Consider the following 141709-nt stretch of genomic DNA (forward strand, 5'->3'; position numbering starts at 1 on the left):
TACATGAAAGATGTATTGCAACAAGACTTATGAGGAGTAGTTTTAGATTATTGACAGCAGATGACAGAGGCTACCAAATTTACAGCTGGGGTGGACAGGAGTAGCCCAAATCCACCATGGGGGGATGAAATACCAGGTGATCAAGGCTGGCTTCAAGGCCAGCTGGAGGGAGCTTGGAGCACCACGAGGCACTGGGAGACATCCCTGCCCACAGCTGGGGTTGGAATGAGATGGTCTTTAAGATCCCTTCCAAACCAAGCCATTCCATGATTCTGTGACGTCCAACTCAGCAGCTGTGATCTGCACCAGGATCAACCTCCTTGTTGATCTCAAGACTTGAGGAACTTGAGTCCCTTGGTGTTGGAACCCTGGTTGCTGAGAATTTTAGACTTTCTGTCTAAAACCTTAAAATTAGAGTTTAAGGTTTTACAATATAGAAATATATATAAAGCAAGAAGAAGGACCAGCCTCCACCCTAAAACCTCTATCTTGCTTTATATATAATACTATATTCTAAAACCTTGAACTCTAAGTTTTCTACCATGTGATATTACACATTCCCATTCAAACTACACACCCATAATCCCATCAATATTTCTATAATGAATCTATAATTCAACTTTGGAAGCCTTCTCCATGCCCTCAGGTCAAATGCAGTGTTCTCATGGGGGTCAGTGCCTGTCAGCATAGAAAGTCTAAAATTCCCAGCAGGAACCAGGGCTGCAAGAGTTTGGGTCTGCAGCCAACAGGAAACCAAAGCCATTCCGTCACATTCCCTCAGCCTCCAAGATCTAAGGGATTTTTCAGCCCCATCAGCTTGGAGTGACATCAAACAGCTCCATCATGCTTAGAGTCACCCTCCATGACTCACACCCCCAGCAAAATCCTGATAGAAAGGCCAAATCCAGATTCTGTCATCAAGCAGGGCTCCGGCGCCACCCAAGCCATCAGGCCACCAGGCATGGCTTGGGCACACCCCAGCCTGGATGGTCCCCTGGCATGGGGCTGGTGCTTGGAAGCCACTTGGATGTAACCACCCTGTTTGTGGAGTTATGGATGTGAATCATCCTCCTCAGAGCCAGGTTTGTTGTTTGGTGGTGGCATCTCCACAGCCAGGATTGGGAATGTTGGAGACCTGCAGGGTCTGAGAGGAAAAGGGCAGTGAAAAGGGTGGTGGGGAATAGGAGCAAAAGAAGAAAAGAGAGGGAAAAAAATCCAACATCTTCTTGGAATTCCCCAAAAATAATTAATTCCAGTCCCCCTCAAGGAGGGGACCACTGGCTGCAACAGCATTTGGAAAGAAATAACCCCTCTCCCTGACAAATCCCATGTTTGCCATTGTTTCTTTCACTGAAGGTTGGAATTTCCCCTTGTCCGATTCCAACCCTCCTGATCCTGTTTCATAACACGAGGAGTCAACATGCAGGAGCTAAAATGGGATTGTCCCCTTCACCACATGATCCCACAGGCCCTGACAAGTTCTGATCCCTCTTTGTTAATCTTGGCCTCTGATAGATCTCAACCATGCCAGGACAAATATTTACAAAAAACGCCCAAAATCTTTGCCACTGAATGTTTTGTCTGGGGTTTGAGGAAGACAGGCTGGTGGCACCTGCTGTTTTTTTCTTCACAACACCTTTGTGAGCACTGTGGGGGTTCTGTGTTTATTTTCTGCATGGTTTTAAATTAAACCTTAAGATCCAGGGTGTTGCTCAAACCTGCCAGGCTGGTGTGACACGGCTCTGGTGGCATTTTGAGGGCATCCCCACGTGTCTACAGGGCCTCCAAGAAAGTTTCGGTCTCCTGCATTTTGGGTCATCTTCAACAAGAACCAACATTTTCCATGTCTGCCCATTTTCATGTGCTTTGGGTTCTTGATTCATCTCTTCCATGATGGATGTTCCAAGCATGGAAATGATCCTCTGCTCCATATGGAGCATGATCCCTGACTCCATTCTGGAGCCAAGAGCTGGAATTTCCAAGGTTGGGGTGAAAGCTGGGAATCAAATGAGATAAATAATTTCATTTTTATCTGTGGAAAATGTGGGATGAGCTCCACAGAAAACCTGTCTGTTCTTCGTGGGATCACAGAATTGTTTGGATTGGAAGGGAACTTAAAGATCATTGAATTCCAGCTCCCTGCCATGGGCAGAGACAGCTTCCACTATCCCAGGTTGCTCCAAGTCCCTTCCAATCTGACCTTGGACACTTCCAGGGATGCGATATCCACAGCTTCTCTGGGAAACCTGTGCAGGGCCTCACCACCCTCCCAGGGAAGAATTCCTTCCCAATATCCCATCTAAATCCACCCTTTTCCACTTTTAATCCATTCCCCCTCATCCTATCACTATTCTTAATTTATTCCAACTTCTCTGAGTCGGGAGAAGTTGGAATAAATTAAGAGAAAGATCCCAACTGAGAGCCGAAAAACTCAACCAGAGTGGAAAAACTCAGCCCACGTGTGGGAAGATCCGGATGCTCCGGTTTCTCTCCTGCCCCACTCCCACTGCCACAGCATCAAAAGCCTGGTTGGGTGGTGAGAACCAGAGCTTGGGCTGGTCCTTGTTACGTCCAGAAACTTGTCACACCTCGTGTAATGGCCCTGCTGAAACCTCCCCAGCCACGGCCAGGGACAGCAAGGATGTCTCCATGGAGAGCCCATGCTGGCGGAGGAGCTCCAGAGCCAGGAAAAAATCTTGGATGAAACCATCCCAACCCCAAGGGTGTGGCCACCAGGGCACAGAAACAAACAGTCCTATCTGAGAGCTCAATCGTGTCCTCCACTGGAAGAGATAATGGGCATTTTCCCAGGAGGGTTGGCCAAAAATTCAAGGCTGCGTTGTTGTTTGGGTTTAGGGGTTTTTTTAATTATTATTATTTTGGGAAGGCAGGGAATGGTTTTGTGAGGGTGGAACAGAAGGAGGGGAAGGGATTAGTCCAGCTCAGGTGCATCCCTGCACATTTCAGTTGGGTTTGGCTTCTTCCCACCAGCCCTGGGGTTTGGTGAGGGCAGCTCAAGTGCCAAAATCAAATCCATCTACTGGCAGATGATCCCCTCTGAGCCCAGAGGAGAAACAAGGGCTTGGAAACCTCATGGATGGCAGCCTGGGAGGGGCATGGGAATCAAAATCCACCCACACGATCCAGGGAACAACAGAAGTGTTCCAAATCCACCCTGGCTTTGCAGGCACCACCTGCATGCCAAGGAAAGGGCACGGTAGGAAAAACTCGCCCTGTGCTGATTGTGTTTGACTCATTCCCAAATTATTAAACTGCCAGGGAAAGCACAACCAGGTCTTGAGGGGACTCTAAAATGTTTCAGCAAAGAATTTCCAAAGCCCTGAGTTTTGTTCCCAAAGTCACAGGCATGGAACAGTGGTGGTTTTGGTTCCTCCAGCTTTGCTTTGCAGCCCAATTACTGCTCAAGGAGCAGGGGAGGAGGAAGGAAAGAGGATCTCCAGTGGAGATAAAGGTCCATGAAAATTTCCAGAAACTTGTCCTTCCATTTTTGGAACAACATTCTGGAATGCCATTTCTTGGCATCGGGCCCAGGTTTTGCTCCCTGACTCCCCACGTGGAAGAAAATCCACTTTCCTTCAAGCTGAAAGGGAGATGGGATGAAGGAAGTGCCAACAGAAACAAATTTGGGATTGGCTGAGCACCTGGAGGCCAAAAGCTCTGCCCCAGTTCCCTGGGAATAGCTTTCACTGCGACATCCTGGGAATGCCCTCTCCTCCACAGCACCAAGTGCCTCTGGTGGCACTTCCAGAGCCAAAATCCAGCCATGGCATCCCCTCTGTCCTCACTGCCACCTAGTCCTGATGCTGGGATGGCTCCTGCCCACCCCATCTGATCCATCTCATTCCCCTGGGGAAGAGGGGGATGCACCATGCCATCCAAGCAATCCTCAGGAATCCTCAGGAATTGCTTCCTTTGGGTTTCTCAGCCACTGGGCAGGTTCACAAAGTACTCTGATAATGAAGAAGAGCTGTGAATCAACTTCTACACCAGTAAATCAGTCAAAAACTTGGCATTTTCCCACTGTCAACACTCCCTGTGCCAAGAAACTCCTCCCAGTCCGTGCCCAGGGCACAGATTTGGATGTTTTGGGGAGGGAAGGGTGCCACCAGCACGCTGTGACACGTGTCCTCACAGCTGGGGGACATCTCCTGCCCTGTGCTGTTTATCTGCTTGTTTGGAGCCTCTCCCTGTAGGATTTAACCTCAGGACCTTTCTCACGTGCTTGCCTCTTTCCATTCCTGCAGTGCCAAATTTAGGGTGGAAGATTTGGGGTGGGAGGTGACACGATCTGTGGGGACACTGATGGGACAGCCTCCAACCCGGCTCCCTCTTGCTGCAGAGAAGAGGAAAGAACATGTTGGGAACGCCTGGGAGTTGTGGAACACCACTGCTGCTGGTTTCCTTGGAAGCAGGACTGCATCCTGGGGAAGCTCTGTGTTACTGCCACCAAACCTTGTGGGGCTGGGAGTATTTTGGGGAATGAAATGTGGTTAAATGTAGAAAACCACCAAGCTCTGCTTCCTCTGAACCTCTCTGAGCCCCAGAGCAGGCAGCAAACCTTGGGAAGAGCATCAGTCTGCAGATAATCCGACCCTGCAGCAAGGACCACGTGTCCAGGAAAAGCTTTGAATTGTAAGCACAGGAACAAGAGAAACATTTTTTAACTAAAAGTGAAGAGATTTAGATGAGATATTGGGAAGCAATTCTTCCCTATGAGGGTGGTGAGGCCCTGGAATGGAATTCCCAGAGAAGCTGTGTCTTCCCCGTCCATTGAAGTGTTCAAGGACGGTTTGGATGGGGTCTGGAGCAGCCTGGGATAGTGGAAGGTGTCCCTGCCCATGGCAGGAAGTGGAATAGGATGAGTTTTAAGGTCCCTTTCAATCCAAACCATTCTGGGATTCTCTGGGGTTTTTCTGCTGTGGGGAGGGGGTAAAGCCCCAGCTGCTCCCTTTCTCCCTGCTGACATCCAGCTGGGAGCTGGCTGAGGAGCAGACAAGCAGGTTTCCCAATTTTCCAGGGTGGAGCTGATCCCTGAGCTCCTCCTTGCTGTGTGGCAAACCTGTGACAGGGCTGGGCGTGGGCAGCTGCTGGAGGGGGAAGCAGATCAATGGAGCTTTGCAAGGTTTTCTGAGGACACGGGGCTCTGCATCCCATCCTGGAACCCACCTCGCCCCAAGGACCAAATCCTGGTCTCAGAGCTCCTCCGTTCCCACCATCAGGACACAACACATTCCAGGGACCAAACCCTGGTCTCAGAGCTCCTCTGCTTCCACCATCAGGACACAACACATTCCAGGGACCAAATCCTGGTCTCAGAGCTCCTCTGTTTCCACCATCAGGACCCTCCAAGTGGAACAAAGGGTCCTTTAACCCACCAGACCTGCTGGGCAACCTCACCCTGTCACCCTGGTGGCACCAAACCAGGCAGTGGCCAAGTAAAAGAGGCCCTGAGCAATGGCCACACCCTTATCTTCACCTCTGGGCCTACACCGAGCTCCTTTGTGATAAGGAGGAGGGCTGGCATGTCTTTCTGCAGGCCTGGCTCCTAAGAGAACTCCTAAAAAAAGCTTTCCAGTGAGTCAAGGAACAGCATTTCTGGAGGAGGGAGCGATGTGGGAGCGTTGCCAGGACAGGTTGTGGGAAGGAGGAGCGTTCCCAGCAGTTGGAGCAGCACGGAGCTGCAGAGGCCTGGGAGAGGCCCAGACACTGTGAGTGGGCACCTGACCCTCCTGATCCTGTTCTAAGGTCATTCCTGGATGAAACATTCCCAAGGGACGGAGATCTGAAGATGCCTAAGGTCACCTGGAGTTGTTATCTCCATTTTTATCACATGAATCAGACACGGAGTGACTCTCCTGACGTTGGACACAGGGAAGTGGTGGGAAAGCTTGAAGTCTCACCAGGACCATGGTCCCCCAAAAAACTTGGGAGAACTTCTTCCCTGCTCCACTTCCCTGGAGTTGCTGAAGGAATCAGGTTGAAGACAAGGTGAAAGCTCAGAGAAAAGGAGGGGAAAAGTGGAATTTCCATTATTAGGCCAAATGGTTGCCCCGTGTTTTGGCTGTGACCATTCCTGGAGGGAGCCAGTGGAATTTGGAGGGGCAGGAAGCTGCACAAGGAGTCACTGCAAAGAGGGAATGCATAGGAAAATCAGGAAAAATCACCCAGAATGGGGCTAAAAAAGTACAGCCCCATCCAATCTGATCCCCTCTTCACTCCCCAATACTTCATGGGTTCTAAGAAAATAAAATTCCTTTCACACTGCCCGGCCCATCCCAACAATTTTGGGCATTCCCAAGAGTGAGACAGAGGGTCACACCCCCTTCCAAGCTGCCCAAGCTGTGGATTAAAACCTTGCAGGTCTTTGGGATTTGCATGTAAATTCCCCCTGCTCTACCACAGGGTGCTCCAGAATTATTCCGGAGTCCAAAGCAAGGCACATCCCAGATTGCCATCCCTCTTTACTCCCCAAAACTTCATAGGTGCTAAGAAAATAAAATTCCCTTCATGCTTCCAGGCCCATCCCGACAATTTTGGGCATTCCCAAGAGGGGGACAGAGGGTCACACCCCCTTCCAAGCTGCCCAAACTCTGGATTAAAACCTTGCAGGGCTTTTGAGATTCGGATGGAAACTCCCCCTATTCTAGCACAGAATTATCCCGGAGTCCAAAGCAAGGCACATCCCGGACTGCCAACGGCATGGGAGCAAGCAGACGCTGGAGAATGGCCAGGACCTGCTGTCCGCTCGGGTGGAATCAGCAGGATGGACACACAGCCTGGACGGATCCTTGCCTGGGCTGCTTCCAGCCCAGCTAGCTCATCCCTCGCACGGCTGCTCGCTTTTTTCCCCTGGAAATTGCTCCAGGATCAGCGGCTCTCCATGGGCTTGAGCATCCCATGGACAGAGGCAGCAGCTCCCTCTCGTGGGCTTTGTCTGGCTCTTCGTGCTGGAAAGCAGCCAGAATTTTCTAAAAAAGTGGGTTTTTTATTGCTGTGTGTCCTCCCCCTGCCTTCCCGCAATTCAGAATATTCATTAGTTCCCCAGGCATGGAAATTTTACGGAAAAGTGCCAATTTTCATCAAATCCCACCTTGTAGGTGGGTGAGCTTGTTATAGTTTTGCCACCTTTTTTTTTTTTTTAATTGGTTTTATTTTCCTCACTCAGTCTGGGATTCAAAACAACTCATTTAGGCATGGAAGGGGTTGATCCTTCGGATTCACTTCTGGAAAGATTTGGGGGTCTCCATGGAGCCATTCAGGTGTCCTGGCAAGGGGGAGTCATCCCAAGATCTGCAGTTTGTGGGGCAGACACAGCCTGAGGCATCCAGCATTGAAATAAGGCCAGGAAACGAATCCCCAAAAGTTATTTCAGTTTGGAATGCTGGAAATCCAAAAGTTAACAAAAAAGAGGAATGAGAATTTTTAAAAACACATTTTTGGTTTGTTTTTTTTTTTTTTTTTTTGTTTGGTTTGGTTTGTTTTTTGTTGTTTTGTGGGTTTTTTATTTATGGGGGGTTTTTTTGTTTTGTTTTGTTTGGGGTTTTTTGTTTGCTTTTTTGTTTTGTTTTGCTTGAGTTTGGTTTGGTTTTTTTGTTTCGTTCCATCTTGACCGCAAACAGCTCCAGAGGTTCCAGCTTCCAGCTTTTGGTTTGGAAAACTCCTGGTTTCCCCAAAAAGCTGGAATTTTCCCCCAAAGCTGAATTTCCTGCACTTTTTCCACCCAAACTCCCAGCAGAAAAGTGTCACAAGCTCAGAGATGTGTTTATCCATCCCTGGCTGGGAACAGCCAGGTCACTTCTCCCCTCTCCATATTCCCTGGTTTCTGTGGTCCAGCCAGTCACTCTGTTATCCCAAAACCAAATAAGGACCTCACCCCCTTCCCTGAACCCTACAGAAAGTTAGGAAACAGCTCTGGGCTTGCTGTGCCTTAGAGAGGAGGTTTGGGGTTTTCCTGCCTTGGCAAACACTCATCTCATGGTGGGGGTGGCAGGGGGACAGTGGGGTGGCCACTGGTCACATGCCACTATCTGATGACCCCTCATCATGGATCCCTGCCTTGGCAATTCCTCTCCCTCTTTTTTAAAGGTTTGATGTCTCTGTCTCATTTCCTCCTCCCTCCCAGCACTCCTCAGCCTCTCCCACACACATGGATCAGCAGAGGGATCAATTTTTCCATGGGATTTGGCTGTTGGTGGCTCTGATAGCAGAGATGAAGGGTGACAACCATCCTGGACATGAAGGAACCACGTCACAACTCCATCCAACACGTCTCTGAGGTATTTACACTGATGATTATCCACAGCCAGGCATTTATCATTCCATTTGGAAGTGTTGCTCCATCTCAATTCCACGTGATGTTGCCGGCTCCAGACGCTGAAAGGGCTCTGTGTTTGCTTTGTGCTGCCTCTCTCAGTGCCATGCTCAGGGAATTCTTCTTCCAGGGAGCTTTTTCCATGCCTTTGAGGACAATATCTCCTCCTCTCCTTTGTCCCTATGTGTATCAGTTTAGGTATTCCCTCCCCAGATTCCTGCAATGACACGGGGATGAGCCTCTGGAGCATCTTCACCCCTGTCACCCCTTTGGATGGGGTCAGAGAAGCTCAGAGCGGTCTGGAGCAAGGATAAAACATTTTTTACAACCCTTTTTTGTTTAGGATCCTCCAAACACCTTCCCAATCCAAGGGGTGGATGTTGCCTTACAGTACACAGCTCGGGGTAATTTTCTGGGCAGCCTCATCCGTGGGGGAATGACTCCCATCTCTCCGTGGTCCTGACTGGCCCTAATTCCTGGCCAAAATTAGTGGCTGGGAATCACACCCTCCTCTCCTTCCTGTGCATCTCAGATGTCTTGGAGAGGAGTAATTGCCACCAGGGTTGATTGGCATTACGGGAGGAGGGATTTCCATATCCTTGAGCTGCAGTGGGAATTATAGGATCACGGAATGGTTTGGGTTGGAAAGGACCTTGAGGATTATCCAGTGCCACTCCATGCCATGGGAACACCTTCCACTGTCCCAGATTGCTCCAACCCCTCTCCAGCCTGGCCTTGGACACTTCCAGGGATGGGGCAGCCACAGCTTCCCTGGGAAATCCATTCCAGGCTCTCACTCCCTTCCCAATAAAATTTTATTTCCAATATCCCATCTAAACCTCCTCTCTTTTACTTTATTTTTAATGCTGTAAAAAAAAAAAAATCCTTTATTCTTCAACCATGCCCAGGATGATTTATTTTCCCTTTCTATTATCCATGGATACAGGGAAGTTTTTCTGCAGCAAAGGCACAGCAAATCAAGGAAAAAAACCCAGCCAGTTTTGCTTTAAAGCAGCAAAAAAATTTCCCAACTGTGTTTTCCTGCAGGCTGGGGGAGCCTCTGTCTCCACGACTGCAGGAAGAATAAATCCAACCCAATGAAATATTAATTATTAGCGTCTGTCCAACTGGGATTCCTCAGTGCTTTCAGAGAGTGGAAAAATTCTGGCACGCAGGAAAAGAACCACACAAATCCCTTTTTGTTGTTGTTTTGTTTTGTGTTTGTGAGGAAATATTGTGCGATGAGTAAATTAAGAGCTTTGGGTTGAGGTAAGGGAGGGGGCTTGATTTGCTTTAGGGTGGGAAATAAAAATTCCCCAAGAGGGTGGGGGAGAGATCGTGCTGTAAATAAGAGGAAAAGGTTCCTTCACATAGCAGGAGGGTGTGAAGGAAAGCACAAATTGATTAATAAAAGAGAGACACGCCCCTGAAAATTCCCCGTTCTGGAGGATTTGGAAAGAAATCCTCCAATCTGAGCAGCCCCAGGCTCCAGCCTGAGGCAGCCTGGCTCAGCACAGCTCAAAGCCCCTTTTGTCCCCGTTGTTTACCAGGCTGGGCTTGGAAGCACAACACAGAGTGTCATCCGTTGGCTGAGCAATGTTTTGCAGATCTGGGAGATTTGACTCGAGCTAAAGCATTCCCATGATTTTTCCAGTGTGAAATTCCTCCAAAAAGTGTTGTTTAGCAGAAAGGAGAGGCACTCAGAGCACATCTAGCAAAGAAAAACCTCTGTTGTCTTGTCATTGTTTATTTTTCCAGCTTCTTTTTACCCTTGTTTCTCTGCAGCCTCTGGAAACATCTCTATCAAATATTTGACCTCTCTGGAATCTCTTTTCCTTGTAAACCTCTCCAAGTTTTCTCAGCAGCTCAACCCAAGTGCTGCAAATGCTTTTCATGAGGGGAAGCAAAGGAGGAGGCACCGATTTCTTCTCTCTGGTGCCCAAGACCTGAGGGAACAACTGGAGATCTGTCAGGGAAGGTTAGGCTGGATTTTAGGAAAAGCTTGTTCATCCAGAGGGGGTTTGAGCACTGGAACTCCCCAGGGAAGTGGTGCCAGCACCAAGCCTGACAGAGTTCCAGAAGTGCCTGGAGAAAGCTCTCAGGCACAGGGTGGGATTGTTGGGTTTGTCCTGTGCAGGACCAGGAGTTGGACTTTGATGATATTTGTGGATCCCTTCCAACTCAGGATATTCCATGATTACCCTGCTGTTGCCTTGGAGGATGTCTGAGGAAAAGGTGAGTTAATGGATGGTGAGTTAATGTGTGGAAGACACAATTCCAAGCAGTAGAAATTGTGAATCCAGGGAGCTGCTGGCCCTGGGTGAGGCCACGTGGCTCCAACAACAGCAAAGCAACCTGAAGGAAGGGATTCCCAGGGATGCTGGAAGTGCAGGTGGAAACAGATGTGCACATAAGAGAGGTTGTTATTTTTGCCCAGAAATTTCTACTCTGTAACTCCTGCTGCACCCAAAATAAGAAAAAATTCCAGGAGAAACTCCTCTGGAGATGCAGGAGGTGCAGAAGGAGCATCTCCCTCCCAAAGCTCCAGGACAAAGCATGACAAGAGAAATATTGAGGGGCTGAAGCATGTCCAGAGAAGGGAATGGAGCTGAGGGAGGACCTGAAGCAGCTGAGGGAGCTGGGAAAGGGGCTCAGCCTGGAGAAAAGGAGGCTCAGGGAGATCCTTCTGACTCTCCAAAACTCCCTGATAGGAGGGGACAGCCAGGGCTGGGTCAGGCTCTGCTCCCAGAGAACAAGGGACAGAATGAAAGGAAAAGGCCTCAAGTTGCTCCAGGGAAGGTTCAAGATGGACATCAGGAAGAATTTATTTATGGAAAGGGTGGTCAGGCATTGGAAGGGGCTGCCCAGGGAGGTGGTGGAGCCCCCATCCCTGGAGGTGTCCCAGGAACTCCTGGATGTGGCACTCAGAGCTCTGGTGGGGAAGCTGGAGCTGCAGAGCTCAGGGATGAGAAGAAAACGAGAAGAAGCTTGGGAGGCACCACAGGACAAGACAATGACCACAATACTTTATCTATTCCTCATGTTTGATGTCCAAACCCTCCTGGGGGAATCTGGCCAAGCTCTTCAGTCCTTCAGGGTCCATTTTCTCCCAGCAGGTGAAGAAGGACACGGAATGGGACACCCTGGCACCTCATGGGCGAGCCAGCCGGGGCCCTGGGCACGCACTGAGGTTGCACAGGAAGCTCTGGCAGCAGTAGGAGGTGTAGGTGGCCAGGCCCAGGAGGAAGTTGTGGTGTGGGCAGGTGCTGGAGCACTTCTTGGTGATCCTCTTCCAAATGGACAAAAAGCCTGGCCCAGAGAAGGGAGAGAGTGGGATTAGCAACGGGGTTTGTTGAGGGATCCTTGTGCAGGATGGAGTTGGGATGATGAGTCCCACAGTCCCCCCACAGCCCCAGAGATCAGCATGAGACCCATCCTAGTCCCACCACAGCCTAGGAATTGTTGGTGACCTCCTACACAAGGAATTCCATATCCATGCTGGGCATCCCGTACTTCCCAGCATGGATCCTCATATCAACACTTTTTTAGGTGTACAATGACAACGTTCATTCATGATTTAAATCACACTTCAAAGCTTCTCTGCTTGAAGAAAATAATTCTGTTTCCTGCTATATCTGGCTTGGATCACAAATAGTGTGACCAGCAGGACAACAGAAGTGATTTTTCCCCTTTCTTATCACTGGTGAGGCCACACCTCAAATCTTGGTATCAGTTTTTGGGCCCTCACAGCAACAAATTGAGGAGCTGGAGAGTGTCCAAAGAAGGGAATGGAGCTGGGGAAGGGTCTGGAGCACCAGGAGTAGCTGAGGGAGCTGGGGGGGGGGCTCAGCCTGAAGAAAAGGAGGCTCAGGGGAGACCTTTTCACGCTCCACAACTCCCTGAGGGTGCAGCCAGGTTTGGTTTAGGCTCTGCTCACAGGGAACAAGGAATCAATGTTGAAATTTATTTATTCTTCTTCTGAAGGATCCTTCTTCTTTTCTCAATATGCCCTGATTTTCAGTGCAGGAATAAAACAACAGCTGAAGAGAAAAATCTCCATGTGTGATGAGGAGGAGAATTCCAAAACTTCAGCACCACCAGGCTGGGTTAGAAAGGCCTCCACCTCCAACTTGTTCTTCCCAACGACTCCTCAGCCCCTCACAAATCCAGCCCAGACCTCACATCCCATTCCTGAGTGCCCAGGTGGGGATCCAGAAGCAGCACCTACCGATTCCTACGGAGGCCACGTTGGTGACACAGTACTCATCCTTGTCCGAGCACTTCTCGGCCTTCAGGCAGCTCCAGTTGCTTTGCTCCCAGTTGCAGGTGTAGCAGTACAGGGAATTTGCTGCAGGAAGAGACACAAAACAAGGGAAGGGGGAGATGGAATCATCCTGGCTTGTGCTGAGGCTTGGGAGGAGGAGGGCAGGGGTTGTTCCTCTGTGCTGAGGCCATGCCTCAAATCCTGTGTCCAGTTTTGTCCCCTCATGACAAGATTTTGAGGGGATGGAGCGTGTCCAGGGAAGCTGGGGAAGGGTCTGGAGCACCAGGAGCAGCTGAGGGAGCTGGGAAAGGGAGAAAAGGAGGCTCAGGGGGGATCTTTTGGCTCTCCACAACTCCCTGACAGGAGGGTGCAGCCAGGTGTGGGTCAGGCTCTGCTCCCAGGGAACAAGGGCCAGGAAAGGAGGAAAAGGCCTCAAACTACATTAGGTGGGACATCTGGAAGAATTTCTTCACAGAAAGGGTGGTCAGGCATTGGAAGGGGCTGCCCAGGGAGGTGATGGAGTCCCCATCCCTGGAGGTGTCCAAGGAATGGCTGAACATGGCACTCAGAGTAGTGGTCAAAGGTTGGACTTGAGGATCTTTTGGGGTCTTTTCCTGCCTAAATGATTCTAGATTCTGTGAAACGCCAGCAAAAATCATCCCCTACTTTTCGTGGAATCCCAAATACACAAGGTGCAGGTCTGATAAAAGCCATGGGGCTGAAAGAATCAATCCACACTTCCAATTCCACATCCAAACTGGCCTTGGACACTTCCAGGGATGGGGCAGTCACAGCTTCTCTGGGAATCCTGTGCCAGGGCCTCACCACCCTCACAGGGAAGAATTTTTTCCATATATCCAAACTAAATTTTTCCATGTATCTAACCTAAATTTCCCCTCCTTCAATTTGACAGGCCGAGGGCCTCAAGTTCAGTGAGATGCTTGGAGCAGGGAAGGGCAGGGACTCCTGGAGGAGTTTCCAAGGATGTCCCAAGGCCTGGGGTCACTTTTTCTACTTCCTGGGGGCTATTAAACTGCAGCCTAATTACGCAGAAAGCACTGGCAGATGAAGAGGGTTAATTGGGACCTCCATGACTTAGAAAAGCCAGGCTCCCCCGCCTTTGTCTTTGGATGGGACATCAATGCCCCCAAAAATAAATCCAGAACCTTGATTAAAGGGCAGAGAAGATGAGGAGAAGGAATTTTTACTCTTTGCTGTGAGAATTCAGCCCGAAAACACATACAATGAATGCTTAATTTTTACTGCCTGGATAATCCAATGTGGATTAGGCCAGGCTTCATTTTGGCACTGAGGACAACCTCCCTGTCTCCCGGGCCTTGTTAACAGTTGGAAATCTGTCAGGATCACTGTTCTGGTGAGTGAACAAAGCTAAATAGCAGAAAGGTATTCTTAGGCCACAGTGAGCCAGAAATAACTATTCCAAGGAATTCTTTTTCTGCACTAGACATGTGGCACAGTTCCAAGCACTGGCAAAGCATGTCCTGCTCTCCAAAATGAGGAAAATGTTTATTCTCTCTGCTCTGTAGAGGATATAGGATCATATTCCTTAAAGAAGGCTCTGATTTAATTTACCGTCTCTCCTTGAAATAAAATGCACCATCTACAACACAAATACTATGCAAATACCCACCATCATTTACCCATTCAGCCCGCATCCCAACTTCTCCCTAATTCCCCAATTTTGTCCCAAAATCTCTGAAGTCAGTGAGCTGTGGGCTCTTGTAGATGGGTATAAACAGCTGCACAGGGCCAGATGTTGGAGGTGTGGCCCTCATGGACCAGGAACACAGAGCATTGTGCTGTCTTCATCAAGATTTAGGAATAACCACAGCCTTGCACCACCCCGACAGGACAACACCCTGCAAAGTCTCTCAAAGGCAGCCCAGTGGGAACTGCCTCCTTTTTTCTGTCTTGTTTCCATAAAAAATCCAACAGGACAAGGAAAATTCCAACTAAAAATTAAACTTTTCACACACCCAGATTGAGATTCTAGATAAACAACCTCAAGACAAGCACTGTATCCTTCACCTGCACCGTTCCAAGAGTTGAGGAGCTCTCTTCCATGATTTGTCTCCCTGGATATGAGGCATTCCTCACTTCAAAACACCCAGCTATACTTTATCTAGGAGCAAACCTCACCTTGAGCTGCAAATAGGACCAAAGCCAGCACCGCAAGGAGGGAGAACTTCATCTTCTCCCAGTCGTCTCCGCAGCCCAGGAAAAACACCCTCACCTGGGGACAGGATATAAATCTCCCCTGCCTTTGGACGGGGTGATGAGGAAGCCAACGATTTGGAAAGAGTGGGCAGGGATCATGGATTAGATGAGAGGCCAGGAATGCTTGTGGGTTGTTTTCTCACCTCGGCTTTGCCTTCAGGCTGGGCTGGTGATTCCAGGGAGCAGTGAAAGCACTCTGGGAATTCACACCATGTATTGGGATTAATCCTTTAATTCATCTCTGGTCAGGCCAGCAGTGCTGTTGATGTCTGAGTGGGGGTTTTGTTCTGATCATTGCATCTCTGGCCAGGTTATTTCCTTTTCTCCAAGGAAAATGGGAACAAATGGTATTAGTTAATGGAATTGTCTGGGTGGATTATGCCAAGTCCGTTTCCAGGGTTAGACCTGGAGAATTCCCAATATCTACAGGCAGGGTAAACCAAGCTGGATATACATGGGGACAGGAAATGCATCACTTGGTTACCTACAAAGTCTTAAATCATAAAATCATCAAATGGTTTGGGTTGGAATGGACCTTAAAGACCATCTCATTCCAAACCCCTGCCAGAGACAGGGACGCCTTGCAGTGTGTCCACCCAACCTGGCTCTGAACACTTCCAGCAAGGGTTAAAAACATCTTTGTCCCCTTTTCCATGGAGCATCCAATTCAAAGTCCCACTCAATACCAGTCAGACAAAAACATTCCCAGCCTTTACAATTTCTCAGCACGAAAGGGGAGGAGCTGGAGCTGATAACTTCATCCCTTCTGGGGCTTCAATCCAACTGCCTGTCACACTTGTGCTTCCAAGGAAGGAGTTATGAGGATGTCTAGTGCTGGACATCAGCTGACACCTCCATGAATCACCAAGCCACCAAGGAGCAGAGACGGTGAAGCAGGAGGAGCCCCTTGGAGTGAAGCCACTTGGGCCATCAGGTGTCTGCTTATCCCTTCCTTCTCCACCCTGGAAAGAGAGCAGAGACTGACACAGCCTGGGACTTAGGAGATGGGAAAGCAGAAGAGGCAGAGGGTCCAAAAACACGTGGAAGAAAGATGGATGAGGCAAGGGTTAAAATGATTGGGGGTCAACATTATTTTCTTGTCAGGAGCCAAATGAGATGAGCAAAATTCCCTGAAACAGAGGAGATGCTCATCTAAGACATTCAGAACATCCATCACTGGATCAATCATTGACCACAGTGAAGGCACGGCCGGAGGAAGTTCAGAGACACCAAAACCCACCACATCTTCCTTTTCAAGGAAACAAAAGCTGGGGGAAATCTTGCAGAGAGCTTTTTTTGCTCAATTCACAGATATTTTGGAGGTTTCTCACACCACCAGCTCTGCTGATGTAACACTGGATCAACAGGATGGGGAAGTCATGCCTGATAGCCTCAGGAGCACTGGCCAATCCTCACCCATGGATCTACACCTGGGTGTGGGGAGGATAAACCACATCTCTTGCCCAAGAGATGAAGCCATGCCAGGTTCGGGGACGGTGTGCCCCAGGAATGCCGGAGGTGTGTCCATGTGTCCAGGTGTCACAAGGCAGTGACCAAAGAGCAGGACCTGTTCCAGGGAATAAGGATTGGCCAGCCTGATTCATCATGGCATCAGAGGTGACTCTTTGGGGGAGTCTGGAAGTCAGCCTGGGAAGGCAAGGCTCTGCGTCCTGCAGCGGTGGGAGCAGCCTGGAGAAGCTCTATCCTTTTGTTTTCACCAGTTCTGGCTATTTTTTTGAGGAAAAAAATGGGAAAATAATTGTGTTACTCTTCAGTTTGATCAGGACTGTGGACTCTCCACCCCTGGAAGTGTTCAAACCCTGTTCCACTACCCCAGACAGGGATAGTGGAAGTTGTCCCTGCCCATGGCAAGGGGTTGAAACGAGGGTCTTTGAGGTCCCTTTTAACCCAAAGTTGGACAGGGCTTGGAGCAATCTGAGATAGTGGAAATTGTCCCCGCCCATGACAAGGGGTTGAAACAAGAGGGTCTTTGAGGTCCCTTTTAACCCAAACCATTCCACGATTAACAACGTTTATTCCCTCCGTTCCAAGGAGCGATGACACAAATAATCTCCTGCCTGACACAGATCCAGAGAGAAATCACCAAATCCACATTAAAATCTGCTCCTCACTGACAGCCAGAAGAGGCTCTCCAAGGCCATGGGAAGTGGTCCACCACAGCTCCACTGGCAGGAATGGCCTGAGGGACAAGTGGGGTGATGGACAAAAGTGCACAATGGGTCAATTCCCATTTTGGGGGTTGCCAGCGGCCCACTGAACCAGATTTCTGGGAAGTTACCATCCCAGCCTTGGGGATGTGTGATGCAGGAGTGAGGTGTGGCGCTGCCATGGCTGGCATTTCCTCAGGGTGGTGGTGTCACCCTGGATGGCCAGCACATGGAAGCAGCATGACTGGAGCATGGAAGGCTTGACTGGGTCAGGGCAAAGATCTGGAAAAAAGGTGTCCCAGTATCCACAGGCTACAGCTGTGGCAGTAAATTCAGCTTTTCCAGGACCATTTCCAGCACAGAGGCCAAGAGGTGGATATCAGCCTCTTGGGAATAATCATTCCTTTGTGCCACCTCTTCTGTTTAATTCCAGGTATTCCACGGAATAATGATGGTTGATCCATCCTAGAACCTTGCCAGGGAATGTGCCGCCAACAATTAAACCAACTAATTAAATGCTGTGGATGATGTTCTAGAACAGGGATGTTCCTAGCAGCTGTTTATTTCCCTAGCTCAGGTTCATCCTTGGAGATCAGGCCCTTGCAGGCATTTGAATCACATCCTTCAGGATGAGAACTCGATCCTGGATTTTACTCTTGGCTCTGCAACACTGCACTACATGTCTGTGTTGGAGCCATGGAAATGTGGCTTTGTTTGCCTGACTCTCTGGAATGTTCTGGCTGTTGAATCTTCCTGGATGTAGAACAGAGATTGGAAGTCATGGAAGAGGGATCTGCTCATTTTTTGGGAGCCTTATACAAGGTTCTTCTAAAAAATGGCCCCAGAAAAGTTTTTTTATCTCCACATAGGAAATCCACTGATGAGGAAGGACAAAAACATTGTGGGACCTTTTCCTATTATATGTCCTGAAGTTTTGACCCACTCAGCTCCCCTGTGGTCAGAGGGTGACACACCTGCCTCATCCCTTCTCAGGTGGATTCCCAGATAATTCCATCTGTCCCTCTTTGTTCCTATTCCCCACCCAGTCCTAGCACATCAGAGGTCACAGGATGGAATTGATTCTCAGCTCCAGGGATATTCCAGCCCTAAACAAAACCCATTGAAGTAATTGCAGAGTCTTTCTCCCCATCCTTCATTTTTTTTGTGGAGTTTTTGAGGGGGGAAGAGGCCAAATATGGCACCACTTTTTGCCAGGAATTGCAGCACTTTGAAGGACACGTGGCCCTGGGAGAAGAGAAACTGTGTGTGTTGAGCATCTCTTGGATGAGTGAGAGCTCCAGCTCTTCCCCTCCTCAACCCAACAACAGTGAAAAGTGATTTTCCCACCCTCTTTTTTCCCATCCCTTCTCCACAGGGATTTCTCTGTGCTGATTCTGCAAGGCTCATTCTTTTCATCCTGCCTGGTTGTGACCTTGTCAAAATCAGGACACCGAGGTGAGCTGCCACCACCATGCCCCCAACACAGACCTGGCCTCACCTCAGACCCTCACAGGTGCTGAGATTCCAGGGAAACCAAGAGGAGCTTGGAGTTCATCCCACACAGGCTTAAGTCCTTTGCTTAAGTCCTAAATCATGGGAGGACTTGATCCTTGTGGCTGCTCCTGCCAATCCTCAACACTTTTCCCCATTCCTGGATGCTCTCCATGTCTATTTCCATGGGGAAGAGACGCTCAGGATCAGGAACCAAGCAAGGTGTTGAAATCCTGAGACTTTGCCCTTTGGCTTCCTCTCTTGCAAGCAGGGCAGGAAAATGGTGCCCCGGGGCCATCCCAAATCCCTGGTGATGGATATTACGTGATTTTATGGTGTCTTTGGTGCTCCTGTATTGCCCAAATCCCAGCTTGATCTGGATTAGGTCCCAAAAAGGATTATACCTGGGGCTTAATGGGGGGATCCAACAGCACTTTGAGCTTCCCTGGGGCTGGAATCACTGCAGAGGAGCTGTCATGGAATCTGTACCAATAATACATGGAAAATCCATGCACAATTCCAAGGGCTGTCAAACAGCTGTCCACACATTTTAATTGTTAATGTGTTCCTCAGCTTGGCTTTGACCTGACCAAGTAAGACCATCCCTGAAAATCTCAAATCCAAAATCCCAGACCTTCTCCAGAGAGACACAGGAACAATACCACTGGAGCTGTAAATCCATTATTTTTCAAGACTTTTTTGCCATAAACCTCCTGAAATTTCCATCTGGCTGAGACACGCAGAGAGCTGGAGCTGTGCTGATCTGGATTGCATCTTCCTCCTACTCACTTCCATTTGTTATATTCCCTGTGTAATTCCATGAACAACCTGTTCCCAGCCACCAGCCCTGCTATGAGTCAGCTCTCCACAAAAAGAGAATAAACAATAAACATCTTGGAATTGGTTTGTTGAGGTTTTTTTAATGGTAGATGTAGAGGGAATGTTTATATGAGATATTGGGAAAAAATTCTTCCCTGTGACGGTGGTGAGGCCCTGGTACAGGTTTTCCACATAAATTGGAATCCCTGGAAGCGTCCAAGGCCAGGTTGGATGGGGCTTGGGGCAACCTGGGAGAGTGGCAGGTGTCCCCACCTGCAGAGGATGGAACATGATGAGCTTTTCCAACCCAAACCATTCCATGATTCTGAGGAATCAGGATGGGACAAGAAACTTCCAAGGGCACTTCAAGTATGTAGGCCAAGTTTTTTTGAGAGCTGTGATAGCAAGGAGAAGGAAAATCAATCTCTAGCCCAGCTCTTAACATATTCCTCTTTATTGACTTCCTAAACACCCCAGGATGGGAATTCCTGGATTTCCATGGCGCTGCATCCAGCCAGGAGAAACCACTCAGTGAGGACCAGGACCCCAGTTTTGATTTTCCAGTTGGAGTCAATCTTGGAGCCTTGGGAAGGGCTTGTTCCCACTGTGCCCATGTGGATTTCTCTCCTGTGACTCCACAGAATATCCTAAGGTGGAAATGCATCTCAAGGATCATCCAAGTGCTGCCCACTCCAGGAAAAGAAGGACTAATCCTATGCTGAACAACAGGGAGAAATCTGGATTGAGGCTTTTCCATGAATGTTAACTCCTGTTTTGAAGACAACTCATAGAATCATGGAATGGTTTATGTTGTTGAAGATCATCTCAATCCAGCCTCTTGCCATGGACAAGGACACCTTCCACTGTCCCAGGTTACTCAGATCCTCATCCAGCCTGGCCTTGGACACTTCCAGGGATGGGGCAGCCACAGCCTCTCTGTGCCAGGGCCTCACCCCATCCAATCATTCCATACCTGCTCTTCTCTCCCATCCCACATTTCCCCTCCTCCAGGCCTCCAAGCCAGAGTTTCCCTATTCTGTGTCCTTGAATCAGAGGCACAAATCCTTCATCCTGCACTGAGTTATGGCTTGTTACTGCTATTTATACAAATCTACAGCTGCTCCATGCGAAGCTAAACAAAAGCAGAGCTAATTAGCCAGAACCACTTGATCAATCAGGAAAATTGCTCTCCCCACTCAGCCAAGATTAAAAAATAAATTAAAAAAAAAAAGCTGCAGGCAGGTCAAGACAAACTCAGTCTGAGCAAATCTAGGAAGCCTCAATCCAGAGGTTTTACAAACTCAAAGCTAGTGACCTGGTAGTAAAATCAGGGAATGGTTTGTGTGGGTTTGTGTGGAAGGGGCTTTAAAGATCATCCAGTTTCACCGCTGCCATGGGCAGGGACACCTTCCACTGGTCCCAGGTTGCTCCAAGCCCCACCCAGCCTGGCCTTGGACACCTCCAGGGATCCAGTAACACCCACCACTTCTCTGGGAATTCCATCCCAGCCCCTCACCACCCTCACAGCCAATAATTCCTTCCCAAAATCCCATCTATCCTTTCCCTCTGGCAGTGAGAAGCCTTTCCCTGTGTCCTGTCCCTCCATCCCTTGTCCCAAGTCCCTCTCCAGCTCTCCTGGAGCCCCTTCAGACATTGAATGGGGTTCTGAGGTCTCTCTGGATCCTTCTTTTCTCCAGTCTGGACATTCCCAGCTCTCCCAGCCTGGCTCCAGCCTTTGGAGCATCTCCAGGGCCTCCTCTGGACTTGCTCCATCAGCTCCACATCCTTCTGATCCCAGATCTGGACACTGTGCTCCAGGTGGGTCTCACCTGAGCGGGGCAGAGGAGTATCCATAGAAAATAAAATTTGTTATCCCAAATTAAAGGGATAACGAGAAACCTTGTCTTAGACTCAAAAGAGAAAGACCTGGCTTGAACAATTCTCTGTTCTATTTCTGGAGTTTTATCTCTTGCTTTTGTCGTTTTTGTGGTGTTATTTTATTTTTCCCAGCACACAGGAGGGCCCTGCGAGGATGACCCAGCACAGCCCCTTGGAGGAGCTGTGTCAAATGTGAGAACATAGAGGAAAATCAAACAAATAAAATAAATAAAAAATACATAGAGCTTTTTCTTTAATAACAAAAGGGAGTCAGGGGCTATGCAGCCTCAGTTCAGCCAGATTTTTGCTGAAAGGGCCACACACCAAAGCCTGCCCTAGTGGCTGGAGGAAAAATGGAATGAAATTGTGGCTGTAGCCATCCAGTGGAGGGTCCCACAGGCAAAGGAAGAGAAGTCAAATTTTAAAAAAAGGGATTGTGCCGAGTTCCTGGGCTTGGAAGAGCAGCCAGACCTTCTGGGTCCAGTTTATCTCCCCTCACCACCTTCAACTCCCAGCCCCAGCAGCAGCAGAATTTGCTTTGAGGGCCTTTGAGTTCATTCCATGCCTGTTTTTATCAGAAATCCAGTATTGGATCGAGGGATGCTCAGAAGAGGGGTGGAAGTGGAGATTTGAGCCCTCCAGGTGTCCCCTCCAACTGAAGTGCTGCTTCCTGCACCAGGAATGAACTGTGGGAAAGTCAGAATTTGTTTCTGCCTGGGGGAGAGTCCAGACTGGAACAGGAGCCCAAATTAAGGCTGGTTGAGTTAATTGCCACCCCATTCTCCTCCACCTTGTCAAATACAGCCTTCAGAAGTAGAAAATCCCAAAAAAACCTTGAGAAAGAGATGGAAGAGATTCCACGGAATGAGCTCACTCAACTCCCAAGTGACCCTGGGAAGGGATTGGAGACTTCTTTGTTGTCCCATCCTGCCAGGAAAATCTGTCTGCCCTGTTTCCAAGAGGAGGGGCAGCCTGGATGCCACCCACCCACCTGGAAATATTTTGGGAACTAATCAGCTGTCTGCCTCCTGCAACACAGGGCAATCCCATGGAACCTCTGGAAGTTCCTACAGTCTGGAGATACATCACGTCACTTGGAAGAGGCACTTTTTACACTAGGACGGGGGGAATGGCTCCCCACTCCCACAGGGCAGGGTCAGATGGGATATTGGAAAAGAATTCTTCCCTGTGAAGGTGGTGAAGCCCTGGAATGGAATTCCCAGAGAAGCTGTGGCTGCCCCCATCCCTGGAAGTATTGGATGGGGCTTGGAGCAAGCCCTTCATGGCAGCGGGATGGAATTCCATGATCCTATGATCCTTTCCAACACAAACCAATCCATGATTCCACAATCCCTCTTCCTTCCAGACTCACAGCAGCGGAAGGAATTTAGGAGCCTCCCTGCAGCTGGGAGAGCCTTTATCCCAAAGGTGATTCCTGAGCCAAGCCAATCAAATCACAATTACAGCTTAATCCCCGCTTGGATTAAGAATATTAACAAAGTAATTTATTGGGATTTCTCCTGCCCCAGCCTGCAATGGCTCAGGAATAAAGTTTGGAGAAGCCAATTTCAGGGCTTGGGAAAACTCAGCTGAGCTTTTCCTGATTCTTCATTTTGTTTTGAGTAACAGAGGTGTCCACTGGCCAAAAATAGGCATAGGAAGAGCCAGGCTGGATGTTATCCACTCATTCCTAGTGGGAAACCCAGGATGTGCAGCCACCCTCACCCCACAGCCAGTGTCAGCTCTTTCAAAGGGTAAAAACCTGAGATCCTGGAGTTTCAATCCTTCCTTGGAAGCCTTTCCTCTGCCCTTCAATTTAACCCAGGGATCCAATTTCTCCCAGGCTGCTTTCCTTGCAGCCACTTTCCTTGGCATCAGCGCTTCCCAACACGTGGCCTGGGATAATGGCTCTGCACTTGGGGCTGATTTTCCATCCATCTGAGCCTGGCTGAGTGTAAAGGGACAGAGATCCAGGGAGCTCTTTCAGCACATGTTTTATTTATGCCAAACCACAGCCACGCTCTCTTGTCTCCCACTAAAAAAGGTTGGAAAAGGAAACGTCTCCATTCACTGAGCTCAGAGACAGCATCTGAATCCCAGCAGCCACAGCCTCAAATGTCCTTCCCTTTCCTCTCAAACTGACAAAACATTCCCTTCAAAGTCTCTGTTCTATATTTCCCTTTTTTTTTTTCCTCCTCATTTTTACAACATCAGACCTCGTGGGGAGAAGGGCAGGGAGGAAAAACCCTCTGGAAATCCTTCACCTTTTTCTTCCTCAAAACTCCACTGGGGTTTCCCATATTTTATGAGTCTGACAGGCTTCAGGTGGGTGGTTTTCCCATCATCCCATCACTCCAGGGACTGCAGCAGCAGAGCAGCAACTGCTCCATCACCTCCCCTCTCAGCACTAATTAAGATAAATCAGTCAAAATTCCACTTTTCCTCAAGTCTGAAGGCCCTATCATTAAGCAGATGAGAGAGCAGCCAAGCAGAGCTGATGAGTTCCCTTCCCCAAAGTGGCTGAGTCACCATTCCTGGAGGGATGTAAAAGACATGGAAATGTGGCACTTGGGGACATCGACTTGTGGTGAACACAGCAATTAAACGGCCGCACTTGATGAACTTAAAGGGCTTTTCCAACCTAAAGGATTCCATGATTTACATCATCTGATGGGCCAGGGGAGGGGGGGAGCCCTGCCAGCCTGAAAGTATGGAATGCGGCTCTGGAAAACAGGAGGCTGATGAGGCTTTTTTTCATCCATGAGGACCAATAATCAGTTGGACACGGAGCAAGATTCTGACTCATCCCTCTGAGAGAGACGTGGGCAGGTTCATGATGTGCACAGCTCTGGCCAATGGATTTATGTTCCTGAATCTCCAGGATGCTGATGCAGAAGCAACGAGCAAGGATGGATCCCATTGGAGCTTCCAGCTGCTCAAACAGCGTCTGTGGGAAGAGGAATTGCCTGTAGAGCTGTCCTCAGATTGGGGGCGCCAGAGCTGAAGCACTGAATCCAATTTTGGGATCATCAGCACAAGGACATGGAGCAGATCCAGAGGAGGCCATGGAGATATTCCATGGAGCCCCTCTGCTCTGGAGTCAGGGTGGGAGAGCTGGGAATGTCCAGACTGGAGAAGGGAAGGATCCAGGGAGACCTCAGAGCCCCTTCCAGTGCCTAAAGGGGCTCCGGGAGAGCTGGAGAGGGACTTGGGACAAGGACATGGAGGGACAGGACACAGGGAATGGCTTCCCACTGCCAGAGGGCAGGGATGGATGGGATACTGGGAAGGAATTCTTTGCTGTGGTGGTGGTGAGGCCCTGGCAGAGGTTTCCCAGAGAAGCTGTGGCTGCTCCATCCCTGGAAGTGTCCAAGGCCAGCTTGGACAGGGCGTGGAGCCACCTGGGATAGAGGAAGTTGTCCCTGCCCGTGGCAGGGGGTGGAATTCCATGATCTTTAAGGTCTCTTCCAACACAAACCCTTCCATGATTCTTTGGTTTTAAATTCCAAGTCCCAGAATTTGGGGCTAAGTGATCCCATGGAACAGGACAGGCTGAGGGGGGATGAAGTTGCTGCCATTAACAGGGACAATTATGGAGCTGATGTCCAATCTGGCTCTGTCTCTGCACAAAGGACAAGCAGCTGCTTCTAAGAAGCATCAAGTGAAATTCCAACCAGACACAGGGAAGGAAAAGCTTTGCCAGGGCAGTGATTCATTTCCAAAACAATGAGAGATGCTGGAGGAATCTCCCTGCACAGAAACATTGAAATTATGTTTGAGACAACACAGAACAACCCAGCCAGATTTGACTTTTCGTTGAGGAGAAGGTTGAACTTGAGCCCTCCAGAGATTCTCCCAACACTGGATTTTCTGGGAAGAGTCTGGGCAGGGGCAGCAGATACCGAAACAAAACAAGAGGAATTTCTCATCACCTCCTCCCACCCCTAAATTTATCTTCTCCAACAGCTCCTCTACCAACACTGCCCAGAGCCATCAGTGTAGGACATCCCCAGGCTGCAGGAAGGGTATAAGCTTCCCAACCCTCACATGGTTTTTGGGGATTTTTTAAATTTGTTTGGGGGTTTTTTTGTTGGTTTTTTGGGGTTTTTTTTGTTATTTATTTTTTCTTTTTGTTTATTAACGCTCCATTACATACCTAGAACAGCCCTAAGTTCTAGTACCAGCCTGAGCAGTCAACTTAATCCCTGGTAGATTTTGGGTGAGGTCTCCTCCCACCCACACTGAAAAAGAAGGCTTTTATGAAAAGCAAATTAGGCAACCAGAAATCACATGGGAAGGTGTCATTTCTGGTTTTGTCACAAACCACAACCTCCCTTTTTTAAATAAAAAGAGGAAGTAATCACAACGGAAACATGCTAATCTTTTGACTTTGAATTTCACCAAATGCTGTCATGATCTTGGGTTACCAAAACAAACACAGGTTTTCCTCTGCCTGAAACACCACAGAAAGTTGGAAAAGACCTTTAGGATCATCAAGTCCAACCACCACATTCACCACTAAACCATATCCTCAAGTGCCATTTCCAGAGGTTTTTAATGAGCATTTCCAGTGATGGAGTGCAATGTTTCAGGAAAACATTGGAAAAATAGAGCTGAAACCATGCCTGGAAGGCACAAAGTGAGAAGGGGTCATCTGAGCACATCAGCATTGCCTGGAGCCACCAAATAACCCCAAATTATTGGGGTGGGAGAGGGATCCTCCTCTCTGGGATGGGAGCATGATCCTGCTCCACAGGGTTCTGAGCAGTAGGAAAAGCTCCTTGGCATTAGGCCATGGGAAAGGTCTATGGAATATTGCCAGAAACACTTGGAGGACTCCAGGAAAAACAGGGTGAAGATGGACAGGACTATTTGGGACAGCAACAGCTCAGCCTCTCTGGAATTACTCCTTTATTTTATAGAATTCCAGAATGGTTGGATTGAAAGGAACCTTAAAGCTCCTGCCATGGGCAGGGACACCTATCCAAGTTTGCTCCAAGCCACATCCAACCTGGCTTTGGACGCTTCCAGGGATGGAACACCCAGAACCACACGTGGAATGAGTTGCAAAAGAACCTCCAAAATCACTCCTGGTTTTAATGAAATGCATTCCAAGACCTCAATTTCCAACCGAAACAGCAACAATTTCAACACAAGAATGAGTGGAAATAAACACATGGGAAGCACCAGGAGCTTTGGAATACAGAGCCCTGGACATCAGCCCTGAGGTGCAAGAAGGTTTTGCTGCCAATGCCAAGTTTGTTCACACCTAGGATTCACTGGGACGTGGGAATTCTGCCAGGAATGAGCTGATACTGCCTTTTTTGGGGATGTGGAAAGCAGCCCATAAAGCAGCAAACACAACCAGTTTATGTTGTTGATCCCTGCCTGCTCCATTCCCAGCTGGACTGGGAAGGATGATGCCAAAGGCATCATCCCAACACAGGAGCAGCTCCAGGAATATTGGTCCCACTCCCCACCACACATCCCACAGAGCCTGGCCCAGCATTATCCTATTTCCCAGGAAATTCCCCATTTCCTAAGCCCCTGTCTGGACAGAGCAATCCTGCTCTGGATACAGGAGCTGAGCCACAGCCAAGTGAAGAAAATAAGGAAATTACCATGGCCTCAAGTGAGATGTGTTCACCCAGACAAAATTTTACCACATGGGGGTGCTTAAAATGCTCTTTGTTCATGGCCAAGGTGAATTTTAACCCTCTGCAATGTGAAATTGCTTTTAAATCCAATCTTCCCTTCTACCTTCTCCTGATGTGACACAAATTCTCTCCCATGGTTTTTCCATTTAATATCCCTGCAATTGCACAACTTTCTCCTCTCCTGGAGGTAAAAGAGCACAAAGTCCCTGGAAATGTAAAACCTTGAGATTTTTTCCTTTTCCCCCAGTGCATCCCTAACACAATCCTGGGTTATCTATTGCAGTTCCTGTTTTCCTGCTGTCATCACCTCATGTTTCCCCATCCATCCCACTCAGTCTGGAAAGGACAGCACAGCTCCACTACACCAATAAGACAGCATTAGACATGATTTTGTTGATCAGCACAGTTAAGGCTCTTTTTTAATCTCCTTCCAGGACTCCAGGAGAAGGCCAAGTACATGGAAACTCTGAAGAGGAATTAAGAGTTCCCAAAGTCCAACATCCCAATCAGCAATACCTGCTTCAACTGGAAATCCAGGTGCTTGCTTTTCCATCCAAAAAAAAGGGCACCAAACTCAGACAACCCTCAGCCACCAGCAGCAGCAAATTAAAAAAACAAAACAGCTTCCCAACAGCACCAAATGAGCAGGATTTGGGATTTAACGTGGGAGGCACCGGCTCAGAATTCAAAGTCCTCGCCAGCCATGTCGATGGCCCAGGCAAACTTCTCCCTCTGGGTCTTGTTGTAGACCTTCTCGATGGGAATCCCGAACTTCTTGCACCTGTGAAGACCACAAGACACAAGTGGGGACCAGTTACCCAGCAGTGTCCTCTCCACTGCATCCCTGGAAGTCTCCAAGGCCAGGTTGGATGGACCTTGGAGCAACCTGGAACAATGGGAGGTCTCTGCCCATTGAACACCCCAAATTTTAAGGTCCTTTCCAACCCAAACCATTCCATGGTTTCACACCCCAGACTTACCAAGCCACAGTAATCCTGGGATCCAGATAATTCAGCTTGGATGTGCCCAGAGCTATTTGCTTGTTCTCCTCCTTGTCCGTGGCCTGGATGTTCATCCTGGCCAGTTGCTCCTCCAGCCTCTTCAACAGCTTCTTCTTCTTCTCCACGTTCCTGAGGACAGAGAAGGAACAACAAAGACTGTCCCAAAGTCCAGAAATTCTCTGGAATGGCAGAGTCAAAGGTGCCATTCAGCACTAACCCATTTCTCAAGGGTTTGGATCTGGTGAGATGCTTTCTTAATATTAAAAATTAACAATAAAAATGTAATTTCCACCATCAAAGGTGGGCAAATAAAATCCAGCATCCTGAAATGGGTTGCCCAGAGAAGCTGAGGCTGTTCCATCCTTGGAAGTGTCCAAGGCCAAGTTGGACAGAGCTTGGAGCAACCTGGGAGAGTGGGAGGTGTCCCTGAAGGGAACCATCCACAAGATTTTAACCATCTTCCAAATGTCCATGGGACAAGAAGGACCCAATCCCAAACATGGGCATTTCTGTTCTGATGGGAACACATCAGCCCCATCCACGGGCCCTCTGGATGCCTCTAAAAGGGAGGATTCCAAGGAAAAGTCACTCACACTTCTGCTTTGGCTTCTTTTGTGTCCTTAAACTCATCTTCAGCTTTTTTCACTTCTTCCTGGGCTTCCTCCACTTGTTTCTTCTTGGCGTCGATCTGTGAAGGTGGAAAACTCAGACAACATTTCCAACCTCCCTGAAGGTTTCAGCTTCCTCCCTCTTTTACTTCACACACCATTCCTCAGTTTGTTACCAACCCTACTTCCCAATTTGTCCCTGCAGCATTTTCTGGGCTCTAGCATTTTTTAGCATCTTCTAAAATATCATCCTAGCCCAGATGCCACAAACACTTGGAGCTCCTAAATCTGTCTATCTTCTACACCTGCCTGAGACTGAGGGACTTGTGTCAGCACCAGAGCGCTCAAAAAAGTCCCAGCCCTTCAGTGGGATGTGAGCAAAAACTGAGGACAACTAAAAGTGGTAATTAAAGGTATTTTCAAGCTACTCCTCCTGCAAAAAAGACAGAAAAAACAATTTCCCTGATCTTGATCCAACTGGGCCAGAGCTGCCATCACAAAAAGCCCCCAGCTTGGTTTGAAGACAGAGTGATGAAAAATGCCCCAAACTCATAAAAACTCACCCAAATTCTGTGCTAAGTTGCTTCCCCCAGTATGTGAGGTCACCCCATCCCTCTCCACCTCTGGGTTGCAATCCACTACTCCCAGGACATTCCCTGATGTTCATGACCAAGGTGATTCTTTCAGGTATCACCCCAGCCCAAAAATAAAATATAAAGGATGTATTAGGTCTGGAATCTCTCAGCTGGGTCCATCTCACCTTTTCCTGGAGGACTTGCATGGACCTGGCAAAGGTTTTTGGTATAGACCTCTGATGGTTGCACAGGATGGCCACGGCCCTGTTGGCTCGGTTGTAGGACAGGAGCTTTCCTGCAACATTGTCTTCAGCTGGAAAGAAATGAAAACATCACTCAGACTCCATTCCAGGAGCTGGGAAAAGCGGGGAATACAGCAAAAGGAAAGGCAAACAAGTTGCTGTCACATTCTCTCTCCAGGGAGAGCAATAATGGTTGTGGGAATTGGGGAAGGACAATTGAGCATCACAATCTGGTGCTGTGACTCATCCCTCACCTACCCAAGGAGGCAGAAACAGTGCAACCAACCAGCAACACAAGGAAAAGAGGGAAAATATCTCTATCCTGGCCCTCAGTTAGTCAGAGTATCCCCGAGTTCACCATTTCTCACTTACCAACATCCCCAACTTGCTGCTCACCCCCACATGTCACTCCCACCCCACTATGTGGAACATCACTTGCCCAGGTGGGACATGGGCAGTTTTAGGGATCCCACAGCAATGGATGGGCATTCCTGAGCCCTTTGGTCTCAGCCATGCTCTGGAGACACCACAGCCTTGGAACTCACGGTTGGTGAGGGCCTTGAGCTGCTCCTGCAGGGTGATGGAAGCGTTGTAGGTCCTGAAGACTTTGGCCGTCAAACCATCCATGAGGTCCTGGAGGTGTTTGTTCAGGAAGGTTGTCTGGAGGAGGGAAAAACAGGGAAAAGTGTAGGGAAACTCACCATTAGGAATTCTAGTGGTAGGACAAGGAGGAGTGGCTTTAAAATGACAAAGGGTTAGATAGAATATTGGGAAGGAATTCTTCCCTGTGAGGCTGGTGAGGCCCTGGAATGGAATTCCCACAGAAGCTCTGGCTGCTCCATCCCTGGAATTGTTCAAGGCCAGGTTGGATGGAGCTTGGAGCAACCTGGGATAGTGGAAGGTGTCCCTGTCCATGGTGGGGATTTGGAACTTGACAGTCTTTAGGGTCCCGTCCTACCCAAACCATTCCATGATTCCATGAAGTAACAGAAAAAGCAGAAGCTGGGACAAATCTCTTTTTGGACCATTTTCTGCCTAAGCAACCAAAATTAGGCATTAACAAAAAATTAAATCCTGCAGTTTGTAGAGCTACTTGTGGGGTCAGATCATCATCTACCCAAAACTAGCCTAAAAATTCTACCTAAATCCACAAAAAATCTCTCTGGAAGTCAACAACTTCTGCCCACCTGTGTCCAAGAGGACACACGTTGGCACTTGGGGACGTGGTTTAGTGTTGCACCTGGCAGTGCTGGGTTAATGCCTGGATTTGATGATTTTAGAGGTCTTTTCCAAACAATAATTCCTGACCTCACATCCAATATCACATCCCTGTTCTACAGAGAACATGGAGCTGCTCATCGATCCCATATCCCATCCCGAGGAAGATGAGGGAGGAGGTTTTTCCAGGAGGGAAGGCAGCACATTCCTCCAGCAACCTCTCCCACTTCTGTGGAGCCCTAATGAGGTGCAAAAGCAACAAAAAGCTGAGTCTGGCACCTCGAGTAATTCCCCAAAATGTGGGCAGACCTTCCTATGCTAAAAAAAAAGCCCAAGTGGGTGAGTTGGAGGAGGGAAGGAGCAGGAATCCAGCTCCTCAACAAGGACATATGGAAGCAGCGCAAAAAGAGGCTGGAAAACCTCAAAAGATGTTCAAACAGTGACAATGAGGTCCCTGGAAAGCAGAGAGGTAAAATAAGGCAAAGAGACGACAACCAAAGGTGGCCAAGGGTGTCATGGCTTGGCTTCTCCTCCTTCAGGGCCACCAGTACTGTTTGAAAAGCTCTGAGGTGACAACTCACATTGAGGTGCTCAAAGAGGTCATCACTGGGGTCCTTGTTCTTCATGAACAGCTGCAGGTTCTTGAACACCTGAGGAGGGGGAAAGGACAGCCCTGGTCATGGCCAAGGAATGAATTGCTGCCAGACATCTCCCTCATCTCTCTCCTCCTCCAGAAGGACTCTGATTCACCCTCGTGTTGGCACATCCCACCAACCCTCTCAACTTCAAGGTGCCACTGGGTGTTCCCCCCCATCTTTCTCATCTCCAACATTCCAGTTTCTCCACAAACACCATTAAAATCTTCTTTCCCATGGACAAAGGAAAATTATTCAATATAAATGGAGACATTTCAAGTCCTACACATACAACCCATCTGAGGGTACTCCAGCAAGAGGTGGAACTCCTCTCTCACGGAGCAGAACAACCTTGGAAGCTCTATCCCAAAATTTCTCCTGTTCTCCAGCTTCAAAGCACAACTTGGTAATAGGTTTTGGCTGGAAATTTGGGACTGATAAACACTGAGGGAACCCAGACAACCAAGCAATCCCTCTACTCCTGCCCCACTCACCGGCTTCTCCACGGACACTTTGTTGTAGTAACGGATGGAGTCTTTCCCGAGGAAGTCAAACTCCACCACATGCTCCTGCCCATCCAGCTGAGGGTGCAGCTGGATGTGCTCCACGCGCAGGGAGCAGCAGCCGACCGTGTCCGCAGTCTCCCCTTCCTCCTTCTCATTCCCAGCTCGCAGGGCCAGCTGGAAAGAAAGTAAGGAGTCCTCCATCCTGCGCCATTCCACCTCAATTCCCCTTTGCCAGGTTGATAAAGTGGATCGGGACTAGAGGAGATGGATCATCTCCATCTATAGAGTCATAGAATGATTTGGAAGGGACCTTCAGGATCATCAAATTACAACCCCCTGCCATGGGCAGGGACACCTTCAACTAGGGACAATTTTCATTTTCCACACCTCTGGAAATTTTTGAATCCAGGCTGGATGGGGCTTGGAGCCACCTGGTCAAGTGGAAGGTGTCCCTTTCCACGGTAGGGGGTTGGAATGAGATGATCTTGAAGGTCCAACCTTCAAATGATCAAGATCAAAATGATCTTGAAAGTCCAGCCCACCAAACCATTCCAGGATTCCATAATCATCCCCAGATTCTTCATGTGGAGCCACCCTGGGTGGCAGAACCAGCCAAAACAAAAAACTACACGGTGGGATGGATCAGGGAAGTGAATTCCCAATTTCCACATGGATTGAGGGACCTGGGGGGAGGCTGTGAATACCTTATCAATGAAGTAGAGGGCCACTGCTCTTTGCCTCTTCTTTATCTCCTTGGATTTCCAGTCTTTCCTGTACTGAGCCCGGATTGTGTGGACAACATCCTTCAGGCGCCGAGCGACCTCATATTTCTGCCAGTCTTTCTCCCCCTGGAATGGAAACCAGGATATTTTCCATTCCATTCCCAATCTTTATTCTACCCCTACCAGTCAAGTTCTGCTCTAGAAACACCTCCAGCATCCAAGTCCTGCTCAAGCCCTATTGCTGGCCTGGGGTCTATGCACAAATCACAAACTCCCAGGATGGGACTGCTGTGGAACATGCCTTGATCTGTTTTATTTCCCAGCACCAGTCTCATTACACAGTTATGACAATGGGAAGGTGCCATCAGCTCACATCCCAGGCAGCAGACCAAGAATTTAATGTTACAATTTACTTTATAAGTTCTTTGACCAATCACACAAAGCAAAAGCATATTGATAGTAGTTCTATCTAATCACCATAAGCACATGTACCTTTGGTTAAAACAACACCTGCTTATTTCAAATACAATACCTGTTTGTAAGCCTTAAAACACAATGCACAGAGCTCCATTATTAAGCTTCAAACTTCCTGATATCTTGCTAGATAAACTTTTCTGTAGCTTAGGGAGTTATTCTAGAGAAGCATTAATACACAGACCATTGTTCTATTTGTCCTTGCTTTTCTACTTTTTAAATAATTTTTCTGCTGACCTATCTCATGGCTACTGCTTAGCTCTAATCACAGTTCTGCTGTCTCTGAGGCCTGCCTTTTGAAGCTTTCCCAAAACCCTTGATTTAGTAGATTCCCACAAAATCCCACTGTTTTCTTGGGAAAAAAAAATCCATGAAGGGAATAAACTAGAAAAGAAACAGCTCATCCAGGGTTTCTGTGCCCTCTGCTGGCCGTGCTGGATCTAAATCCTGGCCAAGTCAGGATGTTTTCCACCAGGCAGAGCATGGCAAGGACCAAGTAGTCAACACATGGCCAAAGGTGGCTCCTTGGACACCAGAGTGGACTGACAGAGCACTTGGTCAGTTGTGAACACCTGGACAGCATTCCCACTTCCCCCGAGCCCTTGGAAACAGCCTTAAATCCCCTTTCTCTTCCCACAGAGCTCAATCCCATCTCTTCCTACCCTCCATTTCCTGGTATAAATTAACCCAACTCTGGTCCCTGTGGATCTTCTTAGTCCCTGTGGATCCTTTCATCCATCATCTGGCTTCCAACAGCCTTCCCTGGACACACATGAGCAATGTGGCACCAGGATCACTCTGCCAGGAGCAACCCATTCCTTGGAATAAGTTTGATGCTTCACAATCATCTGTCGTTCCCCTCATTTTTTTTATCCACTTTTAAGAGAAGAGTCAGGAAAAAAATTTTTTTTTTTTGATACTCCACATCCTGGCTTCCCCAGATTTTTTTCACCTGACCAAGGGCATTATTCCAACCTTCAGCTTGGAGCTGGGATTCAGCATAATGTACTTCAAGGTGTTCTGTATGTTCTCCGTCCACGAGGCCAGCCAGGTGACTGTGTTGTCAAAGCGCACCTCCTTCCACTTGTGGCCTTCTGGGGGCTCGGGAATCTTGGAATCCCTGTGGGAAGAGCAGGATTAGAGCCCTCAGACCATGAAGTTTCCAGCGAGCCAAAGATTGAGAAAGCATGGAATTCACCTAGAATTACTTCACAACATGGAATCATTAAAGTTGGAAAATCCCTCCAAGACTGAGTCTGATCATGAACCAGCACTGCCAGGAGCACCAAACCACGTCCCCAAGTGCCACATCTACACAGCTTTCACACCCCTGCAGGGCTGGTGATTCCACCACTGCCCTGGGTGGAATCCAGTGCCCGACAACCCTTTCTGTGGAGATGTTTTCCCTAATATCCAACCTAAACTTCCTCTCCCACCATTTGAGAACATTTCCTCTTCTCCTGTCATTTTTTTTCTGGAAGAAGAAGCCAAGCCCTATGTGGCTCCACCTTCCTGTCCAGGGAGTTTTAGAAGGTTCCCCCTCAACCTCCTTTTCTCCAGTCTGAGCCCTTCCAGCTCCCTCAGCTGCTCCTGATGCTCCAGACCCTTCCCACAATCAGGTGTTTATCATTTGGATGCTGAGAACAACAGGAAAACTTGCTGGACTGGTGGGGAATGCTTTGAATCAAGGTCTTCAAATGGGTGGCTAAGACCACTCCAGCTCACAAAACTCAGAGGGAAAAACATTCTCAGGATGTGGAAAACAGGGATTTTAGAAGATGGAAAGACCCCAGCTCTGGGTAGAGGAAATTCCCAGTTCCCCCCAATCCCAAGGGAAGCCCCAGGAGCTCAGCACTTCCAAGGAAAACCCACTTGCTGCAGTTGATGACGACATCTTCAGGCATGATCCTCTTCTTCAGCATCCCCATTTTGGGGTGTTCCCCACGGCCACGGAAGAGCCCTGGAGGTTCAGTTTTGAAGTTGCCAATCTTCTCCCGGTGCCCATCCAGGATGCAGTACCCGTATTCCTCCTGGATCTTATCCGCCTCCTCCTTCAGCTTCTGAAACCAGGACACCACCAAAAAAATAAATCGGAATGGTTTGGAGTGGAAAGGAGCTTTAACACTCCAACCAAGAAGTCTAAGTGCCATCATTCCCCTGGCAAAATCCACAATCCTCTGGACAGGGAAGGACTCCAAAGCATGATCCAAGGATGACTGGCACCCTGAAAAGCCATGGAATGTGCAGATAAAATTCAGGCAAAGAGGGGCAATGGCCATGGAGACAGAGCCGGATTAAAGAAATCCAAGCTCAGAGCACAACACCAGGAAGACAAAATTCCCAAAACGTGTCATAGGAACCAGTCCTCACCTGCTTCTCCTCCTTGGGAAGTGCTTTACGAGCCTCATTTTTGTCCACAAAATATTTGTGGATCTCCCCGAAGTCACATTTGTCCAGGTCTTTGATTATCTCTTGCTCCTCTGAGGTCATTTCCTGGGAAAGAGATGAGAGAGGCTGGGAAAAGGCAGAAGGGAAAACTAATTCCACATGGAGCTTCTGCTTGTGCCTGTTCTTAGAAAAGGGAATAGAGACTCATTTTTTTAACAAAGACAGCCAGTTCTGGGGTAGAAGAAACTAATATGAGAAAAACTCCCCAAACACAACTGCAGGGACAGCACCAAATATATTTGGGAGGTGTAAACATTCCCTAGAAAGAGTGTGGGGTTGTTTTGGGATCAAAGGTTATTCCTTTAATCTTTGGTACACCAAACTGGTTTTGGAGCTGTTTGCAAGATCCACCACCTGTACCCATCACTAAAACTCAGAGGGAGCACAGAAAGCAAATCCCAGTCCAAAAAACAAAAACAAAAAACAAAAGAAACAAAAAACCAAAAACAAAAAAACAAACAAACAAAACCCCCATAGAAAAAAATCAGGATTTAGACCCTCACAATTACAAATAATTCTAAATAAGGAATAAACCCCCACATTCCCTCCATCCCACACCACAGCCTGGGGCTGATAGGTTTCATGGATACCAAGGAGCCCTCCCAGGGAAGGTACCTTCCTCCAGTCATGGAAGAAGTTGTTCTGGAAGATTTCCTTGGTGGTGTACTCGTGATCCAACATTTTGGCATAAAACGTGGCGATTTCCTCTGTGGCCAGGCTCAGCTTCAAGGGTTTTCCTGGGAAAAGAGGGGCAGGGACAAATTCCACTAGACCAGGCTGCTCCAAGCCCTGTCCAACCAGAACACTTCCAGGGATGGGACAGCCACAGCTTCTCTGGGCAGAATTTTGGATTATTTCTTAGATTTTCTAAGGATCTCGAATCATTTCTTGGAGGCAAACCCACTATCCCCTTTTGAGCTCTTTGGCTGGAGAAATACAACAAAACCAAGGAATATCTTAGATCATCCTAAGAATAACTTGGAAATAACTTTTTTTAGGAAAAAGTCCTCTGGAGATGTCCAGGGAATGGCTGATTCCTACTTGAACCACTGGTTTTTGGGATTTTTGGACTGAAGGGAATGGAGCTCTGGAGCAGCTCCATGACAATCCCCAAACACCAGCTCATCCATGGGCCCGTCCTACTTGGGGTTGTTGCCTGTCCACAAACACTTTTCCATCCAGGAACAGTGATATTTTTGGGGAAAAAAAGTCAACATCAAAGATCCCAAATTCCAAAGCCACCAGCCCAGATCCACAACACCTCAAAGATCACAGAGAAGGTCCAAACCCTGCTCAAGGCTCCTCCTCATGGAGCCAAAATCCCTGACAGCCCCATGGATGTCCCAGCAGTGCCCACTGGTGCTGCCAGGCACCTCCTTTTCCCAAAATGGCCTTTTTCCTACAGCAAAAAAAGTATGGGAATCTCCAGGGAACTGAGCAACACCAAGGGAATGCGATCCCTTTCCATCTCCAGCATCCCTGGGCTGACCCTCAGTGTCCTGATTTCCCCCACCCTTGATCCATCAGAAATGAGTTCAGGGATGAACTGAAAGCTAGGAATGGCAGGAAACCAAACGGGAATGTCAGGAAAACACAGAGGCAGCCAAAGCCTGGATCTGTCCTGCCAGTGACACCCTGAGTGTGATGTGAGGTGACCCTGGGGACATCAGGAGCTTGGAGCAGCCCAGCCAAAATCCTTGGATGTGTCAGTCCCTGAGGCCATGGATTAGTAAAATCCCATTTTTCCAGCTCTTTGGAAAGCATGGATGAGATGACAAAGCTCAAACCCAAAATGCAGCTTACTGAGAAAAAACAGCAATTAGGAACAGCTCCCCAAAAACCTCCATAATTCCAACCACGTGTAAGATCCTCCAGCTTCAACCCATGGCTTTTCCAACGGGATATTCATATTCCCTGAGGAGAGGACAGCACCCCAAGGCCCAGGTCCCACCACAGCTGTACCATCGTAATAAAACTGCACATCCTTGGGCAGGGGCTCATAGGGGGGCACAAAGTAAGGCCCTCGGTGCTCCAGCTGCATCCATTTGATTCCATCTTCCTTCTTCTCCTCTTCCCACCTGGAACAAACACACAGGAGTCCAGGAGAACATCCCAAATCTGACACCTGGCACCACCTCCCAAGGTCACATTGGGAGAATGCTCGGAGCAGAGACAGCTGATAAAAATTCCAGGTGAAATCCCATTTTCTGCGCTGCTGCCTCAGTTTCCCTGTTCTTTAAAACAGGGAAAACTGGAATGGAATCCATGAAATTGAGGTGTGGTGACATGGAGGAACTCAGGGGGGGAGTGAAGAGATCCTAAAAGTCACCTCATTCCAACTCATTCCCATGGGCAGGGACACCTTCCACTAATCCAGGTTGCTCCAGACCCCATCCAATCCAAGGAATACTTCCAAGGATGGGGAAGCCAGGGCTTCTCTGGGAAAGCTATGCCTCATAAATATTGAAAACTTAAATTTTAACACAAGTAAGACCTTAAAAATCTTTCCCCCTGTCAGAGCAAATGGGATTTTAAAGCCACTACAAGTTTTGACTGGGAAGATTTAAAAAACAGCAACAAAAATTACAGTAAAATTAAATTTAAAAATTACAAAAAATCATGTAAAAAAATCCAACTGGGATAGCAGGACTCTAAAAAGAAGGGTAAAACCACAGGTTAGGGTCAGAGGAAGAGCACTGGTGACAGCAGGGGACAGGCAAGGATCTGTGTCCCACAGCCAGGCTGGCACTGGTCCCTTAATCCCAGCATCTCCAGGGAAAAAAAAAAAGCCAAGGATTTCTGGGAAAACACAGCAAGATTCCACACAGAGAAAGCAAAATTCCTGTTTCTCACTCAACAATGCCCCAGAAGTTATTTGTGATTTTTTTTTCTTCCCCATGGGAAGCAGAGTGGAATAAATTCATGGTACCCAAAGGTGCATTTTACCGTAAAAACAGAGGAAATTAAATAGTCAAGGAAAACCAACAAACTTCTGGAATTTGGGCTGAAAGCCTCAGAGAAAGGCAGTGTCAGGATCATTTCTGTGATCATCTCTCTTCCCAAAATTCTGGGATCACAAATCCCTGCAAAGCATCCCCCACACTCACCTTGCACAGCCCCCATGAACCCACCCAGAGGCAAAGGAGGGCATTTCCTCATGGGAAATGTAGTTGTGGATAATTTTTTGGGGATTGAATTCCTACATACCAACCAGGATCCAGCCATTCCAAACAAGGCATTGATTAGGAAAAAAATATATAAAATCTTATTTTTCACGCCACCCTGGATCCTTCAAGGGCCACCTCAAAGCTCCAGGGATATCCCTCTCCGGGAAAACGGCTCCTCCCAGATCAGGGTTTGTCACAGACTCCCAAAAAGCTAAAATCCTAAAAATCCTCCTGCTCTGGCCCAGGTCTTGGGGAGATCTGGGAGAGAGTGACACCAAGTGGCTGAAGTCACACTTCCAAAAAATAATCCAGCAGCCACATTCCACACCCTTTCCTATAAAATACCTGCCTGGATCAGCCCAAATCTGCTGGAGGAGGAAGTGGGGAAGGAATTCAGACCCTCTACAGCTCCCTGATAGAGGTGCTGCTGTCTTGGAATTATTATTATTATTATTATTATTATTATTATTATTATTATTATTATTATTATTATTATTACTTCCTTCCAATAATTATGAGTTTCTCCCTTCCCAGGATGGGCACCAGGAAAAAACACTGGAGGAGAAATAAATATTACAAATAAATTTTAAAGTAAAAATAATTATACAAATCCTGATGTGCATTCCAGACCTTCCCTGATCTCTCACCCATTTCCAAGAGTGGCGAGTTCAAGGCTCAAGGGAATATAGGAAAATAGAAAAAAAATAGGAATTTTCACTGTTTTGCCCCACAAAATAAAATTAAAATCCCAGTCCCAGGGTTAGACCTGCCAAAGGCACACTGGAACTTACCATTTCCATTTGTTTTCTGCCTCTTTTTCTTCTTCCTTCTGTTTTTTAGTCTTTTTATTGTTCTTCTCTTCCTCTTTCTTTTCTTCTCCTTCCTTAGATTTCCTTTTCCCAGTTTTCCCTGGGGTTTCCTCCTCCTCACTCTTTTTCTCCATCTCTTCTGTTTCCACCTCTGGCTTTTTCTTCTTTTTCTTCTTCTTTTTCTCTTCCACTTGAGTATCTCCCTTCCCTTCATCCTTTTCCTCCTTCACCTCCTGCCCCATCTCTGAACTCCTGCCCTCTCCCAATCCTTCATTCCCTTTCTCATCCACCTCTTCCTCCTTCTCTACTCCTTTTCCACTTCCACTTCCCTTTCCCACCCTCTGCTCCTCACTTCCCACTCCTTTCTCTCCCTCCTCATCTTTCTCCATCTCTTGTTCCTCTTTCAGCAATTTTTCCTTCTTTATTTTCCTCTTCCCCACCTTTTCCACCCTCTTCACTTTCCCCCTGCTGGGCTTCTTTGCTTTCCCCTTCTCCCGCTTTCTTTTCCCTTCATCCCATCCTTGGCTGCTGTTGCTTCTCTGTTTTTTGGCTCTTCCCCATCCCCCTTCCCAATTCCTGCCTTCATCCTCCTCCTCAATGCCATCCATCAAATCCTCAAATTTATCCTTCCTCCCTCTTTTTCTCTTCAGTCTCATTTCCTGCTTGTTGTTCTCATGTTTCTTCCCTCCTTTTCTCTTCAACCCCTTTCCCTGCTTGTTTTTCTCATGTTTCCTCCCTCCTTTTCTCTTAAATCCCCTTTCCTGCTTGTTTTCCTCTTGTTTCTTCCCTCTTTTTCTTTCTGGGGCTTGGGAATCCTCTTCCTGCTGTGGGATAGGGGGATCCAGCTGCTTCTCCTCACTCTCCCTCACAGCTGTGAGCCCCACATCCCTCTCCAAAGGATCTCCAGAGGGGGATGCAACCCCACCAGCAACACCTTCACTTGGGACCTGTGGGAAGCAGGAATAAAGGGAAGAGATGTTGGGAAAACAGAGAGGTTATCCCAAATCCCAAGTGAATGCTGGAGAAGCAGGATTAGGTCCAAGGGGTGACGTTCCCCCCCCAGTTTTCCTACCCCAATTCCATTCTGGGTCTCCAAGTGCTGCTCTCCCACTGCAGGTCCTGTTCCCTGGGATTGGTCCTGGGACCTACAACGACATCACAGCCAGTTCTCACCACCAGCATTCCCCTTTTCCATCCCAAATTAGGGAATTGCTCCCTCAATTCCCTTCAACCATGGCAGCATCACGGATGGAGAAATCCCAAGGCAGCAGGGAATGACCCCAAGCTGGATTTTATGGGATGAGGAAGTTCAAAGGAGCGGAACCACAAGGTCTCCAGACAAAACAGGGGAAGTCCTAAGGAAATATTCCCAGAAAAACCTCAGGAGAAAAGGTTTGGCAGCACCAATAGCACAAAGGAAGGGATCAGGCCAACCATGGACACACTGGAAAAGGAGACAGATGGGACACAATTCCTGGGGATGATTCCAGTGGGGAATGGGCAGGGAAGGAGCCTCATCAATACAACAGGACAATGATCTGCATCCATGATCTGCACCATCCATATGGGTGAGGAACCCAGGAGTGTTTCCCTGCTCAGCTCAGAGAGAGTTCAGGTGAATCTTTGGGAATTCTGTGGGATTTGCAACCCTTATAAAGCACCAACCTGCCCCTATATTTTCTCCCAAGGCAGGGAGTTGTGAGTCTTCCAGATGTGCATATTCCAGAAAAAAATCAAGCAAAATAAGAATGAGGAAACAGCAGCAGAGTCTAAACCAAGTTTATGTCTCCTAGGCTGAGCCTTAAACTCCAAAGGGTGGATTTAGGTGAGGTATTAGGAAAAAATTCCTCATTGAAAGGGTGGTCAAGCACTGGAAGAGGCTGTCCAGGTAGGATCACCATCCCTGGAAGTATTCCAAAACCCTGTGGATGTGGTGCTTTAGGGACATGGTTTAATGGTGATCTTGGATATTTTTTCCATCCCTAAGAACTCCATGAGTTTAATGTTGAGGTGATGGTGTCCCTTTCCATTCTGAGTCATTGTCACCTCCCAATCAAATCCTCTGGTCCATCCTAGCTAAGCCTGGAGCTAAGCTCATCAGATCCATTCCCTGCTTTTCTCAGCTCCTGGATCCTGCAGCAGGATCCCTTAGGAAGCACAGCCAGCTGCCCTGATCCTTCCCAAAAAAAGAGTTGGAAATCCAGCTTCCTCCTCCCAAGCAGGATAATGATTTCTCTTCCTGGACTTCCAAATAAAGAAGAGCCACAATTCCTGCTTTTAGCCAAAATTTCTGCAACAGAAAGCGTGAATTTTGGTCCCTTTGCATAAATTAATCTAGGCAGATAATTAATTACCAGACTGTGGGACATCAAAGCAAGGAAAACCTTCGAGCTGGCTTGGGATGGAAACAAGTTTCCCAAAAAAAAAAAGCAAAAAACCAGGAGCCAGATGCTTTTTGCTCCCTGTTACACAATCCCACTAAACTCCTTAGGGAAAACCATCCTGCAAAACACGCTCAGCCCCTCCAATCCCATTGGCAGGGAGCAGATCCATGACTCAGAAGGCAAAATTCCAGCACCTTTTGGGATCAGCTCCTTCCTCCCCAGGTTTTATTAGAGGCCTCTCAACTGGGAATTTTTATGAGGCAGAGAGGACTAACCAGCTTTAGGAATTCTGTTTGTTATCTCTGCCAGGATCTAGAGGGAAAGAACAGCCTTTCCCCAGGACTTCCTTTCCCACCAGGACTTCCCCAAATTTATGTAGGAATGTGCACCTGAGCGATCACACCCTGCTGGACTGGGGAGGGTGGATGGGGCTGAAACTTCCCTCTCCACCCTCAAATCCCAGGATTGAGCCTCAAATCCCACTTGGGATTGGTTTTAGAAAGGTTTAAAGTCACTGAAAACACCAGGATGTGGAGAAGATGCTCTGGGAAGGCACCAGTGATTCAGCAGGGAAAACCAGGATTGTGCAGCTCCACAGTGAGGAGAAGAAAAAGGACAAAATTCCAGTTCTCTGGAAGAAAAATAATCCAAAAAATGACCCAACTCACCTGGAAGGGCCTTCCAGCCCCACTGCTGGCCCTTGAGGGGAGGTTGCTTTGGTCTCCTCCTGGAAAATATAAAGGATTTGGGAAAGGTCCCCTGGCACAGGTACCCCAAAGCAGCATCACCCCCAAACCAGCACTTTTCCCTCCCTGCCCCCTTGGCTGGAATCCAGGAATCCAAAATACCAGGTTTTCCCAAGTTTTGAGGTTTTACGTGGTTAGGAAATCCCTGGTTTCCTTCCAACAGCACAATAAAAAAATTTTATAGATAAATAAAGGAAATAAACTCCCTCCTCAACCACCTGCTCATTGGAAACACTGCTGGGAGAGCAATCCAGGGAACAGAAGGGATGGGAGGGCTCCAAAATAAAGATGGATCAAATTCCAGGTGCTTGGAAGATGAAATCACCCTTGCAGCAGATGGCAAGAGGGAAAGAGAGGTGGGGAGCAAAGCCATGGGGTGGGAAATACAATAAGGATGAGCAGAAAGCAAGGAAAAAAAAAAATAGAGAAAATGGGGCGGGGATAGGAGCTAAAAGAAAATGAGCTCTAGTAGACACAAACAGATCCCTAAAATCTGACCCATGGATGCCACCAGAAATCCTGGAGAAAAGAAAAAAACTTCAAAATATAGGGAAAATGGGGACCTATAAGGAAATTTTTAAAAACTAAAAAAACACAGAGGGGACACAGAGCCCTAAAATGTGACCCATGGAGGCCACCAGAAATCCTAGAGAAAGGAAAAAAAACCATCAAAACATAAATGAGAACCTAAAAGAAACCGAGCTTGTAGGGGACACAGAGACTTAAATTCTGTCCCTTGGAGGCCACCAGAAATCCCATCCCACTGGTTTTACACTTGTTTTCCAAGCTGGAACCATCTTCTCCTGCTCCTGACCACACAAGGCATCCCAAAACTCATCCCAGCCTCATCCAGGGCTTGCCAAGCTCCGAGGTTCTCACTCTAAATCCCGACTTCCCCAAGTTTCTCTTCCCAAGGCTTTCAAGGGAAGCCAAAACCACAGAGGGATTTCTCCTGAAAGCTGCTGGGTGAACTCATTAAGGGGAAAATAAAACCCTGAGTTAATTACAGGTTGGTTAGGTCCACATAAACTTTCATTCCCTGGGAACACGCCTGCTCTTGGATTCACAATCCTTCAGAAAAGCTGTTGGGAAATTCAGGAAGAGGCATGGCTTTCCAAAGTCATTCCTGCCTGAAAATGCCTGATGGTTGTACTGGGAATGTTGGGACCACAGGGGGTTTCAAGGCTTCTCCATTAATTTGATCCATCCAGGAGAGTTTGGGGACATTTGGGATCCTGTTTGTGAGAAGGATGGAAAGAGGGAAAAAGGAAAAGCATCTCTGCTGGATTTACACAACAGGACAAAGAGTGTCCAGATCCATGATCTCCACCAAGAGGACAAATTAACACAGGAAAAAGCAAAATATAGCGGGGATTTCCTGGGATTTGTGTTCTCCAGCACAAGGAAAGGATCACGGAATGGTTTGGGTTGGAAAGGATCTTAAGGATCATCTCATTTCACTTCCACTTCCCACTATCCCAGGTTGCTCCAAGCCCTATTCAACCTGGCCTTGGACACTTCCAGGGGGTGTATGAACAAGGAAAGCAGTGAAAACCAAATTCCTGAGGAAGAGATTCCCAATCCCAACCTTCTGCTTAGGACATCAGAATCACCCATATCCTGACGCTCCCCACAGGTGCCACCAAAATGTGACATATTAAACCCCAAAACCAGGAAATTCAATCCTTAATTTAATTCCAGGTGCTCAAAAGCTCCTTCCAGGAGCTGGAAGGAGACCACAAGACAGAACCCTCCCAATTCCCTTGGGAACAAACCCCAGGAATGCTCCCCAGTCCTTCAGCACAGCGACCACCACCACGTACCGAGGGTGCAGCTCCCTCCTCGGCTTGGATCCCATTCCAGAGGCTCGAGCCAAGGCTGTTCCCATCCACAGCCTCCTGCTCCAGGGAGCTTCTTGGCCACAAAGGGAACAGAGAAGGGACACAAACATATTTTAGGATCATGGTTTGGGTTGGAAGGGACCATGTTGTTCCATGCTGCTTCCATGGGTAGGGACACCTTCTGCTATTCCAGGTTTTTCCATGCTCTATCCTACTCGGTCTTGGACACTTCCAGCGATGGGGCAGGCATGGCTTCTTTGTGAAGCACGTGCCAGGGGCTCAACACCCTCCCAGGGAAGAACTCCTTCCCAATATCCAATCGAAACCTTCCATCCTTCACCTTAAGGTGATTCCCCCTTTCCCATCACTGCATGCCCTTTATTTTTCCCTATTAAAAACTCATTTGATAATCAAAGCAACACAAGGAAAGCAGAGCTGGACATTGTGGCATTCCCATGCACAACTCTGGGATATCCCAGATGGAAAAGCCCATTCCAAGGACTGACCTGCTGATGATGTTCTCCTGCAGTGGCTTTTCCTTGGCTTTTGACTTTTCTTTCTTCTTCCCTTTTACTGTGGAAGGCTTCGCACCAGGATAGAGCAGGATCAAGGAAAAGGAAGTTCATGCCATGGGTTTGAATCCCACAGATTTTTTTTTTTTGGATAAGTACAAGGGTCACCCCAAAGCACAGAGGGGGGTGTGGTACCTTCTCTGTGCATTCCAGCTCCTTTGGCTTGTCCTGCCCATTTTCCAAGTCATTCTTTCGCTTCCTGGGATAAGGAAGAATTGATCCCACTGAAACCAACCCTTGGTGGTAACCACAAGCCATGGCATGATGCCATACTTCCTAATCCTTATGCCCAGCAGCACCAAAAAATGCTTCCCAAAAGGAATTCCGGAGCAATTTCTCTGCTTGAGCATGAAACTCCGAGGAAAACCAGTGCGATAACAAAGCAGGAGCCCCCCCAAAATTCCCTGCCACGCCCCATGGTACCCACCTGCTGCTCTTCACCTCGCTGGCTTTTGACACCCCCATGGCTCCGTCATTCACAATTTCTTGGGAGTGCTAAGGCACAGAATCCAAGGATGGTCACTGGAATGAGATGGAAACAGCACAGAGTTGGTGCCATCGCAGTTTTGATCTCCAAGGAAACCCCAACAGCTCAATCCCAAAGTTTGGAGCCCACAGGGCCAAGCTCAGATTTAATGAGGACCCATGTTGAAAAAAACTTAAACTCAGTCCCTGAACTACTGCTGGAAGTGGCAAAATAAAAGGCAGGAAGAGGAAAAAAAAAAGAGGAAATTCCCTAAAATAGTTCAGGAATTCACAGCTTCCACCACCACAATTAATAACAATTAAGCACAGCAGAGAAATTGGGTAAATTGAGATATTGAGTCCCCACCACCACTTCTCCCCTCTCCTCTTCTCATGGAGCAGCCAGACTCTCCTAAATCCCTGTTTTCCCTAGAAACTCTAGAGGATGCAAGGAATACAGGTCATATTCCTAGTCCCCATCCATGAAAAACGTCTACATTGAAGGAAAAACCCCCAGTATTTATCAAAGATTGAGTAAAAACAGTCTGAAATACCCTGAAAAAGTTTTTGGGAGTAGAAAACACTTAGAAAAATTCCTTATTTTACCAGGCTTTGCTGTGCCAAGAGCACTTGCAGCTGCAGTGAGGATGAAGCTCAGTTGGTAGAGGAGAACATTCCCAATCCCAGCCAGCCCGGAAAAGACCTCACTCCTCACCCACCTGCTTCCCTAAGGGAAGTCCCCCCTCTCCCAGGAAACTCCTTAAAAGTGTCCCTCATCCTGATTGGAGGCTCCCAGCCCAGGATGCACCCTGGGAAATGAAGTTTTAGCCCAAAAGCTGAATTTTGGGAGTGTCCCTCAACCAGCAGCTCCTCAGCAAGGAGACCTGGGAAGCAGGGAAATACTTTGGACCACTCAAGTGGAGAATGGGGGTGAAAATATGGATTTAAAAATAATCAGGAAAAACCTACTTGGCAGGAGATGCTTCCTCTTCAATTACATAATTAATCCCCAAATCCAACTTTTCTCAGCTGCCTCTCATTCATCAGAGCTCCATGGTTGCATGTAGAGGAATCTGGGCACAAAGCCCAGATCCCACTGGGTCCTACTGCCCAGAACCCTCATCCTAAAACCCATCCCACTCCTCTCCAGCCCTTTTCATGGGATGAGTCCATTGCTTCCAACCTGCCCCTGATGTCATCAAGAAACTCACCCCAGCTGAGCCTCCCAATGTCCTCATCCATCCCAAACCAGGTGTGAGCAGCACACCTGGGAATTGGATGGGGGAAATTGGGATAATGGGCAAAAGCTTTCCCCAAATTAGGGGAAAAAGGAAGGATTCAGGGAGACGTCAGAGCCCCTTCCAGGGCCTAAAGGAGCTCCAGGAGAACTGGAGATAGACTAGGGACAAGGGATGGAGGGACAGGACAAAGGGAAGAGCTTTAAACTGGAATGGGGTGAGATTAGATGGGATTTTGGGAAGGAATTCTTGGCTGTGAGGGTGGTGAGGGGCTGGAATGGAATTCCCAGAGAAGCTGTGGCTGCTTCATCCCTGGAAATGTCCAAGGCCTTGGATCAACCTGTTATTGTGGAAGGTCTCCCTGCCCTCTGTACTGGATGACCTCTCAATCCCATTCCAACCCAAACCAATCCCATAATTGCAGGAAAACTCAGGGATTTGGGTCAACGAAGGGCACTGCTCCATGTGGAATCCCCAGCCAGGATGAGGAGGGGGGACCCCGCATTCCCTTGGGAAGGTCCTGCCCGGTTCGCGGCCGGGAGCGGAAACCCCCGGAGGAAGGGCTGGATCTGGGAAAGCCTCTTTGATCCCTGTTGCGCCATCCCAGGAAAAAAAACACATCCAAGCCACCTTTCTGGCTGGATGAGTGGAGGTTGTCCAGGGATGGGAGCCAGCCCCAGGGAAGGGAGCAGGGAAGGACAAATTCAAGCCGGGGCTTGCTCGCCCTTGTCCGCCTCCTTCCAAGGGCAGCCTGGGTTTGGATTTCTCCCGTTTTCCCTGAGTTCCGTGAGATTTACTCAGCTTTCTCCTAAGTTTTCCATGTCCACTATGGGTTCTGCAGGGATGTGAGCTGGGAAAAACCTGCCCTAGCCTGGAGCAGCTCCAGTTTGCTCCTCAGTCCCACCCAAGCACAACCTGGGATGAATCTATTAAAAATTAAGCTGAGTTTTTGTGTATTTTTGTGTATTTTTCTCTTTGTAGATGCTCTTTGCAATGGGAAATTGGAATTGGAATTTGAATGGGAGCTCCAACCGGAGCTCTGCTTGGGAAAATTGGAGCACAAAGTGGGTTTAGCTCATCCTTAGGGAGAACCAAAGTGGAATGGGATCCCTGCACTGTTTGGTGACTCCACGGCAGCTGTTGGGGGATGTATCCATGAAATATTTCAGATTAATCAGTAATTCCACTTTTCTATTACATCTGTTCCTTTTGGATTGGAAAATCCTGGAGGGAGAGAAGCCCTTCCCTGGGATCACACAGCCCTGATGAGAAAAAATAACTGGGAAAGGCAGAACAGGCATAATAACTGCAGTTATAAAATAAATCCACACCCTCTAAAATATTTAATGTATCCTGGGCTAACATTTTCCACCCAATAAGCAGCTGGATCCGCACAGAATTCCCTGTGTCTCATTAATATGAATGGGATTCATCACTCACTAATTTCATTGTGGCCCACGTAAAACTCAGGGACGTTCTTGTGGCTGGCGACAAAGGTTCAGAGCAGGAATACGGGGCAGGATTTGCCTGCAAAAAGGAATAAAGTGGATTTGATTTTATTTCTTCATCATTTTTTCGTTACATTTAATATTAAACTATGGCTTATAGTGGACCAGCTACCAACAGGGCAAGGGCATAGCAGCCCAGATGTTGAGGAGAGGAGGGGGCAGCCAGGGAGAGGAGGGTACAGGGGCAAAATGAGGGAGGGATGTGGCCAGGGGGGTGTCGGAGGACTGAAGTTGAGCAGCCCAGATGTGGCTGAGATGGGAGCTGGGGGCTCCTTGTGGTTAGTGGGGTCATCCAGATGTGCCCGTGGTAGGAACATACAAGCACCCAGATGTGAGGCAGCGAGTGCGGACAGGCCCAGACGCGGCTGGAATCGCCTGGCTGGAGTCGGGGGCCTTCCAGATGTGGTCGGGATGCGGAAGGCGCCCCTTGTTTCAGCTGGGATCCTCCAGATGTGTCCGGCCCGGGCTCGGAGCCCACCCAGCTGCGGAGCCGTGAGGGGCGGCCCGACTCCAGCCGCGCCTGTGGGCGGGGCGCAGAACCCCGCCTCCCGTGACGTCACCCGCGTTCTAATTCCCACCGTTGTCACGGGCAACGGCCCCTCCGCTCCTCCCCCCTACCGCCTCTCCCAATTCCGCGCATCTATTGGGTACCGCTACTGTCCATCAATGCTGTACGGCGCTGTTATTGGTTGCATGGCGGCTAAACCCCGCCCCTCCGCCCTGCTTATGCCCCGCGCTCGGCGGAGCCGCCGCGGTCGCTGAGGGGCTGGCGGGGCCTGAGGGGGCACCGGGGGTGAGCGGGGGCACGGCCGGAGGGTCCCGGGGCGCCCCGGGGTGGGGCAGGGCTGTGGAGTTGTGGTTTGGCTCTGGAAGGAGGTTTTGGAGGGTCCCTTTTGCTGGGGCATCTTTGGGAGGGGGATTTTGGGGGTATTTACGCTGTGAGGGGAAAGGGGGTTTAACCCCTCGCCCCGTCTGGGATCGCTGTATAAGGTGGGTTTGAACTCGGTGTGTTTAGGGTAGTTCTAAAAAGGAGTTTTGGGAGGGTTTAAACTTCCCTTCCCCCCCCCCCCGTTTAGGATAGTTGTAAAAGGGAGTTGTGAGGGTTCGCCCCCATTTGGGGCAGCCCTGTAAAGGGGTTTTAAGAGGGTTTGGCTCCCTTCTCATTCCGGGTCTCCGTTTAAACCCTCCCCAGTTCCATTTAGAATAACTATTTTAGGGGGAGTTTGTAAGAGTTTAAACACCCCCCTATTTAGGGGAGTTGGGGGGAGTTAAACTCCCTCTTTCCCTTATCCAGTTACCCAGGATAACTCCCTTATCCTCCTTATCCAAGCGGGTTTTGGGGGAGTTTTAAACTTCCCCCATTTAGGGTCTGGTGGGATTTAACATCCCCCTACCTTGGGTAGCTTTGCAAAGGGGGTTTGTGTCCCCTCTTCTCCCTAAACTATTTCTGCTCGGAGGGAAGCTGTGGGCTCACATCTGGCCAGATGTTGAGTGCAGGGGGTTTTGCAAGAGAACAGAGCAGGGCTTAGGACGGGTTTAAGCCCCTAGATAGGACAGGGCTGGGATCTGGACCCCGGTGGGGTCACTGAGCCCCCAAACCCCCCTGTGAGCTCAAGCAGGAGCCCCCCAGCTCCAGCCCCCCATTCCCAGCCTGTGGATGTCGCATCCCTGGAGATGATGCCCCCCGAGGAGGAGAGCCCGGATGGGGACAGGGACGGTGGCCTTGTCCTCCTGCACGGCCCGAAGAGCGGCAGCACGCGCAAGGTGAGGATGGCCCCATATCCCTGTCCCATCCCTAGGGATGGCTGTGCCCTTGCATGGGGGCACAGGGATGTCCAACCCTGCCAGGGCTGGAAATGCTGTTGCTGCCCCATAAACAGCCCTAAGCAACTCCCTCCCAGCTCCTCATCCCTAAAACTCTGCTCCTGAATCCCATCTTTTCTTCTGGCTGCATCCCCAAGCTTCCCAGCACCTGCTTTTCACCTCATTCCCTGAGATTTTGGGGTTTTTTTCCTCTTTCTTGCCCCTGGGAAGCTGATCCAGGCAGGTGTTCCCTGGGAAAGTCAGGATGTGCAGGAGAGATGGGGCTGATTGCTCTTCTGGGGTTGTTGTTTAATGACCAACATTTGGGATGGAATCAGTGGCAATTGTCCTCAGGCTGCCACCAGCCCCTGATTTCTTGGGGTCAGGGAGGATTTAGGGAGCAAGAAAATGTGGAAAACATTAATTTTTAAATCTATTTAAGTGTTTTTCCCATTAGTTTTGCCCCCTGAGATCCAACAGGATAAACCAGCAGCGAGTTCACTCCATGATCTGAGCTCTTCTTGCAAAAAGTCCCAAACCTTAAAACACCCTTAAAAAAGAAAATCCCAAATAACCAAGAAAGGGGAACTCAGCCAAGCTGTGGAAGGGATTTTTTTTTTCTTTTTTTTTTCCCCCTGGATCAATCTGATCTGGAGTCACTTGAGCCTGGGCTGCTGCTCAAGAGGTTGCAACCTTAAACCAGGTCGGGTTTTAACTCGGGGCCTTGTCTAAGGAGCCGGTGCTGCTTGTGGGGGAAGATTAACAGGAGGGATTTGGGAATTTTTTCCCCAATTTGTTCTCTTTGGGTCTGGAGCACAAAGAAAAACATGGAAAATATTGCCAAGCTTTGGAGGGAGAACTGGGCAGGGCCATCAGCAGCCTCTGTCATAATATGATTATTTTTTAATTAAAGCAGCAGAACACCTGATGGGCTGTATTACTTTATTTTTGTTATTGTTATGTAAAAGAAATTATCAATACAGTCTTTTCCTGCTGTTTTTATCACCCTGACAACATCAGGAGCGTGGATCCATATTTTCTGTCTTGCAGGGGATCCTGAATGCTGCTGAAAAAGTGATTTTTTAATCCTTATTGGGGTTTTTTTGCCAAGTTTTTTGTCCTAGGAGTGAAGACTTAATCCACCTGTTTCCTGCTGGCACCTTGCCCTGACTCTCTGCTTCCTTCACCTCCTCAGAGCACTTTCACTCTCTGAAAATTCAATTTTTAACTGCAGTTTGTGCTGTTTAAAAACCCCCAATCCCCCAGATTTTTTATTCCCACCCTGGGTTTATTTTTTTTCCTTCCTCTTGCTGACTGCATGAACCACCAGTGAGGCCACTTGGGAAATTTAAAACCTTAATCCTCCCTCATTTGTTCAAAGGCTCTGTGATGTAACCATATTCGCAATAAAAGGTTTTAGAGGTTTTAGCTGCTCCTGTCTCCCACAGAAATGCAGCTCGGAGCCAGGGTGCTCCATGAGATTAATTCCATGGCAGGGAATTTCCTATCTAAATGGATTTTCAGGGAGTAAAAACCCACTTGTTGTCACTTCCTGCTTGTCTTATAACAGCTTATATTAATTTCTTAAATGCTTTTGGCTGGGAAAAAAAAAAAGGAAGGAAATTCTGGATAACCCTGGGAAAAAAAAAAAAAAAAAAAAAAAAAGGAGGATTTCCAAGCCTGTTTTTGTGTATGGAGTGCTTCCCTGGCTTTTGTTTTCCTCTCTGTCTCACAGGATAATGTGGCTAAAGCAGGGTCACTTGGCCACTTCTGCTGTGCTGGCCTGACTCAAAAACTTGTGGATTCCAAAGAGGAATAAAAATTCCAGCTGACAGCTGTGACTCTGTGGAAATCCTTTAAAGATCAGTGTGGTTGTAGAATTAAAACAGGTGCTCAGAGTTATCCTATTCCAGCCTGGAATCATCTGTGCACTTGGGAGCTTCCTGTTTGGAGGGAAAAAAATCTGTGTGAGGAAGTGCTGGTGCTGCTGAGAGGGCAGGGAAATAAATCCCTGATTTATTTATTTTTTTGGAGTGGGATGTAGGTGTTCAGTGGGAGAAATTTATGGGGTTGAGGTTGGAGCCACAGACCATGGGCCCAGAGGATGGGGTTGGGATCGTGGATTGTGGTCCAGCTTTGGGCTCCCCAACAGCAGAAGGACCTGGAGCTGATGGAGCAATTCCAGAGGAGTTCACAGAGATGCTCCAAGGGCTGGAGCCAGGCTGGGAGAGCTGGGAATGTCCAGCCTGGAGAAGGGAAGGATCCAGGGAGACCTCAGAGCCTAAAGGGGCTCCAGGAGAGCTGGAGAGGGACTTGGGACATGGGATGGAGGGACAGGACACAGGGAATGGCTTTGAACTGGAATAGGGTGAGATTAGATGGGATTTTGGGAAGGAATTCTTTCCTCTGAGGGTGTTGAGGCTATGGAATGGAATTTCCAGAGAAGCTGTGGTTACCCCATCCCTGGAATGTCCAAGGCCAGCTTGGAAGGGGCTTGGAGCAACCTGGGATAGTGGAAGGTGTCCCTGCCCATGGCAGGGGGTGGAATTCCATGATTTTGAAGGTCTCTTCCAACCCAAACCTTTCCATCATCCCTTCAACATCCCTTTTCCTGTCAGGAAAGTGCCTCTATGTGTTTGCTCACACCCACAATAGTGATCCAGACTGTCTGGAGTCCTGCTCTCCTTCATTCCCTGTCCTTGGGATCAGGAAGGTGTCTCCTGGAGGTGGGGCTGCCTGTGGAGCTGAGCTCAGCACCAGCTGATGACTCCTCTTCCCACATTATGGATGTCTGGAGTCTCTGCTCAAATTAAACTTCCTCAGTTTCTCTCTGGGCATTCCCCAGCCTCCCTAATTGGGAGGAATCCTGGTGGCGACTCCTTTGTGGCCAAAACTGGCCTTGGACATGGTCCAGCTTGGTCCAGTCTTGGACAGCTGAGCTGTGGAGCAGCTTCTGGGATCCAGCCAGGTTCTCCTGGTATCTCCAGGAGATTTTGCTGAAATTCCTGCTGGGAATTACCAACCCCTTCCTCGTTTCTCTGGAGAGATCCATGCCTGGATTTTACCAGCACATTCCTGATCTGTGCCAGTTCCTCAGGAACTGAGTCTTCATCTCCATTTCTCTATTTCTTGAAACTTTAACAGTATTTCCAAGGATCCCATTTTCCCATCCCACATTTTACTTAATATCCTTCAGTTTCATTTCTTCAGAAGATTTTTCCTGCAATTCCTGCTGGGGCTGTAACTCCCAGTTACCGACCCCTTCCTGTAGAGAGATCTGTGCTGGATTTCACCAACACATTCCTGATCTTCAGGAACTGGGTCTTCATCTCCATTTCTCTATTCCTTGAAATTTTAACAGGACTTCTAAGGATCCCATTTCCCCTTCCCACATTTTACTTAATATCCTTCACTTTCAAGTTTCATTTCTTCAGGAGATTTTTTCCTGCGATTCCTGCTGGAGGCATAACTCCCAGTTACCACCCCCTTCCTCATTTCTCTGGAGGGATTTGTGCCTGGATTTCACCAACACATTCCTGATCTTCAGGAACTGGGTCTCCATTTCTCCATTCCTTGAAATTTTAACAGGACTTCCAAGGATCCGCTTTTCCCTTCCCACTTTTCACTTAATATCCTTCAATTTCATTTCTCCTCTGTTGCTTCCAGCTACAAAGGAACAGAAACAATCCCTTTGCCATGGAATTACTGGCTTCCACATCTTCCTCCAGGTGATTCAGTTTGTCCCTGGTGCCTTGTCTTTGTCACTGAGGTCACAAATCACGCTCAGGGTGTGGCTGTCACCCCAGGAGTCACCCAAGGCTTCATCTCCTGCCGGTGGGAAGTTCAAAGTCCACGCTGAGTAAACATTCCCTAAGGACTCCAAATTGCCACCCTGGATGGGCCCTCTGGAACTGGGAGAGGTGGCTGGAAGTGACAAAAGCCCTTGAGTCATTCCAAACATTCCCTGCAAAGATAAGGCTGGAGAATCTTTGCCCTCCCTCACAGGGGAGCTTGATTCCCTCTGGAAAGGGTTTTAGGGAATCTTTTTTTCCCTCATGTGGAGAGGCTGGATGAGGATTTTTGGTTCCATTGTCACTTCCATGTGAGGGATTTCCCCTGATTTTTCTGGGCCTAAAGAGCCTTATTCCAATAAAATCATTAGATATGGGTTGGAATGGACTTGTTGGGATCACAGAGTCCAATGTTTGTCCCTAATCCTGCTTTGTCACATGTGATAAACATCAGGGCTGGCCACACCTCACTCATTTTCATGGATTTCTGATCCATCATTCCCTATGTACCAACAAAAGCTGCTGGTTCATGGCTCCTCCACAATTTATGGAAGAGTTCTGTACTCATTCTTCCTTTAAAACCTTAAAACCAGGAGGTAAAAGTCTGAGTATCTCCAGAGCCCCTTCTTAAACTCCCCAAATTCCCTTTTCCAGGTGTCCCCAGGATATACCCCAAAGCCTGGATAAAAGAGCCTCTCTTTCTTCTGACCTTACAGGGGTGACCTTGAGAGCTTGAGCAAAGAATTCAGTGAGGAAAATCCCTTTTGGAACCCAACAGTGGAATTTTGGTGGGATTTTTTTTTTTCCCCTTTATGTAAGTCATGTTTAAATCCCTGGACATTCATTCTGTGGTTTTTAGTTTTCATTGGAGCTCTGACAGGAAAAGCTTTGGGATCCTTTGAGCTGTTGGACGGTGGAACACTCTTTGCTTGACTCCTTATTTTCCTCATTTATATTTGGATTTAAAGATGGCCTTTTATGCTTTCCTGCAGCCAAATTTCCTCCTTGCTCCAAGATTTGTGGAATTACAACATTCCTGTGATGCTCCAGGAGCTCCTGCAGATGGAGCTGGGTTGTTCCTCATGGAATGATGTTTCTATTGATCCGTGCAAGCCAGGGATGATTTTTGGGGATTGAGGAAGAGCCTTTTGAGGGAAGATGTGCAGAAATCTCACATTCCTGCACCTTTCCAGCCTCATAAATGTAGAGGAAAACAAAATGTGTGGAGATGACAAGAAATCCTTGAATTCCTGACTTAACCTCGCAAGGCTTTGGGTTTATATCAAGGGGCTTCTGGTTTTCCAGCACCTTTTTGCTGCTGGCTTAGGAGCCTGGATAGGGATTGAGAACTCATCCCATTAAATCTGATGGAGAAGCCAGGAAAAAAAACCCTGAGCTCTGCAAACAGCTTTAGTGCTTCCCAGCAGGAGAAGTCAAATCAATTTGCTAAATCTTTTCATGGCTCCTGCAGGGAAGAGGTTTTTATCCCCTCTTGGAATATCTTGGGGAGCCATCCCAATGTCTTCTGCATCCCACTCCTTTCTTTCCTTCATTACCTTCCTGCTTTCCCTCCAGGCAAAAATCTTTATTTTGGGTTTGGATAATCCTTCTACTTGTGCCTTTTCCATCATCCCACCTGCACTTCCCAGGCCTCTTCCCTGTGTCTCCAGGTGGTTTTTGGTCCTTTTCCTCACAAAAATTCCCTAAAATCCTCTTGCTGCTTCTAAATAAATCTTTGCCAGAGGTGGAAAGGACTCCAGGGTGCTGGAATTTGCAGGAAGAGATGGAGTTGGAGAAGAGAAACTTCCCACCTCTAGAGCTTCGCATGGATTTCTGTGGCTCTGGAGGCCCAGAGAGGGAACCTGGAACTGTCTCATTTGCATATATTTGCATATGTTTGTCTCTGGATCTGTCATGCTCTGAGATTTCATCTTGAAATTTGAAATTAAACCTTGAAATTTTAATGAGCACCTTCTCTTTACATCTTGTCTTGATTTTCTGATCCTTTCCCCTTTTTCCTCTGGTTCCTAGATTTTTTTTTTTCCCCCTAGGGATCCAACAAGATGGATGGATTCCCCCCAGGAGAAATCCAGAAATTACAATTCTGGATCAAACTTTCCTCTGTGTGTTTCTGAGTATCTCAGACCCAATATTTATGGTGGTGTTGGGGTGTTTTCCTCAAATCCCACTGCTTTTCCAGAATAATTGGGGTCTTATGCTTACAGCTTGTTCCTTTCATCAAATTCATGGATCACTGTAAAGCATTAATCCCACAGATTTATGGACCAGCTGGAGTGTCTCTGATTCCTCAGTCTCCAAGGGACCAATTAGAAGATCCAATCTTTCCCTTAAATGAAAATCCCACTGTTAATCCCAGACCCTTTTCCAAAGGAAGCAGCGCTCGGTGGACTTCAAATACGAGGAATTAATTTTAAGGAAGCTGAAGTCCATGGAAATGCAAAAGTTTTCTATTTCCTCCTTGTCAGGTCCCATTGGAGAGGTGATCAGGCATTTCATGGAATTATGAAATGGTTTATGATGGAAGGGGCATTAAAGATCATCTCATTCCATGGGCAGGGACACATCCCACTATCCCAGATTGCTCCAAGCCCCATCCAGTCTGGCCTGGAACACTTCCAGGGGAATCCACAACTTCTCTGGGAAACCTGTGCCAGGTTGGAATGAGATGATCCTAAAAGTGTCTTTTAACCAAAACCATTCCATGATTTTGGGATCTTCCTGTGATTTTCAGGCTCAGAACTTTCCATACTCTTAAACTTCCCAGCTTTGTGCCTTCCCAACCACCTGGATTTTTTTATCCAGGGATCTTCCAGAGGCTCATCCCTCTGAATCTTCAATGGGAGCCATCCCCACTTGGGCAGAGCTTTAATAGCCCTGGATTTGGAGACGCCCCATTCCCTGAGGCATCCCATAATAACCCTGTGAGCTAGAGGGAAATCAGGCGGCTGCTATTTCCTGAAGTCGGGAATCCAGCGTGTTTCCCTGTCTGCAGAAATTCCGAGCCGGAGCCGCGGAAAGGATGGAATCAATTTAGCGCCGTGAGCCCCTCGTTCCTGCATCCCCCTGAACTCCTGACTCCCTGTGCTCCACATCCTGGACACGGCCTTGGGATCACGTTTCCTCCTGAGCTTTGGGGTCGTTTTGAGCTCATCTTCAGCCCCCCTGGGTCTTGGCTCATGTCCAGAGCCTGGGAATGGAATGTGGAATTCTTGTTCAGGGCTGAGTTTAGGAAGAGCTCAGGGAAAGAAATCCCTGCTGCCAACACGTGGGATTAGGGAATAAAATGGTTGTTCCAGGGGCAGGGGATGGTCTGGGGGGTGAGAAACTCAATGTGACCTGGCCACGTGTGCTCACATCCCAGAAATTCCCCCTGTCCCAGGCTCATCCCACAGCATGGGCAGCAGGAAAATGGGAATTCTGCCCCTCTGCCCTGCTCAGGTGCAGAAACCCCACCTGGAATTCTGCATCCAGCTGTGGGTTCCAACTGCAGAGGGATGTGGAGCTGCTGGAGCAATTCCAGAGGAGGCCACAGAGATGCTCCAAGGGCTGGAGCCAGGCTGGGAGTGCTGGGAATGTCCAGCCTGGAGAAGAGAAGGCTCCAGGGAGACCTCAGAGCTCATTCCAGTGCCTGAAGGGGCTCCAGGAGAGCTGGAGAGGGACTTGGGATAAGAGATGGAGGGACAGGACACAGGGAATGGCTTTAAACTGGAATAGAGTGAGATTAGATGGGATGTTGGGAAGGAATTCTTCCTTGTGAAGGTGGTGTGGCACTGAAATGGAATTCCCAGAGAAAATTTGGCTGCCTCATCCCTGGAAGTGCCCAAGGTGAGGTTGGAGCAACCTGGTCCTGTGGAAGGTGTCCATGATAAGGGATGAAATTCCCTGATCTTTAAACTCCCTTCCAACCTAAAGCATTCCTTGACTCTGGGCTCTGAAAGTGCTCAATTTACAGAATTGATGGGACTTTTTGAATCCCAAAATGTGGATTTGGGATGAGAACCTGCCCTTGTTTCTCAGCAGGGCTGTGACCCCTTTGCCCAGACCCAGCGCAGCAAACTCCAGCACCGCCGGGCCCGGATCAACCAACAGATCAACAAAGAAATGAGGATGAGAGCGGGAGCAGAAAACCTCTTCCGGTGAGTCCTGACCCCCTTGGCATCCCCCTGGCTCTGGAATTTGGTTGGAGGCAGGAATAGAGTTTTGATATCCAAGATTCAGCTGGTGGAAGATTGTTAAAAATCAGGATGGGAGCAGATGGGATAATGGGAATGAATTTGTGGCTGAGATTGGGCTTGGAATGCAGAGCTCTGGTTTGAAAACCCAGGACATGGATCCAAGGGATATGCAGCTGTTGGAGTGAGTCCAGATGTTCCAAAGGTTGGAGCCCTTCTGCTTTAGAACCAGGATGGGAACTGGGAATGTCCAGTCTGGAGAAGAAAAGGATCCAGGGAGACCTCAGAGCCCCTTCCAGTGACTGAAGGGGCTCCAGGAGAGCTGGAGAGGGAATCTGGACATGGAATGGAGGGACAGGACACAGGGAATGGCTTCCCACTGCCAGAGGGCAGGGTTAGATGGGATTTGGGAAGGAATTCTTCTCTGGGAGAGTGGTGAGGCCCTGGAATGGAATTCCCAGAGAAGCTGTGGCTGCCTCATCCCTGGAAGTGTCCAAGGCCAGGTTGGAAGGGGATTGGAGCAGATGGGATAATGGCAATAAATTTGTGGCTGAGGTTGGGCTTGGAATGCAGAATTTTGGTCTGAAAACCAAAGGCATCTGAAGCTCTTGGTGTGAGTCCAGATGTTCTAAGGGTTGGAGCCCTTCTGCTCTGGAACCAGGATGGGAACTGGGAATGGGAATGTCCAGCCTGGAGAAGAGAAGGATCCAGGGAGATCTCAGAGCCCCTTCCAGTTCCTAAAGGGGTTCCAGGAGAGCTGGAGAAGCACTTGGGACAAGGGGTGGAGAGACAGGACACAGAGAATGGCTTCCCACTGCCAGAGGGTGGGGATAGATGGAATATTGGGAAGGAAATCTTGACTGTAAGGGTGGTGAGGCCCTGGAATGGAATTCCCAGAGAATCTGTGGCTGCTCCATCCCTGGAAGTGTCCAGGCCAGGTTGGATGGGGCTTGGACAGACCTGGGATAGGGAGAAGTCCATGCCCAAGGCAGGGGGTGGAACTGGAGGTTTCTGAAGATCCACCCCAAACCATTCCATGAAATCCAGCTTTAGAATCATAAATAGCTCAGAAAATCCCATCAGGATTGAGTCCAACCATTCCCCCAGCACTGCCAAGGCCACCATCTGTCCCCTAGTGCCACATCCACAGGGATTTTATCCCAAGGACAACTTTTTTTAGCATCTTTTGTGTTTATTTTGTTTTTCCTTAATATTTGGAGCACATTCCAGGCTGGACAGGTCATTGATATTAAAAATCCCATAAATCTGCCTTAAAATAGAATCTTTTGGGAATATTTTACTAACTCGTTGATTGTTTTTATCCCAAATAAAATAAAATTAACTTTCCACTTTGGAACTGGAGTCATTTAACATCAATGGAGTGTTCCTGGAAGAAGGGGATAATGGTTAAGCCATAAAAAAATTGGTGTTTTCCTGGGGGAGGAGATCCCACTGCTCCATCCACACTGCTGTGCCTCATTTAATTAAAGAAAAAAAGCCACAGAACCCAACTTCTGCCTCTCCTGTGTTATATTAAAAAAAACCAAAACCAAACAAACAACAGAGGGAAATGTGCTGGCTCAGCAGAAATCAGCCTGGTTTGGGTTGGAGTCGGAGCTGTGGCAAGTGGGAGTGAGGAAAAACGGGATGCAAAACACATCTTAATTATCAGGGAAATGCACTGAGGGGGCTCTTTTTGTGCTGGCTCAGCACTCTGGGTGTCCTTCGGAGCAGCCACTTTCCCTCCCTCCCGCCCTCCCACAAATCCAGCTGAGTAATAAAGTCGATTTCTTGGCATTCCGGTGCTCTGAGCTTACGAAATTTTGGAAAAAGGAATAATCAAGCTTGAAATTCAAGGATGATGAGGAGGGGAGGGATTATGTTGCAAGTCTAAAGGTTATTGCTTCAAAATTAAAGATTTGTGGTGCATGGATAAAATTCCTTTGGATCTTTAGCCTGGTGCTGGTGGAAAAAACTGTGGGTTGTCCAGCCTGGGGCAGTTTGGAGCTGAATTTGCTGGGATTTTGCCTTTAAACTTAAAAACAAACTGGCCTGATGCTTGGTAAAAACAATCCTGTTCAGCCTTTCCATGTTTTTTCCTGGAAAAGTTGGCAGGAATGGGGTGTTGTGAAAAAAATTCCATGCGGTATTTGCTCAGTGGATTTGTTTGCTGGGTAAGTAAATGTGAAGAGCCAGGGGAAACCTTTTCCTTCCTGTTCAAGCACTGGGATGGAGTGGAGGAACAGGGGAGATAAAAATGCCCAGGTTTTTGGAACGAAAGAAAAATAAATCACAAAATAAATCCCAGAAATTCCCAGTGTCCTGGGCTCATCCCACAGGGTGGGCAGCAGGAAAAGGAGAATTCTGGAGAGCTGGAGAGGGATTTGGGAGAAGGGATGGAGGGACAGTTCACAGGGAATGGCTTTAAACTGGGGAATAGGGTGAGATTATATGGGATATTGGGGAAGAATTCTTCCGTGTGAGGTTGGTGAGGCCCTGGAATGGAATTTCCAGAGAAGCTGTGGCTGCTCCATCCCTGCAAGTGTCCAAGGCCAGGTTGGCCAGGGCTTGGAGCAACCTGGGATAATGGAAGGTGTCCCTGCTTGTGGCAGAGGAATGGAATTTCATTATTTTGAAGGTCTCTTCCAACCCAAAGCATTCCAGGATTATTTGCTGTGTGTGGCACTTGCAAGTACCCCAGGAAAACCTTTTAACAGATTCCTGACAAAATCATGGGCAGATCCTTCTGGAAACTGTGCTAAGACACCTGGAAAATAATCAGGGGCAAAAAAAAATTGTTGGCAGCTGGGAACAAGGAGGGAAAACTCTCCTTAATCCATATGGGATGAAAATCAGACTAACAGTGTCCTGGAGGTGTTGGGATGTGGGGGAGATAAATAAGAATTAAGTCTTGGTTTATATGAATTAAATACTGGTTTATATGGAAACATAGGGTGAATTGCAGGAATGCTGAAGGATTTTTCAATGGAAGAGCCATGGGGATCTTTGGATGTGCTGTGGTTTGGTTTCATTTGTTTAGAATCAAAAAATCCTGGCAAAGGAGAGGCAGGAGGAGGCTCTGAACCACCAGATTTTCAAAGGAAAAGCCTGCAGCTCCTTCTGCTGCCCTGAACCAGGGCAGGGCAAGACCCAGAAGGATTTAATCCATAAAAAATCCATGTCAAAGGCAATACTCTGGCAAAGCAGGAGGGAAGCCGTTTCCTGGTGGAGCAGAGCTTGTCCATGTGTTGTTTTCCCTGGATCCCAGCGTGGTTCAGCAGCCAGAGCCCCTTTTAGCTCTGGGTTATCTCTCCCTGCTTTCCTCTGCAGGAGATAAGCAGGGAATAATCAGCCTGGGAGCTTGTCCTGCTGGGAACAGCTGGAATCAATCCCTGGTGTTTACAGCTCCTGCTGGGAGCCGGGAAGGGAGGGCAGGAGCTCACAAATCCTTTCTTTTCCACAAGGATTCTTTGCACCCAAAAATGATTTTTTTCTCCTCAAATCCCATCATTTATTTGGGATGGGGGAGCACCTGGACTGGTCACAGCCCAAGCTGGAACTGCACTGGAGGTGAAGTGGGAATGGGCAAGGGGAGCTCTGGAGCAGGAATTCCTGGATGCTGCACTGCAATGGATTTTCCCTGGGCTCAGCCTTTACCTGGATGTTTGGACTTCCCTAATCCTGAAAATCTGGGAGAGCTGGGAATGTCCATCCTGGAGAAGGGGAGGATCCAGGAAGACCTCAGAGCCCTTTCCAATGTCTGAAGGGGCTCCAGGAGAGCTGGAGAGGGACTTGGGACAAGGGATGGAGGGACAGGACACAGGGAATGGCTTCCCAGTGCCAGAGGGCAGGGATGGATGGAATATTGGGAAGAAAATCTTGACTGTAAGGGTGGTGAGGCCCTGGAATGGAATTTCCAGAGAAGCTGTGGCTGCTCCATCCCTGGTTGTGTCCAAAGCCAGGTTGGATGGGACTTGGAGCATCCTGGGATAGAGGAAGGTGTCCCATGGCAGAGGATGGAATGGGATGATCCTCAGAGGTCCCATCCAAACTTTTCCAGCATCACCTGGAGAACCAGAGGCAAAATCCTGTGGGAGGGTTGGCTCGACGTGGATTGCCCTGCTGGGTAACTGAGTTTGAAGTGGAAAAAATAAATTAATGGATAAAAAGAGGGAAATTTGATCCATTGGTTTCTTGCAGGGCCACCAGCAACCACAAGGTGAAGGAAACGGTGGCTCTGGAGCTGAGCTACGTCAATTCCAACCTTCAGCTCCTGAAGGAGGAGCTGGAAGAGCTCAACAGCAGCATGGATGTGTATCAGAATGAGAGGTGGGTCTGGGAAGAGCAGCCTGTTCCCTTGGGATTTCATTTTTCTGCTATTATGGAATTTTTCTGGGAACAAGGCTGGTCTCACCTTGTCCACCCTGCTTGTCCATCCTGTCCCGTGGCCAAGGGTTGGGATGACCTTCAGAGGTTCCCTTCCAACCCAAACTTTCCATGGTCAGGGACAACAAGGTGGTGGCTGGAGGATAGGGGAGGATTTGGGCATGGGCCAGAATTCCTGGAAAATTCTCATTCTGATTCCCTTCTAGAGCTGCAAGGAGAGAAAAATCAGCTTTTCCTAGGGGATACTGGGGTGTTTTGGGATAGATGGAGCATCCTTTGGACACTGATGTCCCAAAGCAGGAGGAATAGGGAAGAAAGAACCATCTTCCCTTGTATTGATCCCCTTTCCTGACAATCCCACCAGAGCTCTTCCCAACAGGATATTTTGGTGATGGGAATCACCATGCCTGGAAGTGGCCAAGGAATGACTGGATGTGGCACTCAGTGCTCTGGGCTGGGTGGGATCAGTCACAGGTGGGACTCAATGATCTTGTAGATCTTTTCCAGCCCAAACAATTCTGGGATGCTGGGATTCTTTTCCTCCTTTTCCCTTCCTGAGGTGGACGGTGTTGGATGGCAGCGTGAGGTGTTGTGTGGGTGATGTGGCTGAGGGATGGGATGGGATGGGATGGGATGGGATGGGATGGGATGGGATGGGATCCAGAGGGACCTGGATAAGCTCCACATGAACCTCATTGCAATTCCAAGCACAAATCCAGGCTGGGGGGTGAAGGGATGGAGAGCAGCCCTTAGGAGGAGGATTTGGGAGTGTTGGTAGATGAAAAGCTGGAAATGCCTCATCCACATGTGCTCACATCCCAAAAATTCCCCCTGTCCCAGGCTCATCCCACAGGGTGGAAAATGGGGATTCTGCTCCTCTGCCCTGCTCAGGTGAGACCTCACCTGGAATTCTGCATCCAGCTCTGGGTTCCAACAGCAGGAGCAGGTCTAGAGGAGGCCACGGAGATGCTCCAAGGGCTGGAGTCCCTCTGCTCTGGAGCCAGGCTGGGAGAGCTGGGAATGTCCAGCCTGGAGAAGGGAAGGATCCAGGGAGACCTCAGAGCCCCTTCCAGTGCCTAAAGGGGCTCCGGGAGAGCTGGAGAGGGACTTGGGACAAGGGATGGAAGGACAGGACACAGGGAATGGCTTTAAACTGGAATAGGGTGAGATTAGATGGGATATTGGGAAGGAAATCTTGGCTGTGAGGTTGGTGAGGCCCCGGAATGGAATTCCCAGAGAAGCTGTGGCTCCCTGATCCCTGGAAGTGTCCAAGGCCAGCTTGGATGGGGCTTGGAGCAGCCTGACCCTGTGGAAATTGTCCCTATCCATGGCAGTGGGTGAGAATGGATGATCTTTAAAGCCATTTCCAACCCAACCCATTCCCCAGTTCCACAATTCCACATTTCTGTGTCCATCCACGTGCTTTTCCAGGCACATTCCCTATCAAGGCTGCTCAGTTTTCCCAATTTGCCACTTGCTTGCCCTGGTTTGAAAAGAAATCAGGAGCAGCAACAACAACCCCAAACCCTGCCCAGGCCAAACAAATGCCCCTTTGTTTATTCCAGACATTGGATTCCAGTGGAATTCTCATTAGGAAATGAGCAGTAATGGCTTTCTGCACTAATTATAGCTCCTAGAGCTGTTTGTTCCAAGGAAAATGTGGGTGCTAATTCCCTGCCTTGCTCTCCTGGTTTTCATAACTTCCTTTGCTTGTTTTCCTCCCCAGTTAATGATTGATTAATGAGTTACCAGCAATCTGGGGGGATAATGAGAGGGAGCTGTTGTGTTGGTGAGGGCTTGATCCTGCCTTGCCCACCCAACATCCAGGATTCCTCTGAAAATCAGGAGCTGGAAAAATAAGATGATTTTGGGGGGGGGGTTTTAGCACTTCTTCTCCTATGCTGCCATTCCCAAATCTTTTTGGGAAGAGCATTTTTCGATGTGGAGTCTCTTAATAGGAGCAGCACCAGCCCAGGGCAAGGAGCTGCTTCCTTTTAATCTCCAACCCACAGGATCCATCCAAGATTTTTAATCCAACCACCAAACAGGTTCTTGTCTTCTTCCAGTGAATCCATCAGCGTTCCCATGATCCCTCTGGGACTCAAGGAGACCAAGGAGCTGGATTTGCTGGTACCGCTCAAGGTGAGCTTTGGGGTTTCATGGATCGTTGCTGAAGCGGCTGAAATTCATTTTCCCATTTGGAAAAGCTGCCAAAAAAATAAATGCATGGTAAAGAACTGGACTTAAAACATGGAAAAGTGGGAGGTGAAGGTCTGGAGATGCTGGAGAGCAGGAAAGGGAGGAGATTGTTACTTAGTGGAGGTTTTCTTGTGGGCAGAAGTGAAAAATTCTTGCACAAAATTGCCAGAAATATCCCTTTAAATAATAAAAATCAAGATTTTCTTTTGTTTCCCAATCCAGGATTTCATCAGTGAGCACTATGGAGAGGAGGGTGTCCTATATGAAAAGGAAATCAAGGAATTCATGGAGCTGCGACAGGTTGGTGTCCCTTGGCTTCCAAAGTTTGCCTTGTCCAGGATCATTCCTTGGAGATGCCACATTTCCTTTGGGGGATCCCCTCATCCTTTCTTCAAATTCCATATTTGTCCTTGCATTTCAGGCTGCAGCATTCCCGCTTGGGAATGTTTATAGGTTCTTGGATTGGTTTATAGGTTCCATAATATTATTGGACTTGGTTTATAGGTTCCAAAATATTACAGATTATTCAGGAATTGTTCATTTTTCCCTATCCTCAGTGCCCTGCTGACCTACAAATGAGCAGCAATAAAATTTATAGTACAATCATTATTTATGGATGTTAATTCACCCCTGGCAAGGCTGAACAACTTCCCTCTCTCTGGATAGGATTGGAGAAGAGGGAGTTTAAAGCAGTCTGGGAAAGGAGGGGGAAAAATCCTGTTTATTCCCTAGGATTTATAAAATCAGAATTTCCATGAATTTTTCCAGCACAACTCCCAGGCTGCTGCTTCCACATTTGAGTGTCCCAGCACCCAGACTTTCCCCATGGATGAAACTCAGAATCATGGAATAGTTTGGGTTGGAAAGGCTCCTAAAGATCATCCAATTCCAACCCGTTCCATGGGCAGGGACACCTTCTACTATCCCAGGCTGCTCCAAGCCCCATCCAACCCAGCCTTGGGCACTTCCAGGGATGGGGCAGCCACAGCCTCTCTGGGAATTCCATGCCAGGAATGGAATGGAATCACCACCTTCACAGGGAAGAATTCCTTCCCAATATCTGAGCTATCCCTGCCCTCTGGCAATGGGAAGCCATTCCCTGTGTCCTGTCCCTCTGTCCCTCTTTTCCCATCCCTGTCTCCTCTCCCGTTCCCGCAGGCCATGCGCACCCCGAGCCGCAACGAGGCCGGATTGGAGCTCCTGATGGAATATTACAACCAGCTCTACTTCCTTGACAGCCGGTTCTTCCCTCCCTCCAAAACCCTGGGCGTCTTCTTCCACTGGTGGGTACAGCTTTCCCTGTCCCACCCGGGTGGGGAGGGAGTCAGGATCCAAATTTCCATTATGGAATCTCTGCCAGAGCTGGTGGACACCAGGATCTGGATTTGCTGTTGCCTTGGGTGGGTTAATTTGGCGTGGGAAAGGGAAACACAAATCCCATGGGATGTACCATGATGGGAATGATGTCTGCAAGCCCACCTGAGCACTGAAAACCCTTCAGGCTCCTCCTGCATCCATGGGAATCATGGAGTGGTTTAGGTTGGAAAGGGCCTACAAGGTCATCCAGTTCCAACCCTTTCCATGGGCAAGGACACTTTGTGTGGAGCATGACAGGGACAGGAATCAGGGATGGGCTCAGGGATGCACCAGGATCTGAAGTTAAGGACAGGATTTGTCCAGAACACAGCTTTTTTAATCCTCTTTCCTGCCTTCCTTTGCTCCAGTGTGGAAGCAGGACTGGGAATGAAGAGCCCTGGGATTTCCCCACCTGGAGGTCACTGACAGGGAGACAAATGAGACAGGGAATCATGGAATGGTTTGGGTTGGATGGGACCTGCAAGACTGTCCAATTCCAACCCTTTCCACGGGGAGGGACACTTCTGCTTGGCTGCATGGGGACCATGACCGGGGGATGGGCAGCTGTTGGCTCTTCCCTTCTCCAGGTACGACTCCCTGACGGGGGTCCCATCCCACCAGAGGGCTCTGGCCTTCGAGAAGGGAAGTGTCCTCTTCAACCTGGGAGCGCTGCACACCCAGATCGGAGCGCGGCAGGACCGCGCCTCCCTGCCCGGCCTCAACCGGGCCATTGATGCCTTCCAGCAGGCAGCTGGTGAGTGCCTTCCCCTCTTCCTCCTCTTCCCAAAGGTGGGAATGATCCACAGAAGCTCAGGAAGGGGTGGGAGCAGTTGTAGAAGAGGTGCTCCCAATGGGTCACAGATGGAGCGTGAGGTGGCTCCACGTTGGTTGTGTGGGCTGGGAAGAGGAGTTGGGATGGTCCAACAGCCAAAAAGGATGTCCCCCAAAAGGATGGCATGCAAAAGGGTGTCCCAGCTGTGGAGAGGAGAGATGCTGATCCATCTCTCTGTAGAAAAAACAGAGCCTGGAACTGGGATCACTCAGGGCTTTGGATAAGGAATTGGGCACAAGGATGGTTTAGATGGCAAGGGTGGGACCTTAGATCTTCTTACCCACCACTGATGGTGAGGGGAACCTATTCTTGGAGGGAAACCTGCCTGATCCCAAAGTTTGATTCTCTCCCTCAAAAGCTCACTTCCAAGAGCTTTTTTCTTCCTCCAGGTGCCTTTAACTACTTGAAGGAAAACTTCTCCAACGCTCCCAGCCTGGACATGAGCACAGCCTCCCTGACCATGCTGGTGAGGCTGATGGTGGCCCAGGTCCAGGAGTGTGTCTTTGAGAAGATGACCTTGCTGCGTGCCCAGAACGACTTCCTGGCCCGCCTGCAGCTGGCTCAGGAGGCAGCAAGGGTGAGGATTTTAGGAGGGAGGAGATTTGGTGGGATTTTGTGGTTGGCAGGACCTTCCCAGAGAGTACAACCTGCATCCCATCTCTTCTCCCTTTCCTCTTCCCAGGTGGAAGATGTTTATTCCCTGGTACACCAGACCATGAGCCAGCCCCATGTCAAGGACTACGTTCCCTTCTCCTGGACCACCATGGTCCAAGTCAAGTCGGAGCATTTCAAAGCCCTCTCCCATTATTTCGCTGCCATCACCCTCTGTGACTGCCCCGGTGAGTGTCCAGCCTGGAGGGAGCTTCCTGCTCATCCAGCTACTAATTCCACTTTATTCCTGGGTTTTGAGGAGGGTTTCCCAAAAAAAAAGATGTTATGGGTATAACACCAAAGTTTTTTGAATGCTCTGAGCTGAGGATCTTCTTTGTGGACTCAGCAATTCATCCCCAAGGCAGATTTTTCCATACTCCTGGTTTCCACAGGGAAAAGTCCTTAAGAAGGGGAAGAAAAAGCTGCTGGAGGAATGTCACCTGCTGTCCCCTTTGGGGCTGGGTGGGGAATGAGAAGTCACCTACCTGCTTTGGGTCATCTTGTGTTGGACCAGCTGAGGCCTTCAAAAATCCAAAAATAAATCCAAAAATACCTTGGATTTAACTTCTAACCTCATAGATGGACGTCCTGGGAACCTCAGGGTGGTGGCAGCAAGGTACACATGGCTCCATGGAGTCACTTGGAGCGTGACTTCAAGATGTGACCCTTGATCCCCATCTCTGCCACCTCCAACACCCTGGGAGCAATTTTGGGATGGAGCAGAGGATCCGGGGGTGGGCAGCAGATGCTCCTGGTGGCCTTTGGTGTCACCTGGTGGGTGGCTGGGAAGATTTTTGAGGGCTGGCTGCCAAAACCAGTGCTGTGACCAGTGGCTGCCAGACTGTCCTCACACCCTCCCCCACTCCAGTGCCTGCCCAAAATCTTCCTTGTGCCATGTGGGCGTTGCAGAAGCTGGGCTGAGCAAGGAGATGGGAGAGAGGGGGGATAATGTGGAGCTGGAAGGGCTTAAAGATCCAAACAGGAGAGGATGATGATGGAGATGGGATTCCATGGGGTACCAAGGGGCAGGGCAAACCTTCCCCCTAAAATTTTTGTTGTCCTTTTGTTGTCCTGCTTCTGTGGGAAGCAGAAATCTGCAGGAGATGCCTAATTTAGGAATTTTTTTGCCTGCTGTTGGGATCTCATGTTCCTGCTCCCACCTCTCCCTTGTCACAATAACAAATCTTCTGCTTCCATAACCAGCTGGGAATAAATTCCTTACCCTGCAGTTTCATCCCTCAGGGATGCTGACATGGCAGGAGCTGGCACAGGGAGAGCCAGCCCTGGAGCTGCCAGTTCCCAACCCTCTGGATCCCTGTGTCCACCAGGCTTTGAGATCCTCTGTTTGGAGCAACAAAACTCCCAGGAATATTTTGGGTTGTTTCTTATCCCAATCTGTGTCCAGGGAAAGAGGCTGCTGTGCCTCTAAGTGAGCCAAAGAGGGTTAGGAACAATTTGGGCTAGAAAAATGGGTTTAAAAAGTGGGATTTAAAGTGTGGGGTTTGGAGAGCCTGGGAAAATTGCATCCATCTCTGGTTTTCCATGGAATGACCTCCTTGGTTGCACTGTGAGATAGAGAAAAGGCTCCAGGGAGACTTTAAAGCCCCTTACAATGCTTCAAGGAGCTCCTAGAGAGATGGAGAGGGATTTGGGACAAGGGATGGAGTGCCAGGACACAGGGAATGGCTTCCCACTGCCAGAGGGCAGGGATAGATGGGATATTGGGGAGGAATTCTTCTCTGGGAGGGTGGTGAGGCCCTGGACTGGAATTCCCAGAGAAGCTGTGTCTGCCCCATCCCTGGAATTATCCTGGACCAGGATGGCTGGGACTTGCAGCCAAGTGGAAGTGTCCCTCCCTATGGAAAGGGGTCAGAATTAGATGATCTTTAAGAGCTTTTCCAACCCAAACCATTCCATGATTCCCTGATTTTGTTGTCTCATTTGTCTCCCTGTTAGCGACCTCCCAGAGCTCTCTATTCCCAGTCCTGCTTCTACACTGGAGCAAAGGAAGGCAGGAAAGAGGATTAAAAAAGCTGTGTTCAGGACAAATCCTGCCCTTAACTTCACATCCTGGTGCATCCCTGACTGGAATCATCCCTGGGCCCATCCCTGATTCCTTGCAGGCTGTGGTTGAAAGACAGGAAGGTGCTTCCAGGGCCACCTGAATATGGATGTGACCTCCTTGTCCCCACTGCCACCAGGGGCTGGGTGGCCCTGACCTCTCCCTAATCCCGTCTCCATCCATTTCCTTCCCACAGCTCCCTCGGATGCCGAGCTGCTGGAGCAGGAGAAGGCTTTCCTGCAATTCCATGTCACCATGCCAGAGGGGCCATCACTGCGTGTCCTGCTGCAGGATCCCGAGGAGAGGAGGAAGCTGGGTGAGCACGAATTTCTGGATCCCATCCTGATTCCCACAAATGATGAGGTTTTAGGGGGATCTCTCCATGCAAAGAGGAATTTCTCAGGAGATTTCTTCTCCTGGGAAGTAGGAAATCATCACAGTCCCCACGAGGATGTGAGGACCAACTCGTGGTGCTTGTCCCAACCTGTCCAGCTCTGACAGGAAAAATTCCAGGTATTCCAAACCAGGTAACATCACCCAACACTGCAGAGAAATCCACAGGGACACAGAGATCCTGGAAGCTCCTTGGTTTGGGCTGACTTGGCTGGAAAACAAGACACAGCAGATGTTCAGGGGGTAGCTTTTTCAGCTGCAGCGAATTCTTGGGAGACAAGAACTTCTTCCCATGCAGGATTTCAGCTCCAGGGAAAGAACAGACGCTGCTTATTCAGCTGAAGTCGTGTTTTGGCAGCCCCTCCTCAACAAAGCTGCACCAAAAGCAAACTCAGCACTCAGAATTTGGGGTGTTGCCTCCCCCAGGAGCTCTTTTCCCTCCTTGCACACGTGTGGAAGGAGGCTGATCCCACCAGGAATGAGTTTGGCCTCAGCAAAATCCTTCAGGATGCTCAGCCAGGTTTTCACTGGAAACCTTCAAATAAACCCCAAAATCCAAGTGGTTTATGGTGACAGCACCCCAACACCCTCAGATGTGGTTTGCATCAGCTTTTCCAGCTCTGCCTGATTTTCCTGGGGAAAACAGACTCTGTTCAACCTTCCTGGTAAAAAATACATGTGCAGACACCAAGCTCAGCTTGGATTTGGTTTACAGGAGGGGAAAAACTCAGAGAGGTTGTGGATCTCCATCCCTGGAGGGGTCCAAGATCAGGTCACAAAGAGCTTGGAGCAACCTGAAATGGTGGAAGGGAGATGAGGGAATGTCCCTCCCTATGGAAGGGGGGTTGGAATGAGATGAGCTTTATGTTCTTTTCCAACCCAAACCATTCCATGATTCTATTATTATAATTACACATTATTTCGCAATTTATAGATTTCACAATTTCCTAAATTAGATTTCATAATTTCATCATTTCACAATTTATAGATTTTATAAAAATTCTCAGTGGGGGGAATCTCCTCCCTGTTTTCCATCCAAGCCCAAAACATTCCCTCGGTATTTAAGTTCCTCTGGCTGTGGATTCTGGGAGTCTGGAGCAGCCCTCATCTCCCTGGATTCTGTTGCCACCATGTGTCCTGAACGTGAAATGCCACAGGCACACGTGTTTCCATGAGACACACACGGAGAGAGCTTTTCTGGGAGTTTAGCCTTGGATACGGCTGCCTTGGTTGCAGTTTCCCACGGAGGAGATGCTTTGCGTTGATATCCGTGGGTCAGTGGAATTTCAGCTCCTCTTTCCCGACCACTTCCATTTCCCGAGGGTGGGAACGCGCTGAAGGCAAGTGGAGAGGAGCAAAGAGCAGAGGATGGAGGGCAGGACCTGCAGGACAAGGAAAAGGCTTAGCCTAGAAAACAGGGATTTGTTGCACCTTCCCAAGGAGGACAGGGCTGGCTTGTTCTCCGTGTTCCCATTCCCGAGGGATCTGAGGCAAGGGAGAGAAGTTAATTTGCTCAGGAGATTGAGGTTAAGCGTGAGGAGGGACGTCGGGGGTGGTTTTTCAGGAACATCTGCCAGCTCTGCCGTCAGGGGAGCGAAGTAGGTCACCCTTCAAGGTCCCTTCCCAGCCCTCCATCGGGCTGGGACCGACCCCATTTAGGGCTGGGAACGTGACTGGGCTGTCCCTGAGTCACAGCAGGGTGGTGGCACCGCTCCTGAAATCCGTGGGCAGCCGAGCGGGAAACGGCACCGGAGCTGCCGCTCCGTCGGGCTGAGCTCCCTCTGCTCCCTCGCAGGCAAAGCTCACCTCAAAAAAGCCATCATGAAGCACGAGGAGGCCATGAGGATCCATGGATTGTGCAAGATCCTAAGGAAGATGGATATCCTGCAGGAGGTCCTGTCCTTTGCCCACAAACGCTCCCTGAGCAAATATTCCGAGATTGACCACGAGGAGGATTTCTTTGAGACGGGAGAGGCTCCGGACATCCATCGTGAGTGGGGGTTTTTGGGATTGTGGGTGGGGAGGGGGTTTGTGGGTGGGAAGGACTCCATGGGGAATTGTGCTGTGGAGGGGGGTTGGCCTGGATGATCTCTGAGTTCCAATCTGAACTATTCCAGGATTTGAGGTCCTGGCTCTTATGGGATCATGCTGTCCCTCTTTGGGATAGCAGCAGCTTCCCCAACTGCCTGAGGTCACCCCCTGTCTGTGCTTTTCTCTCCCTCCCATCAGCCAAAACGCACCAGAAACCCGAAATCAAATCCCCCAACTTCTCCCAGGTGAAGGTGACCGACCTCTTCCACAGGCTGGTACGTACAGCTCCAGGAACGGGAATATCCCGAGGGAGCAGCCGTCTCCTCCTCCTCCCCTGCATGCTCTGCTTGCCTGGATTCCTTCCTCCTGCAGCCTCTTCTCCCTGTCTCCAGCAATTTTGCAAGGAGGAGCAGCAGGAGGAGGGCTGGGATCTGTGTCTGTGACACAAATGGGTCACAAAGCTCCTCTGGCACGGGAATTTTGGGTGGGCTTTTCCCAAGAGATCCTTGGGAAGAAGGGTTTTGGTGGCAGCAGGCGCCAGGAAAATCCCACTGGAACTTTATCCATGCTCTCTTTAGGTTTTTAGGGACCTGGGATTCAGGACAGTGGTGGGATCTGTGGTGGGGTCATCCCCTGAGTACCCCAGGGAGAGTTTGTGCATCTCAGCCCCAGGGCAGGCAGGAATACCCTGCTCCTGTAAGAATGGAAAAGCAGAAAAAGAGGGGGAAATTGGAAAGCACTGGGGAAAAGTGACCGTGAACTGGGGACCTGTCCCACCACCCTGCTCCTGGACCAACCCCTGGTGGCATCCCCCAGATCCAGACAGCCTCAGCCCCCATCATTTCTTCCTGGATGAAGGGACTATTTTCCCTGCAAAAGACAGGATTTCTTCTGCTGCCCCCTCCCCATCCCTGGAATTGGGATTTTACAAGGGTGCACAGTTCCAGGGAGCTGAAAAGATGCATTCCATGTTTCTGCCTCATCCCAGGGCCCCCTGTCCGTGTTCTCAGCCAAGAACAAGTGGTATCCAGCTCGGAGAGTCCACCTGATGAGAGGAGAGAACGGCTTTGGGTTCACCCTCCGAGGAGACTCCCCCGTCCTCATTGCCGGGGTCATCCCGGGGGGCTGCGCTGCTGTGAGTACCCCAATTTCTTGCTATTCCCATGGGAATGCCACAAGGGAGCTGCCTGGAGGGATTCCAGGTGTTTTTTAGGTCTTAAAACGGTTCAGGAGGAGACTCATCCCTGCTGGAGCTCAGCCTGGGGTTTGCAGGTGGGCGTCATGAAATGATTAATTTTTAGGAGATAGCTAAAGAGAAAACATGGAATTTTGCTCAGTTTTTAACTGCTGGAAGCCCATCCAGCTCCCTTGTTCCTCGTGTTGGGATGTGACAGTGGCTGGAACAGGATGGCACATCCAAGAAACAGGGGTAGCTTTGTTTTCCATCAGAAGATGCTGGAGAATCCTGATGAGATTCCCTAAGGGTCTCTCTGCTCCACTCCCAACCCATCCATCCAAATCCCAGCATCTCTGGAACAACACTCTCCTTAGCAGCAGGATCTCATTCCTCTTTGGAAAACTCAAATCTCCCCAAAGACTGGGATATGGACCGGATATGGTCCATATCTGGAGCAGAGTTGTGTCTTCTCCTCAGCCTGGAGAAGGGAAGGTTCCAGGGAGAGCTTGGAGCCCCTTCCAGTGTCCAAAGGGATCCAGGAGAGCTGGAAAGGGACTTGGGACAAAGGATGGAGTGCCAGGATGAGAAGAAATGGCTTCCCACTGCCAGAGGGCAGGGTTATATGAGTATTGGGAAGAAATTCTTGGATGTGAGGGTGGTGAGGCCCTAGCAGATGTTGCCCAGAGAAGCTGCGGCTACTCCATCCCTGGAAGTGTCCAAGAAGCTACCTGGGATGATGGGAAGTCCCTGGTGGGACTGGATGATCTTGAAGGTCCTTTCCAAACCATTCCAAGATTCTCTTGGACATTTTCCCTCAATCCCTGCAGGAAGCTGGGCTGAAGGAGGGGGACTACATCATCTCAGTGAATGGCAAGGACTGCAAGTGGTCCAAGCACGCCGAGGTTGTCCAGCTCCTGAAGAGCACCGGGAAGGAGGGGGTGGACATTGGAGTCATCACCCTGCAGGGCTCGGATTGTCCCAAAGCCGTAAGTCACATCCCACAGGGATTCCTTCCTTGGAGCTCTCTGGGTGCTGCCCTGGCTTCACTCCCCTCTCCACCTTTCCCAAGCAGATGGACAGGAAGGCAGCAGTGATGTCCTCGGGATCTGGGATGCTGAAGAGCAACAAGGAGAACAGCAGGAAGAGCCTGATGAACAGCAAGAGCGCCAGCACGCTGCTGGTGTGGAGCAAGAAGAGCAAGAGGAGCAAGAAGAGCACCTACAGCGGTGTCCCCTTCACCGCCGTGGGGGACAACGAGGCCATGTACTGACCGTGCTCCATGGTGTCCCCTGAGCTCCAGGACTGGCTGCCTGCCCGGGAAGCTTCCCAAGCCTGGCTGGGCTGTGAGGACTCCCAGACCCGGGAATGCGCCGCTGGTCGGATCCGCGCCGAGAGGTGAGCGAGGCACCTCCAACCTCCCAGCTCCTGTGTCCAACGATCCCCTCAATCTGGGGGAAACTCGGGTTTATTGTTAATTTTGGGATGATTTCTTTTTTTTTGTTTTCAAGGGGTTTGAGGGAAGCTGTGCTAAAGCAGGGCCCAGTTTGTGTCTTCTGCTTGGCCAAAGCCAGCCCCAGCCATTAAAGCAAAAGTGTCACCTTCTGTAGCATCTCCTGGGCTTTCTCTGCGAGGTACAAGATGGAGCTGCTCTCCAAGAGCTACTGGAGGAGTTGAATCCTTCAGATGAATCCTCCCAGACTCCCATTTTTTGGGAGAGGGGACAGCACAGGCATCGATAACTTGTGGTGGTCCCATCACAGGGTCCAACCCAGGCCCCATCTCCCAGGTGGGGCTATCCCAACAAAGCAGGATGGTTTGATCATTTTTAGTGCTTCTGGGGTGGTTTTTTTGGGGGGGAATGAACCCCCACCTTGACTCAGAAAATCCAGCCCAGCTGCCCAGCCAGATTCTTTGGAAGAAAAGAGAAGGACTTAACATGCAGTTGTTGTCTGGCTTTTTTAATCAGGAGACGTGGATTGCCCTAAATATTCTGTGAGGAGATTAATAGCTAAGAGCCTTGGGGGGGGGGTTTATTTTTCCTGGGAGGAGATTAAAATTCCAGGAAGATATCTCCTCCAGATTATTAAACTCCTAAATTTGTGCTACTGTTGGATCTTGCACATGTTGCTAATTCCCTAACACTGCTGTCAGCATTCCTAGGCTGGCCTGATGGATCCAGGCATCTTGGTAATTGTCCTGGAAACACTGGGAAACTCTGAATCCACAAAACAGATTGGCAAAATGTCCTCCATCCTGTTTCTGCCTGTTATTTTTTCTGAGGACTGAGGAGCTGTCTGGTCTTCAGTGCCTGAATTATCTTGGGAGGTAGAAATTCCCCTTGGGACAGATGAAATTGTATTTTTGTACTTTTCAAGGAATTTTTAGGGATGGTTTAAAGGAGCAATGGGATCTTGTGGCCACAGTGTCCCCTGGGATTGTGACTTCTTCTAGTGGCTCCTTGTCCATTTTCCAAGCTCTTAACCCTGATTCTATTGAAGGAAAACTTCCAGGAAGAAAAGCCAGGTTGGACGGGGTTGGAACAACCTGGGGTGGTGGAAGTTGTCCTATGGCATGGGCTAGAACAGGATGGGCTTTAAGATCCCATCCAAGCCAACCCATCCTGGGATTTTATGAGCTCAAGGAGGAGGTTTTAGCTCTGCTGTTGTCCAAGAGGCCTCTCCATATCCTGAGGCATCACCACACCGGATTCCGGAGCCGCCTTCCAGCGCGGGGCCATCTGTAGCAGCCGAGCTTCCCACGTCATCTTCCCGGCTGCTCGGCGTGGGAGCGGGAAGGGAAGGAGGGGGTGGGGTCACAGAAAAGGCCACCTTGCCCTTAAAACATCCCAGCAGCATCTTCCCACCACCCTAAAAACGTGGGATGCCACATGGACGTCTCCGAGCTGGAAGAGGGATTGATTTAGGAGAAGCCGTCGCCTTCCGCCCGCATCACCCAACCCCAGCGTTGGCAAAGGGGTTGAGTTTTGTGGGACTGGGGTCATTTCCCTAATTCCAGGGTTTTATGTCGGGCTTGTTTTGGGTTTTTGGCTTTTTGATTTGTTTTGTTTTTTTTTAATTTGTACATGGACTCTCACCTTTTATGGATTAAAAAGCACTGATTCAAATCCAATATGTAGCATTTTTGTTGGGAATTACAAGTGCACCACCCATGATGGGAAACAAGCCCTGGCTGATCCTCCTAAAGAGTCAATTTTGGGTCATTTTTACACAAATCTGTTGGGAGAAATCCTTTGGGTCCAGGATGGGCTGCTCCAAGGAAAACCAAGGTCCCAAGTATCCAAATTAAGTTTGCTGAGCTGTGGTCTCCATTTCCAGGGGGATGCAATGGGAGATGGTGGCTTTGTCATGTGAATTCATGGAAATTATGTGGGAAGTGGAGGGTGGGGCTCAGGTTGGATCCCGTGGGGGCTTTTTCCTGCAAAAGAAGAAAGGGAATTGGTCAAGAAAGTAATTTTTGCTTCACACAGCAGGTTTTAAACTGCTATTCTGCTTCCACAAAGGGTTTCTGATTCCTTTTTTTTGTAAGAGTTCATCAACTGGAATTCAGGCTGGAAAGTAGCAAATCCTTGGCAGGGGACCCCCTATTTTCCCTTGAGACCTGGACACCACCTCCCCACCATCCTGGGAGCATGACCAAACCCATGGATTTGGGGCTGGATTATGGGAACACACATCCCACGGGAGAAAGGTGGGTTTAAAGCCCCTTAAATGTGAAAAAAACAAGGCCATAAATTTCAAAATCAAATTTATTTATGGAATGTGGTGGGAGCTTTTTTTATCCTGTCTACCAAGCCAGGGTTAAAACAGCATCCAGCTTTTTTTGGGGGGACATAATTTTGGAATTGAAGGAGTTTCCCCTTCCATCAACCCTCCTGTGCCAGGTTTTAGAAGCCACCCACACTGAAGTCGTTGTGCTGCTGAAGATCCTTTTCCCACCCACGTCCAGTGGATGTGGGAAACTCGTGACTCCGGAGCTGGCATCGCCTCCCCGCTCTGGTGACGTGTGCTCAGATGGGATCTGTGCTCCATCAGCAAGAGCCTGCTGCTCCTTCCCTCTTTCCTGAAATCCATGGAGCTGGATCTGTCCATGCCTGTCTTCTCCAGCTTGACCAGGAAGCAGAGAGGTTCTGTAGGGTGAAACGTGGTCAAAACCACCAAAAAAAGGGCAAAAATAATTTTACACTTACTAAGAAATGGAGATCTCTCTGTCCATGCAGAGAGGAGCTCCAGGGGAATCAGCAAACAAGGAATGTTTGGATATCCTGGACTGGGACCAGTTCATGCAGATCTTATGACCAGAGTGGAGATGGAAAGAGGATTTTGGGGATTTTTTAAATCACTGATGATTTCCAGGCCTTTGAGTCAGAAAACAGCCTGAAAATCCCATCCTGGAAAACCACAGGGATTCACCCAAATTTCCTGATTTTCCTCCTCTTGGAGCTTCACTCTCCATAATAAAAATCTCCCAGCCCATTGAGCAGCCCTTCCAGCCTGGTGGGAAGGGGATTTGATTCTTTCCTTCATTAATGACACAAGACAAGAGGAGAAGGTCCCTGTGTTGTCCTTGTCCCTTCACATCCTGCTGGCACCGAGACACACAGCAGCTCCTCTGGAGCTGTCACTGGCTCCAAATCCCTGCTCCTGCTTTTCCCTGGGGATAACAGAGGGAAAAGAGCGAAAGAGGGCTGATGTGGGTTGGTGGTGGGACACTGGAGCCGGGCCAGGTGCTCTCACTGCTAATAAGTCAAATAAATTTGGAATTTTTTAGAGGGATCTGGGGCAGGAGCTGCCTCCAACCACTCCTGGTCCAGGAGCAGAGGGATGGGGCAGAGCAGGATTTCTCCTGCTCCAGAATTTCTCCGTGGGATCATCCCTGGTCCGGCGCCTGCTCCACCCCATGGGAAGGGACATCCTCAGCCCCACCCCTGCCTTCCCAAGCATCCGTATGGAATTCCAGGCTCCTCTCCAGCCTGAGCCCACTGGAGGGCAGCAGCAGCCTGTGCAATGCAGCCATTGCCCACAGCCCCCCCAGATCTGCCCAGCCGGGCACCCCCCACCCACGCTGGCACCCCAGGCTGGGCACGGGTGTCCCTGGGGTGCTCTGGAGTCTGGTGCATCCCAAAAAGAAGGGGCATAAATAGCGGGGTTTGTCCCTATATCCTGAAAAATCCTGCTGGGAGAAGCGCGCAAGGAGTGAAACCAAACATTTGTCATGCAGCTACACCCTGCGCTCGCAGCAAGCCCCATCCTATGAAGGGCTGGAATTCTCCTGGAAGCAGTGGGAGCACCACTCTGCTCCTAAAAGCTGGAGCGTTCATCCCTCATCCCCCTGAGAGGGAATTGCTCCCCTGGGCTGATTCTAAAAGCTTTGCCAAGGTGCTTTCTGAGATTTCCGAGGTCAACTCTTGGTCCGAGGTCCCCTTTTGGACCAAGTCCCCTCCTGGCCCTGTCCCCCCAACACCTTGGAGGTACAAAATCCCTTCTGTGTCACCTCAGGTGGCAGAAAACACCGAGAAGTTCATCAGGCCACCAAAAGGGGCTTCACCAGGGGGGTGTGAAGCCACCAGAGCCACCAGAGCTGGGGGACTGGGACCTGCAGGGGTGACACCAGCAGGTTCAAGAGTGGCAATGGGACCCACAGAGGTGACACCAGCAGGTTCAGGAGTGGTGATGGCGCCTGGTGGAGCTGCACTAGAGGGCAGAGCTGGGACACGCTGGATCCTGTTCTCCACATTCCCTTCATCACCCTGAGCCACTCTGATCCCAAATTGTCACATGTGGGACACAGGTGTAGCTCCACGTCCTCTGGCCACCCTTGGGTGCCACATAGGTGGAGGCTCAGGTGCACCCAAGGGTGCTCAGCTCCAAAAATTGGTATTGGGGTGACAGAGGGACAGCAGGGACCTGCCTGTCCCTGAGGCTCCTCATCCTCAGCTGCTTTCTATGGGGGACAAAAGCTGGGATGGGGATAACCCCTTTTCCCATCCCATGTGTGATCCATGGGGAGTGCTTGACCAGCTTCTCATGCATGGGAACTTGGGGATAACCTGGGAATAACATCCCGTCCCATCCTGTCACATCCCATCCCATCCCATCCCATCCCATCCCATCCCATCCCATCCCATCCCATCCCATCCCATCCCATCCCTTCATCATATTCCCATGGATGGGAACAAATGTCTCCCGTATGGAATCAGGTTAGGCCTGGCCCAGGTGGAGCTGGCTTGGCAGGAAGACAGGGGTGCAGAGGGGAATCTCCTTGGATCCCTGTTTTCTGTAGGATATTGGTGGTTTTGAAGGGTCTGTGCTCTGTATTCTAAAAGAGGAGGGAGGATGGTCATGGAATGGGGAAATGGGGGATTTTGGTGGGAAGAAGGGAATTTTAGGGGCCTGGAAGTCAGTGGAGACCCCGTCATGGCTCAGAAAGAGCTAGGTGGTGTCATCTCGCTCTGCAGGGCTGGATCACAGAATCATGGAATGGTTTGGGTTGGGATCCATCCCATTCCAACCCCTTCCATGAACAGGGACACTTTGCCCTATTCCAGAGCTTCGTCCAACCCGGCCTTGAACAATTCCAGAGATGGGGATTCCACAAATTCTCTGGGTAACCTGTGTGGCTGGGCCAGGTAGGGATTTGCCTTTGGATCCTGCTCAACCCCTGGAAACCAGGGAAAACCAAACCCTGCAGCAGCTGGAAAAGCTTCATCGCAACACCCAGCATCACTGTGGGGTGAAATTCCCGCCTCTCCTCCTTTTCTCAAGCTCCTGCCATGCCTTTACACTCTCCCAGCAACCCCATCCTGGTTTTTTTCCCATCTCAGGAGCAATCCTCTTTTTCCCTGCAGTCACCCTTTCGCCAGGGTCCAGCCTGTAATGGGAAGGACAGAACGGAGGCATTCGGAAATGGCTCCTGAATCTTTAATAAAGCAAACATTGCCTGGGCCATAAACATGGGATGACAGCTCCAGAGGCTCCCAGGATTCCTTACTTAACTCTGCCATAATGGCTTTAATGGCCCGGCAGGGAGCTGAGGTGAAAGTCCTATTAAAAAATGGATTCCCGAATTTAATTGAGGCTCCATCTGTGGGGGAAGATGGAGGAGAGGTCACTCCACAAGAGAGCTTGGGGGAAAAAAACAACATTCCTGCAGCAATTCCCAGCCCTGGTGGTGGCCCTGGGAATGTGGAACATTCAATGGTGCCTCCGTGGGATTGTGCCTTCCCTGAGAGGGGACATCTCAGTTTGGGATGAGGAATGAGGATCCACAAAGCCCAGTGGGAAGGGCTGGAAGTGCCTCCATCCATACTGGGAAGCACTGGCCTCACAGGAGGAATGAGGATCTGTCATCCCACCTGTCTGACCTGCACGTGACTTCCAGTGACCCTTCAGTGTCCAGATATTCCCATTGCATTCTTGGTCCCATCCTCATCAACATCATCAATCCATTTGCTCCAACTCCATGAATATCCATTCATCCATCAATCCATTAATTCACTTCTATCAGTTATCTATCCACCAATCCAGCTTCCTATTTATCCATGTATCCATTCATCTGCCCATCCGTCCACCCATCCATCCACCCATTCATCCATCCATCCATCCATCCATCCATCCATCCATCCATCCATCCATCCATCATTCCATCCATCCATAGATCCACACACCTCCATCCTTCCACTGATCCATTGCTCCATCCCTTTCTCCATCTATCCCAAGCTTTTTCCCACTCAGGGAAGATTTGCACACTGAGACCAGGGATAAGCACAACATTCCAACTGGGAGACATCCCAGTGTCCTGGATCATCATGATCCATGGTTTAACACCCAGAGATGGGGTTATTTTTCCTAAAAAAATGTTGTAATTTGGATGGATAAAGGGACAGACAAGAGGAATGAAAGAGGAAATATTTGGGATCAGGCTGGGAGATCAGTGTGAATCAGCCATTAATTAGTGAAGAGGAGGAGTTGGGAAAGGAGGAATTCACTCCTTCCTCCCCCCATCCCGCTGCTGGCGAGCCCCACTCTGAGTCAGCAGCTCTGCCGAGGTCACGCCACCCGCACTATTAATTGGATTAATAAAGATGTTCGTCATGGAGGTAATTAGCTGCTAATTGGGGATGACAAGGTTGTCAGGCTTTGTCCCTCCAAGGGACAATTTCCCATCCCAGGCCCTCCCCTTTCCCAACACGCTCAGAGTCAATGGCATTAATTAAAAATCACAGAGTCCATAACCTTGTGCTGCCGAGCCCTGGGGAAATTCCCACCTCCGGAGCCCGGGGGACAGGTCAGGGTGGTGGCATTGTCACCTCCAGCCACCAGCTCAGCTGAGTATCCCAACTTTTTGAAGGAAAACCAAACTGCAATCCCCACAACACGCAGGTATCCTTTTCTTCCGGACAAGGAAAAGCTCTTCGGAAAATGTTTTGTTAAAAGAAAATTCCCTGAGGAAAGATCTCAGCCTGATGATATCTCGGGGATGAGACATTCCCACTCTCCCCAAACTTTCCCTGCCCTTTCCCTGGAGTGAATCCCTGTCAGTCACCAGCTATGGATTATCTCTGCCTCTCCCAGGAGTCCTTTTTTAGTGGGAATATCTGACAAAAACATCCAAAACAATTCCAAACCTGTTGCCTCATACAGCCAGAATCTTCCGGGAAAATCCTGCACAGCTGGATGTAGCACAGCTGGATGCTGAGCTGGGCATGGATCCTGCACAGGCATGAGGAGCCTGGCACAGCTGGGTATGGCTCTGGCACAGCTGGATGCTGAGCTCTGCACATCTGGATGATGGGGGACGCTGATCCTGAACTGGTGCTGAGTCTCGTGTGGGACTGAGGAGCCTGGCACAGCTGGAAAGTGAATCCAGAACATCTGGATGCTGAGCTCCACATGGGAATCCAGAGCCTGCCACAGCTGGATTCCAAATCCAGCCCAGCACATCTGGATGCTGCCCAACCCTGCTGGAAATCATGTGCAGCCTCAACACCTCCTGGAGCAGCCTGGAAGTGCTGAATTTTCGGGATCAAATAACAAATCCAGGTTTAACTGGGAGAACGGAGCTGTTCCCACAGTGTGGGATGTGAGGAAAACCAGGGAGTCACCACCTGGCAAAGATCAAAAATTTCCAGCATGTGGGACTGGGAGAGTTGGGAATTCAGTGTCTCTTCCCACAGTGGGAACTGGTTGGGGCAGGAGGTGACTCAAAGCTTGGAGAAAATAGGGAGGTTTTTGTGGCATGCAAGGATTTGGGTGGGTTTTCCTTGGATTCAGGTCATCCCTGCCAGAAAATTTGGCTTTTTCCATGCCTGGTTGGTTTGGACCCCCTAAATCCCTTGGATTTGCTCCATAGGGATGGGAAACTGAGGCACATGGGGGGCAGCTTTGCTGCTGCCCCTTATCTTTCATCTTCCCTAATCACCAGGCTGAGAGATGGGAGTTGTTCCCTCAGCCTTTTATGGGACACAATCCCATCATTTAATCCTTGCTGAGCCCAAATCTGCCTCCCTGCCCTGGCTCTGTGTGCTGGAAAACACAGATATATTAAAGTGGATATTAAATTGCTGGAACAGCCATTAAAATTGCCATCCACATGGAATGCTGCTCGGATAATGATCCTACAGAGACTTAGGTTTCTTAATTACCCATTTTGGGATGTGTTGATTTTATCCTGATTTTTTTAAATTTTTTTTTTTAATCTTTCCTTTAAATCAGGCCGAGGCAAACACCAATATTCCTGTGGTTTTGGTATCCCAAAATAGTCTTTTCCCTTCCCTATCCACAGGGAAACACTGCAGGTGTTGTGTCATCCTGATGGTTTTTCCCGGCAAAACTGAGCAGAAAATAATGGGAAAAGAAACTGGGAAAGTGGGAAACGCATCCAGCTGGATTTCTATCCCGATATCAGGACAGGTAGAACAGTAGAACAGATGATGGAAAGACGGGTTTTGATCCCTGAACCTGCCCATTCCAAGAGGTTTGGGCTCTGTTTTCCATGTTTTTCTTCACAGAAAAGGAAAAGGAAGGAAAAAATGAAGCAAAAGGATGAAAACATGGTTGGAGAAAAGAGGTCAGGCTCAGGAAGGCTTCCAGGCTCATTCCCAAAGGACGAAAGGTGAAAAGGAAAATAGGGAAGGACCAGCAGCATTGTTTCCCAAATTCCTCTGGGAACACCTGCAGTGGGTGGGGAGACACACAAGGTCTGGAATGTCCCTGTTCCCTGTTTTTTTAAAGCCAAGAGCAGCTTTGGGAAAGCTCTGGAATGAGAAGGGCAGGAAGCTCCAAAGAAAACCACAGCCAGAGCGATAAATCCTTGGAGTGGGGCTGATGACATAATAATGGTGCTATGATGTCATCTCAATCTTCCCATTGATTTTTCCTTCCTTTTTTCCCACTTTCCCTCTCGCTGAATGGGCTTTTTCCATCCATTACCCTGACCAAGCCCACACGGACTCCGCTCCTGTGACTCGTTAGATCCGGAGGTATCGATTGATCCTAACACTGGGAGAGGGTGGGAAAGAGGGATCTCTGTGTGGATGCAGGATCCTGGGAGTTCCCTCTCCAGGGAGACCCTTCCTGAGGCACCAGGATGCTTTTGGGAACTGGGAGGACCAGTTGGGCTCTTCAACCTCATGCAGAGGGAACAGGAGGGTCTTGGCTCAAAGCTGGGTTGGAATTTTGTGCAATTCCTGTTCCATGAGTTCAGGATGGTTTTGGGAAGGGCCTTTAGAGGTCATCCAGTCCAATTCCCTGCAATAATCAGGGATACCTTCACTAGATCTGGCTGTTCAGAGCCTCATCCCGCCCCTTCCACATTTTCCCTTGGAATGAAAGGATTTGCCCTTTTCCTCCTCCAAATCCAGGCCGGCATCCACATTGCATCGACCTCCAGAGCTGCTCTCCCATGCCATGAGGAATCCAAGCTGGAGCCCCAGCACCTTCCCCCTCACCTTGCAAGGATTTTCCCTGTCCCAGCATTCTGGCTCCAGCAGGAAAAGTACCAGGCGAGCCGGCTCCTCTGGAGCAGACAGAATTCCGTCGGAAATGCAAGGACAAGCATTAATCCTGAGGCTCCGGCTCTGCCAAGGAGCAGGGAGCATCCTCCCAGCAGAACCCTTCTCCATCCCCTCTGCCCCTCTCCACCACCCATTTTCCAGCTTCAGGGATGGAGGGAAAAGAAGGAACCCTCCCCTCTTATCTGGTTTTCCAAGGAAGCAAAACCCATCAACACAACAGGGGTGTGTTGAGTTTCACATCCAAAATCTGGGAATAAATACATGGATGTGAAGATGATTCCTGGCAGGTTTGGAATCACTGAAACCACATCAAGCCCTTGGGGAGCTCGAATCCCACCAGGATGTCCCAATTTCCTGGGAACAGCTCCTCCTTTCCTTGCACCATTCCCCATTCCCAGGCCTTTCTGAGCCTTGAGGAAAGGACAAGGATGCCAAGCTCAGCTGGGAAAGGGAAAAATGGGGAGCAAGGAGCAGCTGATGGATCAAGCTGAGCTGCTGCCAGCAATTTCCTGCTGGGAAAACCCATCCATCAGCCTGGCACGAGGAGAGGAGCCACCGGCAGCTGGAGCCACCAGCTGTGGAGCACATCTGGCAGCGGGGCAGGGGGGACATCCCTGTCCAAGAAAACCCTGCCATTATCCTGATTTCCAAGAAAAAGCACCTGTTTGGGGAATGGAGCTGCAGTGAAGGATTGCAGCTGGAGCAAGGATCCCACATAGGGATGGGAATTGGGGTGACAGTGGGATGAGATGGGATTTTTCGCTCTGGATACGATCCAGGGATGAGGAGGGACAGGGATGTCACACACTGGTGGCTCAAGGAATCCTGGATTTTCCACAGGATTTGGGAACGATGTTCCCAATGCAGCAGCCAGGGCTGAGTGAGGCCTTTTGAGCCTTGTCTGTCCCTATGGATCATGGACATATTGCTGGGGACATGGAAATTCCACCCTGGGGCATCTCGTCATCCTGGCAGTGGCTTTCCAGCCCCTTTTTTCCCTGAAACTCACCAGATCCCACTGAAGAATCCCAGAGAGCTCTGAGATTCCTCTTCTCCCTCCTTCTTTGTAGTTCTTTGTTTTTCCTTCACTTCCTGACACTGCAGTGGGATCCCATTTCCACATGTCCCTGGATAACCTCCAAGGGACACATTCAGAGCTGGATGGGCTTGGAATGAGCACTTTGGAATTCCCACCCAGGCAGAATTTGAGGAAAACCCCTCCAATTCCCTGTGTGTGCTAAGTCCTCGCTTCCACGGATGAGCTTTTCCTACAGAGTGGGGCTGGATCTGACTCCGAGCACACACAAATTCCCTGGAAAAGTGCTGTGCGTGCAAACCCATGTGCAGATGGTCCCTGCAGCTGGCTGGTGCCTCATGGAGCGTTTTTAGGGATGCATGGATGCCCCACGGAGGGATGCAGGGCGTTGTGGGATGTGCTCCTTTAAGAGGGAGCGGGGATTTTGTGGAGTTTGCACTTTGGAGCGTGGAATGTTACGGCTGCAGCGGGAATTGCTCCCTGATATTGAACAGGTAAATAAAGCTTGGAAAAAGCCTCTGGAAATGGGCTGTGGATGAGGCAGAATTCCCGGGAGTGTCCTCAACCCCCACTCCCGGCCCCACAGCAGGAGCCCTGAGCAGCTCCCAGTCCTCTAAACACTTTCCTCATCCTTTGGAATCCTTTGGAATCCTGGAATATAAAATTCCTGTGTAAAACTCAGATTAGGAGGGGAAGGACCAGTGAGGTCCGGCTCAGAAAGGTGGGGATGGTAAGGAATAATCCTGGGGATCTGCACACTCCCAAAATTCCCTGTTTGCCCGTGGAGCTGCTTTGTTTTGGGAGCAGCTTTGGAGGGAGAAAATCCAGGATTTTGGAGACTGGGGGGAGGGTGGGGGGGTCTGTGTCCTGCAGCAAATCCCAGAAATCTGAAATCCTTTCTGCAGCTCGGGCACAAGGTAGGGATGAATCCCATAATTCCAGAGCCTCCAGCAGCAGGAGATGCTCTCCTTCCAGTCTGGGAAATGAATCCCACAGTCATTCCCTCTTCCCAAATCATTCCCACTCATTTCATCCCTCATCTGACCATTCCCCATGGAATATTTTCCTTGTGCCCATCCCTGAAGGTCTCACTGGTGATAACCAGGAAGGATTTTTGTGACCCTAGCAGATTTTAATGGATTTCACCCAAAAAGTCTGGATGATGCTCCCCAACATCTCCACACAAGCATCACTGCTCCTGTTCCTACAATCCCAAACATCCACAGCTGGAAAAGTCCCAACCACATTCCCCAGTCCTGTATTTATGGAATGGCAACGAGATCATGATCCCACATTTTCCCCACGATCCTCCCTGGATGTTAAACATTCCAAGTCCACTGAAAGAGAATCACAGCCAATATTTTATCAGGATTTTCACTTCCTCTTAGGAATCTATTTGTGGCATTTTTGCTGGATTGTCCCCACACACCTGCTGGCCCTCAGTTGTAGAATTTGAGTGGATTCATGGTGGATTTCCTTCAGGAATATCCAATGAAAAGATGAATTTTTTTTAAATGGAAAAAAAGGAAAAGACAAATGAAAATAAAAGTGAAAACCCTCCAGAATTTGAATAAGAAAGAGCTGGGAATTGTAATTTGCTGTTTAAAGAAATTTCCCAGAAAAAGTGGTGTTTGGATGGACTTTAAAAGCCCAAATTCTGCAGACATTCCAAGGATATTATGATCCCATAATATTATTTCTGTGTATTTTTTAAAAACCATCTGGTTTCCTCTGGTGACTTGATAGGAAGTGTTTTCATTTAGGAAAATCTTGGGAATTGAGGCCTTTTCATTTTCTCATGGAAAACACAGAGAGTCTCAGGAAAAATAAAGATGAATGAGAGAAAATCTCACCTGAGGTAAATCCACAGATTTTTTGCCCTTATTAATGGATTTTTAACTAATTAATGAGTGAAAATGGGGCTGGCCTGATCCAGCCTGGAATTTGCTGGGATTAAAATCCACAGCAACATTTCCTCAGGGCAGGAGGAATTTTTTTGTTGATCCACTTTGGTTTTTTCCATCCTAAACCCAAGGGAAGCAATGTCCAGAGGAAAGTTTTCCCTCTGCTCATGTGATCCTGATGCCAACTCACACCTGGAATTCCAACCAGCTCAGCAAAAGAGACACAAAATCCCTGGAGTTGATGGTGATGGATTGGGATTGGAGACACTTTGGGGGGGTGATGCCTCCACCTGTTCCCAAAAATGCAAGAGACCCATCCCAGGAACATCCTCATGAGTGATGGAAAAGCAAGCCATGAGTTCATGGAAAACCTCAGGAAAGGTGGGGATCCTTGGGATTGGAGCGATAGGTGTCTTCTCCTGGGATGGAAAGGCCAGGTTTCCAGGGGATTCTCCATTTGGAGAATTCACTGCTGTTTGCCATCTCTCCATCACCCCAATTTCTGAGGAGAATGAAAATATCTGGATTTGGAAGGCATCCATAAGGATCACTGGGTCTGAGTCCTGGCCCTGTACAGGACAACTCCAATAATTCCACCATGAGGACATTTTCCAGACTTTTCCAGGGCTCTGGAAGCCTTGGAGCTGTGACCATTCCCTGGGGATCCTGTTCCAAGGAGGAAATGCCTACACAGATTTTTTCCTCCAGGATTGCAGCATCATTCCAAAGTGCCTGGCCCGGCTCTAACCTGGCAGGATGTGCTGCCATTTTCACCATTTTCCAGCTTTTCCAAAGTCTCTGGAAGCAGGGCTGTGTCTATTTTTGATCATTCCATGATTGTTGGAGACTCCCCGCACTGATCCTCTCAACTGTGACATGGGCACATCCCAAAAAAATGTGATGGTGACAAAATTCCTCCAACTCCACCATATCCCATGGGAAGCTCCTGGTCTCAGTCCTTCCCTAAATCCTCTCCCAGCTGCTCCAACCCCTCATTTGCAGGCCAGGATTACACAGGAATTTTCATCCCAGTATTTCTCAGCAGCCCTGCTGGGAATTCTCCCCAGCCACCACTTCTCCCTTTTCCTGCCCTCCATTCCAGGGGTTTTGGCCCAGCAAAGCCAAAGAAACCTGAGCAGCTCCTGAGGACACCACAAAACCTGGATCTGTTTTGTCCAGGAGATGAATCCCAAAATATTTCCTGTCTGGATGTTTCAACCCTTTTCTGAAACCACCAGATTCTGGAATGTGAACTGTCAAGGGTAAAGAACCTCAGGAGGGAGACCTGGATTTTCCAGCTCCCAGCAAGGAGCACAATTTAGGGAATGGCTGATTCCAAGGTTCCCCCTCCTGAAGGTCCCATCTCGGAGACCACTTGGATCAGGGATTCTGCCCAGAATTCCTGCTTTAGGGATGTAGGAAAGGGTCTCCTGAATGTCTCAATCCCAAGATGCTTCTCAGCAGGACGAATGTCCCCAAGACACTTCTAGAGATGACACTTTCCCAGTTCCACCTATCCCAAATTCAGTCCTATACAAATTTAGGGATGAATCCAACCAAAATTCCTTGCAAAATTCTCTCTTTTCGCCTTCCCTTCACTCCACCCATCCCACACTGCTCACACTGTGCCGTGTGTGACATCCTGGTGTCCCCAGCCCCGTGTGGCCTCTGCGGGAGCCTTGTCCTTGAGACATCCCCCAGATCCTGCTGAGGAGCCAATTCCAGAGCTGCTGACTTGGCTGCGCAGAGGAATTTTGGGAGCAGCTTCCCCACCTGGGCCCTGGAGCTGAAATCCAACACCAGGCTGACCCTTGGGATGATGCTGAATGTCCTGTCCCTGCCAGGATGCTGCTCCCAAATCCCGTGGTGGGCTCAGGCCAAGCTTTCAAACATTCCCACTCCTTTTTCAGACCTGCTCAGACCCAGAAAAAGCAGGAAGACCCTTCCCTGGACAAAAAGTTCTTGGATTTTGATGCAGTTTAACACTGCCCTCAGTGCCTCTGCCAAGAGCATCGCTGGCTCCTTGTCCAACCCCTGGAATGAGAAGATCCATAGGGTCCTATTTTTCCTGGGTTTTGGCCAAGATGAATCCACTGTTTCATGCCAGGGCTGAGAACGCTGCTCTCATCCCATGGAACGCATTCCTGAATTCCTGAACACCCTGCCTCACATCCAGGAGCAGCATCCTGGGAATGCTGTGCAGGGAGGCTGCCCTGCCACGGCAAGTGGGATGTTGGAAAGTTTTATCCAGGATTAAAGCTCCCACGTGCTCCTCCATGAGAGGTGTTCCTGCAGTGTGTCCAGACTCCAAAATGGGAAGAGAAAGAGAGACCCCACAAAAGATGGGGAATTCCTGGGAATGCAGGCGTATTCCCTCTCCCAGTGCCTATCCCAGGCAGGTAAAGCTGGATCCAGCACCACATCCATCTCTCCATCCCTCTTCAACTTCCCAGGAGGAAAAATTCCCTAGAAAAGTGCTGAAAAATCCAAGTTGGAGACCACTGGATCAGAGTAATTCCTTGATTTTCCTGCTCTCTACATCCACCTCTTTTCCCTTGGCAGTCTCTGTGTTCCCAATGGGAGCTGGTGCTGTAGGGACATCCTGGGAATTCTCTGGCACACCATGAACATGATTTTTTCTTAATTCATCCCTAATTTATGGAACAGGGATAATGATTATTTCCTTCTCCTTCATGGAGACATTTCCTGCCCATGCTGGTGGATTTTCCTCCTTGAAGAGGAAAAATTGGAAGTGGAAATGGATCAGGTCCCATCCCACCATCCTGCTCTACATCTGCAGGAACATTTCTTCTTTTATGGAAAAATTTAAATTCCCATGGGAACCTTTGGAGGGAAACCTGCAGGAAACATTTCCAGCTCTTTCCAGAGGTTTGGAAAGCCTCCTCAAAGGCAGGGATTTGTCAGAGGAGCTTCATTTTTGTCAGTGAGAGGATTTGAATGGTGAAGTCATGGAAATGAGGGAATGGTTTGGGGTGGAAGAGACCTTCAAGATGATGGAATTCCACCCCTTTCTAGGGGCAGGGACACTTCTACTATCTCAGGTTTCTGCAACTCCCATCCAGCCTGGATTTCATCACTTCCAGGGATGGGGCAGCCACAGATTCTCTGGGCAACCTGGTCCAGTATTTCACCACCCTCTGAATAAGGAATTTCTCCCTAATTTGAAGATTTTCCAAAAAAAAAAAAAAGGGAAAACCAGGGCCACCAGAACACCCCTGAGCCACGGGACAGGATGGTTTTCCACGGATTTGTTTGGAAACAGGAGAAATCGGTTGCCTTAACTCACGGCTGGATGAGGACAAGCAGGGAAAAACCAGGAAAAATGAATCCCCAGGAGCTGCCTCGATAATTTCACCCTTTAAACAGCCATAAAAAAGAGCCCCCACCCTCCAGGCTCCTTCCCCACTTCCCCAAATGGAAATAATTCCTTTTCACTTCTAAAGGGTCAAAGTTTAGTCCCTCCAAAACTAAAAAAAAAATCAAAATAATTCCAGGTGGGGAAAATAAAATAAAATCCTCGCTGTGCTTTGCTGGCAGAAAACAGCGAGGGGTGAGGGGTGAGGGAAAAAAATCAATTTGAGCTTGGGTCAGCGGCGTGTGCCAGAGAGACCTTTGGAGCAATGGAGATTAATTTAGTGGGAGAGGGAAGGCAGAGTGGAAAAACAAGGAAGGGAGAGAAGAGAGAGCCCAGCCCCGCTTCAAGGGAGCCAGGGCCGGGTTTGGGATGTGCTGGCTGTTTTTAGGAGGATCCCAGTGCTAATTAATCACTGCTTTGTTAGGACACAGATGCAAAAGTGCCACGTCAGGTGCTGCACTGAAGGAAAAATCCTTGGAGCTGCTGTGTCCCAAAGCCACTTTCCTCAGGAAAAAGGGCCTGGATTTGATCCCTCCTGTTTCTCCCTGTTGGAAATTCTGTTCCAAACTCTTTTGGGGGAATTTTATCCCCAGGTGAGGGTCCAGCAGCAGCAAGGACCTCACCTGGAGCAGATCTGGGATCCCCGTGGATAACAGGAAGTCTGGACAGCGCCAGAGCCACTGGAAGCTCCTTAATGTCAGGAGGGATGGATCCATCCCTCATCTCCACCTGTCAAAAGCATCATCCCTGGATTAGGCGTTGCTATAATTGGAGAGGGATAATAACCCCTAATCCAACGTCTGTCCCGGCCTTGGAGCATCCCGGTGGGAGATGAGCTCCCGAAAATCTGTCCTGCTCACCTCAGCCATCCCAGCCGCGCCTTCAGCGACGTGGGCATGGCCCCGAGCTGCTTAAGGGCTTATGGAGCCCAGCTGGCTCCTTAGAGGCACCTTCCAGGGCTTGGGATGGGAAACAGGAATGTTTGGAGGGAAAGGGGTGGGGGGGGAACTGAGGTGGAGCAAGGAAAAACAAAATTCGTTTATCCCAAAAAGTCACCCCACAATGGGATGCAGGTGGTCCAGCCTGTGTCAACTGGGAATGAGTCATTCATGGACTGATTGATTTTATCCCTAATAAATTAATAAAATAATTTTATCCCTAATAAATTAATAAAATAATGAATTAATAAAAAATAAATATCCCTGGAAATTATTCTGGGGTGGATTCTGACCAGATTGACCTGGCCATCCAAGGCAGTATTGACAAGGATGAGAATTGCTCTGGACAGAATCCTGGAAGGACTGGGGTGATGAGCAGAAAGAGGAGAAGGATCAAGCTTTGCTTTTCCTAAAGATGACCCAAAACTGCCAGGAATGCAAGAAACAATCCCAAGTGGGAAAGAGGAAGCAAAGGGGGACTCACAGCATCTTCCCACTGCTTGGAAAGTGCTCCAAGACTGATCCCACGAGGGGGAATGAAGGAGCAAGCAGCCTGGTCACCAGGATGGATTGGCAGAGATTTGGGAAGAGTTTTTCCTCCTCTCCAATCCAGGAGATGTTTGGCTGAGAGCATTCCAGTGTCCTGCCTTCTGCCATCTGTAGGGAATTTCCCACATGGATATGACAGCCTGGAAGGAAAGCCAAAACAGCTGAAAGATCCCATTTTATGGGGCCAGTTAAATCACCAAGGAGAAAAGTCTTAGAATCATGGAATGGGTCACCTTGGAAAGCACTTCCAGCCCATCTCATTCCACCTCCTTCCATGGGCAGGGGCATTTCCCACTATCCCAGATTGCTCCAACCACAGATTTCTTCCTCAGCAAGGAGAAATCTCCGTCTCTACCCCGTCGTGCCTCACAGCACAAGATAAAGATAAGCCCAGTTTAGTGTTTTTGGGTGACTTTAAGCTTTGCTGCTCCAGCCTGGGCCCAAAGCTGGGCCTGACTCCTCCAGGCTCTCGGGAGCAGTGGGATCTGGAGAGGGAAATATTGCCAACAAAGCTCCTGTCCAGCAGGATTAATGACTCCTGGAATGACCCCAGGCTTTCCTTGTCCTCACTCCACCAAACCCACGGCAGAAATGAGGAAAGACTTTTTTAGTGGTGTTTAAAAGGCTTTTAGGGAAAAAAAAAAAAAAAAAAAACCTCCCAAAACACCCCAGCAACTCCCCCAAAACCTTTTAATTGAGTCTGCAAAGGATTTGAATGCTTGAGTGGTCGGGAATTGCTTAGAAATTACCTCAGGAGCCACAGGGACTTCCCAGCATGGGCTCGGCGTCATCGAGCGGTTCTGCCTCGTGACATTCCCGAGGTTTGTTCCTTGTCATTGGAGGATGCTCATCCTTCAGAAGACCAGGATCCAGCCCCAAAAGGTGACAGGCAAAGAGCTGAGCAATCAGGGTCACTGGGAATGTGGGCAGAATGGCTGTGCCTCAGTTTCCCCCATGTCTAATGTGGATTAAATTGGGAATGAGGTGGATGGGAGAGGGAGCTCAGCTTAAATATTAATATTTTAAGCTAAAGCAAAGACCTGTCTTAAGTCTGTTTTGCTCACATACCTGCACATATACCCATATCCTTATCTATAAATTTATCTGTTTGAATTTCCTCCTCAGATTTAAGCTCAGTATGAAAGCAGCCAAGGAAGAGCTCCGTCTGTTCCCAAGGACTTTGTTCCTGCTTCCCTTAGGAAGAACACCAAGATCCAGAAAATCCAAAGGGGAAAATCACCTTGAAGAAAAGGAAAAAAAAAAAAAAAAGAAAGAAAAAGACCTGACTCGATTTGACTTTCATAAGACACCAGTTAAATTTTTTTCCCCAAGATTTCCCACAAAATGGCCTAAAATTGTTTAAATTTAGATCCAGGGAATTATTTTATAAGGATGGGGAAAAGGCTGTTTGATACCATAACTGAGTAATGAGGAACTTTTCAGCTTCCCCAACACCTTAGAATGATACTTTTGATTTTTGATACTTTTGACTTTTTCCCACTTTTTCTTGTCTTGACAAATGCTCCACTTATGATTTAAAGAAAAGTTATGAGGTGTTCTCAAGCGTGCTAAGCCCAAGGTAGAGATTTGGTTTAAAATAGAAAACCTGGGCTGGGTTTTGGTGTTTTTTTTGTTGTGTGATCTGAGACAACAGAAGAGAAATATAAAATCAATCTCATCATGATGTCATTCCCAGTGTTCCCTGTTCAGCCCTCCCAGCAATCAGGGAATCCTTGGGATCAAAAAGATCAGACAGACAAAGAAAAGACCTTGAACTACAGAGAATCCTTTGTGGGTTTGAGCTGTAAAATCCTGGGAAAAGGGAGAGAGAGATCTGGAGATCTGCCCTGAAGGTGTTGAAGTCTTGATAATCCCAGATTTGGGAGCTCCAAAGTCAGAAGGATGTGGGCCAAGAAGCAGGTCCAGAGGAGGCCATGGAAATGCTCCAAGGGCTGGAGCCCCTCTGCTCTGGAGCCAGGCTGGGAGAGCTGGGAATGTCCAGCCTGGAGAAGGGCAGGATCCAGGGAGACCTCAGAGCCCCTTCCAGTGCCTGAAGGGGCTCCAGGAGAGCTGGAGAGGGACTTGGGACAAGGGATGGAGGGACAGGACACAGGGAATTATTTCAACTGGAACAGGGTGAGATTAGATGGGATTTTGGGAGGGAAATCTTGGCTGTGAGATTGGTGAGGCCCTGGAATGGAGTTCCCAGAAAAGCTGTGGCTGCCTCATCCTTGGAATTGCTCCAGGCCAGGCTGGATGAGGCTTGGAGCAACCTGGGATAGTGGGAGGCGTCCCTGCTCATGGTTGGTGGTTGGAATTCCATGATCATAAAGATCCCTTCCAACCCAAACCATTCCATGATTCTCCTTCCACCCTTGTGAGTGGCACTTCAAGGTTTGGGCTGCAACATTCGGAGCTCTCTGGGATCTCCCTGGGCTTGAGGAAGTGGGAAAGCTGAATGTTTGGAATGTTGGGAAAGTGTCTCCACCCAGGGAGAGGAAACTGTCCCACTGGTAAAACTGATCCTCAGACTCCTGTTGGGATTTTCGTCACCCTGCAAGCCCCTGAAAGCGTCTTACGCTCACGTGGGGTTGTGGAAGGGGTGATGTCACCACGTGGAGCTGCAAATGTGGGACAGCTCAGCCGGCTTGGAGACAAAACGTCACCACAGATCCACTGCACATAGCCCTGCAGGTGACAAATCTCCTGCCAGCCCCTCAGGTCACTGTCACTAGGCACAGGATGGGTCACAAGGGCAGGACCCTGGTTTTGGGCAACCTCAGTGCTTATTTTAGCCTGTGAGGAAAGATTGGGAAAAGATTTTTTGAGTCCAGGAAGTTCCACTCAAGTCTCCCTGACCTGGTGATGACATCAGCTGGGTGAGGGTGACACAGAGTGACCAGAAATTCCCATCAACTCAGCTCCCTCATGCTGACAAGGGACCAATCCCACCCATTCCAAGAGCTCCTGGAGAGAGAAGAAAGTGAAAGTTTCCTCTTCTGGTTTTGATTTCATTTCTGCGTTCAAAACTCCCAGAGGATTAAGATCCACGGGATCTGGATCTAAGCTTCTTATCAGTCAGCGTTTCTAAATAAAATCCTGATCCACATCCTCCTGCCACACAAGGAATGGTCCCGCAGGTGGTCACGGATGTGCTCCACGTGATGGGTCCCATGTGAGCACCTGGAAAAGTCCCAGCAGGGCAGGAGGAGGGAGAATCCCACCTGTGCCCAGCAGGAAGGTCAGACCTTCAGGATGCAGCTGGGACCATCTGGAGGTGTCGTTGTCACCTCCTGGAAAAGTCCGTATTCGCCTTCCCAAATGCAGGATCACAGGATCATTTAGGGCAGGGTCAGGTTGGACATCAGGAGGAATTTCTTCATGGAAAAGGTGGTGAGGGGCTGCCCAGGGAGGTTTGGAGTCCCCATTCCTGAAGGTATCCAAGGAATGACTCGACAAGGCACTCAGTGCTCTGGGCTGGTGACAAGGTAGGGATTGCTCCCAGGCTGACCCAATGATCTTGGAGGTGTTTTCCAACCAAATAATTCCAGGATTCTGCATCTTGAGGGAAAAGAGCAAGACAGACAGAAGGATCTTAGCCCTGGATATTTGGAGAGAAGATCTAGGATTGTTTGGACTAATCCTATGGGATACAAACAAGGAAAACAGAGGGGACCGTGACAGCTGATTGCTTTACAAGGAATGTGCCCTCCAAGCTGAGGAGTGGTCACAGAATCATGGAATGGTTTGGGTTGGAAGGAACCTTCAAGATCATCTCATTCCAAACCCTTGCCATGAGCAGGGACACCTTCCACTGTCCCAGGCTTCTCCATGCCCTGTCCAACCTGGTCTTGAGCACTTCTGGCAATGGGGGAACATCCCAAAGCTCAGACAGTTCAACAGAAGTCAAGCTGGAAGTGTGGCTTGTGGAAAAAAAAAAAAATTAGCAAATCTGGGATGTTCCTACTCCAAACCATCTCCAGAAAAATCCATTCCCAACTGGGTGGAAATCTCTGCTCAGAAACTGCTCCCTTGTCTCCTTCCCAACTCCTCATCCTGCTCTGTGCTCATCCTAGAAATCCACACAAGCTCAACACAAACATTGGGGACCAAAATCCCCTGGAAAAACTCCCCTGGAACCGGGAAACCACAGCAGCAAAGGTGACCAGGTAATAGAGCCGCTGTCCTGGAGACCTCTGTTAGATCCCAAGGAAACCAGGGAAGCCAGGGAAGCGTGGTGCTCTGCCTGTCGTGTCATATTAATGGCCGAGATCATTTAAGCTTGGATAAAACCCACAACTTAATTTTTTTCCCAGTTTTTATTTTTTTTGGCGCTGGGGTTGTCGCCGCTGCCTTTTCCGGATGATGAATGGTCCTGTTGGAGGCCGCTCCGCTTGTTTGAGCACTGTGGAGTTTTCCAGCCCTCATGCAAAAGAGGAGCCCTGGCCATTTTTCACTCGGAGAGATGAGCGACACGGGAATAAATTTTCCTGCTTAAAATTTGCTGGGCCCAGGGTTTTCTCGGGAAGGCAGCTTTGACAGGCTGTCACTTTGTTGGATGTTTGGTGCTCCCGGGATTCTGGGGCCTTTTATTGCTTTTTAAAAGATTCCAAGGAAACAAAAGCCTGGTGCATTATGACATTTAGCAGGGTCGATGTGTGGACCTGACTCTATATCCAGGCACTGCATCCCAGTGTGCCAGGTCCTGACCCCCCCTTTCCCGAGCCCAGTGTAAATCAGGAAGGAATCTGTGGCAGTGCAGGAATCCCAGGGATTGGGAAAGCTGCAAAGCAAAAGGAGGTGAGATCAGAGCAGATCCAAAAGTACAACTCAGCTCTGGCTCCTGGACAAGACTGAACTGAAAGTTCTGCACTTTTCCATGACAAGGAGATTTTCTCAGGCCTGATAAAGAACAGGAAAATCCAGTGCAGGATGCTGGAGCTGGATTAGTTTCATCTGATGATCTCCAAGGATCCTCCTAGTGAGCAACAACTGAGACCCCCTTCAGGGGAAATATTTTTGTTATAAAGCTGTAAATTCAGTCTCTCTTTTTTGACTTCACTTCGCCAAGCACTTGGACTTTGGTTCAGTTTCTGGGAAAAGCAGAATTCTCATCTACTCCAGTGCATGATCAGGATATGCTGGGCAGTGGGAATGGTCCATCCAACCCCCCTCATGCTGAGCAATGCCTTAGACAAGTTTTCTCCTTGGAATATCAGGCACTTTGCAGAATTAAAATGTGTTCTCTTCCATCTCTGGGGCTCAGCATCCTAAAGATAACAGGACACACCACAGTGGCATGTAATTCCCATAATCAGGCCTCTCCAAAAGACTGGAACTCTGCATGGAGAATCAGCAATGGAGGAGGAATGGCATGAACTGGTGGTTTTAAGGTTTTAATGTTGTTCCAGTTTCTCTCCACACTCCCAGGAAAAAGCCTTTTCCCAATATTTAAACTAAACCTACTCTCAGCTTGAACCCACCCCTGCTTTTCCTGTCACTCCTTTCTATTGGGAATAATTTGGCCCTATCTTCCTTGTAAATTCCCCTCAGGAACTGGACCAACAACTTGGTCCAACTGGACCAACAACTTGATCACCCCAAAGCTTCTCTTTTTCAGGCTGAGCGGTCCCAGTTCATCCTGAGAAAGCTGGGAAATGGGGAAGCACCAGCACTGATTCCCAGTTCCCTGGAGCCACCCCCATTCCCCACAGCTGGATGAGGCTGGGCAGGGAAAAGGATCAGTCCCAGGCTGAGCAGGCAGGAGATTAAGCCAAGCTCTATTCTAACCCCAGCTCAGATTAGATGCTGGGAGAGAAGTTTGGGGTGAAACCTGGGATTTAGGGGAGCCTGGAAAACATCAGATATAGGAAAGGAGCCATCCCAGCCCTGCCTCAGCAGGGATTGTCCCAGGGAGGGGGAGAAAAGGGATCAGAGGATCAATTCCTCCAGGCTGGGCCCCGGAGATGGGCACTGGGGGAATGTGGGCTTATAAATTCTTCATGGAATCCTGCAGGGACAGGGATTGGTGTCACTTTAAAAAGTAAACATCGGCAGCCTAATGAATGAGTTATATCCCAGGCGCTCCATTCCAGGAGAGGTATTTAACAGGAACTATTGGATTCTCCGCTATCTCTCTATCTGGAACCAGTGCATTATGACCATTAATGGATTTTTGAGGCTGGATTGATTTTTCATTAATTTGGTAAAAATCTTTTCCCTCTCCCATATAATTCTGTCTTAAAACGCCGGCCCTGACAGAGCGATAAGTCACTCACCTCATAATGCAAGGCTGGCTCATAAATCCCGGGATCTGAGGGCTGGGGGGGGAGCAGACAGAGCTGGGGGAAGGAGGGGGAAAGGGGGAACCTCCATGGGGCTGGATGGACCTGCCAGGCAGCTTCCATTACATGTGGAACTGGAAAGATCCATCAGCGACGGAGTGAGCGGGGATGTGGATGCGATGTTTGTGGGGACTGATGCTCATCCAAGAGTGGATTCCAGAGGCCACCTCATCTTCCCAAGCCTTGGGTTTGTAGGACAGTGCTGGGACACACTGGGATCTGCTCCATGACCCCTGGTGAGACTGATCCATCTAGTCCCAAAACTGGCAGAGGGGTGAAATTCCTGGCACTATGTGGTGTTTATCCCGGAGATTCCTGACATGGATTTTGACTTGTCCCTGTGTGGTTTCACCTCTTTGCAGAGGGCCAGCCCTGATCCAAGGTTTTTTTCCTTCCCAAAGCTGTATCCAATCCCTGTGGAAGGCAAGCAGAGGAGAAGAGGCAGCCCAGGACCTGTTTTCCTGAGGGTGTCTGGGATACTCTGGGACTCTGAGACCTTGGATCCAAATTCCAAAGAGCCCCAAACTGAGATCAGGATGGGTTTGTCTCTATCCTGGCACATCCAGATGGAGATTTTTGCTAAAAATTAATCCCATCCTGCCTTGAGTGACCCATGGAATAAATTCCTGAGGGATTTTCAACCCTCCAAGCAGATGCTCTGGGCACAGAGGGAGCTGCCATGGAAAACCGGGGTGAGAATCCAGGACATCTTGGAAAGAGGCAAAGTGGTTTCTGCACTCTTTGGAATCTGCTGCCCCCAGCACGATCCCCACAAATTCCCGATCCTGCAGGAAAGTGGGAGAGCCCCACTTTAATTCCCACTATTGGATTTCCTGCCACGTCACCAGTGCATTACCACCATTAATGGATTTTTGAGGCTGGATTGATTTTCCATTAATTTGGCCCCCAAGAAAAAGAAGAATCTTGCTTTTTTTCCCCCACCTCTTCATCATTCTGCCTTTAAAATCACCCCCCCAATGCAGCAAGGCAAGGCAGTGCTTCCCATTGGGAAGGAAAGGGTGGGAAACCCACATTCCAGAAATCTTTGGCTCTTCCAGGTGGGAAACCAAGCTTGGCAAGGTTCTCTTGAGGAGCCTCAGACACCTCCACACCTGCCCAGCTCCTCCCTGGCAGGCTCACCTGGGCAAAGTCTCATTCCCCAGCCTGACCTCCTGCTTCTGATCCGGAAGTAATTCCCTCCAGATCCCATAAAACATCTGGCAGCCCCAGGAGGGTGTCCCAGATTCCACAAAGATCTCACACTGATATTTCTGTACCGAGCCCACACTGGAATCCTGGGGGCAAAAGGAGAAAGAGGTGCCTTGGGGAGGAAAAACAGAGGCAGGAGCTCTGTTTACCATCCCAAATCCTATGCAGAATCTTCCCTCCCTCCATGTCCCATGGATTCAGGGATGCTGGTCCTGTCCCACCATCTGGGGACCAAGGGAGACACAGAAAAGCAGCTCCTTTTTTCTCCCAGGGTGGAGATTTTTCTACATCCACAACATTCCTGGAACAAAGGGCACTGGTATTCCCTTAATATTGGATTAGAGCTTGTGGACACAGGGAATTGGTGATTTCTGGTCACATCCAGCCTGGAAAACCCAGGGATCCCACTGAAAGTGAATTGAATTTTCTGAGAGGCTGCAAAGTCGGCAATTTAGGTCCTATTTTAAGGATGTTTTCCTGATTTTGGTGCATTTTGGAGGACACCACAAAGCAGAAACAAGGTGGGATCATAAAAATATCAGGAAATCAAATTCAAGATCCAGCTTTCTCCCTGTAAGATCTGCAAATGAATATAATTTGTTTTGGGGATGTCCTATCTGGAGCTGAGAAATGTGTCCCAAGAAAAGCTTCTGCTGGCTTCTGGATTATCTTCCAATGGTTGATTAAAACCCATCCTTAATGAAGACTAACGAGCAAATAATCAATACCCACCAGGTCACCCAGGAATAGATAAGCCTTAATAAGCCCTTGGGGATCAGGGTCTTCATTAAGCAGGCAATTAAGAGGGTAATGATTATTTGGGCAATTTAAAATTAATAAAATGGGATTCCATCCCATGGAAATGGAAACTGATGAATGGAATCACACGTGGCATTAGGCAGGAGTTTTGGGAATGGTTTTTAACCCCAGAGACTGGAGAGAAGGACCAGCACTCAAAATCCTCATTAATCTCACAGCTAAAAGCCAGTTTTGAATTTTCCACAGTTTTTTGTCTAAATTGTAGAAACCAAAAATATTTGGAAGGAACCTCTGGCAATCTCCTGTCCAAAGCTCTGCTTAAAGCCCTCAACTTTGAAGATACACTCAGTTTTAGACTTAGAACAGGATGCTCAGACTTGGCCTTTTCTCCCAGGGAATAAGGGACAAGACAACACAAAAAATACTCAAACTGCTCCAGGCAAGGTTCAGGCTTGGAAATGGGAGGAATTTTTTCATGGAAAGGGTGATCAGGCATTGGAAGGGGCTGCCCAGGGAGGTGATGGAGTCCCCACCCTTGGAGGTATCCAAGGAATGACTGGATGTGGCACTTCTGGTCTGGGTGACAAGTTTGGGTCACAGGTGGGACTCAACGATCTTGGAGGTCTTTTCCAACCTCAATGATCCCATGATCTTCCAGCTGAGATCTGGTTGCCTCCAGGGATGAAGATCCCACACCTTCTCTAAGTCCCTGATTAAACATCTGATCACTTTCACTGGCAAATGCTTCTGGTGTATTCCGGGGGGAATTCCATGTGGCATATCCTGAGTTTTTGGGAGTGATGTGTTTCCTGGATTCTGTGGAAGTCATGACCTCCACTCCCAAATGTGTCTGTATCCTTTTTGGACAGAGATGGAGCAGGGACTCTGCATCCAGAGCTGGAAAATACCCATGGATCTGTGCAGGCAGAGAGGGATACAACATTTGCATGGAATGTTGCCACATCTGGGAAGAGATCTGGACAGGGAGAATGGGACAAGCAGAGAAGCTCCTTTTTAGTAGGTCTGTTTTAATTGGATGTCATGGGTGATATCCCTGGTTTTGGGGCATTCCTGCCCGCTCTGAACGAAGCTGGATGGATCACAGGACCATATTTTGGGGGCTTCTTGCTGCATGAATCCTCTGCCAGTGCAACTTTCCATGATTTCTCTTTCCAAAGGGTGGCACTGGTTGCTGTCACTCATCAAAGCCTGATAATGATGAGGGATAGAAAACACAAGTCCCAAACAAGCTGAGCATCCCTGTGGAACATTCCCTGGCAAGAGGCCATCAAAGGAGGCATCAGTGACAAGTTTATGTCACCTCAGGATGGCAAAGCACCTTCCTGTCTCCGTTTCCTCTTCCCAGACAGCTCATTAGAGGTGGAAGCACTGAGGAGGGATCAGTCCTGGAGTCAGGAAGCTCCATCAGCCCTCTGAGCCTGGCTTTGATCAGCAGAAACCAAAGGTGTGACTGTTCTCTAGCTGGGGCTTTGGTTATGTGGCAAAAACAGCCTGGAAAAAAAACTGGAAAAGAGGATGGAATAGTCACTAAAAGGGTCATAGAGAAGGCTGGAATATCTGCTCTCAATCCAGTCTGGGAGAGTAGGGAATGTTCAAACTGAAGGCTCTGGGGAGACCTCAGAGCCCCTTCCAGTGCCTGAAGGGGCTCCAGGAGAGCTGGAGAGGGACTTGGGACAAGGGATGAAGGGACAGGACACAGGGAATGGCTTCCCACTGCCAGAGGACAGGGATAGATGGGATATTGGGAAGGAATTCTTGCCTGTGAGGGTGGGGAGGCCCTGGAATGGAATTCCCAGAGAAGCTCTGGCTGCCCCATCCCTGGAAGTGATCCAGGAGAGGTTGGACAGGACTTGGAGCAAGCTGGGGCAACAGACAGTGTCCCTGAAATTGGATGGTCCTGAAGGTCCCTCCCAACCCAAACCATTCCATGACTCCATGGAGTCGTTCCCTCTCCTCAGGGAGGAGTAGCAGGATCCATGTTGCCCTTCCAAGGTTTTGCCTGACCTGGTCCTGAACTCTCCCAGTGTTTGGAGATCCTTCTCCTTCCCAGACATTCCTTCACTCATTCCACTTGGGAACGTTTGCCTAATGTCCAACCCAAATCTTTCCTGCTGTGTCAGCTTCTAAACCTTCCCACCAAACCCTTCCCTTCCTCGGCTGATTTGTTTATTGGATTCCAAGGCTGCATTTCTCCTCTCACCCAGAAACAACCAGAATTCCTGCAGGATTTCCCTGCAGTTCCTGCCCTGTCACTCCCTGATTCCAGCTGCCTGTCTTGGTATCCATCCCCTCTGCCCAAACTGGACTCTCCACCAACATTTCTGCTCCCTGTCCTTTTCTCACCCCTGGTGCTACATCCAGCAAATTCCATCTATCCAACAACATACCCTGATTAGTGGCTTTCCTTGGAATATGACATGGATCTGTTGGATCTTGGACTCCTGCTGGAGAGAAAGACAATTTTCTTCTACCCTGCTGTCCACAGATGGATTCCAACCCAGCTGCATGAAAAACAGGGAAGATAAAAGCTTGGAAGAGAGGGAGGAGGTGTTTGTCTCACTTGCTGACTCCCCTGCAGCCGGGAAACCCAACCCACCCCATTTCTTGGAGGTGAAGTCACTGGAATTCAAGCATGGAAGAAGAAAGCCAAGAGCTGATCCTTTGGGAAATGAACATTTCTTGAACAACAGCAACAGCAACCAAAAAAAAAAAAAAAAACCAACAAAAAAAAAAAAAAAAAAAACAAAAAAAAAAAAAAAAAAAAAAAAAAAAACAAAAAAACAACCAAAAACCCAAACCACATTTGGGAAAGCAGCTGTGATCTGAGTCATCTCCTCATTCCATTTGGGGAGTGAGTGATGCAAATGCTGCTCCAGAACAAATGGAAATCGATAAAAATGTCAGGTCTTATCTCGGAGAGGGATGGGAGAAATTCCTTCCAAAACCACTCTGTGTCCTTCCTTACACCTGCCCACCTCAGCTGGGCTCTGGAATCAGCAGCGTTTGCATTGTGAGCCACAGGAACTCTGCTGGATGCACTGTCAGGAGTTATCCTGACTCCCAATCCAAACCTTTAGAGATCCTAAGGCTCGCTAGGCTGGATTTATTGGGATATGGGGACAAGGACTATGTCCAGACCACCTTTCCAGCTACTCCCACTGGATTTTTGTTGGAGAGCAAATTAAGACTTTTTAGCTCCCAGCAATTAACCTGTTCATTTTCATTTTGTCTCCCTGCTGCTCCCAAATCCCAGCTCTTTATTCCTGGGAGGCAATGGAATATCCCTAAAAGCCTGACCAGCCTTGCCATGACTTCCCAAGTCCTTTTATCCAACTGTTTGGAGTAAAATCCCGGTAGCCAGATGGAAATAAATATGAAGCCTCACTCCACGCCAAGCTGGGATCAGCAAAACCGTTCCTATCCCCGCTTCAGTCATTAATACTCAACTGAGGACTCTGGGGCAGGAAAAAATAATCATAAAATTAAACTGTTATCCAGTGAAAATGCATTCCCTCTCTCCAGAAACGTCTGGAAGCTCGGGCTTTCCGCATCCAGTGGTGGGATTATAACTCACAGCTCTCCTGGCAGCTGGAGCTGTAGCTCCCCATTCATTTTATGGCTGCGAGCATTAACATTTCTGCAGAACATCGGGGTAATTTTCTGCAAAGAATGATCATTTTTTTAGTGACTCGCAACAATTAATTATCTGCCTCGTAACAATTTCCTGGGATGAGTGATCACCAGGGAGAGGCCCTTGGGCACTCAGGGAAGCTCCGAGTGTAATGGCTCGAGTGGCAAGAGGTGAAGGGAGAATATTTGGCAGTTTGGGTGAGAGGCTGCTCTGGAATTTGGGGTTGTGATGTGGTTGGAAAGCCACCCAGGTCACACCTAAATATCCTTGGAAATCCACCAGGTCACCCCTAAATGTCTTTCGATAACCACCCAGGTCACACACGAATGTGCTTGGAAATCTGCCCAGGTCACGCGTGAATGTGCTTGGAAAACCACCCAGGTTACACCTAAATGTCCTTGAAAAACCACCCAGGCCACCCCTAAATATCCTTGGAAAACCACCCAGGTCACACCTAAGCAACTTCCCAGGATGATTTGCAAAATGATTTGGTTTATTTTTAGTTGGCGAAGGAAAAGATGGATGGAGGCTTTTCCATTCCGTTTTGGATTCAGCTCACGGAATCCTGTAAAGGTTTGGGTTGGAAGGGATCTTAATCATCCAGTTCCACAGGCAGGGACACCTTCCACTTTTCCAGGTTTGTTCCAAGCCCTGTCCAACCTGGCCCTGGACACTTCCAGGGATCCAGAGACAGCCACAGCTTCTATGGGAATTCCTCACCACCCTCACAGGAAAGAATTTCTGCCTGATATCCCATTTATCCCTGCCCTCTGGCAGTGAGAAGTCATTCACCCATTTTCCAGTCACTCCAGGCCCTAGTAAATAGTTTTTATATATATCTATATAAACCTTTCCTATTGGATCCCTTCAGAAACATTTCATGGCATTCACATCATTCACTAAGAAATGCTGGACCAGCTTGGCCTGGGACAACATCTCCCACCGCAATCTCTAAAACACAAAACGATCTTAATGAGAACTCCCCAAAATACCATTCCTGTTTTCCAAACTGTCCAGTTTGCAACTCCAGAGCCAGAGGCAGTCTCGTATTTCACAGCCCTTCACAGATTTTTCCCGGCTTCATCCATCCAGTTTTTATTTTCCCTGTTTTTTAACCCTTGTGAGGCACCCACATCATCCCAACATTAACTGAGTGTTTCTTGAAGCTCCACCTCATTTTTCTGTTTTTTCCAATCCTTTTCTCTCCCAGTTTCCAGTCCCTCCACTGGAAGAGCCCACACACAGTTCTCCCTCTAAGGAGGGTGTTAATCTTGAGCTTTCCAGACTGCAGGCAGAATTTTCCTGTGATTTTACATTTCCACATTTCTGCTACCTCAACCCAAACATCTGCACCCCCTCCATGCCATGAAGAGGGAACAATTCCCAGTTTGGCACCACAAAACCTCAGCACCACCCACCAGCAGTGACCAGAAGGTGACACCAGGCACTCTCAGAAGGTTATTCCAGATCTGCAAAGCTTCCCCTTCAAATTCCATGTGGGATTCATGTCCCTTAAGTGCCTCCAAAAAAAGGGAACATCCATCCATGCCACTGCCAGGTCCTAGGGGCTTGGGTCATCATTCACCCAAGCAGGACAAATATTCTTTGGGATGACAAAATCCCCACGGAATTGCTGCCCTTTGACTACTGAGCACTCCCAGAGTGAGGTCACACATCCATAACTCCATGAGGATGTGCATTAACCCCGTTCTTTACCCTCTCCGGGTGGGAATGAGCACTCACACCCCACATGGGCCAATCCCATGGGAAAAGTGGCTCTCCATAATTCTGAGCCCCCGAAAGGAGAGAGCAGGGACTCCCAGGATGGCTGAGAGGGGGAGCTGGAGCCCAGCCCCGCTTGCAGCCTCAATCTGCTGAAGGCAGCACATTCCTGCAGCCTAAGCAAGTTTCCCAATAAAACCCTCTCCTAATCGAGGGAAGAGAGAGAGAGAGGGAGAGAGGGAGAGAGCAACTGGGCCACGCTGTCCGTGTGGAATAAGCACTGGAGATTTAAGTGGGAGAGTATTACCTTAAATATGTATCTAAAGAGGGAGAGAATCTATAGGTAAGCTTTTAAAAAAAAAAAAAATTAAAAAGCACCACGGAAGAGGAGTAGAACCAATTTCCCAATTCCAGTCTCCGGCACGCTGGGATTCAGCTCCTCAGATGTTTCCTGCTCTGCGAAATTGGTTGGGCTGGTGCTGATTTGGGCTCATTGTGGTGCATTTATGAGGGGCTGTCACACGCCTGGGACACGGTGATGGATTGACCGGGCTCCCCGGAGCTCCGGGAAGGTGGGGAGGGAGGGGGAAAAGGTGATGGGAGCGAGGAGAGAGGGTGGGAGATGGGGGCAGAGGGAAGAGGAGGAGGGGGGGGAAACCATCCCGAATTGATTCCGCTGGCAATAAACAGCCAAAGCCAGGGGGAGGATCATGGATAGGGAGCGGGGGAGAGGCTGGAGAGAAAACAGCAACTTAAGCAATTTGTTGCACAGTTCCCAGGGGTTTATTACGTGGGATTTACAGGAAAAACAAGACTTGGTGCTGCCAGGGTTGAGAATCCCAGATAAAACTGCACAGATGGATCCCATCTCCTAGTCCCAGGATTTGGGGACCTCTCTGACAGTGGAATTTCAGGGTGATTTTCAGAGTGATGGGGAGCAGAGCAAAGAGGAGAGTGGGTAAAGATGCAATTTAGGGATTCTGTAGCAGCAATCTCTTGGATATTTGATGCTCTTCCTTCCCTCCTCCTGTGTGTGGATCCAGGGAAAACATTTCCTGCACCCTGCAAAACAGAAAAGATCAAATAAGTCGGGTGGCCATTGATAACAACCAATGGGTGTCAAAGAGGTATAGATGTATTGATCCTTATCTGAGACGGATGGGCTCTGTCCAAATCCATCTCCCCAGCATATTTATCCATCCTCAGATCTCCCTCCAGGCCTTTTCCCATCTCCACTATCGATGCTTATCAATTTCCCTATCAAATTTGACGTCTGTCAGGCTCCCTCCCTCCCACAAGATATCAACCAGACAACGGTGAGGGACAGCCTGATGTATCAACAAATACAATGTGACAATGGCAATAAACCCTCTTCTTGTCCCACAAGGTTTGGAAGAAGCTGCTTGGAAAGCCTCAGGTGCTCCCCAAATCCCAAGGTGGACCCCAAACACAAGCCTGACCCCAGGAGCTGTAATTCCAAAAACTGGGAGCAAAAGAGGAGGAAGGAGAAACAGGAATCCCTCAGAGGAGTTCTGGTTTTCCTCTTGACCATGGAAGAACTGTGAGCATGTGCTGGTTGGGGATTCAATATCCCTTGAAGTGTCCAAGGCCAGGCTGGATGGAGATTGGAGCAACCTGGTGTAGTGGAAGGTGTCCCTGCCCATGTGAAGATGATCCAGCCCAAACCATTCCATGATTCCATGGATCATTTTTCACATCCAGGACAGGATGAGGGATGGGCTCCTGTCACAGGGAACTATTTGGGCTCACCCCAATCCCTGTCTCCAGGTTGTTTCCAACCTTTTTTGCTGTAAATTTCCAGTTTTTCAGGAAGATCTTCCTGATATTCCCATATCCCAATCCATGTAACTACTCCCTAAAGGAGTGAAACAACAGAGGGAAAAGTGGTTTTCTAAAATCCAATCGTAAATTCCAGCAATATTAATATTGACTGTCCAGAGCCATAATGCAGGAAATATATGGATAATATGATCCCCTCTCCACAAAATACATCCCAATAAATAATTATATCATCCCGTAAATCTTCCCTGTGCACTAATAAGCAAATTTTTCCTACAGAAAATCCTGTGCTTCATCCCATTCCCAGCAGATATATCCCTTTTTATAATTACACATGGTGTCGATTTCAAATCCAGTTAAAAATGTGCAAACGGAGTCAATTTTTACGCCGTAATTTTGGGTGATATAAAGTCCAACATCCAGACCCCCCTTCCTTGTGCTCCTCATCCCTGATCCCGACATTAAACTGCTCCACTTAGTCCGGGTACCTGGAGCCAGGCGGGCTGACCTCATTAAAATGGATTAGTGCAGGAGTAAAATCTAAAAGGTAATAAAAATTGCTAATATTTTTTATCAGGACACACATGGATCACATGGATTTTTCTTTTTTTTTTTTTTTTTTTTTTCCCTCAGTGGATAAAACTCTTCCTCAGGTATCCAAATATCCAGCAAATGTCCACATTTTCAGTATTTCCCTCCAGGCAAGATGTTAGGAGTGAGCTGGAGAAGTGAGGATGCTTTGCCTTTTCCTTCCTTTGCTGTTCCAGGAAATTCCACAGGCAATGGAGTGATGTGAGATGAGGTAAAGCTTATGAAAAGGCGGAATTCCTATGGACACTCCATGAAAGTGTTCCTGGTTTTATTAATCACATCAAGCCCCTATAAATATTTCTCAAAATACTCAGAAGAAAGACAGACAGGATTTTTTAATTTGTATCTTTTTTTTTTTCTTTCTTTCCATCAGAAATAGGTCCTGTGGGGTAATTTCCAGTGATATCTCCAAGGAGTTTTGCTTCTTGGATCATAACCACAGGTGATGGAACAAAAAAGGGACAAGAGAATGTGGGAATTTAAGGCCACATGCAGGGCACTTGAGCCAGGAGAATCCTGGAAACACCAGCAGGAAGGTGATCAATGTTCCCACAGGGAAGAAGATGGACAAGATCCACCTCAACCATTCCAAGCTAATTTAAGCTTGCAATGCCCATACCCACCAAATTTTGTACAGCAGGATCAGGCTCTTCCAGGTTTTCTTGGGATAAATCCTTCTTGCAGACTTATGGGGTTAGAAGGGATCCCAAAGCTCATCCAATTCAAACCCTGCCATGGGCAACATTCCGCGATATCAGGTTGCTCCAAAACCCATCCACCCTGGCCTTGAGCACTTCCAGGGATGTGAACACTCCTTGGTGAGCTCCTGGACAACCTCAGGAGGTGGGAATGCAGCTGGAATGTGGCTCCAGCCTTCCTTAACCACTCCAGAGGCCAAACTGTGGGGTTTGGTTGATGGCAGCAGCCTGGAGGTGGCTTGTAAATTCATGGAGTGAGAAAGAATCCCACCTTAAGCCAGAAGTGGGAAGGGAAGGCCAAGTGTGCCAAGGGTTTTCTGGATGGGCTCAGAGAGGATCTCCTTGATCCTAGAAGATTTTATCTGCCCTTTCTGGGAAGAAAACAGGGATTGGCTCACACCAGGCATGTGGGATGTGGTTCTGTCCCTGGGAATGGGTAAAGGGAAGGAACAAAAGCCACGATGAGATGGCATTATCCCAGGGAAAATTCCTGAAAGGATCAGGATTTACATCCCAGATAGAGTTCCCGTTGCCATATCATCACAAAAAAAAGGGAGAAAACTGGAATTTTCAGCCAGAAAAAAACCCAGATTCAGCTGATTTAGTGGGATCAAAACTAGGGATGGGGAGGGAAGCCTTCAGCCTCTTTTCCCAGCTTTTCAAAACAGGAAAATAATGAGGAATTTGGGATTTTGATGTCCCTCCGAAGGAAAGTCTGGCTGTGGGTGACCTGCAGCCCCAGACTCCCTCCATTCCCAGCTCCTCCAGAAAGAATTAAAAATCACATCCTCCCTTGCCCCCGGCGCTCTGGGAAGCCCTGGGAATGATTTACTCGGCGCAGGGGAAGGATTTATCAGTTCTTGGAACCGGTGTTTATGAATATTCCTAAAGAGGAAAATCAATCCCTTCTATCATAACATTGCCATTTTTCTAAATGATAGAACAAGCATTTTTATCCACCTCGTGCTGCCTCCTGGAGAATCGATAGGAATTACGAGCTTCTCCCTGGATTTACTCATGTCCTGGCATCGGCCCCTCCTGGCCCTGGAGCCAAGGCAGGGAAGGAGCTCAGAGACCTGGATTTGCTTCTTGTATCATTCCCCTCTTCCCTCCCTGTTTATCCCACTTTTACCTCCTTGATTTTCCAGCTCAGTCTTCCCAGTCTCCTCAAAGTGAGGAGAAAAAGGGTCTGGGAAGCCTCAAACCCAAGAAATTCCCCTCTCATCCATGCACAGCTTGGATTAAATACCTGGAGGTACACATATCTGTGGAAAAAGTTTTCCCTTTTTTTTTTCTCTCCCCAGTGAATCCAATTTAAATAAAATCTAGGATGCCTAGAACCAACCAAACCCCTTAAAATTTCCAATAATATGTCACACTTTTGGTAAACTTTGCATATTTTTTTAAATAGGTCCCTGCAAGAGACTTTTTTTTCCCCCATACTTTTCTGAACCCTAAGCAAAAACAATACAAAGGAAAAGCCATAATAGAACTTCCAAAGTCCTGTCCCCTCTCAGGTCTGATCCCTGTGCTGCTGGATATCCATCAATCCATCCCTGGGAAGATTTTTCCCCTCTCCTGTGCATGTTTCCATGTTTAGGAAGTTTTCCACTCTGTGCCCCTACTCCTGGAATGACACCCAGTGCCAGGAGGCTCCATCCTGCTGCTCTGATCCATCCTGCTTGGATTAAATGGATGTTTCTCTTCCTTCCCCATGGAATTATTACCTTGTGTATGGGATCATTGAATCCAGAATGGTTTGGCTTGGAATATAAGGATCATCCCATTCCCACTCCCTGCCATGGGCAGGACACCTTCCACTGTTCCAGGTTGCTCCAAGCCCTGTCCAGCCTAAGCTTGGACACTTCCAAGGATGTGATTCCACAACTTTGTGCATCTCTTGCACATTTCACACCACGATATAAAAGAAATCCTTGGATTCAAGCAGGGATTAATCCTGGAAGAAATGTTCCTACTCCTGTCCTATTAATATTCACTTGTTCTGTCTCCACCCCTATATTTTTATAACCTTTGGAGCACCTTTTTTTTTCCATTCCCGAGCATTCCTGGTTCTCACCTCTTCCTGAAGAGCCTGGCTTAGGGATGTTCCACATCTCCCTTAGGATTTCTGTCCCCCTGAACCAGATCTACTCCCTCTCAAAACCAGACATTCCCTTTGGATTCACCCAGGGTCACCTCCATGGGGGGAAGAGGCGAGTTCAGAGCCTCCAGCCCTGATTTGAGCCACTTGGATTTTTTTTTTTTTTTCCTTATTGGCAGCCATGGATCTTTGCAATAAGGGCCGGCAGGGCAGCCATAAATCCCACTAAAGGTAAAAGTGATTGATTTTAGAAGACACTGTTTAAGAATTTGTTTTTCTAATGGATCCTAAAGTCCTGTCATCAATTTTGCCAAGCTCAGCGGTGCCAGGAGGCTGCTGCATCCCGGCCGGAGAGGAGGAGGGAGATGCAGAAAAGAAGGAAAGATGGAGTGGGTAAAACAGGGATGGAGGAGGAGGAGGAGGAGGAGGAGGAGGAGGAGGAGGAGGAGGAGGAGGAGGAGGAGGGGGGGGCTGCAAAAAAAAATAACTGAGTTCATCATCTGTCCCTTTCCAGCTGCAATATCCTAAAATGTGTATTAAACCCGACCATAAATACTAATCCATTAGTTGCTCTTTCACACGCTCCTGGCTGGAATGCTGCTTCCACGAGAATCTATTTGAATATCAATGTGGCTCCATGTAAAACTGCTTCCCTTGGAGATGCAGATGAAGGGCAGGCGTGGAGGGCCTGCGCTTTAGGGATAGGGCACCGTATCCGGGGTGGAATCAGGAGGTAATTATTGAAATCCCTCCTCACTCCCAAAGCTTCCTCAGAGCTGACCAAAAAGCTAAAAAAATCAGGAAAAAAAAAAAGGAGCAAACCAGGCAGTGTTGCCTCAGTCTTTAATGGGACATTAAAAGAAAGCTCTCTGTTATTTTTAATTCCAGGGATTGCATTGATTTGCTTCCTTCCCAAAGATGGGAAAGGCAAACACGGCCAAGGGATGCATCCCAGGGGCTGCACTGAGGGAAGGGAATTGCTCTAAATAAATAAAACCCACTCCCCTCCCAGCTGTGGAAGAGCCTCGAAGGTTCTCCACAAAACTCCTGCAATCCCCATCCCATCCCATCCCATCCCATCCCATCCCATCCCATCCCATCCCATCCCATCCCATCCCATCCCATCCCTTCCTGCTGTCCCTTACAGGGATGGATTTTGTTTTGCATGGTCTGGGAACACAGACAGAAATAATTGACAAAATCCCAGAATCTGAAGGAAAATTGTCCTTGTTCATCAGGGCACAGAGACCTTGTCTGCCTGAGCCAGCACAAGGATTTGTGAAACCCTTGAAATTATCTATAAAACTGAGATTTGTGGCTAAAGTCTCATTGTAGCTGAATTTTATAGAATCATGGGATGGTTTGGGTTGGAATGGACCCTAAGGATCATCTTGGTCCAATCCATCCCAGCCATTGGCAGAGACGACCCACAGAAGACCAGGTTGCTCCAAGTCCTGTCCAACCTAGTCTTGAACACTTCCAGGGATGGAGAAGCCACAGCTTCTCTGGGAATCATTTGCCAGGGCCTCACCATCCTCACAGGGAAGAATTTCTTCCCAATTTCCCATCTAACTCTGCCCTCTGGAAGTTTGAAGCCATTCCCCCTTTACCTGTGATTCCATCTCTTATCCAAAGTCCCTCCCCATCTTTCTTGCAAGATCCCTTTAGGTCCTGGAAGGCCACAGTTAGGTGACCCCAAAGCTTCTCTTTTCCAGGCTGAACATTCCTAATTGTCTCAGCCTTTCCTCACAGCAGAGCTGCCCCATCCCTCTCATCACCTTGGTGCCTCCTTTGGACTCTCTCCAACAGCTCCATGTCCTTCCTGTGCAGGGAATCCCAGAGCTGGATGCAGCATTCCAGGTGGGATTTCCCCTGAGAAGGTTGGAGGGGCAGATCCAGCCCATCCTCAACTGAATTAAAGCAAAAATCGGGTGGGAAAAGCTGAGGATTTTGAGTGGCTGGCAAAAACCAGGGAGGTTTGTGTAGGTCCCTGGAAGTGTTCAAGGCCAGGCTGGATGGGAATTGGAGCATTCTGGTCTTGTGGAAGGTGTCCCTGCCCTTGGTTGAAACCAGACAATCTTTAAGATCCCTTCCAACCCAAATTATTGCAGGAGTTTATGAACATGGGCAGAGATAAAAAAGTCCCTTCTTAATTGACATTAAGGTCATGGGTGAAATCCTCATAGATTTTTCCAAACAGATCTTTTTTATGCATTCCAAGCCTTTTGTAGAATCATGGAATGCTTTAGGCTGGAAGGGACCTCAAAGACCATTTCATTCCAAGCCTCCTGCCACGAAGGCAGTCAAGAACCCTCAGAGCTGTGTCCACCTTCCTTTTCTTCTCCTTCCTGCCTTCCGCCAGTCCCTACTCCATGCCTGGATTTATGGGGGATTGCTCCTCATTTTCCAGTTTTAAACCCTTCACCACAGGCCAGCAGCCCATTCCTAGGTCAAGCAGATTTTGGACCTCCAAGGATTTTTGGAGAGCAAGGGCTCCAAGCAGCTCAAAAAGCATGTTGGGAGATTGGGGATTTAAGAATGTTAGGAATCAAATGGCAGCTGAGCTGAGCTCTGGAAAAGCCTGGATAAGAGGAATATCCACAAAAAAGCACAGGGGATTTAAGGACTTTCAGGGATCTGGGCTCTTGTGTTTTCCCAGCAGACAGGAGATTCAATACAACACTTTTTATTTTTCATGGGAATGTCACAAAATGTATGGGAAAGAAAGGAATTTAAGTGGATAAAGAGTTTTGGGATGCAGCAAAGATGTAAGGAAAACCCATCTCCCCGGCAGCACAGATGCTGCTTCTGGCTCCAAGGATCCTTCCAGCTCAGACCTGACTCTGCAAGGAATCTTTGGGAATGACAAGGACTTGATTCCCAGGCTCTGCTGCTGCACCAGCTGCTCCCTTTTCCATGGAGCTGATGGAGGCCAGGAAGGAGAAAGGCGCCCCAATGCCAAGCACGGAGCACTCCCCACTGCATCCCTGCATCCCTGCCCTGCTGCCTCCTGCCTCCCTCCTCTCCCAGCCCTGGCAGAGGCTCCTTCCCTCTCCACGCCTCATCCATCAAGCAGGATTTGCTGGTTGCCCACCCCACATTCCTGGGCCCCGTCAGTGTCCGGGGAAAACGATGATAAATAAACTGGCACTGGAGGTATTCTCTCCTGCTGCTTGATTTATCTTTTATTTGTGTTGCAATCTCAGCCCCTTCTTCTCTCCCCCTGCACCCCCTCATCCTTAACTCTTCCCCCTCTGCCTCAGGATGTTTTCCTACCTGTAGGTCCCAGAGCCAGCACGTGGATTTTTCCAGGCTTTTTTTAATCCTGGCTGGATTAGGCTCTTGAATAAAATCAGATGTACCCACAAACCTTGTGGGTTTGTGCAAAGTTAAAGAGGGGACATTGCAGGACCTAGGACCAGTTTTATGTCCAACCCTCCTGGCTCCAAAGTGGCTTTCCAAGTGCAGAGCAGTCCCCAAGAAAGATTTTGGAGGAATTTTGGTATGGAAAGAGCAAAAAAATCCACGTGCCACACAGAAATTGCACTGTGCCAAGTGGCTCAGTCCCTGCCTGGTTCCATATCCAGGGGAGGGTTTCCCTAATTCACACCTGGACTGATGAATTCTGCCACCTTGGACCTCTCACCCTTGATGGTGTGAGAAGATTCCATGGAAATTTTCCCTACAACCTCTTTATAGGATCATGGAATCATAAGATGGTTGGAATTGGAAGGGACACTTGACCAGTTACCTCCATTATCCCTGGTTGCTTTAAGCTCCATCTAATCAGGACTTGGACATTCCAGGGATGGGGCAGCCACAGCTTCTCTGGGAATTCCATTCCAGAGCATCACCACCCTCACATGGAATAATTTCTTCCCAATATCCAAACTGACCCTGCCCTCTGGAAATGGGGTTTTTGAGCACTCCCAGGGATGATGATTCCACCACTTCCAATGTTTGACCCCTTTTCCAGTGAGGAAATCTTTCCCAATATCCACCCTGAACCTCCCCTGCTGCAACTTGACGCCATTTCTCCTTGACCCACCACAGTTTTCCTGGGAAAAGAGGAATGCTGGCAGCCATGAATTGCTTTTTTTATCTGTGCAGGGCAGTTACAGGTGAGTCTTCAGCTCCTCTGCCACCACAGCAGGGATCAGAAACCATCTAGGAAAATGCTATGGGCATTCCAGCCCTATGGACAGGTTGGAAGCTGGCTCAGATGGGAATTGCCCTATCCTGTGAATGGGTTTGGAAGAACTAGAATGTGGGACTGGAATGACACCTTTAGGGCTCCTCTTTTCCAGCATCACCAACTGGGCCAAGGGTGGATCCTTCTTTCTCTAGGTGTGGACACCGAGGACCTGAAGTCTGAGGCAGCAGCACCAGAGTGGAGAGAAATTATTCCCAAAAAAAAAATCCTTTTAAAATTTATTCTTTTTTTTTTTTTTTGTAGGAAATCCGTATAGTTGTGGAAATTCACCATAGGGTTCACCCATGGCCTGTTGAAGCCAACTGGAGATTCTCAAGATTGAAAGTTTTGCATTAGGCCATGGAGAAATCCCACCTGTGCTCTCCAAACCCCATCCCTGGCCCTGCCTGGCCTAGGAAAAATCCTATTTTATGGATTCATCCTAATTTCCAGTCTTGGTGTTCTCCAGATTCATGGAATTCTTCTGCACCTGCCCAGGAACCCTTCAGCCTTAATTAGTCTGCAGTGATGAGGTCCAAGCTTTGCTGTCACATCTGTCACAATCCCTGGAAGTGCCCAAGGTCAGGTTGGATAGGGCTTGGAGCAACCTGGGATAGTGGAAGGTGTCCCTGGTAGAATGAGATGATCCTCAAGGTCCCTCCCAGTTCAAAATCATTCCATGATTCCACGATTTACAGTTTCTCATCAAAGCATGGCCACTTTACCCCAAATATTTTAAAATTCCTTGGCTAAAATTCCACACTTTTTTTGTCCAATATTCAGGAAACCTTGTTCAGGACACTCCACAGGGCATCCAGCTGCCAAATTCTGGGCTGGAGCCACCACTGTTGGGAGCCAGGCTTTGGAATGTTACCTGTGACATGGAATCACATCCTGCTCCAAGCTTCATTTTTCACAGCTTATCTGGGCTAGAGAAGGATTTAAAACATTCCCCATAATCACCTCCCCCACCACCACCACCTTGCTCATGGAAAGCTCCAGGAAAACCTTGGCTGTTATTAAGATGTTTCTTCCTAAGGAAGGCACTTCCATAACACCCAAAGCGATAAAAATCTGTGGAATGTTTAATCAAACATTCCTCTCCTTTATTTGCCTCTTGATTGCTGGTTATTACATCATCTCCATCCTTCCCTTCTTTTTTTTTTTTAAAGTGCCATAAAATTAAGTCTGGCTCTGGCAGTCTAGGAGTTTATGATTAATCAATTACTTAATCAATTACTTAGAGGAGTTATCTATTAAAAATCCAAATGTGACGCTCGCTGCACTTTCAATAAAGCCTCATCCAGCCAGAGATTCCTGAGCTAATCCTTTCCTCCTTATTCCCAGTAATTGTGTTCAGAGGATCACAGGAGTCATTAAATAAACAGGGTGTGTTAAAAGTGTGCGCAGCTTAACGAGGAAAATTACTTAATTAATGATAGATGGGGCTGGAACAGATTAATTGAGGAGCACTTTCCACCAACTTTCTTCAGCTTGATCTATTTCTTGCTTGGAAAATCAAGGCCGGGTTGAATGAGGCTTGGAGCAGCCTGGAAAGGGGTGGAAAAAGATGATTTTTAATCCTTCCAATCCAGGCTATTCCATGATTCCAGGATGATCTGTGGCTGTGCAGAAGTTAGTTGGAATATGAACAGCCGAGGATGGGAATAGAACAGAGCTCTGGGATGTGCACTAGGAGCACAAGAGCTCACAGAACCTCATTTTAGGGGAGGAGTGGGTGGTTGTGCTCACCTTGACAGAAAACAGATCCCTCTCCCACATAACTGTGTCCAGGAGGGGATTCCAACTGTTCCCACAGCCTGTGGAGTCATCACCTCCAAGATCCCAAGGAGAGCTCATGATTGGAGCTGGCTGGATGTCATCACATCCCAGCCCCTGTTGTCAGCAGCACAGCAAGGAGCAGACAGGGCCCGACGCCTTAATTAGCAAAGACAGCCCCGAATTAACGAGAGGGGTTGGAATTCCCTCCCCCGCCAGACATTCCCCCTTTTCCCACATTTTGACAGCACAGCAGGTGGGAAGGGCCGGGGCCTCCCCCAGGCTCCACATCCCCACTCCCAGTTCATGCAGCGGAGTTGTCACTTCAGCAGAGCTCATTTAGAGGCACCGAGCAATTAAAGATCCCACGGAATTCCTGTCCCCCTCGGAGCCTGACATCTCGGGAGAGACAGGGACCGCTGATTCCCTGTCCCCCTCAGAGCCTGACGTCTCGGGAGCGACAGGGACCGCACTGCAGCTCTGTCCCCAGCTCGTCCCTGTCTTGGCCCACGCAGGCAGAGCTCAGTGGGGCTCATTTGTTTGCATTTGCCTGGTGCCTTGACATGATGAAGTAAAAAGTTTTAATATTACAGCTCCATGAATTTTTAATGCCTGGCTCCTGCTCCCGTGTCATTATTTGCCTGCGCTTCAGCACTTTCCGAGCGCGTTTGTTTGGATAATGTTCCCTTAAAGGGAGAAGGGACTGTGGGGGGGAGCCTGCACCTCTCTCCCCATAGTGACCATTAAATTCCACGCCTGGTGTTCCACAGGTGCTGGCGATGCAAATTCCCCTCAGCCACCCGACTTGGAGCAAAAGGGATGGGAGAAATCCAGCCTGGAGGTTGGAAATGAGATTGCAAAGAGATTTGGGGTGGAGAGAGGATTTCTGCTTTTTCCAGCTCTTCCTCAGCATTCCTCACACTCCTCTTGCCCTATGGTGTGGGAAAGAGAGGATGAGAGTGACAAGGAGGAAGAAAGGGAGCGAAAAGAGGGGTGTGTAGCATTTTAGGATGAGTGGAAAATGGAGCAGCACAGGGAGAAGATGATGCAGGCCTAAGCATTGTACTGGGGTCTCTTCCTGCAGTCCCACTGACAGAGCTTGAGTAGGAAAAATGGGATAGACAGGATAGACAAGGTGGAGAAATTAATGGATCAGTGCTGCATCAGGCCTGAGAGGAAAAGGGTGGGTCCAGGAATCATAAATTTTGTGTTGAAAAGGCCCTTCAAGATCATGGAATCCCAATCCCCTGCCCCCATGGGCAGGAACATCTTCCACTATCCCAGACTGCTCCAACCCCTGTTCCAAGCTAGCCTTGGACACTTCCAGGAATGGGACAGCCACAGCTTCTCTGGGAAACCTGTGCCAGGGCCTTACCACTCTCATAAGGAAGAATTTTTTCCCAATATCCCATCTAAACTTTAAAATGGACTTTAATGTCCCATCCAACTCAAACCATTCCATGGTAAGAATTAAGCCTCACCTTTCCCTTAAACATTTGACCTCCACTCCTGAATCTCCCCACCAGCCAGTGGTGGTCACACAAGCCTGCTACTCATTTATCCTTTCAAAATCCCCGAGGAAACTATTTATGAGGGACCACAGAATCATCAAGGTTGGAAAGACCCTGAGGATCATCAAGTCCAAGGTTCACCTCTACTCCCTAAACTTCCAGCTGGCACGTCTGAGCAAATGAATGGATCTGGAGGAGATCTGGACAATGGATTTTTGAGGGAAAAGCAGCTCCCACTTTATTCCCATCTTTAATTCATCTTTCCAGCACAGCAGCTGAGAAAAGAGTCGGGAAGGTCAGGTCTAAAGTGCTGGAAACAGATCTGAGGCTCTTCCACATGGATTTTCAGAGCCTCTCTCTCTGCATCTGGAGAGTCCAGAATCCCTGGGATTCATCTTGGAGATGTAAATGGGATCAGTCCCATGGTACACTTGGGACAGGGAGCAGGGAACTCACCGAGTGAATTTCCTCTTCAGTTCCAGGCTTAGAAAATGCAAAGTAGCCCGTCCTAATGCTGGGATTTCAGCACCCATCAGACTTTAAATATTTTTAATGGATTTTAGCAAGCCAGAGATGAGTTTTAGAAGGGCTTTTTTGAAAGCAATTCATGGTTGGACAATGAACTGATCCCCATAATTCTTGTGGGAACAGGTGGAATCCAAAGTTCATGGGATAATTGCCCCCCTTATCCCAAAAAAATGGGGTATGTACAAGATAAATGATACACTTGAGGACACAACAGATAATCACAAAACCAGGGAATTATGGAACAGTTCGGGTTGGAAGGGACCTTAAAGATCATTAAATTCCACCCCCTTTCCATGGGCAGGGATACCTTCCCAGGTTGCTCCAAGCCCTGCCCAACCTGGCCTTGGACACTTGCGGAGAAGCCACAGCTTCTCTAGAAATTCCATTCCAGGGCCTCACCACCCTCCCAGGGAGAAATTTATTCCCAACATTCCATCTAAACTTGCCCTCTGACAGTTTGAAATTATTCCCCCTTCTCCTTTCACTCCATGCCCTCATCCAAAGTCCTTCCCTTGTTTCTTGTTGGCACCTTCAATCACTGGAAGGCCACAATTAGGTGACCTCAAAGACTTCCCTTCTCTGAACCGAACAATCCTAATTCTGTCTGTTTTTCCCCTTTTCCTCTCTTTTCCAGAGATCCCAAGCCAACCATTCCTCTGTATTTCTACCCAGCTCATCCCAGCAAGGAGCTGGGTGTCCTTTAGGAGAGCTCCAGGCTTGGAAAACAGCTCAGAAACCCCATCTGGCTTCATTTCCCTGTGACCTGAGCCTGAGGGAGCTGCTGTCGCTTCCTGGTCCTTTAAAAGCTGGAGACAGCTCCAAATCGGGATGCCCTTGGCTCTTGTGTGTGTCAGCAGTTTCCTGCCGCCACCAGCCTGGTCCCACACGGGGTCTGGTCACACTGGCGGCAAACTGGGAATTGCATTTCATCCCTCTGCCTCCTTTATCACAGGGAGATAAGGAAAGCACAGACTCCATTAGGGAGCATACTTAAGTTACCCCTGTCTCGGCTCTGGATGTGTAATCCAAGGAAAAGCAGGTGCTGGAGAGGAGCATGGCCAGGTGGATTCTCTTTAAAGCCCAGGGATCAGCTAAGGATAGAAGAGGAAAAATAAGGAGGGGAGCTTTACCTCCCAGAGAGAATTAGCACCCTCTGAGTGCTGTTAAAGGACCCACAATCCATGAGCATGTCAGGAACAACCTCAGCTCTGATCCCTTTCCCAGGGATTGGGAATTAGCTTCCATTCCTGTTCTTACCAACTCCTAATCAGGGAGGATGCACTAAAGAGAGGTTTGAGCCAGGTGATCCAGGTAAAAGAGGGATTTCCTTTGCTGGAGGAAATCTCTTCTCCTTGGATGTCATTGGGGTTTGTCTTTCTTAATTTTCAGGAATACAAGCACCCACGTCCAACTGAGTGGTCTGGATTCTCAAGATAGTCAGTGGAATATGGTCAGGGCCCCTCTGATCCAAGGAGGCACCTTGGGATGAGACCATCACATCCCGATGCCCACCGAGAACTCTAACTAAGGAGTTTAACTCATGGATTAACCCATTAATCCATGTTAATGGATTGCTGAGCACCTAAAATTAGGGAAGTTTAGCTCCACAACTTAGAAAGAAGGAAAAGTGCTCTCTGATAAGACCCAACAAGCTCCTAAAGGCAACTCCCTGCTTTACCAAGAATTTGGAATACAAAGCCTGGCATTTATGGATAACTGGGAGAGTGAGGAATTCTCCTGCAGGACACTCCACATATTAGGAATCTTTTTCCAGGCCCGTTTCTTGGCCTCTTGCATCCATAGAACTTCATCCCAGAGTTCTGCAAGGAATAAAAATCTGCTGGGAATCTTTCATTTGGGAATTTGATTTCTCCACTCTTTACCTTCACAATTCCCATTTTACTAGAGCCATCAAACCCCACCATAAATACTCTGGGAATGGTCCAGTAGCCCTTTGTTAATAGACAGCAAGCAGCCTGAGACATCTCCATGAAGACATTTCCCACAAAGCCGCTGTTTCCGCAGCGTTTCCACCCTTCGGATACTTCGGGAGCTGTCACATCACGTCTGGATCTTGGCTGTCCTGATTCAGCTCTTTCCCTCCTGCCCTTGGAAATCAATCCCTGCAGCCTTCAGTCATTTGTTCTGAGATGAACTCGCTGCCGTCTGACAAAATCTGTCTGGGAAGGAAAAAGCCAGGAACGAGCACAACTTTCCATGTGCATTAACGCTGGGGCTGCGTTGTCCCTCCGGGATTTTGGATCTTTTTGCTGTTCATTATTTCCAGGAGGCTGTGGGAGGTGGCTCTGCCTTGAAGTGGGAGCTGAGATTGGCAAAAAAAAGGCAAATGGGCTTTTCCCAGATTTTCAGTCTGTTCTTACACAATAAATATGCCTGGATTGTACAGGCAACCCCAGCTGCACTTTTGAAATCCCTTCCCAAAATGTCCACGGAATAGGTTTGGAATTCCATGGTCTTAAAAGTTCCTTCCAAACCAAACCATTCCAAAATTCTAAAGTACTCTGTGGTGGTAATGGCTGGTGCTTGGTCACAATTCCTTATTCCTGGGAAGCATTTGAGAAAGGGCTGATTATCCCAGGTTTTTAGGATGATGTGTAGGCTATGATGGGTGTGTGTGGATCTGAATTTGGTTTTACCAGGGAGACCCCATCAAAGACCTTACAGAATTCGAGATAAAGGAATAAATGTGGACCATTCCCTTGCTCCTTGTGGTCACTCCACCATAAAAATCTGCTGGGCTGGTTAGTCAGCTTTTCCCTTTTTCCAGTCACAAGGGATTTCACCTCCCTCCTGTGACTCTTCCAATATCACGGAGCATATCCTGACAGCAACATCAGCCATTTCCTTCAGGATTCTGGGACACATCCCATCAGGTCCCGCAGACTTATGAACATCCAGGTTCCTCAGGGGTTTTGGAACCTGATGTTCTTTTATGGTGGGAAAGATTTTGCTCCTCTTGTCCCCACCTCATTGTCCATCCCCAGGAGAGTTGTGGGAAAAGAGGTTTCCATAAAAACTGTGGCAAAAAAAGTTGATTATTTCATCCTTCATCCATTGTTATCAGTTTTCCAGTCTTGTTTTTCAGGGGGAAAGGGTTCTTTGACCTTTTCCTGGCTTGTAGAAATCCTTCAAATTATTCCCTGCTTCACTTGCCATGTTCAGCTCCAGCTGCACCTCAGCATTCCTGACCACATCCCTACAGAACCAGGCAACTTCCCAATATTTCTTCCATCCCCAGGTTGAAACTCAGTCTGTGGCTGATGTTGACCCTGCTCTGCTGACTCCACATGCAGCAGAAAGGTGTTAATGCCCCAAAAATCTGGGAATTAAGGGCAAAACTCCTATCTCCACTAGCAAAGCTGCTTTCCCTGGGAGCCATACCTCTCTCTCCTCCCGGAGACGTGGGAAGGGACAATGAATTCATCAATCTGTCATTTAAAATTGTTCGCTTGACAGCTCAAAAATGCATCTTCAAAAAAAGCCCCGAACATTAAGGGCTTGAATAATTTAAGTTCCTCTTAAATACAAATCCTCAGAGTGGTTTAAACATTGGGAAGGAGTTCAACGTGGACAGCGATTTAAAGGGAAGATGGATGAGCTCAATTTGGCTGCGCACTGCAGACCTGGAAGGCCGAGGACCTGACATCACTTTGCACTGAGAATCCCCAGGGATGTCCGGATGAAACAGTGGATTAAGTGGAGTGGGATGCAAGGATGTTGACAGGGGTAACTCTAGACTGGGTAAGCAGAGACTAAGAGGTGTTAGGATTAGTTTTGGTTGTTGCTTCACCTAAAATCTGACAAATCTCAGCTTCCTCTGCTGGGAAAAATGATTTTGTGGTTTTCTAAACCCGAGTGGCTTCAGTGGTTCTGAAAAGCCTCAAGGATAATTTGTTAAAATTAGAGAATGATTTAAGTTAGGAAAAATCATTAGGATCATTGAGTACAATTGTCACCCCAGCACTGCCACGGCCACCACTAAACCATGTCCCCAGGTGCCACATCCACAGGGATGTTAAATCCCTTCAGGGATGGGGACTCCACCCCTGCCCCGGGCTGGAAAACTCTTTCAGTGAAGGAATTTTTCCTGATATCCAACTAAACCTCCCCTGGTGCAACTTGAGGCAGTTTCCTCATCCTGTCCCTTGTTCCCTGGAAGCAGAGCCCAACCCTCTTCTGGCTCCTGTCATGGAGTTGATGAGAGTGAGGAGGTTCCCTCTGAGCCTCCTTTTCTCCAGGATGAGCTCCTTTCCCAGCTCAGCCCAGCCTGGTGCTCCAGATCCTCCAGCTGCAGCAAGATATTCAATCAAAATTCCAGTTTTCTCCCCTTTAATTCAAAGATAAATGAGCTCGTGAATTTGTCCTTTGTCACCAAATCTTTTTATCAACACTCAAAAAAGTGTTTACACCTGTAATGAAATTCCAAAGGGAAAGGGCAGATTTCTCTATGGCAGCAGAAGCAGATTTTCCAGCACACAGGCAGAGGTTTGGGATCATGAGGTAGTGAAGATGAAGAAATCAAGTCTGTGGTTCTACCACTATAGATGCTTTAAAAAAAAATAAATAAAATTGTGCAAGTCATTTCTGTAGAACAAAAAACACTTGGAAATGCTCACATTGAAAATCCATGCTGGAATCAATTAAAACACAGGATGCATTTGTGTGTGTAGGGAATGTGGGGTTAGGAAGAAAGGATTTCAAGAGATTTCAATCATTTTCAAGGGATTTTGTGGCCACCTAATGCCATTGAAACCCTGCAGATCCCAGCATCCCCACTCCACATATCCCAAATTATATCAAGAGACCTAAAACTTGGTATGATTGACTTTTTGACTTGACTTTTTTTTTCCACCCATTCCCACCTGGATTAAGACTGAAAAACTGATCAATTTGGAGCCAAATTGCAAATTAAGATCTCCATCCCAGTTCACTGAAAGTCATCAAGGATCCCCCAAAAGCTTTGTGGAGGTGAAGAGCCCCAACACAGAACTGACATAATGAGCTGCCCCCTTCCCTGAATTTTATCCCTGAGGATTACACCTGATCCTGCCCTGCACATTCCAGAGTCATCCCCAGCTAACAGGAGGCTTCTCCATCACTGACTGGAAATTAAATTACCAACAAATCCAATTCCTTTCCCCCCATTCCCAGCAGTTTCATTACTCTCCATAATCAGACACCAACTCCCATTCATCCCGATCTCGCCTCCCATATTTCTCCATCAAAACTGCAGGTGAAGCAACGTCCCTGGGAATTAATTTTGGTAAGACAATGTTTGGATGAACCATTCCTTTATTGACTTCTGTTTGCTGGGTCAGTTTGGAAATTTATGCTCCCGTGGGATGCTCACATTGACCTCGGTTTCATCCCAGGTCAATATTCCCTTCCTGTGTCAATAAATCTCCAAACTGACTGGAGCAGAAGTCAATAAAATCTGCATATTCGGATATTATCCGAAGGTTGGGAATGCACAATTTTGTGTCGGAGAGGTGAGGAAGCACCAGAGACACCCAGAATTATTGGATGAGGGATTAAAATGGAATTCTTGCTCAATATTTCTCCTTACATCCATCTCCAGAGTCCAACAGCAGAGAAAATCGTTGGTGATGTTATTTATTTGGATCTAAACATGGGAATATGCCAGCATGGAGAGACACCCTGGGAGCAAAGGGGAAATGAGGGACTGTAGGTTCTGCTGGGAAAAAATTCCTAAAAAAAATTCCAGGTGGAAAAGGTCAAAGCAACAGCATAAAAACATGGAGTATAAAGACCAAAAATAATCAGTGAAGCCTCAAAATATCACATCAAAGGAAAAATTGATGCTGGGATGAAAAGGATATGAAGAGGCCACTTTGGAGGAGCTCATGGGAGGTTTAATCCAAGTCTGGGAAAGCATCAATCCGTCTGCAGGGAAAACTGCTCCATGAGCAATAACATCCTGCTCCTGGGTCCATCGGAGATGGGAACTTCTGGCTGTGATTGAGAGATGGAGACAGACAGAGCTCAGACAGACAAAACCAGGTGCTGATGCAGCAAATGGATCCCAAAGGAAGCAGGAAAACTCTGTCCAGAGGCTCCAGGACCAGGATGCCTTTGTGGAAAGAGTCACTTATTGATGGACAGTCCCACAATTTCTGTTTTCTGTGGTGCCTTTCCTTCTGCTGGGGTTTTTGGGAGCCTGGAATACCCATGTGGCCATGTGTATCCCTCTGCTTTCCAACCTCCTCTTCCCCATCCCTTCTTTCCAGCCTTTGCTCCATGGAGAGCCCCAGATTATTTTACCCCGCCTTGTGTCTTCACAAATTTTTCAGGAATTTAATTATTTACAGCCCACTTTTCCTGTCAGACCTGATGAAATTCAGAGCTGACAGGTGCTGGGAATGGCCAACAGGGAAATAAATCCAAACAAACAACCAATTCCTGTCTGTCTCCTACAAACTGCTGGGAATTAAACTCCACCTTCCTTCTGGATATGGCAAGAGCTCTCCTGAGTCTCCACATGAAGATGGATTTTGTCCCTAAAGCCCTGAAGTCCAGCTTTAGGGTTTGTTCTTCTTCCCGACCTTTGCTTTAAGTCAGTGTTTTGTCTGGAAAAGTGTACCTGGAATGGGATTTGCCTCTGGCATTCCCCAAGCCCTCAGGACGGGCAATATTCACCTGGCCTGTTAAAAGTGATCACAACTGGGTTATCCCAAGAAATTTGTAGGAAAAAGCTCTTATCCAAGGAAATACTGGCAGCACATAGATAAAAGAATAGGAATATTTGTCATTAAAGAGAAATCCTGAGGGATTGTGAATCTTATTCCAAGTCAACCCTTCAAATTATCCAGAGACATTACACCTGATGTGTTGGCTGATGCCGGTGACTTGATGGAAAATATTCCTGGAATGAGAATGAGGGAGAGCCAGGAGAGCATAAATCCATTGGCAGAGGGGTCAGAGGGATCCATGGAGCATGGCAGGATCAGTCTCAGAGTGCTGCAAATCCTGTCTTGGGAATTGTGCCATGCTGGGATCAGCTGTGCAAAGCTGAGGGTGGAATTCCCACCAGTGTAGGTAGAGAGGATAAACGCCACATCCACTGAAAAGCCACGAACAGAACTTGGAAAATTCCTGAACAATCCTATTTTGATAAATTCCCTGTGTCCTGAAGGTGCCTGGATGTTTTATCCAGACCTCACAAATCTTCAAGCACTGGAATTCCCTTGGAGCCACATATTTTCCCCTCCAACCTGGATATCTAGGCTCTGTTTCCCAGGGGTTCTCTGGGCTGGAGCTTGTTCCTGATCCAATCCCTGTCTCCCTCATCCCTGGTGCTGCTGAGCTTCCATCCCAAGGACTTTTTTGGGATGCAGCCATCCCTGGATAAGGAATACAAGTGGATTTCAAGCAAGTCCTCTTCCAATTCTCTGGCTGAGAAAGCCCAGATGTTTCCTGTTGTCTCTTCCGCCACAGCTCCAGAGCAGGATTTCGGATCCATCCACCAATCTTCCCTGCTCCAGGGCTTTCCTGACAGATCCAATGATCCACCAGTCCCAGTTAATGGAATTGTAATAGCCAATTAAAATCTGTCCTGTTAATTGCAGCAGCTTGAAGGTTTGAGTGAGGGTAGGTGAGAGCTCCTCATGTCTCTCCTGATGGAATGGATGAACCTCTCCCAAGGAGGTGAATTTGGGAATTCGAACCTCTCCCAAGGAGGTGAATTTGGGAATTCCAGGTGTCTTGTGATATTTGCTGCTGTTGAAATCCAGAATTCCTCTCTGGATTGTACAAGGTAAGGAACCAAGTAAAAACAGGAGAGGAGGATGGAAAGGGGAGAATGTGGGGGAAACAAACATGAGGAGCCATCCAATATTCCATCAGTCCAGAGGGAGATCTTGATGGATACTTGGGAAAAGCCCTGCAGATTTACTAATGCAAATAACGGATTGCCCAGCAAGGTTTGATAATTTATTTGTCCAGACTTGTCACAATTCCCAATCCAAGGGACTTTTCAGCTTCAGGGAAAAGAAAACACCTGAACAGAGGGAAGAAAATGGAATTTATTTCCTTACAAAGGAGAGCGGAAACCAGCCATTTTTTGTTTCAGGAACAAAGTGGTTTTGAGCTCTGCAGAATTCCAGCCAATCCCCACACTTCCCTTGGAATCCCAATTTTCTGTTTGTATTTTTCCCTGTGCCAAGAAGGTGTTTGGCTGTCCAGTTCCACAGGGAATTTCCCCTCTCCCACTGTTCCCTGGATAAAACCAAACCCTTTCTTCAACTCCAAAATATTCCATGGTGAAGGGTCTGGAGAGTGAGTCCTGTGTGGAGCAGCTGAGAGAACAGGGAATGTTTAGCCTGATAAAAAGGAGGCTCAGGGGGACCTTCTCTTTCTCTCCGCAATTCCCTGAAAAGAGGGTAGAGCCAGGTAGGGGTCAGGCTCTGCTCCCAAGGAACAAGGGACAGGATGAGAATGGCCTCAAGTTGTGCCAGGGGAGGTTCAGGTTGGACATCAATGGGAATTTCTTCATGGAAAGGGTGGTCAGGCATTGGAAGGATCTGCCCAGAGAAATCCCCATCCCTGGAAATGTCCAAGGAATGCCTGGATGGGGCACTCAATGCTTTGGTGGGGATCAATGACAGGTTTGACTTAAAGATCTTAGAGGTCTTTTCCAACCTCAGTGGTTCCATGACTCCATGATTTATGGAGGTACGGACGGCTTGGACACACAGATCCTTATGGAATCAGCTCCCACCATTTTACCTTCCCTGCTTTCCTCCTTCCCTAGGCTGTAAGGAATGAGGTCTCCTTGGATGAGGCTGAATGAAGAGTGCAGGTCCATTCCCGGGGGGAAAGGCTTTTCACGTTGACCACTTGGATTCCTTCCAGATCCATCGCTGCCTTCCCATGGGAGCATCCTGAGTGCCTCCCCTCCACCCCGGCCAGCCCAGGACCCTGCTGAGTGCACTTATCCCTCTCTGCTGCCAGGAGCCTCCAGGATCTATAGCAGAAGGAAATGAGCTCTTTGGCTGGGATTGGGAGACATCCATCTGCCGGAACAGCTCTGGAAAAGCTGGGTCCGAGGGGCCCATTTATCAAGGGAACATCCCCATCTATCAGGGGAGCTGGAGACATGGAATTCTGTCAGGGGACAGGTCACCACTGTGGGATTTGTCTTCCTTTGCTCATGGTTTGTGTCTTGTCATCCCATTTTGAGCAGGCTCCACCGCAGTGGAATTACTGCATGTCTGCTCTGCTTGGAATGTTCTCCCAAGGAGCAGATCCTTCTGCCACTTCCCTAGTTTCATCCTGCTTTTCTCACCCCATCCCAGGAGAAGGGTATCCATGTCAAGCCACCAAGGAGGACTGAAGTCCTTCCACAAGGTGGAATTTTTCTTGCCTCAATATTCTTCTCCAACTTTCTTCTGGTCACCTCAATCTCCAGTCATCGAGATGAGCCAGGAAGAGTTTCCCAAAATCCCAGAGCTTCCCAAAATAATTTCAGCTGGAAAAGACCTCCAAGGTCATCGAGTCCAGCTTGTGACTGATCCCAAATTTGTCACCCAGACCAGACCACTGAGTGCCACCCCCAGGCATTCCTTGGACACTTCCAGGGATGGGGACTCCACCACCTCTCCAGGCAGATCATTCCAATGTCTGATCACGCTTTCCACAAAGGAATTCTTCCAGATGTCCAACCTGAATCTCCCCTGGAGTTGCTTAAGCTAAAGTCCCCTCATCCTGTCCCTTGTTCCCTGTGAGCAGATTCCAATCCCCACCTGGCTCCACCCTTCTTCCAGAGCTTCTTTATCCAGAGCTTCCCTGGAGAAAATTTGGATACTTCCCTCCTGAATCCACATCTTCTGATATGAATCCAAACGTATCCTAGAATGGTTGGAGTTGGAAGGGGCCTTAAAGATCCTCTAATTCCAAAGAAAGTGCTTGAAAAGAAATCCATGGAAGTGGGGTTAGTTCCCTTTCTTATGGTTTTTCACCATGAAACTGGGGAAGGGGGATGCTTTTATACTTAGGATTCCTGATACAACCTGTCCTTGCTTCCAGCAGTTTTCCCAGTCTCTCCCCTGCCCTGATTACCAGGATCTGACACCCTGGGATATTTTTTGGGATAACACCATCCCAAGCTGCCAATCAATCCAAAGAGTCCTGATAATCCAACCAATGGCCCCCAAATCAATAAATGAGTTGTCCAAATTATGAATCTGCCTAAATAAACCAGGATATTTTCCAAAGAAAATTAATATTGAGCTCATTTTTACTTTATTCCCTGACTTTGAGTCTGGACATTCCATGTTTTAATATATTTATTCCAAATCAGGTCAATTAAACAACTGGGTCTGGAACACAAAACTTATTAAAATCATCAGAATTTTTAAAATTTACCAATAAACACAAAGAAGATTCTCCTGACGTCCCAAATCATGAAGCTGTAGGATTGGTTCCAAGGAGATGTTGTGGATTCAGTTTTAAGAGGAGGTTGAGCACACCCTTGGAAAAGAGATTTCCTGGATGTTATTTTACAGAGAAGTGAGAGCAGGCTTGGGAAATTCCTTGTGATAAGAGCAGCTGGAGCTTGGGAGATTCTTAGGAGAGGTTTGGGCTCTCCTTAATTTTTCCATTGAAAGAACTTCAAGACACCATTGGAATCCTCTCCACTCTGGTGAGATCCTACCTGGAATTTTGCATCCAGCTCTGGGATTCCCAGCACAGGAAGGACATGGAGCTGTTGGAAAGAGTTGAGAGGAAGCACCAAGGGGATCAGAGGGATGCAGCAGCTCTGCTGTGAGGAAAGGCTGAGAAAATTTGGAATGTTCAGCCTGGAAAAGAGAAGATTTGAGGTGACCTAATTGTGGCCTTTCCTGAAGGGATCCTGCAAAAAAGATGGACAGAGACTTTGGACACAGGGATGGAGTGACAGGACAAGGGGAAATGTCTTCAGACTTTCAGAGGGAAAGGTTAGATGGGAAATTGGGAATAAATCCTTCCCTCTGAGGCCGGTGAAACCCTGGCACAGGTTTCCCAGAGAAGCTGTGGCTGCCCCATCCCTGGAAGTGTTCCAGGCCAGGTTGGATGAGGCTTGGAGAAACCTGGGACAGTGGAAGGTGTCCCTACCCACGTCAGGAGGTTGGAATGAGATGGTCCTGAAAACCCCTTCTTACCTGAATCATTCCACGACTTTGGGAATCTCTCTCATAAAGCAGTGATGTTGTAAGGCCATGGATTAGTGTCAGGTTTGGCCACGTGGCCTTTGGCCCTTTGACACCATTTCCTCATCCACTTAGAACTGGTTTTAACAGGAGTTTGAGCCCTTTGGATTTGGGAGGTGGGAATCTGAGTCAGCAAAGCAGAACTGCTTTAGTCTCGTTAAAACAAGAAAGTCCCAGCCCAAGGCATCCAAAGGGATTTGTTTCCCTTCTGTGTCAGCTCCAGGCAGGATCTCCTCTGCCTGATTGCCCTTTCCCAAAGTTTTTTAGTGAGTGACTGGATCAAGGAGGCCATAGAAAATGTTTGGTTTTTGGTCTTTTGAATTGCTTTAACTCTTTCTGTCTCCCCTTCTTTGTTCAAATGGATCTTTGAGCTCTGGAGATGCTCCATAGGGAAATTCCCAGGCTCTGGAATGCTCAGACCCTGCTGCTGGTGATGGGCCCCAAGTTCACACCATTCCCATCACCTACAGCTCCCCGCCTGCATCCAAAATGGATCCTGGCTTTCCCTGATTTTCCTCTTTCCATATCACCAGCCCACATCCTTGCCAGCCTCAGCCAAGGGAAAAATCCCGTGGGATGGTTGAAAAGAGACGAAAATATTGTTCCACCTTCCTAGGGATATTTGGTGACCCTGGTGGGTGGAAAAGGAAAATTCCTACAGACTAAATCAATCCTTGAGCCTCTCCTGGGTGCTTGGGAAGGCAAAGGGAGTGGAGAATGTTTGGGAACTGGGTCAGGAACACCTCTACAAACAAAAATAAGCCTCCTGCAGGGCTGTCCTGGCTTCAGACAGAACACAAGAGTGTCCATACGGCGCTGTCCCAATCCCATTAACCCCTCTGGATTGAAGCAGCAGCTGCCTCGCCCTGTGATCTCCCCAGAACATCCCACAGGGATCATCTCAGCCTTAAAATATAATAATAAATCCTCCTTCCAGGCATTACATCCCCCAGAATCCCAGACATCCCTCCTGCTCGTCGGCACTGAACTGGAATACCTGCTCCAAAGTCTTTTTGCCCTCAGCTGATTTCAGATCCAAGGAAAAGGGTCAGGCAGGGAGCCAGAACATCCTGCAGCTTCCCGGTTATAGGAATGCTCCCAGCAGCTTTGGGTGACCTGGATCTGCTGCCTGGTTGTCCCTGTCCCCCAACAAAAGGGTCCCCAGGTTTGTGGAGAGGTGTCTGGAGGGCACAGGGCTCGTTAGAACACGATAAAAGCTCGGATGCAAACATCCCTGAGGATTCCAGCGATCCTGACCTGCTCCCTCTCTCCGGCTCAGGTCTGTGTCAGCTTTTTCTTTGTTGTTCCTTTAAGCAGCTTTTCCAACAGATGCTACTGAAAAAAAAAATAAAAAAAAAAAAAAAAAAAGAAGAACAGGCTAAAAAAAATCCCAGGAAAGGTTTGCAAGGCCTGTGGGGACTGTCCCAAAGCAGGCAGGACTCTGCCGTGGGATGAGGTCCCAAAGCATCCACAGAGAATTCCCTGTTTCCGTATATCCAGCCCTGCCTTGTGTTCCTAGTCTCCTGTCCCGAGATCCCTCCTTTCCTGGGATCCCACATCCCTATAGGAACAGATTTGCCCTCCTATGGATCCTGGCAGGATCCTCCACACCCACACACACAAACAAGCGGCGTTTCCCATAAGGAAAACTCACCCCAAATCCGCTCCTAGCGGGAACCGAGCGGGACAGGATCCCACCCCACATCCCACAGCCCTCATCCCGCATCCCTTAAAATTCCCTCTCCTTTCGCCCCCTCCCCGTGCAGCCGCTAGACGGCAGATGAGGCTCGCGGAAAAGCTCTTCCCAAGCCGGGAAGAGCCCATTCCAGTCGATCGGGATCATTTGTCCCAGCCCTCCCGAGTCGATGGAGCTGACACTTGGCAGTCAAAGGCTCTGATTAAGATGCCACAGTTGAGTTAAAGCGCTCATTAAGATTTGATGAGTAATTGATCAGCGCATCAACAGGGAAGCAGGGTTGGAAAAGAGGCTGGAAAACACCTGGAAAAAAAGCTTTGAGGGCTCTTTCCTTAAATAAAACTTAGGATGGAGTTGGGATGTTAAAGGGATACTGTGGGGTTTGGAGGAGATGGGATCGCTCAGGAGACGCTGAGTGCAATAAACTTGATTTAATAGGAGCGGTGATTGAAAATTCCGGCTCCCTCGGCATTCCAGGGGCACATCCAGAGGGAGAGGGAGCAGGAGAGAGGGGGCTGGGCTGGGACTGAGCCGGATCCCTTTATTTATAGGGATGGGAAAGTGCTGACGTTGATGGATTCGTTCCCGATTTTCCCCCAGCGTAGCTGGGTGTCTCTCACCGGTCCAGGAGGGATATTTGGGAATGGGATGCTGATATCCAGCCTTTCCCTTTGCCTTTTAAATTATGGGATATTTTGTGGCTGGGGAGAAAGGAAGGAGAAGTGGCTGGAAATTGGGAATCACTGCCCCCATTCCATCAAAGCTACACTGGTAGGAATAGGGATTCACTGCCAGGAAAACTCTTCCCTTTAAATTCTGCTGTCACAGGAAGGAATTTGGGAGACAAAATAAGCCTTTAATAAAAATACACAATTCCTGCAGAGAAATCCTGATTTTCTTTTTCCACACATCCCCACACCCTGAATAACAGACATGCACATGAAAATCTGGGATAAATCTCAAGCATTACAGGTAAAAGGAAAATCTGTCCTAAATCTTTGTCTCTTCCTCATTTTTAAGGAAGGAAGGTGGTAAAAATCCTGCTCCAAACCCTGCGCTGAAATAATGAAATTATCCCTGCCTTAGGAATAAATCCAGGTTTTCCCTTCTTCAAAAAAGCAAAGTTCTGGGGTTTGATATTTTGCTGGAACCAGATTTTCCAAAGGATTTTATGATCAACATTCAAAGAATATCTTGATTTTGGGGCTCATTTTATTGAATCCTTCTCCCATCTGCATTTGGGGACTTTCTGTGACGATCCCAGGAAGAGCCATCGGATTTGTTCTGCCAAGGAGGGAAATAATGCCAGTGCCAATCGATCCTTGGGAATTGAGGCAGGGTCTGGCTCTTATTTTCCATTCCCTCAGCGGGTTTGGCTCCAGAGGACATTGGGATAAGAGCATGGAGAGAGGGAAACACATCCTGAAGGTGCTCTCTTCCCTCAGCTCCAGCTCTTTTAGGTGCAGAATCCCGGGAGATTTTATTTTCTTATGGAGTTCTGGGCTGGTTTCTGACTGTGCCTCCCAAATTCTCCTTTAGCACGAGCAGGGATAACCAGCAGACCTCTGGAAAACTGCTGGAATTTAGTTAATATTAGGGAAAAATAACAACATAAATCCTGACATCCCCTCTGAAGGAATATGAAATTATTAATTTCTTTTTGCAATGCAGGACAACTACAAACCATTTGGAATGTGAAGTCCTTTTACTTCTACCCAGGAATTTTGGTGTCCAAGATCCCCAGGACAGCAACTATAGGATCCAAATAAGATTCCCAAGAAGCGGCGATGTGTTTCTACCCAATTAACCCATTCAATGTTAAATCACATTTCCATGAGATTATTTTCCTAGTCCTAAGTAAACAAGGGGAAAAAAATCCTAAAAATAAAATCCTGTTAAAAGAAAAGTGGGAAAACCCTGACAGAAACCTGTAATTATTATTTCAGCTGTTGTTTAAGTGTGCAGCCTATCGTTTTGCTCTAAAATGACGTTTTCTTCTGTGTGAAAATCCTGATGCCTGGAAATGGGGTTGGAATTCCAACACCAAAAAAATACAGAGAAGAATTTGGGATTTGTCCTCCAAAAAAAATCCACCTAGAAAATTCTCATCTGATGTTACCCTGCTTTAATTCAGTCAAATCAAAATATTCCCTCTCCCAAGCAACAAAACACAGCAGGAATCTCAACTTCCTAATCCAATAAATTGCCAAATCCAAGGTTTAACTCTGAACACTGGGAAAAACCAGGCAGAGCAGCAGTAGGAAGTTTTCCCCTGGAATTACAAAATATTTTACTGTGGCACACTTGAAGCAACTCATTCCAATATTTTCAATATTTTTAATCCCCAAAAACAAAACTCCCTTAAAATCCCACAATCAGCCTGATCCTGATCCCTTTTTTTTTTTCTTTTTTTTTCTTTTTTTTTTTTTTTTTTTGTGGAGGAGGAAATGTTTTCCTATAGTAAATTCCACTCTCCAGAAAGTGTTGACCAGCATTTTGTAGGATTATCCCAAAGGCACAGCTTCCAATAACACAGGGTTGGGGCTAAAATGCATCTTCCCAACTGCAAGATATTCCCAGGTTTTCCTCCAGGGGAGGCAAAGGTACCTGAGAGAGATTTAGGGCATGGAGAAATCAGAGCCAAGCTAAATCTTGGGATCCAACTGAGAAGCAGCAGCAGAAAAAGCTGCTTAAAATAGAGAAACGGATCCCAAATCTAAAATTAAGGAGGGAAATGAATCCATGGGAAGGGGAGGGTGAGAGATTGAGCTGGGACAGATCTCCAGGGATATTCCAGATGAGCCAAAACCATGGATGAGCCAACATCAAGGATCCCTGCCCTTGCTGTGGGTTCCCAGCTACAAAGATTCCCAAATGTTCGCAACCCAGCCTCAGTTTCCCTATTGCTCTTTTATTTTCTGGATGCAAATGCCAGGAATGCATCTGAATTTGGGGTTGGAAAAGCAAGGGCAGGGAAGGAAACTGTGCTTGGAAAAGGGAATTTTTGGCTCTGTGAAGAGAGGTCAGAAGACAAAAACAAATAAGAAAACGGGAATTGTGCATGGGTCTGGAAGTTCTGGCACGGGATCATCCAAGCCACCAGGAAAAAAAAAAGGGATATTAGGGTAAAAATTGCAGGAAAGCCCTGCAATCCCAAAATTTCCCATCCCATCTTGCTGACAGTTTTTGCTGCTGGCTGGGAAGCAAACGACAAACAGAGGCAGGAGGTCTGGGAAACACAAGAAAAATCCCAAGATTCCAGAAGCTGAGTTTGAAGCCAAAAAGCTGATGGAAGGTGGATTTTTATGGGAAATTGGGAAAAGTTCTTCCCTCTGAGGTTGGTGAGGGCCTGGAATGGAATTCCCAGAGAAGCTGTGACGTCCCCATCCCTGGAAGTGTCCAAGGCCAAGTTGGATCAACCTGGGATAACGAGAGTTGTCCCTCCTCCCGACAGGAACAAGATGATCTTTAACCCCCTTCCAACTCAAATCATTCCATGATCTTATGATTCCTCTAGGAAAAAAAAAAAATCATAAAATATTAAACACCCTGACTTCAGCCCAGGTTTTTATTCTGCTTTTTTTTTTATCTCATCCCAAGGCAGGATGGATCCGGGGAATTTGGCGGAGCTCCCTGGGGCTGCGGTAGGGCCCAGGGCTGGAATTTCTCAGCGAGAATTGGAGCTGGAGTGTGGAATTCCTTTATTTTCCCATCTCCTTTCGATCCCTCTGCTGCCGCTCCCACTCCTCTTTCCTGCTGAGGGCGGCTGAATTCTGCATGCCTGGCCTGGATTTCATCCCACACAGACACGGAGCATTCCCACCCCCAGCTGAATGCAGAGGTGGGGAAAATAAATAAATTAATGGATAAATAAATAAATAAATTCCAAACCCTTTGTTTTCCAGCCATCCTTGTTTATTCCGCAGGAGGAAAATTGAGGAGAGAAAAATAAAAAAAAAAATCCAAACAAAACAAAACAAAACAAGAGGAATAGGGGCAAAAAAAGGTTAAAAGCTGCCTTATTTCACGTGAATATTCCTGTTTTTTCCCTTCTTTTGGGTTTTTCCTTATTTCTGGGTTTTTTCCTTCCTATTAACTCCTGCCATGCCCGCTCCAATGGAAATTCCTGCTGTGGAAAGGTGGATTTGTTTTGTTTTCCTGGATTTTTTTTTTGTGCCTGCACAGGAGCAATTTTGATTCCCTGGAGGCCACCAGATCCTCCCTGCACCTGGGATGCCTCCAAGTGCCCTCTGAGTGCCCTTGTATTCTCCTTCTTCTGTCCCAAATCCCTCTTTTTTTTTTTTTTTTTTTAACTTGGCAGAAAAATAATTTTCTTCCCTGCAATTCCCACTCCTTTTCCTGGATTTGGTAGAAATCCATCAATGTCTTGCAGTAATTTTGGGATATTTAAATGTCCTGGGGAACACAGGTTTAAAGACAGGGTGGGTTGGGATAAAATTCCTCTTTCCACAGTTTCTCCTGGGTTTTTAGGATACTTCATCCTCACCTGGAAAGGTCAAATGGCAACAGAGTCACTGCCTTGAGCTCCACATGGATGTGGGGTCATCCCAGATCCCTGCTGTTCTCCTGGAATGGGGTTTTCCCACCATTCCAGCCCCACTACCAAGGAGATCAGGCAGGAAGAGCCAAAAAATGGGAAAAAAATTGAGGGGCGACGTCTAAAATGATAATTTAAAAAGCCAATCCCATTGTTGGGGAATTTTTTTTTTAATTTCATGGATTCTCCATCATTTAGTAGCTCATAATGACCACAGCAATGTTCCCTTCTCCCAAGGACATTCCTTTAGGATGAAGGGGATGGAGAGGGGACAAAATGTCTTTGTTTGGTGGGTTCTGGACATCACATCCCAAATCCAGGTGAGCCCAGACCAAGGTGGATGTGCTCCCCCCTTTCCCACAGCAATCCAAGCTAAAGGATGGAACGAGAGTTGGAGCTTTTCCAGGTTTTTCCTTGCACAGTAAAATGGTGGCTCCAAGCACTGGTTCCTTTCCAGCATCCTTCAAACTTTTTTCTCTGTTTTGGATTTAAAATGTGACTTTGGCTTTCAAGTTTAAGGGAAGAGAATCCAGAGGTGACATTTGGGTCAATCCAATAAAACAAGGATTTGCCATTTTTTCTGTTGCTGCTTTTTAAATGGGAACAAAACAACTTTTGACACTCAGGGATGGGAATTCCTGTCCTTCCCAAAGCTGCTCTGCAGCAAAACTTCCCGCTCACATTCCCTGCAAGGATTTAGATTGGTGGGACCTCTGGAAATCTCTGGTCCACTGCCTCCTCTCCTCAAAAAGGGGCAACTTCAAGGAATTTTTGTTGTACTTAGGAAGCAAAAAAAAAAATTTTCAGTTTAAGAAAAAAAATCAGAGGATTTTTAATTGTAATTTTTATGGGAAAAACTCTTCCAGTCCTGCTTCGGTTTTTGATTTTTTTGGGGGTTTTTTGTGTGTGGGTTTTTTTTCAGGGGGGGATGGTTTTTGGGGTTTTTTTAGGTTTGGGGGTTTTTTTTGTGGTTTTTTGGTTTTTTTTTTTTTTTTGTTTGATTGTTTGTTTGTTTTTGTTGTTGAGGTTTTTGTTGTTGTTTTTTTGGGGGGTTTTTGGGGTTTTTTTAAGCATTCCAGTATTTTCAAGCATCTGAAAGTTATCCTGGTGAGGATTTCCATGAACAACCATCCTGGATAACTTTGAGGAAGCAGCTCGAGCTGTGTCAGGAGAGGTTTATGTTGGGTATTAGGAAGAGATTCTTCCTCCAGAGGTTGGGCACTGGAACAGGATCCCCAGGGAATCACCATATCTCCAAGGCGGCCAGAGTTCCAGGAATGTTTGGAAAACACTTTCAGTCACAGGGTGGGATTTTTTGGGATGCCCTGTGCAGGGCTTGGGGTGGGACTCGCTGATCCTTGTGGGTCCCTTGCATCCAGGATGTTTTACAATTCCAGGATTCACACCCTCATCTGTGTCATTCCCAATCTCCCCCAGACCTTTCTGGGAACCACTTAGAAAATTACTTTACATTTCTGCTCACAAATAACATTTTCTAACCCCAAAAGGAGTCCTGAGGATGTGCCTTAAGTGCATCCCTGCTGTGTTTACAAACACATCCGAGCACCACCGAGCAGCCTTGGGATTGCCGGTGGATGCAAATTGGATAAACTCAGTCAATGAAGCCGGAGGGTTTCCCAGCAGCCCCAGGACCTGCACATTCCAGCGTGTATTTATCCAACTAATCTTCAAGATATTAGGGATAATCTTTGCCGTTTTTCCTTTAATGAACAGCCGACACGCTCGCCTGGAAGCTGTTCCTGCAGGGACCACCAGACAGAAGGAATCAGATATCCCAGCTCCAATCGTTTATCACCATCAGATGAGGGACGGAGCTTTTTCCCAGGTCTCTTCCCTCAATAATTCCCAACATGTTCGGTTGTTAACCTCACTTAGCCTCCAGCAGAGCCTGGGAGACCAAACCGGGGAAGTTATTCCCAGGCTGCTCCATGTTGGGAATTTCAGGGCAGAGAGAGATAAGAAGGGAGGGCAAAGCAGGACGGAGGAATCCTTTAAAATCTTGGCCACAAACCGGGTTTTCCTTGATCTGTGTGGCTTTCCCAGTGACACCAAGCTCTGCTGAGTCGGGATCCAAGGAATTTCATGCTCGTTATCAGCTCCCCACCAAGGGCTGTGACCTCATTAGCATTCCCAGGCTAAGGGAAAAGGGATGCCAGCCAAGGATGCTGCAGGAGTGGGAAGTCTGTGGAGCAAGGATGCTGCCATGAGCAAGACAGAATTCCCAGCGAGGGGACTCTGCTCCCTCCAGCAGCCAGGTTTTCCCCACACCCATCCCGGTGCTCATCCACAGGGTGTCTCCTTTCAGAGCACTCCTATCCAAGCCTGCATCCCACAGGGTTCCTAAAATCCCTGAGTCAGCAGGAGCCGGTGCCATGGAGCTGACCAAATTCTGTGTCCATTAACTACTTAACAAAATTCCCTGTGCCAGCCCCCACCTCCAACACATCCAAGTTAATTCCCTTCCTCATTTCCAGGCCCAAAGCCAAGGCACATCTTTGTTTTCTCTCCTATCCTTGGAGTATTTGGGTTGGGAAAGGCTGCAGGATGAGCACTGCAGCATCCTGAGCTTTCTTAACCCCACACCTGCATCACACTCCAACTAAAAATATCCAGGAATATCCGTAACAATATAATTTTGTGACCAAAACAAATCCTCCATGGAAAAAAATCCACCTGCTGTGCTGAGCCAACACTTTCTTGCTGATTTTGGATTACTTTTCCCCTTCCAGATTCCATCTGGGACCCTCAGTTATTCCCAATCTTGGGATATGGGAATTCTTGAAGCTCCCAAACTTCATCACACCCCATTCTCTGTTTTAGGGTGAATCCTGGCATGGGTTCCAGCTGTGCTCTGCACCATGGATTCACTGTTATCCAGCTGAAAATCCAGCTGTTGGAAAACATCCCTCAGAAAGTCCAGTTTAGCAGAGAAATGGGATGGGAATTTTTGGGATACTTCAGATCACATGAACACATAAGATGAGCGCTCCTAGATGTCCATTCCTGCTGTCACCATGCCAGAAGCCACCATCTCACTCAAACTGGAACCATAATGAAACTTCCCATCAAACCCAGTTGCTCCAGATCCAACCACCCCAAATGTGCCCTCCCTGGAATTTCCAGCCACACCCACCATATTTTGGGAACACCAAAAACATTAACTTGGATACTGAAGGGGGTCTTGGAGGAGTTTGGACCACCAAGATGAGAAGCCACCTCAAATCCTCAGAGCAGGGGAAGTGACAGTGAAGGGTCTTCAATGGATCTTGACAGCTTGTCCAGATTGTCACTGACAAGATGTGAGTGACAGCTTTTTGCTCTTTCCCAGGACTGGGTGGATATGGAGATTGAATTCCATACATCTGAATTAAACGTCTTGGGATAATCATGTCCATTTTCTGTCATTTTTGTACCAAAAATAGCATGGGCAGGAGGACCAGGGAAGGGATCATCCCCCAGTGCTGAGGGACCACAAATTCTGGGATCAGTTTTGGACTCCTCATGATGAGGGGCTGGAGCATGTCCAGAGAAGGGAACAGAGCTGGAAAAGGGGCTGGAGAACCAGGAGTGGCTGAGGGATCTGGGGAAACTCAGCCTGGAGAAAAGGAAGCTCAGGGGGAACCTTCAGGCCCTGCACAACTCCCTGACAGGAGGGGACAGCCCAGGGTGGGTCAGGCTCTCAGGGAACAAGGGACAGGATAAGAGGAAACAGCCTCAAGTCGTTCCAGGAGAGGTTCAGGCTGGATATCAGGATGAATTTCTTCATGGAAAGAGTGGTCAAGGATTGGAATGGGCCCAGGGAGTTGGAGTCCCCATCCATGGAGGTGTCCAGGGAAGGACTGAGTGTGGCACTCAGTGCTCTGAGCTGGCAACAAGGTGGAGATCAGTCACAGGCTGGACTCAAAGATCTTGGAGGTCTTTTCCAACCTGAATGATTCCACTCCATTATTGTATTTGATGATCTCCTGGAATCCAGACCTGTACAGAGACCTCTTATTTTGCTCCTCGGGATCAGGAATTCAGATTCCAAAGGCTGATGGACCTGTGTGTCAGTGACCCTGAGCATGGCATAAGGGGGTGGCAGAGACACTTAGTGCCTTGCAGACATCCAGGTGAGCTGGTTTGTGACCTCACAAAGATTCATCCATTCCGTTTGCATCCCATTTTGAAGTGGGTCTTGGTTGAGGCTCCTGTCTCTCCTGCAAGATGGGTTCAAATCCTGCTTTGGATTCCCTACTCAACCCACACTTGCAACACTGGGTTAATTGGAGACCTTGAATGAAGGCATGCAATGTTTGTTCTGCTCCAAGAAAGGAAAAAATCCTCAGGGATTCATGGAAGAGCAATTTCACAACTTCACAGGATCTTTCTTGGAACACCTGCAGTCAGTCATTGTCTCTGGAACCAAATGAGAGACAATCTCTTCACCTCCTTACCTTGAGTGTCTCCTGTTAAAATTAATTTGAATTTCCCTGTTGTTCTCACTCCATGAAAGCCTCTTGGGCCTGCATGCTTGGCTCTGAGGTGTCCTTCCCTCTCCTTTGCCCCCTACATCTTGAGTGTTCTGATCCATGAAGATTTCCCTACCACATTTCACCATTCTTCCAACTGATTTTACCACATCTCCCTGACAGACTTTTCCTCTGGGAACCTGGCAGGGAGGATCCCAAAGAGTTAACCCTCCTCCGTGGTTATCCAGGTGCTTCTCCGGGTGCAGCTCCCTTGGAGCCAGGAATCCTGCTGAGGTTTTTCCGCGGGGCGAGAGAGCCACTTAGTCCGCGCTGCTGTCGGGAACGGGGATGGGGCTGAAAGCAGATCCCCACTTTCAGGTGACACTGAGGAGGCCAGATTGGGTTTCTCCTGGGAGAGGAGGAGGTGAGGAGCAGCCCAAGGAGAGGCCAGATCCAGAGGGCTGAGAAGGATAAGGTGGCATCAGCACGGTCACGCAACCTCTGGACGTTTGTTTGACCCATTGCTGGATGACCCCACCAGCCTGAAAAGTGGCCAAGCAGGACCAGGGCAGTGATTGTCCCTCTGTGCTGGCATTGCTGGGGCACCTCCAGTCCTGGGGTCACATGTGGGTCCCTCACAATGAGACATTGAGGAGCTGGAGCGTGTCCAGAGAAGGGAATGGAGCTGAGGAAGGGTCTGGAGCACCAGGAGCAGCTGAAGGAACTGGGTGAACTCAGCCTGGAGAAAAAGAGGCTCAGGGGGGACCTCCTGGCCCTCCACAACTCCCTGACAAGATGGTGGAGCCAGGTGGGTGTCAGGCTCTGCTCCCAGGGAACAAGGGACAGGAGGAGAGGAAACAGCCTCAAGTTTCACTACAGGAAATTTAGGTTGGATACTGGAAAAACTCCTTCACAGGAAAGGTGGTTGAGCACAGGAACAGTAGTGGATTCACCACTCCTGCAGATATTTGAATGCTGTGTGCGTGTGACACTTGGGGACAATGTTTGGTGGTGGCCTTGGCAGTGCTGGGGAAGGGCTGTACCCTATGACCTTGGAGGGCTTTTCCACCCTAAACAATCCCACGATTCCAAAGAATCTCCTGGCAAAGAGCTTTGGATTCAGACAAGAACAGGTGCCAACCACACTGATTGGC

At 48.4% G+C, this 141709-nt stretch overlaps 3 protein-coding genes across 6 annotated transcripts; 1 reads left to right on the forward strand and 2 right to left on the reverse strand.

Moving 5' to 3' along the window:
• Positions 1-11459: 11459 nt before the first annotated feature.
• Positions 11460-14814, reverse strand: LOC132077756 (lymphocyte antigen 6E-like). Its single transcript, XM_059479667.1, has 3 exons — positions 14757-14814; positions 12561-12680; positions 11460-11641 (listed from the first exon to the last, which is right to left on the reverse strand). Exons 1-3 carry the CDS (start codon positions 14806-14808, stop codon positions 11484-11486), a joined length of 330 nt encoding a protein of 109 aa, XP_059335650.1. The 5' UTR covers positions 14809-14814; the 3' UTR covers positions 11460-11483.
• A 12064-nt stretch (positions 14815-26878) lies between these two features.
• Positions 26879-48480, reverse strand: TOP1MT (DNA topoisomerase I mitochondrial). 4 transcript variants are annotated; one of them, XM_059478826.1, is made up of 22 exons: positions 48326-48480; positions 47939-48025; positions 45223-45317; positions 44931-44994; positions 44730-44806; positions 44206-44296; positions 42305-42363; positions 40325-40397; positions 39235-40199; positions 37239-37354; positions 35892-36013; positions 35199-35321; positions 34701-34888; positions 33804-33948; positions 32337-32480; positions 31621-31806; positions 31073-31141; positions 29819-29933; positions 29217-29344; positions 28442-28536; positions 27828-27977; positions 26879-27628 (listed from the first exon to the last, which is right to left on the reverse strand). In XM_059478826.1, exons 3-22 carry the CDS (start codon positions 45258-45260, stop codon positions 27526-27528), a joined length of 3051 nt encoding a protein of 1016 aa, XP_059334809.1. In that variant the 5' UTR covers positions 45261-45317; positions 47939-48025; positions 48326-48480; the 3' UTR covers positions 26879-27525. The 4 variants fall into 4 exon arrangements, with proteins under 4 accessions (XP_059334809.1, XP_059334807.1, XP_059334810.1 ...); XM_059478824.1 differs by lacking the exons at positions 47939-48025; positions 48326-48480 and adding an exon at positions 46230-46316; XM_059478827.1 differs by lacking the exons at positions 47939-48025; positions 48326-48480 and adding an exon at positions 45867-45971 and having other exon boundaries at positions 44206-44293.
• Positions 48481-49070: 590 nt separating this feature from the next.
• Positions 49071-76009, forward strand: RHPN1 (rhophilin Rho GTPase binding protein 1). Its single transcript, XM_059486891.1, has 15 exons — positions 49071-49770; positions 57642-57757; positions 61994-62122; positions 64246-64321; positions 64601-64678; positions 65537-65661; positions 66322-66488; positions 66956-67143; positions 67249-67405; positions 69476-69595; positions 71468-71662; positions 71902-71978; positions 72692-72838; positions 73708-73866; positions 73953-76009. Exons 1-15 carry the CDS (start codon positions 49681-49683, stop codon positions 74148-74150), a joined length of 2022 nt encoding a protein of 673 aa, XP_059342874.1. The 5' UTR covers positions 49071-49680; the 3' UTR covers positions 74151-76009.
• Positions 76010-141709: the final 65700 nt, after the last annotated feature.

This window comes from Ammospiza nelsoni, chromosome 1 (assembly GCF_027579445.1).
Source record: "Ammospiza nelsoni isolate bAmmNel1 chromosome 1, bAmmNel1.pri, whole genome shotgun sequence".
NCBI classification, from domain to species: Eukaryota; Metazoa; Chordata; class Aves; order Passeriformes; family Passerellidae; genus Ammospiza; species Ammospiza nelsoni.

Coding starts and splice junctions, on each gene's coding strand:
- LOC132077756 (XM_059479667.1), bottom strand. CDS start 14,808: ATGAAGTTCTCCCTCCTTGCGGTGCTGGCTTTGGTCCTATTTGCAGCT. Junction 12,681..14,756: donor GGTCCTATTTGCAGCTCAAG/GTGAGGTTTGCT, acceptor CTCTTCCTGCAG/CAAATTCCCTGTACTGCTAC. Junction 11,642..12,560: donor CGTGGCCTCCGTAGGAATCG/GTAGGTGCTGCT, acceptor TCTCTGGGCCAG/GCTTTTTGTCCATTTGGAAG.
- RHPN1 (XM_059486891.1), top strand. CDS start 49,681: ATGATGCCCCCCGAGGAGGAGAGCCCGGATGGGGACAGGGACGGTGGC. Junction 66,489..66,955: donor TGCCTTCCAGCAGGCAGCTG/GTGAGTGCCTTC, acceptor TTCTTCCTCCAG/GTGCCTTTAACTACTTGAAG. Junction 71,979..72,691: donor CCGACCTCTTCCACAGGCTG/GTACGTACAGCT, acceptor GCCTCATCCCAG/GGCCCCCTGTCCGTGTTCTC.
- TOP1MT (XM_059478826.1), bottom strand. CDS start 45,260: ATGGGGGTGTCAAAAGCCAGCGAGGTGAAGAGCAGCAG. Junction 40,200..40,324: donor AGACCCAGAATGGAATTGGG/GTAGGAAAACTG, acceptor TGCTTCCCACAG/GTCCCAAGTGAAGGTGTTGC. Junction 27,629..27,827: donor CCCAGGATTACTGTGGCTTG/GTAAGTCTGGGG, acceptor TGGTCTTCACAG/GTGCAAGAAGTTCGGGATTC.